Source organism: Chelmon rostratus, chromosome 21 (assembly GCF_017976325.1).
Source record: "Chelmon rostratus isolate fCheRos1 chromosome 21, fCheRos1.pri, whole genome shotgun sequence".
NCBI classification, from domain to species: domain Eukaryota; kingdom Metazoa; phylum Chordata; class Actinopteri; order Chaetodontiformes; family Chaetodontidae; genus Chelmon; species Chelmon rostratus.
In genome coordinates, this window is record NC_055678.1 from 22,047,810 (window position 1) to 22,191,988 (window position 144,179).

Genomic DNA, 144,179 nt, shown 5'->3' on the forward strand with positions numbered 1-144,179 from the left:
GACCTCTGAACATTAGTGTTTGCTTGACCTTAAAAGCAAGTTTGTCCCGTCTCTCATTGAAATCACTATAGAAGAGATGTCTTTGCAGCCAGACAAAAACTCATTCAATGTCCATGTGAGTCTGAGTATAGTTTTCAGAATGACGCTGAAAAAATGCAGCTTTTGCTTCAGTAAAGCTTGAAATACCACAGAGCAGAAATACTTTGTCACAAGTAAAAGTCCTGCACCAAAAACCTTCCAAAGGGTTCACAAGTATTCACCTCAAAATATACTTCAAGTAGAAAAAGTCCTCATCATGTAGAAGAATATACATGATAGAACTGGATTAGAACTGTTGAGGCATTCATGAGTAAACATCACATTAATGTTGGAGTGGGGTTGATTTGAACTAGTTTATATAATGCTGGGTAGCTTCATGTATAATAACTCTTCTTTTCTTTTTGTTGAATATTCTTTATATCAATCATCTGAATCTGAAAAAGTAGTAACTAAAGCTGCCAAATAAATGTGGTAGAGGAAAACGTGCCACATTTCCCTGCAGATTATAGAGGAGTGGAAGTATGAAATAGCATAAAATAGAAATAATAAAAAATAATCAAGTAACATAAGAGTGTCCGAAAGTTGCATTTAAGTATAGTACTTGAGTAAATGTATTTAGTTACTTTCTACCACTGATAAATGTGGACATATCCTTTAAAGCACAGATATGAGAGTTGCATTCATCTGAACATTTAACTCCTCCCTGGGGAAGTGTTGAAGTATTTCTGTAAGTTTGTCACATTTGAACAGTTTCTTGGAGTCATGACTAACGTGAATCCATTTGCTTATTGAACAGAAATATATTGAAAGCCGTCAGACGTCGTTGGAAACAATGAGAAGTGAGCGTGGATCAATAGGAGGAAATGAACACTTGTATGAAACGTGATGTGAAACTGGACTTTCTTACTCTTGAGCTTGATGTTCGTCTCCTCCTTGAAGCTTCTGTCGATCTCTGACATGATGTGTTTCCTCTGAGACTCGAGCCACCACCCGTAGAGCCGAGTGTACAGGTCTTGTTTTGGAGCCTCCTCCTCTTCCTCCTCCTCCTCCTCCTCCTCCTCTCCTTGTCTCTCCTCACAATGTCTGTGCTTGTTCTTGCTCTTTTTTTACTTCTTTTTTCTCGTTGTCGTGCCCATTCCTCTCTCTCTCCTGCATTTCTTTCTCCTCCTTCTCCTATGTTTTTTCTCTCCTCCTCCTCCCTCCTATCTTCATCTTTCTCCTCCTTTTCCTGTCTTTTTCTATCCTTCTTCCCCCTCTTATGTTCCTCCTTCTCCCGTGTTTCTCCTCCTACTCCTTCTTCTGTTCCTCTTTCTCTTCTGTCTCCTGACTTTTTCTCTCCTTCTCCTCCCTCTCATGTTGATCTTTGTCCTTCTTCTCATGTGTTTGTCTCTCTTGCCATTTTAAGACAAGCAAATGCAAGACACTAATTGATCCAGTAGGTGTCACTATGCTGGGGGGGGGGGTCGTTATCCTATATAAGTAGGAACCTGCGTCCAGGTGCCAGGTGTTGCTGGACGGAGGAGCAGTTTTGACCGCTGTGCCAGGAAGGGTAACATGTTCATCGTTTGGAGTTATGTCCACCAGTCATGGAAGCGAAGCTTAAGGGTGAGTAAATGAAATACCACAAAGCAGAGAAACAGAAGTCGGACTCTTAATTCGCAAACACGACACGGCAGCATTACAGCAGCATGTCAGCTATCCCCGTTAGCCCGTTCATGCAGCCCCTCAGTGTCATGACCCGTGCTGTGCACGCCGGTTTTTTGTTAAAGTTTCCCCTTGTGTGTTGTCTTTGTCTGGTTTTTGTCACGTTCTGTGCTTTACTTCCTTGTAGTGTTATACACTACAAGAAAACTAAGACGCATATACAAAACTGAAAATACAAAACTGAAATAAGCCATCAGATGATCTAAAAATATCAAAAATTAAAACTTTTGATTTAAAAAACTGTGAAAACTAAACCAATCAAAGCATTCAGTACAGTGGATATACAACACAATTCTGTTTGATTCAACATAAGATACTGAGAAAACCAGGATCATTAACAGCTTTAATGTGTGGTGTCTGTCTCCTGATGATGTGAGACAGTCTCGGCATTTTGTTGTGGATTAAACTTTGTTTTAAGAGGTGATTAAAACTACACACTAAATCTAGTTGTAAAAGCTAATCAAGTGTAATCAGTGCAGTCAGAGTCTTTACAAAACAACTACTTTGATGAAATGTGTGGAAAAGTCAACAGAATATGAAAAACTGGAGTCACCACCTTTAATACATTTTGGCTAAACAAAATACAACAAAATGCGTTCCGGCTCCAGTCGTATCAAACTCTAAATGTCAGGTGACAATGATTTCTGTGGATGTGTTTTTACAGTGGGCTGCATGGAAAAGATTAAAGAAGATGAATTCATTTCAGGCAGCAGAGTCAGTTCTTGACAACAAATTCATTGTGCTGAAGAACAAAAGAACAAATAACAATCAGTCAGAGCCACAATGTGTGCCTCTGACACTCTGAGTGCAAGTGTGAATCACTGAAATAAAACATGATGAAACCTGATCACACGATGAAGACTGATGTCTGATGACGATAAAAGTTACAGAATCAAACAACTACGCGACAGATTTCGGGAGACGACAGCAGCCAGACTCTCAGAGCCTTTTCCACTGAATGAATGTGTGTATTATCCCTCCCTTCTGCAGGAAACTGGATCCAGAGCCGTGGCAACGTGTTGCGGATGTGACCATTTCCAGCGTCTTCATCTTGAGCATCCGTGAATCCTCGTCTGCTTCTTCTTCACCTTCTTCCTCCACTTCATCATCTCCTCTAACCGTCAACTTGTGCTACTCTGCCAAACTGAGAGCCCCAACAAGTCCCTGACCTTTGACCTCTGCACTGCAGTGAAGGACAAAGAAACAGATCTGCTTTAAGTGGTTCAATACAGTATCAGCCTACATTATTCTGCTCTCAGGGAGTTCTTTAAAAGTGGTCCAGCTGAAGACGCTGTGATGTTTTATTTGTCATTAGACCAAAGCGTGTTTGTGTGAAAGCATGCAGTCGTATGAAAATGAAGAATGGAAATGCAAAGAGTTTTGTTTGCATTTGTGATCCATTGAAATAAAAGCAGACTGAACAAAGTGTTTTTCTCAATGATCACAAGAGTTTCAAGGCCCAATGAAAAGAAAGTGACGTGACGCTGTGAGCAGCATGATTGTTGACATGTTCACATTTCCTATACAGACACAGTTCCTCACCTCCAAACAACCAACATCTTCAAGAAATCAAAGGGAGACATTTTTACATCTTTGGGTTTTTGTTACAGCAAATATTTATTTTGGTTAAACAAAACTGTCAAATTCAAATTTGCTTTATTGGAAAAGTTCATAGATGTGCGCTTGATTTAATCCAGTTCTGATATTTAGCTGAGTGGAAAGTTTAATCCTCCCTCTTAAGACCATCACAGTGTTTTCCCAACCAGAAACCATGGCTGGACAGCACAGTGCGGTCCCTGCTGAAAGCCCGGGATACTGCCTACAGATCTGGAGACAGGCTGGCTTATAGCAGGGCTCGAGCAGAGCTGAAGAAAGGTATCAAGCAGGCCAAGCTCCAGTACAAAAACAAAATTGAAGATCACTTCAAGAACAACAACCCACAGAGCATGTGGAGAGGCATCAGAACCATAACGGACTACAAGCCGAACACTCAGCTCACCAGCCACGACCCCGCCCTGCCTGACACCTTGAACAGCTTCTTTGCCCGCTTCGACACATCAGGCAGCAGAGAAGTCACACACCAACCACGGCTGGAGGAGCAGCACCAGCCCCTCGTCCTGCAGCAGCACCAGGTGTCATCCACCCTGAGGAGGATCAACACCCGCAGAGCTGCAGGACCGGATAAGGTGTCAGGCAAGACTTTGAGGACATGCGCTGACCAGCTAGCAGGAGTGTTCCTGGACATTTTCAACCTGTCCCTGCAGCTGTCCACGGTTCCTGAGTGCCTCAAGTCCTCCAACATCCATCACCTGCCTGAATGACTACCGGCCTGTTGCACTGACCCCGGTAATCATGAAGTGCTTTGAGCGGATTATTCTCAGGTACATCAGAGACTTCATCCCCTCGGACCTAGACAGCCTTCAGTTTGCTTACAGAGGGAATCGGTCCACAGAGGATGCTGTCTCCATCACCCTGCACACAGCCCTGACCCACCTGCAGCAGCCCAACACCTACGTCAGGATGCTATTTGTAGACTTTAGCTCAGCTTTTAACACCATCATCCCAGACAAGCTGGCGCTGAAGCTACACACGGTGGGTCTGCCTGCGTCTCTGTGCCACTGGATCAGAGACTTTCTCACCAACAGGCCTCAGGTGGTGAGAATAGGGAACATCACATCATCCCCTCTGGTCCTCAGCACGGGCACGCCACAGGGTTGTGTGCTCAGCACAGCCCTCTTCACCCTGTTTAGTCACGACTGTGCTGCCATCCACCCCACCAACACAGTCGTGAAGTTTGCGGACGACACTACAGTAGTGGGTCTCATCTCAGATAACAACGAGACCCACTACAGAGAGGAGATACACCAGCTCACCCAGTGGTGTTCAGCCAACAACCTGGTGCTGAACACAGGGAAAACCAAGGAGGTCATTGTGGACTTCAGGAGGTCCGGGAAGACGGATCACGCCCCCCTCCTCATGGACGGAGAAGTGGTGGAGCGTGTGGACAACATCAGGTTCCTGGGCCTCCACATCACATCTGACCTCTCCTGGTCCATGAACACCTCCCGCCTGGTGAAGAAGGCACAACAAAGGCTCTTCTTCCTCAGGAAGCTGAAACGGGCTGGACTCTCCTCTCGGTTGCTCGTTAACTTCTACAGGGCCACAATTGAAAGCATCCTCTGCCTCAGTGTGACAGTGTGGTATGGCAGCTGCACGGCACAGGAGAGGAAACAACTGGCACGGGTGGTTAAAACTGCACAGGGCATCGTGGGCTGCCCCCTCCCTGACCTAGACTCTATATATGAAGGTCGGGTCAGAAAGAGGGCGAGATCCATCGCCACGGACCCCAGCCACCCGGGCCACAGACTGTTTGTACCTCTTCCATCAGGAAAGCGGTACAGGAACATCCGCACCACCACTAACAGACTGAGGGACAGCTTCTTCCCCAGAGCTGTTAGAGCTATCACCCCCAGCAGCCCCTCACTGCAGTGAGAGACTGTGTGAACTGTGAACACTGCACACCGCACTTTACACCTACACCTACACCTCTACCTCCACCTGCACCTTCTGTGTACTTGACTTTTATGTACACACATACTATAATTATATACATTTTAGTATATCAGCACATTTCAGTTTCATTGGCATATTTTATTCTGTCGGAACATTTCACTGTGTATATTTTATATTTTATTCTGCTTGTATATTTTATTCTGTTTGCACATTTCACTTCCATATTTTATTGTTTATTGTTTAGTATATTTTATTGCCTAAGTATATTTTCATTCTGTTATATTTTTAATTGCTTCACGAATATTTTTTTTATTGCATGTTGGTTTATTTTATTTTATTGTAGTTATCTTAATTTTATTCACTCTTTCTAGTCTTATCTTTCTTACCATCTAACATGGGGGTTGCAATGAAAATTTCATTTACATGTGCAATGACAATAAAGACTCTTGAATCTTGAATCTTGAATCTTGAATCTAAATACTATACTCCAAATACGATGGAATATAGATCAGTGAAATAATGAGCCTGCTTTTGTCGCTCATTCTAATGAGTTTGTCTAATGGCAGTAATCCAGGAACAAACCCGTTTCAGTATAAACACATTGAGGGATTTGGATGTCGCGCTTTTACTGCTACTGCAAATACTGTGAGACTTTATGTTCAATGAAACTGCGAACCAACTGTGACAGTGACAACACAGAAAATACAAGTCTTTATATTTATCTGTGATTCAGACTTTGACTCCATAGAAACATGACAGCTGTGATGAGGCTGGACGCATCCTGAGGACGCTTCTATGTTCCAGATGTTTTTACTGGATCAACCTGGAATCTGTGGGAACAGCAAAGACCCGGAAGGTCAATTACAGTTAGATGCTGAATGACCTCGGCGTCACACAGCGCGATTGAAATGATTCATGTTGTTACTGCGGCTTTTCTCGCGTGGTAAAATGCACATGTGCATTTAAATCAATGGGACAATAATATCTAAAACAATATGCAGGGGGGCCTATTTCTAAAGAAATCTAACTTGTTACTTTAGCAATGAACTGCACCATTGCCCAAAACCACTACTAAACATTACAGCTATTTAACATATTGCTGACAGGATTCAAACCTGTGCAGGGAGACCCCAATGGATTTCAACTTGTTTTAATATTTTTGTTTGCATGGATGAAACAAAAGAGATGCACGATAATTGAAAAGCTTTAGAGATGTTGATTGGTGTATTTTATATATTTGTTGTATTTGTATATTTATGTACATTGTAAATTAAGTTCTTGGGAGAAAAAAATCAAAATGAATGTTTCAATGAGAAGGAAAGACTCTGACACAGAGAGATTTTTTTCAGGGAAACTGCACCAGAAAAGATGCAGGCAGACTTTATTTTGTGAAACAAGTCTTAAAGGCTGACTCTGAGACTGAAGGAGTTAACACAGATCTTTTTCAATCCAAATTTGATTTAATGAGACTTTATCTGGTTTAGCTTTGAATCCTTATAGCAGGTCTTAATAAACTAATAGCAGATCAGTTTATCAGAGTCACTGTTGTCCACATACACAGTGTCTGTGATGGAGTACTGCAGGCTTTTCCAGCTGAGAACATTTCCGGGAGAGAAAGCATTGCCCTCCATGTATGACCTGATTTCACAAGGAGCAATGACACTGTTCCAGAGGTGGACATCCGTGATGTCCCCTACGAAGGACTGATTCTGGTCAAAGCCTCCACCATAACTGTCTTGATCTTGACCCAGAATTATACTGGGAGTACCAGTAAGAGTGGCTTTGGGCTGGAGAATATTTCGAGTGCTCCGCTTTCCGTTGACCCACAGCACTGTCAAGCCATTGGAGGAATCCCACGACCAGCAAATGGAGTTCCATTCGTCTGTCTCATCGGGCAGCCCGTTGATATCGAGAGCCGCCCCATTGACGTGCAGCCTGTACACACCTACAGAGACCTTGTAGAGCAGAAAGGCGTTGTACTCAGATGGGACTGCTAGGGAGAACAGAGTCTGGGCTCTGGTCAGTGAAGAGTAAAACCTCATGCATACAGTCAAAGCTGTAATGGGCTGGTCAACACTCGGAATGAGCTTAACGTATGAAGTTGCCTTGCCCAGTGGAAAGCTGAAAAGCTTCTCTGAAAGATCTGCAAAGGAACAGCAGGAGATAACAATCAAGCATTGTGATGGATATGATTTTTGATGATGTTTACACAGTGGGAACACATGATGATGCACAGTGCAGAAGTTCAGAATACACAACAGTATTACTGTTTGAACTGTTTTTAGTGTCAAGGCCCAAATAATGATAAGGTATAAAAACAACAGGATTTATTAAACACACATATCACACAGACTTAACTGAAAAGGAATGCATGGCCTACTTAGTAGCCAGGTAGGTTTTGAGTGTACTCATTCAAACACAAGACATAAAAAACATGACATTATGCCACTGGTGGAGGAAGTCCTCAGATCATTTGATCTTGTTTTGAACTATTTGTCACTCATGAAGCACTTTGTGACCTTGCTCTGTGAATAGTGCAATACAAAATAAAATGTACTTGCTTATTTACATTTACTTAAGTCAAAGTATTAATACCACACTGTGAAAATACACAAGTAAAAGTCTTGTATTCAAAGCATTACTTAAGTAAAAGTACATTCAGTATGTAGGTATTATCAGCACAATTTACCTCAAGAATCCAAAATAAGTAGCCCTTATAGAGTAAAATGATCTGTCAGTGTTTTACTATTAAATCTGACATTTTTGGACCACGCAATATTGGCCACGCCAATATAAGCCTGTTTTGTACAATTGCAGTTCTGCTATCGGGAGTCTCACCTTGTTGTGCAGCATAAGTAGTGCTGAGCAAAGCCAGTAAAAACAGTCGCTGTTCCATCTTCTTCAAATGGTACACTTGTCTGTTGCTGTCTTATTAACCCTGATATTTATTAATGTTGTAAGAGGTGGAACCAGTTCTGACCAATTGCAAAAAAGCTTATTCTCCATGACTCACCTATTGATTCACAAAGACTAAAGTTGCCCAATTGTGTACATGTCTGTATTTGTGTGTATTTGTGTGGTGGTGCAGGGGGTGGGGGTCACTTTGCCACACCTAGCGCATTTTTTTTTTTCAGATGGGTTATGTTAACAGTTATGTTAAAAGGGGGATAAGGTAGTCAGCAGCCAGTTACAATATATCATGTTGTCATTGTTGGTCACCAGACTGTCAACATACAGTCAGTATGGAAGTGGGTTATTTTATTGTTCTCATTGCCTTTGTAGGTTTGGTTGGTTGGATTTAGGCATGAAGGGTGATGATTGGTTAGGGTTTAGGGTAAGAATATCAGGCTAAGCCAATCAGAGGCAGAGAGGAGCCATTGTTACGCTCACTGACAGTGGCTCCAGTGCCCACAACTATGCATAACTGCATGATGAAAGAGTGATTTTACCTAAAAATTCACATTGTACAGCTCATTCTGACGTAGCGAAAACACAATTTTTATTTTCAGTTGATTACACACAGTGGAAACATGCATATTTCTGCCACTAGATCCCCCTAAATCCTACACACCAGTCCTTTGAGTGCAGTGCTGCTAGTAAATATAATTCACTACATTTACCCAGTTAACAATGGCATTAACATGAATTAAGATTTGAATTTGGATGGCTGGTTTGTCAGTTCCCATTGCACAGTGTATGTTGATTTCACTTTGTGTTTCTGCTGTTACGTAAGAGGTGAGATGCATGTGTGTTTTGTGGTTAATGAGTAAAACATGTCTGCATATTGAGCCGTTGTGGAATTTTAGACCACATTAAGAGTGGGGGCTTTGGGTAAAAAAGTAGATTTGAGCTAAATAACTGTGAACAGAAAAACAGAACAGCCTGGACCTAGTTTTTACTCTGCTGTATACATTGTCTGTCCAGTCGCCTGCATTTGTCCCTGAACCACGTGTCCAGGATGTGGCAGTTCATTCAATGATCATCACTTTGCGTTTTTCACACATGAAAAACCTGACCACTTCAGTGATATTCCCATCATATGACAAACTGATCACATGGCAATCAGTGTCTTCTCACAGAAAACTGTTTTGCAGGAAAGGCATGCTCTGATTGGCTGTGAGAGAAAATCTGCGAGGCAGCAGTTCTCTCTCTAATTGGACAGAAGCCCTTCGAGAAACCATCGCTTCCTGGTTGTCTGCAAATGGAGAAATAAAGTTGTTTTTAAACGTGAGGTTCGGTGGGAAAGTGCCTTCATTTGACTGGGGATCAAAATGTCGCTTAGAAGCGACCGTTGCCTCGTCCTGCTCGTCGTGTTCGGTCTCTCTGTAACCGCCTACTGTACGTTTCCCACCCTAGACCACATCAAACCGAAAGCCAGCGACAAGGCTCAGGGGAGAGCAGTGGTCGAGCTGCTAAAACGCCTGCTCGGAAACAGATCTACGGAGTTCATAGTGTCAGTGAACAGGAGCCTTTCCAACGACAGTCTGGACGTGTGCGAGCTGAGGTCCACTAAAAACAACAAGATAGTCGCGACAGGCAGCACCGGAGTGGCCGTGGCCTCTGGCATTTACAACTATTTGAAATATTTCTGCAACTGCCATGTTTCCTGGTCTGGTGACCAGCTAGATCTGCCCCGTCCTTTGCCAAAGCTCACCGGCGTCCTGCGCATCAACACCCAGCATAGGTCAGTGACCCACACGTCTGTACACTGGCAACGGTGCCCTCGGCTTAAACAGCCGTTATCAGCAGCTGGTTAGCGCTGCGTACGTCCAGCACATCACGCTGGGCTCATTTCACTGGAGTTCCGTGTCATGGGTTAGCTTTTCACACCGATCAACTCTCGTTTGTTTGCGCGAGGAAACGTGTTTTCCAGAAGTCCAGCGCGAGCTGCGCTTCACGCCGGCGGACACTTCACTTACAAACTGTTGAAATGTCTCTACTAGGAGTAGCAGAAGTACTTCAGTATTTCCATTTTAAGCCGTCATGCCTTTCATTCTCAGTTACTAATTACTTTTTAGGTCAAGATTTGTTTTAGTTGAGTGAAAGTTACACCAGTTCTAACAGTCAAATGCTGCTTATGGAGTAATGAGTCACTGTGACTTAGTGATTGAACAATACACTCATGATATATGATATATACTTTAGACTGAGGTATTGCTACTCATCCTGAAGTAAAAAAAAAGTCTCAAAACTTTTTGCACCATTCTTCAATGGACAGAGAAGGTTGTGAGCCATGAGAAATCGTTATGAGCTGTGAAACCTACCAATGAGCACACAGTAGTCATTACTACGTTATTATAGGGGTGCTAAGTGTTCATGGTTTGGATCACACCCATTCTTGAAGTCGGCCTTCATTTTGTCCTCAACTACATCTTGCACAGTTGTGATGCTGTTGCTTTGACAAGATCTGTCCACAGACAGACAGACGTATAAATGCCCGCACCACAAGGGATGAAAATCACCCAATTGACTGTTCCCACCACAGTAGGTGTCCATTTCTCACTCCTGTTCATTGAATGTGTGCCAAGCCGCCTGGTGTCAGCCACAGAGCGTCACCAGATAGACTTCCTGTTAATGGACGAGCAGTAGCTGTGAGAGTTGTGCAGGTGCTGAGACAGTTTCCATGCTGCCCAATAAATAAAACACAAAGTATTTTCATGTCAAACTACCAAAGTTTAGGAAAGAGGGTGCCGTGGCATGTCCGTGTGTTTGAACTCTATGATGGCAGTGCTTGGGGGGGCGTGCAACCCCAGCCCCCTCCACTGCAACACAGTGCCGCAAAACGCACGACAAATGGAGCATTGTCACACATTATTTTTCATTGTTTACTGTGAGCACTATGGACACTTGCACCGCGGCCGGGCCCTTTAAAGGACTCTTCCTTTCAATTATCTGTTGTGAATTAGAGCCGCATCAGCTCACCCTAGTTATGTCATGTCCACAGTAGTTAGATTGAAAAAGCCACGGCGAGAGTGGCACAGTTCAGTTTTCCCATGACTACAACTTAGTGGTGAAGAGCAACTCTTCCAGCGTACGTAGCCAGCAGCCAGACGCTTCAGTCATGTACAAGGTGCAGGTAACTAAGGCTGGTTTAAAAACTAGCAGTGCCCATGTGATTTAAATTATAGTATATGTTATGTTAGCAATGCACAGTGACAACAGCTTCAGTAGAAATTACCATTTAAAATGCCTGGTATACTTTTGGTTAAATCTCAAGCAATATGAATATTGTCAATACAATAAAATTTGCAAGTAAGGAATAGGTGTGCTGAGTGAACTTGGTTAAACTAAGAACAGTATGAAGCAGCATCCTGTTCTCAATACGAGTCAGCTTCATAAACGCTGGATCCTACACTAAATAGCACCTTGCCCTACTGGCTGCAAATAACCATGTCTTTCAAACTTGACACCTCCAGCGTTCAACACAGGCTTTTATAAATCTGACTTCTCTTCTAATGTTAATTTGCTGATATACTGTAGTTAGTATAAAGGGATGATAGGCCAGGCCTGTGATGTCTGTGGGAAAGTGCCATGTTTCAGTGTGTTGGTCTCAGGTGTGTGATCAACCATCGTAGTTTGTATTTAATCCAGCACATGCGTTCAGCTCATTAGATGGAGTGAATCCAATAGTTCACCTGAGACTTTAAAATGAATATGAATGATTTTTATTAACATGGGGTGCAAAGCAGCTTGTACCAATGTCTTGTGATACTGTATTTGTGTGGATTAGGGAATATAATGTGAAATTGAGAAACAGTTTAAAATGATCAAGTTCATAAAATATTTTTTGACCCAGAAGACTCTCAGAGGCTCAAAGAAACACCTTGAAACCTGTAGCAAGCGTTGCTTAATGAACTTTTTGGTTTTGGAAAAGTTTCAGATGCTTTGCTCTATGACTCAAATCTTGTCATAATATATGAAGCAGTAGACAGAATGGAAAAGAGATGACCTTTTGTTCACTTCATTAGTATATTTGACTGTTCACAGCTACTTGAATTGTATTTGTCATCTTGTTTCTCTTTGTTTTCTTGTACCTTCATTTTTTTTTTTTAGTTTGTTGAGATTTGGAATTCTTTTTCATACATATTTGTCTTATTATCTCCTTTGAACACACTCATTGTTTTATCACTTTTCTAATAAGCAGCATATTTGTGTGTTTATATCTAGATTCCGGTATTACCAGAACGTGTGCACTTTTAGCTATTCCTCCGTGTGGTGGGACTGGACTAGATGGGAGCGAGAGATCGACTGGATGGCGCTCAATGGAATCAATCTGCCGCTGGCTTTTACTGGCCAAGAAGCCCTGTGGCAAGAGGTACGAGTAAACTTGTTCTGCTAGAAGTGATGATACTGCTCACAGTATCTACATGAACCACAGGAACCCTGTTAAAAACAGCTCTTAGCAACAACATGCTGTATGTTCCATTACTAGCTCCTGTACAGCTGGATTTAAATATGTATATTCTTTAAACAGATGTAGCAACAAATTCTTCTGCTTTTCGAAATGTGTGGCAGAGAAGTGCTGCATATCGAGATAGGAGACAAGCAGGTTTAGTTTTGTGGTTTGTTCAACCAGATGCATGCATTATTCTCAGAGCAATAAGAGGAAGAAGATAAACTTGAAGGGAATAGATTCCAAGAGCAGGAAGAGATACCTCTAACCTGTCTAATGGCTGTCTAATGGTCTAATAGCATTGACAGTCTCTCAGAAGAACATACAGGATGCTTATCTTGACCTGTGCAGCAGCATGTCAACTTCAACTTATTAACTTGTTGTGTACCTTCAGGTTTACCGAGCTCTCGGGTTGAACCAGTCAGAGATTGAGGAGTTCTTCTCTGGCCCCGCCTTTCTGGCCTGGAACCGTATGGGAAACATGTTCAAGTTTGGTGGACCTCTGCCGCAGTCCTGGCATGTGAAACAGCTCTATCTCCAAGTACTGAAGCCTCCATGCTTGTCAACACAGTCAAGGCCACTATGTGTTAGATCAGGACCTTTCTGACTAAGTGCTTGTATCTAACATTAAGACTGAGAATGAATGGGCGGAAAGCAGCCATGAGGCTAGTCTTTAAACATTAGGATCATTTAAACGTCATATAATCACATCACTATTCTACATAGTGGCTTCAGTTGGAACAGTTAAGGCTATAAGCATTTTAAAATTGAAGTCTAAAAAATGATTTACACTTTGATTGGTAGTTTTTTACCAGACTCAGAATTCTCAAGGTTAATTCCAGTTTATCACAATTTACGTCTTATATTTGCAGTTTTCGAGGTCAGGCCTATTGTTTATGATAACATTGTACTTGCAAAAGTAATATCTGGGATCTTGAAACATAGCTACCGTTACAGCAAACCCCCAGGTTGGCCAGATTATCTAAACCTCTTCATTTGGAGGCAAAATTGAAAGTGAGCACAACTGAAATGCTGCTAGTAATCCCTTGTGCACAGAAACTATGTTCACAGAACTATACTAAGTACAGGAGGTCAAAGTTTAAGTGGGTCTATAAACTGTGATGGATGTTAATACATGTATTATACTTTTGCCTTTGCTTTCTATTTTAAGTAAGAGATCGTCTGTGTATTTGAAATGTTTTTTGATGAATTTACCTTAAGAGCTGCTTTGGAATGACTCCTCTCACATGACATTTCCCTCTTTTTGCAGTTTAAAATCTTAGAGCGAATGAGATCCTTCGGCATGATTCCTGTGCTGCCAGCCTTCTCTGGCAACATTCCCAAGGGAATCCTCAGGTGACTCATCATCATTTCTCTTTCAACGTTTCAGAGTTATGCTACTCTACTCACAAGAGAAGACGTCTCACTCTGTTTGTGTTGTTGGAACTAGAGAAGCACGTGGTCCATTCCGTAACAGCAGAGCAGCTCCTCCCCTCACAAATGATCTTTGACTGAGTATAGACACCAGCTCGCAACCTGGCAACAGACAAATTTAATGTGATCCTGTTGTGAAGTAATGAACTAATGACAGTGGACATGACCTGCTGCCCGTGACTTGTCGTTGTAAGCAGTGAAAGTGAGGGTTATTGACAGCTAAAAGTGAGAAGCTGCGACATGAATGTTTTCTACACGGCTCTTTGATAATGATAATTCGTTCTGTAGTTCAACAAATCCTCACTGGCAGGCTGAGGTGAACAAAACATTGTAGAACACAGTAAAGGTTGGATCGGATTTTGATCAGCTTTATTTAAGTCCAATACTGATCTGTTCAGAAATACCGAATCAGATGTCGATCCTGACAATTGGCTCTGGGTGTCTCTAATTTAAATGATTAAAAAATCTGAGAATGATCAAATGTAGACATTCTTTTTTCTCCCCAAATTGCTCAACATGATTAATTAACTTACGTAAGTATCCCTTTAATTTGGTTATTAAAGAATTTTGACCAAGATATGCAGGCAGCATTTTACAGTATAGAAATAAACCTGTCAGTGCCCCCTGGAGGACAAACTATGTAATGGATTCACTTTTTCTGGATCACCTCAAACACATCTTCAGCAATTGGCTCTGCTGATGCAGTATAGCTGGTTACTTATTGATGGACATATGTGCTGACACCAGTATCACTCAGGCTGATATATCTCTCGAGCTCTTGACAGTATCATAATACAAGCTATCTTTAAAGTGTGAGATACTCAACCTCTGCGGCATGAAATGTGACGGAAATGTTTGTTTGCTGCTCTTTGGACAGTGGAGGAACAAGTATTCAGATACTTGAATTAAAATATCAATACTGCAATGTAAAAATACTCCAAGTATTCTTATTCTTATGACTGATGCATTCAGAAACAGGCTTCTCCTAACCCTAACCCCTGATTACTTTCAGATAAACAGCCTGTGAAGACATGGTGAAGGACAGTAGCGCTGCTGTTGCATACAGAAGTAAATGTTTGGGTCAAAACCTTTAAATCACTGAAGTGTTTCTTGTATTTCAGGTTATATCCAGAAGCCAATGTAACTAGACTGGGGCCTTGGTCTCATTTCAACTGCAGCTTCTCATGCTCCTATATGTTAGACCCTCAGGACCCACTTTTCCTCCAGATCGGTTCCCTCTATCTGTCCCAGGTGGTGAAGCAGTTTGGTACAGACCACATCTACAACACTGACACGTTCAATGAAATGACTCCACCTTCTCCTGACCCCATCTACCTGTCTGCAGTCAGTCGCTCCGTCTTTGCCTCTATGACCGCAGGTGAGTGTCTGGATGACTAACATCCTTCTCACATTGTTAGTTTTAAAACCCGACAGAGCCAGCATGAACGCTGATGTTCGGGTCAACAAGTACAATAATTGCCCTAGTTTGATGACCCATGGATGACCTGTTGTCCAACTCTCTTGCACAGACAGCCCCCCTCGAGCTCCCTGCAGATTTTCAGCTCTTTCCAATAACTGTCCCCTCCTTGTTCCTCATCCAAATCTCGTTTTTTCACCCCAGTTGATCCTCAGGCAATTTGGCTGATGCAAGGTTGGCTTTTCTTCAGTGATGCAGCGTTCTGGAAGCCAGCCCAGATTCAGGCCCTACTACATGGAGTGCCCCTCGGAAGAATGATCGTGCTGGACCTGTTTGCAGAGACTGAGCCAATTTTCTCCTACACTGAGTCTTTCTATGGGCAGCCTTTCATCTGGTGCATGCTGCAGAACTTTGGGGGCAACAGTGGATTCTTTGGCACAGTGGAGAGCATCAATTCAGGGCCCTTCAAAGCCTTACATTTCCCAAACTCCACCCTGGTGGGCATAGGCATGACACCTGAGGGCATTGAGCAGAATCCTGTGATGTACGAGTTGATGAGCGAGTTGGCTTGGCGCAAGGAGCCGGTCAACTTGTCCAAGTGGGTGTCACTGTATGCAGCACGGCGCTATGGCAGCACACAAGAGAACCTGACTGCTGCATGGAGGCTCCTGTTTGCCAGCGTCTACAACTGCACAGTGCCACATTACAAAAACCACAACCATAGCCCACTGGTGCGCCGGCCTTCCTTTCATATGAATTCTGACCTTTGGTATGACCCAGCTGCCTTGTACAAAGCCTGGAGACTGATGATTGAGACAGCTCCATCTCTCATGTCCAAGGAGACCTTCCGATATGATCTTGTGGATGTCACACGGCAGGTCCTTCAAGTCATGACCACATCCTTTTACCAGGATATTGCAGATGCCTTCCAGAAACAAAGGCTGCCGGAGCTGCTGACTGCAGGTGGGGTTCTGGTCTATGACCTCTTGCCTGAGCTCAATAGTTTGCTGAATAGCGACCGCAACTTCCTGTTGGGGACATGGCTGGAGCGGGCCCGATCCTTAGCCCTAGATGAGAAGGAGGCACAGCTCTATGACATGAATGCCAGAAACCAGCTCACTCTATGGGGTCCCACCGGTGAGATCCTGGACTATGCCAGCAAAGAGTGGGGAGGCCTCATGGAGGACTACTACGCCCAGCGGTGGGGCCTGTTTGTTCACACCTTGGTGGAGTGTCTAGACAGCGGACGACCATTCAAACAGGACGCCTTTAACCAGGCAGTTTTCCAGGTAGAAAAGGGATTCATTTACAACAACCGAAGGTACCCGACCAAGCCTCAGGGAAACACATACGAGATCGCCCGCAGGATCTTCCTCAAGTACTACCCACAGGCCTTGAAGAGACTATAGGGAAGAACGTGTCAAGTCGCAGCAAGAAGAATGTCTTCCTCCACCTCCAGTTTTCCAAGACTATCCCAAAACATTTTTAAGTAGAAAATCCAGCAACCTGAATTTACAGGAACAATCTGTTTTGCACATGTAGTAAAATCAGAAATAGATAGTTGTTCATGATGTAGGGTTATTCAAATTGATTTAATTTCCAATCTTGTCCTTAAATAGGAGAATAAAGACAGCACATTTGTTGAACTGTTCCTTTAAATTACAGGTACTGCACTGTAACTGTAACGGATGTCAGTAGGGTATCGAATGTTGTGTCCTGTTCTGAGAGACTGAGAGGACTGTGTGCTTCATCACAACAAGCAGGCTAGTAGCATACTTTCCACACAATTCAGATGTGTTTGATCTTACATAACAATTTTCTACTTAAAGCTGGGGTAGATTAAAAAAAAAAAAGCCAGAATTTGAAAATACAGCCCTCCTCCTGTCCCCCCTGCCTCCCTCCTCGTGTCCCCCCTGCCTCTCTGATGCATGGGCAGGCAGGCACACATGCAACACAACAGTTTAACAGCTTTCTTCTTTACTCACTCTCACACAGTTTCCTGTCAAGGCACAACAACCTTTCACCTCTCACCTGTATCCCATCTCCCTGCCTGAATTCAAGTGATATTGCATCTCTTTCATTGTCTGCCTCCAAAAACCCCCTCCTGTCCGTCTGAGTGCCCGACCCAGATCCAGAGCCCTGAACCCAGTCCTGAGCGATGAGCAGAACACCTCAGTGTCCGACCTGAAGTCCTTTTAATTTCAACAGACATAGCAAATATCACCTGCCCTAGCTTTAAATTACATTTACAATCACAGCTTACATATATGGTGAGTGAGATCGGACCATTACACAATGAGTTTCTGTGAAGGTTTTCTGAACAGCGGGGTGTTAAATGCTGACTACTTGTTCTGACAAGCTGGTTTATGGTGCACCTTAGCAGATTATTTCATGTGTTGTTGTTCCTAGATGCTTTTTCTTTTGGAAAAAAATATATTTTTTTATGAAAATTCATAGATGTTCAGCAGAGACATTTCACATGTACATCAAACACTAAAAGTATTGTGTATTTTTAGTCCCATTGGTTTTGTTTTAGATCGCTGACGTGTAGATGAGATGAGATGTTTCTTTTTGAGAGTTGTAGTTTTAGTTCAGGACAGTGTATAAACCTTGGGACAATCATGATTACTATATGAGTGTTTTAGCAGTGACTCCATGAGCGAACTTTCAGAGTTACACAGTATTGGTTTCTGTATTGTATAAATGCTATTTTTGTATTTTGATGACTGAAGCTGTTGTGAATCTTCAACTCAGGCATGTCATAAAAGTCTTAAGGCTATTTGACTAAACAGTGATTTCGTTCTCCACCTGTGTGTTGAACACATTCTCAGTGATGATATTAACGTCACATATTGACCTGGCCAGTGTACGTATCCATCTCTCCTCTCATACTGTGCAGCACAGGGCTGGAGAATATTCCTGCATGTGTTGGCTGAGAGGAATGATCCACCTCGACAGGTCACTGGTCTTTAATGACACACCCAAACATACAAGCATTCACACTCCTAATTCAGAGTTTCCAACTCACTAAATTCATGTGTTTGGACTGTGGGAGTGAAGCAGATGTTTGGTGTAAACCAGGTTTTATCAAGTTCAATATCAGCTCTTTTTCCTAGTGAAACTATTAATTACCAATGGTTTTGCCTATGGGAAATTGTTAGTGTTTGCAAATCAGCAACATTAACCTTTACACATTGATGGGGCATAGAATTGGGCATTATGATGATATACAGTGGTGGGACAAGTACTCAGATCATTTACTGAAGTAAAAGTTGCAATACCAGACTGCAGAAATACTATGTTACAAACCCTTCTCTTAAAATCCCTGCTTTAAGTGTTGCTCCTGTGACTGATATATTCATACATACAGTATTATTAGATTGTTAACAGTAACGCATCAATGTGTAAGCAGCGTTTTACTGTTGAAGCTGTTAATGGTGGAGCTTGTTTGACCTACTGTTTTTACAGTGAGATCATTCTAGAGAAATCTGTTTTCACTTTTCAGACTTAGTCTTTGCTGTTTTTTTGAAAAATGTTGGATTAATTTTATACAAATACATACAGTAGATACATAAGTGGTCATACAGTTTGCAGCATATTGTGACACAATATAAATAGCTGATCATGGAAAATCATCAGAGATTTTGCTGTACACTGTGACAGCTCTATATTTAAAGTCTAGCTTCATCAGTATGTTGCAAATCAACAAGCACGGCTGGTTTATGACAATCACAGATTTTTATGCCTTTTTTGTACCGACGTGATGATATACTCCATCTGTCAGGTATTCAATTTGCTGGATCAGCCAAAAAGTGATTGTCTTGTCTGATTAATTTATCCAACATTTTTTTCATTCAGTTTCTCAGAAAATGTATTATATCATGATATTTGCTGATACAAACAAAAAAAGACATATACAGTGATAAAGGTTTTTTTTTCACAACTGAACACAAACTGGAACTAAGGACTGCCAGTTACCATACAGTCTTATTTTGAAAGAGCAGAAGTAATAGAATTGCAGGTTAGTCACTGGGGGCCGATGTTATTCACAACAACTGTCTATCTGCCAGAAACAAGGCTTGTTACTGAATCCTACAAATATTCCACATTTCATCATTTATTACTATACAAAATGTATATCATTCACAGACTGAGACACTGTATTTGCTGAGGACAGTGAAGACAAACTGATCAGAGGTCTTACTGTCTATAGAATACTGCTGATTTTATGTTAATGTCAGTATTTACGGTGAATTACTTCAATATAGCAAGATCAGGAATATGCTTTGAATGACTAGTTTCCTTTGTATATGTTTAAATGTGGACATGTTTTCCTTACAGGCTCCCTTAATGTGGTTAATGTATGAGCATTGACCACATTGATTAAACAGTCTTTTTTCATACTTGAATCTCACTATTTTATCCAACTAAAATACATTTCCTGAATTTATTTGAATATAACACAATAATACAGAATGTGATGTTTAGCAAAGGTTAAGATAATCCTTTGTTGAAGTGAACTTATAAATTGTTTACCATCATTTCCTTTACGTACCAATGTCCAGCAAATCTTTCGTTTGAAGCCCAGGGAGCAGAGTTTTGGACTGGAATCAGGGACTCACAGAAAGAGATGGTGTCTCTCAGTGGTTTGAAATGTGACAAATAAAGCTCTTTACAAAAGCACAAAGTAGTTAGATTACTTTGAACGGCCATACAAAACGATCCAAAATACACAAGGACTCAAGAAATGAAGCAGCTCATCAAAGTTTGATTAATATTTTTATTGCTGAAAAAATAACAAGTTATCAGGTTTGTAGTTGTAGAGGACATTTACTGTTTGAGTTTCTCTCCTTATGTACACGGATGATATTTTCTGTTCTGCTTCAGGCTCATAACACTCTTCAGAATCCACACTGAGGCGCTGAAGAGCTCAGTTCCCATAAGAGGGCTCAACAGGGTGGGCCAGGTTCAGTCCCTCACTTAACTCCATGTGTTAGACAAAGCTGAATTAGACCTGGTACACTTTTAATCCTCCAACAGGTTTTGTTTTCATGATGGCAGCCGAACAACACCATGCTGCAAGCACTCACAGTGTTCAGCTTTTACACCACATGAACAGCATTCAACAGTCAGCCACACTAACCTGGCATTTACACCTCAAAGGAAAAGTGTTGGAGGATATCACAGCCAATCAGAAGCAGAGATCATCTTTTTGTGTGTACTTAGAAAATGCATTTTAGTAAAAAGTGTGCATGACCCTTTAATCTTTCACTACGGCAGCATTTGTGTCAAAGGGAAAGAGTATCTGTAGATGTTCTGAGATGGTTCTTCCCATGACATAAAGGCAGCATCAGAACTCCGACTGACGCAGCTGAAAGCTCAATCACAAGCGCAAAGAAAGTCAAATGGTTTCAGCTGGAGCTGTGGTCCCAGCTGAAAGCAAAGGATTCTGATTGGCTGAGAAGACACTAGTCCCACATTTCACATTTGTTTCCTCAACCCCACTAAGGAGGCATACTGCTGGTTTTGCATGTTTTACCCCATTTACTCAGATTACTGCTGTCCATTTTTCAAAGCATCCCATCAGATTTTGAACCTTCCAGGCAGCTGCTCACCTCCCATCATGTCAGTGGGTGATGAAAATTCACTTGCAGTTACTCTAAATTAGCTTCAGCATTTACAGTCATTGCTTTGTGTCTCTTCTTAGTTAATAATGACTCAGTGATTAAAAAAAAAATGTTATTATGCGATTATGAGATTTTGCAGAGTGGTGTACAGTATGCTGTGAAATGGCTGGCAGTAATGTGCAGGACATAATTTGTAGTTAATGGTCTAAAACATGACACACCACCTTTATGCTCCTTCAATAGAGGGTGGCTGGTTCGCTTTTTTGTCCAAAGGAGAAGGAAATTTGTAAAACAGATGTCATAAATCGGCTATTTCATTAGTATGCAGTGCCTGATAGACAAATAATAACCAAAGAAAAACATTTCACTCAGTACCAAACATCCTATTAAAGCCCTGCAGTTAAAGAATAGAAAATCACGTTCTGGCCTCTAACTAACCTTTCCTGGTCACGAGGAGAGCAACTGAAATGTAAACAAATGAGTAGAGCATAAAGACCGAAACATAGAGCCAGACCCACCAGATTCACTCTGTCTCATCTAATCACTGGAACTGTCAGTGTGACATTTTGCATCCTAATCATCAGAGGTCAGGAAAAGTCAGGAAATGCAGAACCAGAAACACCAGAACCACAGCTGGACTGTCACAGCTGGACTGTCGCAGCTGGACTGTCATTCTGATATGATGCAGTATGTTCAGCAAAGCTTCTATAACGAGACTTTTGTCATATCTTAGTGCTCAGGACTAAAATGTAATGGTGTAGTATCAGTTTCCAGTGCAGATGCATCCAGACTATCCAGATTTTACTGAGACATTTTGAGGCAGAGGAGGTGGGCAGTGTTACTCTTCACTAACTGTACAGAAAAATCAGCCACACATGCCACACACGGCTTCGCATGTTAAATTTGAAAGTGGCCAGGTTTGTCATAGGTACAGGCCAATAAAGGTTGAAATGACCAGATTGGTATTCATGCTTTTTACTATAGACTGCACATGATTCAGACTGTTCAACTTAGTCTGCATTTAAAAATGACTGTAAGTAAGAGTGACAGTGAAAGGCAGACATAATGTGGAGTGGACGCCAAACATTATGCTCCGCTGCAGTTGATTGGCTGTAATGTAAAGAAAGAAAAAACCGTCAGTGGCCCTTTAAAAGGGACATTTTAAATAGACCAAAATGCTGGTGCTTGTAATCGTTTTAACATTCAGTAAATTGTAAAGAACAGAGTGGATGTGCTGTTGGGAAATCTGCCCACCTACACTGAAATAAAACCTCTCAGTAAGATTGATTATTTTCTGTTTTTTACATGTAGAGGTTCAAATCAAAAGTTGCATCATTACGAGTCATTCAATCATGAAACCAACATCAACAATGCCCTGTGTACAAATACATGATATGGTTTTTGTTAGTTAGCCATGCCACAACAGGCTAGAAATACAGAGAGGAGATTCACAAAGCTGACGGAATGATCAATAATCAATATTCAAAACACAGAGATGACATGAGGACATCAAGAGAAAATAAGGCGGCGATAAAAAAAAAACTAAAAATCAATTGCTGTAAACATCCTTCAAAAGACTCCTAAACTTTCATGTTGATTTTTTCAGACAATCACGTTTATTAAAAAGAAATGCTAAAGAAACTGTTCATTTTAATAGTTCCCAGTTTCTTTGAGTTCAGATTAAAATCATCAAATCAAGTTCATTTACAAAAGATCTGGATTTTCATATTATTCATTATGTTTATATATTCCACGCTGCATTAACATAAGAGGCCTGTGCATACTGATGGACCAAATCAAAGCGGGTTTGTGGCAGACTGGAGCAGTGAGATTTAACATGACATTTAAAGTAGCTCCAGTGTTGGTGTCGAGGGCAGAGGCTGGAGTCAGAAAGCCTGTACAGAAACCTTGATTGCTTATATTTAACCCAGGCTGCTCTGGGCTTCCATAAGTCCATCACAGCTAAACGAATGCTTTGGTCTTTATACAGTTTAACTAAACCTTTGATAACATGGCATAAAAAAATAATTTAAATAATATATTGTATATTTTCTCATGCTGAGATCAGTGTAAAAAGGACTTACTGACTTCTGTTTCTGCCCAACTGCACCAAGCCAACCCCCCCATTCAGTCGCTGCCCTTCGTTCCTTTAGCATTCTGTCCCTTTCTGGTGAGCCCGTCATCCGACTCCCATTAAAGCAGCATGTTTCAAATATCTTTTTACTACAATCTTAAATTCTTAGGGAAGGCATTACGTTTCTGTCAAATCATAATAAAAGTATTCCCAGCAATCACTTCTCAACAGCTGATTTTCCTATTCTTGCTCAATCCTAAACCACTTAATTACTATATTCTATCTTAAAATCATAGAATCACTCATGGTTAATGCAAGAGAAATGGCACGTCCAACCCACTCATGAGCAACGATCAACCTTTTGATATAAGTTTTCTTAAAAAATAGAATATAATCCTGTTCCTAAAGCTAAGGCAGAAAAGAGGGGGGACACCTAATTAACCAGAATAAACACAGCAAAGAGCACAGGCTTCTGACAGGGGAGGTGATTTGGCAGCCCAACGCGTACAACGATTAAAACAGCCATGGTAAAAGACAACGTAACATGTAAGGTCTCTATAAGGTTAAGCGGTCAGAAACATGGCTCAAAGATGAACATTGATATGGTCAAAAAGCCAAACATTGAGTAAGACTATAAAACAGACAGCATGAGGATCATCTTGCTGAGAGGACAGTAGCAGTAATATTAAGCAGTTTTTCTTACAGTAAAATTACCTGAGTTAGATACCTGTGGACAGTGGTTTAAACAAAATGCAAAATGACGACCCAACTTAAAACTCAACATTCTGCAGACTTCTTGTTTTACCCAATGCTCACAAACTTACAGCAAATCTGTGTCAGTTTAACCCTCGAGCAGCCATTTGGATCCTAATTCAGCTGTTCCACTGTTTGTTTCACTGGTCCAGTGGAGGCCAAACAGGAGGCTTCTGTTTCCCCGCTCTGGTTTCATTTGACAGTGTACTATAAACCTAAAGGAACCAAACCCAGCTAACCACTGTGGATGGGCTTTAGCTCGACGCCCAGGATGCAGATAAACGCAACATGTTTTGAGTCCTGGAGCACAATGACGCTTGTGCTATGTCTAACAGATTAGGTTTAGATAGTTTTAGGTAGTTTTCTAGTGCATAGTTCAATAGTACACCTCATCTCGACCGAACACAAACAAAAGTCTCTCTCACCGATTCCTTTTGAATTCACTTGAATTGAAAAATCAATTTTCAGCTTATAGCTTTCAGACCTTTGGATTGATCCTGATGCTGTGAAGGACTGGCCACCTATCAAACAATCCAGAGGATCCACTCCACACCTGTAAATTATATTGATAAAATCATAACTACTAACGAGCCTGCGTGTCAACAGATCCATCTCTATGACAACCGTCCATCCGCGGACTGCTAATGTATCCTTTTTCAGCAGGAGACAGGAAGTCAAGTCCTGGATCAGGCTCACTCCATGGAATGGATTGCATCAGTCAGATAAATCCTAATCCATTTCACATCCTTGGTTTACACTTAAAATATTACTTTTTCATGGAGATGTTGGATGACTATGGATGAAATCATAACAGCTAATAATCTTACATGTCCAGGGAACCTGGGAAAACTTCATTAGCTCTGGAAAAAGGTAGTGGACCTTAAGTTGGGCCTGTTTTGTCAAAATATACTGAGGTAGGGGTGGACCACATGGATAAAAATCACAATAAATGTAATTTTATACTGCAATATCGATATATATCACAATATAGTAAATTTCCTAGAAATTCAGAAACCGTTAGGAACAGATGGGAATCATCTTTAGGCTAATCCAGTGAAGTATATAAGTGAAAATCAAGATACTTCATCACATAGATGCTAAACTCTTAAAATGGATTTGGCCATAAAACAGTGGCACTTCCTGATTTACAGCTATTTTGAGGTGTACCAATATACAATTTTAAAAGAAACATACCAGATCATTTCAGTGGCCATGGTGATGGCATATGTTGGTCAAAACCTATTTTCTAGAAATGCATTTGGGATGGAATAAAGGTGAAGTCATGTGACCTTGCAGAGCTGAAGATGTTGTGTTTAAGTTCCGGGTCGTAATGCCTTCATGGATTGATTAGTGCATGTAGCGCTGCTGATCACAGGGAAAACACAGCTGTCTGCCTCTCCTACCTCCGCTTTGCTCGCACGCACGCACACACGCACCAGCACGCACGCACACACACACAAATGATAGACCATCACAATCAGGTGAGATGATGATGATGACGATGATAGTTCTATTTTAATATTCACTTCTTTGATTCGTCCCTGTGTCCTCGGAGGGTTTCCAGCTTTTGAGAGGAAAGTGGGTTGACGGGGGGAGACAGTGGTTCACTGAGCAGGTCCGGAGGTAAAGAGAAGGCGGGGAGGAGTGAGGGCTTCAGGCGGCCTCACACAGGATGTGCTCCAGCACTGTCAGCAGGTGTTTGAGGCCGTAGATGTAGCCGTAATCATGGCCCTCACTCGGGAAAACGTGGGCAAAGTCGATCATCCTGACTTCCACCTTTGTGTCTCCTCCACTCCCCTCTGTTGCACCGCCTCGTCCTTTCAGCTTCTCCTCCTCTCTCCTACTCCTCCTGCCGCTGTCCTCCCGCTCTCCATCTTCATCCTTCCCTTCCAGTTGTGATTTGTTTCCGTTTCCATTTGGTGGCTTTTGCGACTCACCTGTCCGTTTCCACGCAGAGTTGTCTTCTTCACAGAGTGCTGAGATGTTATCCCCAGAAACTGAGCTCACTGTTATCTCCACAGCATCATCATCCCCACTGTTGCCATGGAGATGACCCTTAGCACAGTGGTGGTGGCCACCTTTTGTGTGGTTGGTGTAAATGGTGGCCAGACTGAAGTCCCACGGCACAGACACCTGAATGTTGTTGTTGTTGTACTCGGCCACCTCCTCTTCCTGCCCCACCCCTTCCTGCCTCGCTTTCCCCTCCCCACCCTGACCGCCGTCGGCCGCTGACGATAACATGGCAGTGTTGCCTGCATTCGGGCTGATCGAGGGGGTGCTGAAAGGGGAAGAAAAGGAGGACGTGGAGGAAGAGGAGGGGAGGCCCTCGTAGACAAAGAGAAGTGAGCTGGCATAGAAGGTGAGCTGATGCTGGGACTCAAACCAGCGGAGAATGCGCTGCACTCTGCAGATGCTGGCTGACACTGCATCCTTCCTCAGACTGACACCATTATGGAAGAATTTAGCCAGGCCTGGAGGAGAGGGAAGGAGAGGAGGGGAGAGTTTTAAATTGCTCTTTGGTTGTTGCTCTCTCAGCATACATGTGATTGAGCATGTGATGACTTTAGAGTTATTCCTCCTACACTGTTCCTCCTTCACTGTCAGTGGTAGGAACATGTCAAACGTGTTAGTGAAAAGCATTGGTCAACTCATAAGCTGTGCACTTACCATCTTTAATGGTGTCCTTCACCAGTCCCCTCCCGTAGTGCTGGTCATATGAGTCGAACGTGTCACTGCACACTTTATACACCTGAAATGTGAGAAAATGCACTTGTGTTGGTCCTTGTCCCCAAAACACTGTATGCTAATATTTATTTGTGTGTACATACACGTGTCATATTCTGTTCAAGACTCAACAAAGACTAATTTTAGCAAATAACAGCTACCTGCAACATCTATTGCTCTGATCAACCCTCATGCATCAAAATCATGTCATTTAGAGAATTTAGAAACAAGAGCTGGCAACATACGCTGAGGAAAAGTCAATACACAAAAAAGAAATCCTGTGCTGTGTATGGCTGTGTACAGTCTTATTCTCTCTGAACCCACAGCACAACGGCAACAGAGGTGTCAAGATGCACGCTGACCAGGAATGACCACCAACTCGGTGCAGCTCCTCTCTCTCGCTGATCAAACACCGCCTCCATCTAGTGGTCCACAGCTACACTCACACCTGCCTCCATGACGGCAAACCAGCCAGCTCATACAGATCAAACCACAAAAGCTACTGCAAGCCTGCTGCACGCTGAGCCCTGTCATGACACAAGCTCGGTCCAGAACACCTGCAAAAGTGATCCTATTGACAGTTAGCTGGGAAATGACCAGGACATTTTCGGGTTAATCCCATACATGAACTCGTTTCACATACAGACGGCACACTTTATTAGACTTGCAATGAAAGAATGTTGATACAATCAACATTAATAAGATTTTCATCATGAGGACGTGAAAATTATAGAGAGTAATCTGATGGTAAATGATCACAAATTCATTTTCATAATGAAGAGAGATACTTGTACATGATAAAATCTACCACAAAATAAAAGAACCAAATGGACAGAATCACAACAAAACTCGTCTCATGACACTTTCCATGTAGAGCAGGTCTCTAGGATCATACTCTGGACAGAGACCCAGAGGTCCACTCGTAAGCAAGCATCGTTTTAACAAGCAGAAACCTCGAAAAGAACCAGGTTCTGACCGATGTCAATCAATCTATTGCCCCAGTTCATGCTGGAAGGGTTTCCAATAAACCAGCCTTATCATAGAACTGCATCCACATGGTCATCAGTCAGACAATCACGTTAATACTGTTCATGATTTCAACTCTCTTCTCATGTTGCCTTTATTTCAAAATAAGAGCAATAATTTAGAACAGAGGGTGATTTATGTGCTGTTCAGTTAATAACCTAAACATACTTCACATATCACACACGGGTTAAACATTGATCCAGCTCAGGCTGTTCAACAGTATCGGATGTTTATCATCCATTACTCCTGTTACTGTGTTACTAGGGGTGGGGTACTACTGTATTTGGACAGAAACTGTATAATCATCACACGTACGACTATGGAGATATGAGATTTGGGACGCTACAACATGTTAGCCTGGATTACTTTTGAACACATCTGTGAGTCTAAGCCTCAAATGCATGCTTGAGCAAACCCTCAGAAAGAAGGGCTTCATAGTTTTACTCCTCAGCACTACACTCATTCACCTCTTTATCTTTTCCTTTCAATCTAACTCTCTGCTGGCCCACTATCATTCCTCCATCAGGAAGATCATTACCACTAATTAGTCTCCTCCCCGTCTAAATAAACACATATCAGAGATTAGTATGGGAATTTTCCCCAGCACAGTGCCAGGCGCATTCGGTTCGAAACTCCATGTTCAGTGGTACAACTATTGATTTCTCTCTTATTCAGCTGGCTAAATTATATCTTGAGTGGCTTCCACACTAAAGAATACTTTACTAGCAGCATAATCCAAAGCCACAAAATTCAAAACCATTAAAATTGACTCTACCTAGAGCTCAAACTTTTCAAAGTCACCAACTAGGATGAATATAAACAGAGTACAAGAACTGTGCCACTCAAGCACTATACTTCTAAACACAATTCTAAAAATACTGAATGTGAGTAATCATTTTGAACTACTTTATACTTATAATCCACTACATGCACAGCTGAGACTGAGCCAAACAGTGAAGTCATGGGCTGTAAAACCAAAGAGCTAAAAGGGGCTAAAAAGTTCTGTAGAGTTGAGTGGAATACCTGCTGAATTGGTGATAATTCTCTGTGGGTTTTATCTTCTTCTAAATAATCCTCTAATCCCATTTTTCGTGTGAAGTATAGTTTAATTATGGATTATGGATTTGCACACATTCAGCACCCTCCTGAGCATACCTTCCTGCGACAAAATGTGGGGTTATGTGCACAGCGAAGTTCTGAAAGATGTAGATGTTTTGCAGTAATATGCTTTGTCACTTCTCAGTCTGTGGTACTGTAGCACAGCTCAAACACTAAGTTTATCTCCTGTACATTAACCTCCACCTCAAATCCACAAGATTACAACACACTGTCACTTTATTCACCACCAGTTGTTAAGCTAATTCTTTTTGCACTACCGTTTACATTTGCACTATTACACTCTCAATGTTTCATTGTTTAGTTTGTACAGTTTTTATCTAGATTGTACAGTTTTTACTTACTTAGTTTGTACAGTTTTTATTTAGATTGTACAGTTTTTTATTTATCTCTTTTCTAATATATGTCCTGTCACAAAGGGTTGAAGAGTAACGCAATTTCGATTCTCTGTTTGTCCTGTACATACTGCAGAATTGACAATAAAGCTGACTTTGACTTTGACTTTGACTTACAGTTCATTTATGACCAGTTTACAAAGGGTGGAGACATGCAGCCGTATAGCTGATCAGTGACTGTCATTTACACTGAGGATCAGGTTAGACAAACACTACCAGACCTGCAAGGACAAACCATCAATCAAAGCGCTATTTTTTACAGTACCAATAGACTGGCAGTTAGACCTGTTCATCACCTCCTCTCAGCCTTGAATCATACCCTCCCTCTCCCGACTCTTCATCCAGTACTCGCACTGAAGAGTTGTTGGGACATGTCAGTATTCCTAATGACAATATGAAATGTGGCCTTTCCTAAAGACGATAATGAACAAGCCATAGCACTTGCACGTCGAGTTAATTAAGGTCAGAGACCTTGGTAAAAGTTGTTTGAAAGCTCAAATCTTTTAGGGAGGGTGGCCAAACTTTCACATTGTGCTCCTTTCATTTTCTTTCCCTCTAAAAATTACCAAAAACAAAAATGGTAAAACGAAAAGAGGATGTTTGATCTCTAACTGTATGACTTTTGGAGTTCAGTCCATCTTCTACTCACAGTGACAACAATTTTGACCAGGGGTGTCCAAACCTTTACTCACCCCTCCAAACATCAGGCAAACAGAAAGCAACCGAAGGACTGATAAACTAACAAGTCCATTCCATACAATCCACAGATCCTTTTGTGACAATCAGCCCTGACCTCAACTTCAAATTTGATTTAATTCTTCATCATTTTAGTATTTTTGTTTGCCTGTTTCTTTAAATATCTCAGAACATCGTCTTTTTATACTGGAAAGCTGAAATGTTGAAACACAAAAAGAGTTTGAAATGAGAAAATGGGTAAAAATGGCAACAACAAGTGAAAAAACGTGCATGCTGCACTTGAGAAGTTTGACTTGCTGTATTTTATCAAAAGAAAAATAGAAGTTTTGTTGTAAAAAAAACTGTTTATATGCAGCAGCGTATCAAGGTGTCAAAGGTTAAAAGATCAATCCAGTATAAGTACTGAAATGCTGCCGTGTCCAGTGTTCCACATCACGATGAACACACCAATAACTTCATAGAAAACTGCTTATTCAGCTCACTGGGTGGTTTTTGTTTGTTTCTCGCTGCAGACAGGAAAGCCCAAACAGGGACACGTACTGATACCGATGATACTGAGAGTACACTGCAATGGAAACTGATCAAAGCGATAAAGGTTTCGCTATTCGACGCTTTTCCTTTCCAACAGATAACAAGTTCTCTATTTCTTTCCTGTCATCTGTCTGTTTCACCCATGTATACAAACTAATGAGACACTGACATGATGTGTGTTTACTGTTCCAAAGCCTGAGCTCAGAGTTCAGATCTTAGCTTCAGATGACCAACAGCTATTTGCACGGATGGGTGTGTGTGTGCGTATATGTGTGTGCTCAAACACACGAGAGGGTGATTTATGTGCTGTTCATTTAATAACCTAAACATACTTCACATATCACACACGGGTTAAACATTGATCCAGCTCAGGCTGTTCAACAGTATCGGATGTTTATCATCCATTACTCCTGTTACTGTGTTACTAGGGGTGGGGTACTACTGTATTTGGACAGAAACTGTAGAATCATCACATGTGATACTATGGAGATATGAGATTTGGGACACAGAGGGAGCCAAAGGCATCAGTAAAAGGATAGTCGTTGACGAATATAGCCAGAAATGTAAGTGACTCAGTGAAGCACGCTCCTCTTTTAACAGAAAAGGGAAAAACTAGGGTACAGCTGTTAAACATCCTGCTGCATTTCTGTTTTTTTTCCACTCCTGACATTTTACATTACAAAGTAATATCTATTTAATTCACTCCTAAAAACTCAATTTTTCAACATCAACAAGGATGTCGAGTCTAAACTTTCAAGAAAGTAAAAGATCTCTTTTGAACCACTGCATGAATCCTACCAGTTAAAAACAATATTGATACTGCTGCTCCTCTGTGGATGTGAATGGCTCTTACATCCACGCTGGAACATTCTGGTCTGATGGTCTTCTGTTTTTATAGTTGTTTTTAAAAATACAGAGATCTCTAGACACTTCAGATTTACTACAGCAGGTGTTTAGTGCCTGAGATTGCCAATCCGATGACATCCCAAAGCATACTGAGGTTGCAGTTCAACTCCACCTCAGAAAATCTCATTAGAGCTGTAAAATATGGGCCTGTTTAGATTATCATTGCCATAGGAGGCATTACTCAAACTTATAATAAAAAGTTTGTTGAAAGTACATGTCCTTGTTATTTTTCTGGTTGGGCCATAGAGACCATTTCCAGTTGAAAGTAAGTCCAACTCCGAGTTTAAATGTGAGAAATCAAAGATCTGCCACAACAGTTCACACTCACCCTCATGCCGAGGACCAAGAAGCCGATCTCCTCCATCAGTGGGTACTTTCTGATCTGCTGTTCCCGTTTCTCCTGCGAGGCGAACGGGTCGTAGCTCCGCTGGCCCAGCTTCACGTCCATGATGCACGGCTTGACGAAGCGTCGAGTCACATCCTCCAGTTTCAGGTACAGGTCTAAGGCAGCGGCACAGACAGACGGGCCATGACGTGTGCTTCAGAGTTATTAGTAGCTTGTTCACATGCAAATTACGTTGGCTTTTTATTTAAAAATAACAGAACAGTCATAATTTGCTGTTAATAATAATGTTTCACATCCTCTAGAATCAACAAATCGTGCCTGTTTTGCCCTTCTTTTTCCACTAATATTTTAAGCTTTAAACTTCATGTGATCACCTTTTTTCACCTACTGCTACTACGCCCCTCGGGGACAAATAAAAGCGCTGAAGTTGACCTTCAATATCATCTTTAAATTGCAAGACAGAAATGCCAAACTGGGTCAGAGGCCATTTAGAAACAACTGTAAAATGTCAGCGTGTATCTTGGTGACAATTAAAAATATCCAAAAGTTTATTTGTGTTCATGTTTACAAAAAAAACCCTGCCTGCTTGTTCTGTTGTTCTAGGATTGTTTTTGATGATTAACTCCCAAAGGACCTTATTTATGCCGTATCTGTCAGGATACAATAACGGGTCTACCAGCGGACTAATATTGATAAGAAGCCAATTCATCTAACTGGCATGTATTTTTGGACGTGGACTTGGTGAGTGAGAGATGGCTGTGCACACACAGGTCAGTGTCTTACCATTGGGGCTGTCAGGAGAGGACCAGGTGCCATAGTACTTGGGCAGATAATTCTGGAGCTCCAGAAGGCAGGGATCACAGCAGTCCTCTGCATACACCTATGACACACATACACACAAACACACACATCACCATCATCATTCTATACTGTGCATACAGATGGATACTGTAGATTTATTATAGGGCTGCAACTAATAAATGTTTTCATTTTGTTTAATTTGGATTAAACCATTTTTATTGCTCAATTAATTGTTCAGCCTATCAAATATGAGGAAATAGAGAAAAATATCAATCACAGGTTCCTATAGTCCAAGATGATGCCCAAAGTGCTTGTTTTGTCTGAGCAACAGTCATAAACCCAAAAGATATTCCAGACAGGGGTGGAGGACTAGAACCAGCCGTCATTCTACTCACATTAAAGAAGAGAGAGCCAGCAACTGCTTGGCTTTTTTTGAATAAATAGATGACTTAATCAATCACGTATTAAAGAATAACTTTTGTTTTTCACAACCTGGACCTTATTTGTAGCATTAAATACGACCATTTACTCACCCAGACAACTTTGGTGGCATTTGGAGTCGTTTTGAAGAAATTAGCCCCAGAGGAGCGGCGCGTATATCCGTATAATGCGAGTACTCGGGGCATCCATGCGCAGCCTCTATATAACGCATAATCTGCGGCGAAACTCGTTCATATTCCAATATTTAGTTATGATATGCTGGTGCTATTCCCCTCTGAGCCGGCGGTCGGCTAGTTTAGCTGTAGTTTGGCACAGCTATGGTTCGTTATTGCGTATTCGTAGCCGACCGCCGCAGAGTCAGCCGTGTTGTGGCTGGCTGCTCGCAGCGCCCGGCGTTCGGTAATGACATCATCCACGGCAGAGGTAGTTGTCTAGAGACACATGCCACCACGGGCTCAGAGGGGAATAGCACCAGCATATCATAACAAAATATTGGAATATGAACGAGTTTCGCCGCAGATTATGCGTTATATAGAGGCTGCACATGGATGCCCCGAGTACTCGCATTATACGGATATACGCGCTGCTCCTCTGGGGCTAATTTCTTCAAAACGACTCCAAATGCCACCAAAGTTGTCTGGGTGAGTAAATGGTCGTATTTAATGCTACAAATAAGGTCCAGGTTGTAAAAAATGAAAGTTATCCTTTAACTTTGGCTGGTTAGTTTTCTGTTGATCAACTAATGATTAATCAGCTGATCATTTCATCACAAACACAGGGTATAATACAATATGCGGAACATTCTTTCTTTTTGAGGCTTTTTCATCTTGATAACAATTTTGATGGAAACTGAACAAGCAGAATTTATTATGATGATGTATGATGAACATACAGTGTAACACCAGCCCCATGTTGTTAAATGTCTTGTTATTCTGATCCTCCAAGAGCAAATAATAAATACAAAACCTAAAACTGCACATAGATCAAATAGATGTATTACTGATGTTTTGGAGCAGCTCAATAATGTTTTTCTCTCAGCTGTAACCAGATTTCCAGCTCTGCAAGATGCCAAGTCACTGTGAGATGTGTGCTGTTGGGATTAGGTTTGATTGGTTTGGTCAAGAGACATGCTCACAAGATGCAATGACTCACTCCTGTTTGTTTGAGAGTTGCTGAGGCTGACAGTGCTGCTAAGCTTTAAAGCAAACACTGAAGCTCTGATGAAGCAGACACATGTGCCACCACGTGACTACACAGGCCCGTATGGAGCATGTGATATTTATATGACTATTAAGAATTTACATTTCTCCATCCATCCATCCATCCATCCATCCATCTATCCATCCATTCATCCATCCATCCATCCATCCATCCACTTTGTATTGAAAGTGCTGTTGCACAAGTCAGGATACCAGTCACAATAGAGGTAAATGCTCATACAAACACACAGTATATACAGCCCTACATACAGGGTGGGAGACCTCACACAAGTCTATTTCCTTACTGCATTATGAGCAGTGTTGTAACAATATGTCAAAGAATGTTCTTACACAATACAAAACTGATGCTGAACAATGACTTGTAATATCGATTAGCTGATTAGTCGGCAGTCAGCTCATGTTTGCACTAAAGAAATAGTGAAAGTGCAGAATTTCATTCTGTAAATGTGTTATGATCTGATCTTCCTCCATTTCTAAACACATTTTGAACGGTTTATTTAAAATATAAAAGATCATACATGTATAAACACTTTGTTTTATATTTATGGGGACACTGGATATAGACTGAAAACAATGAGAAAAGGTTTACAGGTCTTCATATTTCTGTGTCGCCTCCTGCATGTCATTGTGTGACTTTCTGAATGCACAGATATTACCATGCTGTAAAACTGCATCTCTCGTGGACCTCTTGGTGGAGGCTGAAGCTGCTTCAGGACTGTTCCATCTGGATGCTGCAAAATCCCTGAAAAAATAACAAAGACGGAGCTCAAAATCAAAGCAAGGTTTAGCAAAGCAAAGCACTGGAACTGTTCTGGTGCTGGAACGAGGAGAGCGTAATAAGACATGGCTGAGTGGTACTGCACTAAGCAATGTCAAATTCTGATTTTAACACACCTTCATTTAATATGCATCACAGTTCATTCAGCACCATTAGCAGTTCACTGTGTTCACACTGAATCATAAACTGTGATATTTATCAAACACACACACAACTTAGACAGCAGCCATAAAGTGCAGGTAAAGAGACAGAGGGAGGGAAGTGTGAGGCCATGGTAACATAAAAAGTGGAATCTGTCAATATCGAGAAAGAGAAGAAAGATTACTGAGATGAAAAAAAGAGAGGACAGCATGAGGGACTTGATGTAATACAGACTTAATATGGAGAGGACAATGAAATACTGTCCATCTCCATGAGCTGTGATTGAGCTACTCAACTCTACTGCCATTACCATACACTGAAGCTATGTTAAAACTGCCTTTCTTTAAAAGGGTTTCAGCCCATACATTCACTTTTACAGTTGAAAATGTTAGTCACAAGGTCTAAGGGATCCTTATCAAGGTTAAAAGGCTGAACAGTCCTGCCTTCAACATGGAGAAGCTGACAGGTGAGGTCTGCTGAGTAACACAGAGGACTTTCACCTGAGCCTGTGTCAGACACTGGAACTACAAAAAGGCCCCAAGGCCAAACGCCCTAACCCCTTACTCTAAATTTAACCACTAAAAATCAGCTTCTTTCCAATTGTGAACACACCCTTTTGTATGGAACTGCAGAAGCCGTTCCCATTAACTGGAGTCTGAAACGTGTCCCTGAAGGTAACCTAAGTCACTCACAGACATGCATGCATGCACAGTTGAAGAAAAAACTGTTTCTAGTCTCTTGACTTTGCTGACATAACCTCTGGGCCCTTTCTAGCTTGTTAAAACCAGTTTTTTTAAATTGACAGGCGTAGTCTGAGAATTCCTGGGCTGACCCCTGACAAATTGAAAATCACATATGTAAGCATTCCTCTCCTTGTTGCGCGTAAACCTACTAAAGATTTAACATTTCTATCTGACAACAGTAACGTTAGTCATACAAAAACTGCTCAAATAGCTCTTCAGGTTGAAGAAGAGCGGTCTGGAACCTGAAATCCTTTCACCGGTTCTACATTCTAGAAAAGACTTTCAGTGAATAAATCCAGTCAGCCAGATCTCATCAGGAATTCATTTCTTTTGCCAACATTTGTTTTGTTTTTCTGTATTTGCCCTCTGCTCTGGCATCACTTATCTATGAATCATGGCTTGTTCATCATGACACAAAAAACACCAAAATGTCACTACTGAACATGTTGAAAGCAAACATACTAATTCATTCCCCCAAGGATCACAGTTCCACACCATGTCACATACAGTCACGGTTCTAATGATGTTGCATGAAACTGGCTGGTAATCAAGGACTCTTCATGAACACAGCTAGAGCTGGACTCGATTATAAAACCTTACCTGAGCCAGTTAACAACCCGCTGACACTAGCTATCTAGGATTTACAGGTGAAGCTGTATCTGAAGCCACATACACCAAAGAGGGCAGACGAAGCTAAGTTCCCACCCAGAGCGTGGCTAAGCCTGACAAACTACAGCAGCCATTATAGCCCAGCTGATATTGCTATTGATATGTGGGAGTTTAAAAATCCATATGATGTCATTTCTTGAACATAAACATGTGAACAACCAATCCTGATACAGATCCGCTGGATGAACACAAAACCCCTCCTCATCTGTTGGTGGTCGTACCACTTAAACACTGCTTCAGAGAATCCCAGTCTCTGCCTGATCTGCACTGTAACCACGATCACATTTACATTAAATCACGTTTGCTCCTGTGGACCTCTCTCTCTTTAACTATACACTATTTAAAAGCCGACACATCCAACACTTCTCATCCTCTCTGCAGCTACACCAGGGATGAACTCGGTTCTGCCCCACAGTTTCTGTAGGTTTCCCATCCAACCAAACACTAAATCAAATCAGAAATAATGAATGAGAGCAAAGCTTCATTTAGTGGTCAGTCACAACCTCTCAACTGACAGCCCTTCAAGGAAAGTTTCAGCCCATCAATACCACACAGTTAAACAAAGAAGCAGACTGGAGGCCTGGGAAAAAGAGCAGTGGGAGGATGAGTGAGCTTCTTTCAGTCGGCAGAAGTACAAGCTGAACAGGATTCCAGAGCTCGTTCTACAACTGTTGCGTTTCAATACTGTGTCAATACCACTTTCCTGCCAGTTAGGCTGAACTTAGGTTGTCAGTGTTAATGATTGATCACTACCGAGCCCTAAGAGGGACTAAGAAAAGATCATTCCATATTACTGTTAAATATACGGCAGGAGTGGACGCTGCAAACAGGGAGGAGACATCCAGAAGAAATCATCTACAGAACACATCAGCAACACAGACCTTCCCACCTTTGCACACATTTAGATTCAATTATTCAGATTCCATCATTGATTTTGGTTTGTAAGTTTGATTCCCTCAGTTCCTTTCACAGTAACTTTTTTCAGAATGTCTGTGATGAATACGAGTGCAGACAGGCTTCAGCATGTGAGTCCACAGACATTTAAAGCCTGTCATTTGTCATTTCCCATATATTGTCACCTTGAAAAAAAACAGGCAAATAAATACAATGAATGTACAAAGTGCAAAAAAAAAAAACCCTCACAGTGTTGAATGACATGAGAACAAAAAAACTGCATTGATTAAAGGTTACAATTAACAGGCCAGGAATCCCACCACAGCCACACAGCCAGTGCAGAAGATGCCCCGGAGTGTGGCTGTAATGCCTCTTCTACCGCTGGGCTCGTTTGGGGTGCCCTGTTGTGAAGTCGTGTATTTAAGTGTATTTACTGCCGAGTGTTCACTAACTACACATGTCCACTGAGTTTATAAAATGCTGCGAGATCTGACTTCCTCTTACCACTTTTTCAGCACAATGCCACAAAGGGAACATATGAAATGGACAGGGAACGAGACAAAAATCACAAGTAAATGTCGTAAACTGGAAACCTTGAGCCCAACCTGTCTAAAGCCTAAAGCTCTTCAGTTCAGTTTACAGTGATGTGGACAGGCAGGACACACTATTTCTCCCTGACGCCACAGGGTGAATAACAGTGTTATCATTCTTAGTTTAATTTAGTGTGTATCTTATGCACCAAGCAGCCTGTATTTTAGAGAGAAAGCTTAATTTTCTGCTAAAGTAAGATAAGGTTATCTGAGCGTCATCGACTATGGTTAGTTACTGGCTTGATTAAAGGTTTACAGTGATGATGTGTGTTTGTATTGATTACTGACGGTGGCTAATGAGGCTCATTATCAGTCAATGGTACTCTAACAGCAGTAAGCAGTAAATGGTTCCCTTTGTGTGCATGTTTTTAAACTATTTCCTTAACATGATGTGCTTGATGGTCCTGATGAAATTTGAAAGCTCAGCATTTTTCTTTATAATATAACAACAATTAATAATAAAAAAAATTAATAATAATAAAGAGTCAATGAAAAAAAATCAGTCAGACAGCATTTTATGAAAAGGCAAACATTCAGGTTATATTTTAAATGAACTCAGTACTGTTTTTCAAAGCACTGACTCTTACTTGTTGATTGTAGACAGTTTTGTCTTCATCATATGTAATTATCACTTATTGTTCTTGAGCCATTGGTCTTGGCCTTGGTGGCATATATTTTGGCCACAATGCCACAATAAATTTGTATTTATCACAGGCCTTGCCCTGAAAATAACTTCATCCCTGGCCTTTTTTAATTAAATATTAAATAACATAAATTAATTAATCAATTTAAATAATAATTGACTGATAATCATTTAGTGTGTAAAACGTCAAAACACAGTTAAAAAATTCCAAATTTGAGAGACCAAGGTAAAGACTTCAAATGACTTCAAAACCCCAATTCTATTCAGTTTTCAGTGATATAAAAACAGCAAATGTTCACACTGGAGAAGTGAACTGCTGTACATTGATTTTCTGTGGATCCACTCGTTCATTAGTGGCAGGCACTGATAAGAAGAAGTGAGAGTGTTTGTGCTGAAATTGGTCCAGTTCTCTTCACACCGACCTGCACCTTTGTTTGAACCACACTGAACAAGATGTGATGACCAGTCATGGAGCCAAAGAATACAGCTTTTGACGGACACTGTTATCTTATTTGCTAGCAAGCTTCAATTAACAAAGCAATTCCATGGTACAACTCTGATTCTAAAAAAGTTGACATGCTGTGCGATAGGCTTGTGTCATTTGGCCATTGGATCATATGTCAAAGGAAAGGAAGATCAGTTTTTCCTACGCCCATATATCCACGCTGGCATTTTACTGGCAGGCCGTGATGTAACCCCCTCCACCCCCTGGTCATGGGATTGCCTATTGGAGATCTTGAGTAACCACGCTTAAACTATGCGGAAACAGAAATGATCACCTAACCCTGCAAAAGAGAATGTCCGTTTAACTGAAAATGGTTTTGACTGGTCAGGTTCCATCGAGTTCTCCACCCCCCTAAACCAGGTATACCCTGCCGTTATTATGAAGCTTCACTACCCGGCAGACGGTGAAGATTCATGCTGAAAACACACTTGAACTGATCCCTCTGTCGCGCCTCAGCCAATATGCTACCCTGAATCACAATTTCCAGAACAAATAAACAAGGTCTTTCTTAGTCAACGTGCCCTTTGTGTACACTCCTGATAAGCCTGTAATCCAACACGGTGAATATGCAAGAACCAAATGCAAATAAAGAAAATGCTGGATCTACCCAAAGAAAACAATGTAAACTGTGACATTAAGATAGGTCACATAAAACAGGAACACTTGAATCAAGAAAGTTTTGTGGATGGACAGGTTCATCCTGGCTGACTGCGAGCCTCAGGCCACTCTCACAAAGGTCATCCTGTCTGTTACATAACATAAAGGTATGTCTTTGAAGGTGTGCAATTCATCAAGGCAGGTAACTGACTAACCAGCAATGACTCATCCATCTGAGGCCGTACTGTAACAGTACCAGCTGCTGGCTGTATTATGCACACTCAATTCAGCTCAACACCTTGCCTGATAACACACAATGGAGGCTTTGAAAATGTCAGGCGTCCTGTGTGCACGAGTGTTAGCATGTGTCAGTCAAGATTAGAGAGAGAGGCCATGGAGCAGGGATGGCAGTGCTTACAAATTCACAAATGATCTCTGATCAAATTTAGGGCAGGCACCCACATGTAAAAGATGCAGTGGGTGTAGATCAGTAGTAGGGTTTAATGGTTCTGAGGCCGATGCTGAAGCTGCGACACAACGGTCTTCAGCCACCCTGTAAATCACCAACACCACCGACCAGCTGCCACGCTGCAGCCCGTTGAGCAGCCCCTTCCGAATATGCGGAACAAGCAGAACAAAGTGGAAGGTAAGCCTGTCCCCCCACAGCATTCAGGCAGCCTGTCGCTGCACATTCAGATCAAAACAGTAACTAATGCTATAGGAATGGATATCTGTGGAGAGGTGACTATACTAAGTCAAAAGTACACAGGGTTTCATGCATATGATCAAAGTGCTCGAGCCTCGCTACGATATGTCTTCACACGTGCAGCCGGTCCCTTGTGCTGCTCTGGATAAATGAGCACAGGCATTTTTTTCTTATTGACAGTATAACAGCATTTCAGTGTCTTAACAAAAAATCAACAACACAAACGTTATTTTCTACATTTTGTTTTCCAGAGAAGTGTGATACTAAAACCAAGGGAAATACTGAACCGTGACCTTTGTGACCCACTACACCGTTAATTAGAAGGGACAGAGAGTGAGAGTGGCATATGTATGCTGCTCCCTCATGCAAAAAAAAAAAAAAAATCACCATGCCAACGATTACAAAATCTCCTAATTAGCTGTTCTTGATTACTTTGTCATCCATACTTTGGTTCCTGATACATCACACAGGGAACAAAACTTACAAATTTAATTTTCTCCTGAGCTTTTTCCAGAAACACATCATGCTGGCAGATGCAAGTAGTGTGCAGAAAGTTGTGTGTTTATATAGATAACTTCAGAAAACTCTTGGTGTGTTACCGTTTCTAGGTCGTGCTTTCCACTGCGCCCTCAGTTACATACAGGTGTGAAGAATTAGAAAAGAAAGAGAAAAGACTGCAAGGAAATAAGAAAAGATCTGCGGTCCAGTTTACTCACCCACTTTATCCACTCCATACTTATGACCCGCCACCTGATGTGAGAGCGGGACACAGCCGTTCAGGTGAGCCTGCCCCTGTGGCCCCTGTGGCCGCTGGCCGCACTTCTCTTTTGCAGGGGGGCCCCCGCAGAGCCGCGGGGTTAGGCTGACCCCACCAGCGGGTGAACCGGGGGTCAGTTCCAGTCTGCCGAGAGCTAGAGAGGACTCCATCAGTACTTGGCGCTGAGTTGTTGACATTCGTAGAAAAAAAAATGGAAAAAACAGAAAGCCCTTATTAAAAAAAAATCTAACTAAAAAAAGTAAACGATGTGACAGTATCGATTCACATACTTTTATTACGTAAGCTCAGAATACAGCCCCGCATACAAACTGTTTGGGCGTGAGGTTGAGAAGCCTTCATGGAAATATTCCAGTTCAGACGAAAGCAGCACAGCAGCTTCGCTCGCGTCCCCAGCAGCAGGAGCACCGGCGGACAGGAACGCTGTCGTGACCCCCGCTGTGGCCGGTGATGGAGCACGTCTCCCGGAGCAGCGCTGATTCAACGCTTTTCATGTCTTGGACAGCAGCATAAATACATCCTGGCCTCTTGCAAGCAGCGTCAAACACAGCAGAATCAGCACGAGTTCCGTTCAACGCTTCCAAAATAAAACGACGGGAGATGTATAGATACTACGATTGACCAAAGCAGTCATAAAGACGGAGCATTAATTTAGTAATAAAAGGTCGACTGTCGTTTTGTCCAACCGTTACAGGACTTGTCAACTTCTAAACTTCATTACTCAAAGGGAAAATTAATAGATTTGGTGCCTTTATTATGAAGGGAAAGTCAACAAACCTCCGGCCTTATCGTTATGAAGTTCATGTAGCCTGACGCAGCTCCATTTCCTCGCGTCAGAGAAGTAAATAGTGTTGTCTCTCAGTAATGCAGATGTTTAGAGACACTCAGGGGGGATATCCAGTTCCACTCAGCAAATACAGCAGCATGGGGGGGCAAACAGACCATAAAGTCCCGATATTTCACGAAGAGGCTATTCAGTCCAGGTTTTGATTGCTAACTTATCGATACTGTCCATTACCTCGGCAAGCCATTCCTCACGTCACAATTGAGCGGACCAGTAAGACATCACACTTGCCGCACAACCGTCTTCAAGACGAATGCATATTCTCTGAAGATGAGCACAAAAACGTTATGAAATCCATAATATCAAAAAAGGTCGATGAAGTCCTGCTCGGCCATGGATATCCAGGTCAGTGTAGGCGGCTACCTCCCTACGTAACGAACAGCGCCCAAAGCCTCCCACACGTTTCCGACACTTGCCATTACTGTCGCAAAACGCAGCCCTTCCTACCTTTGCGGCAGCACACAGGACTGAGAGGCGCTGCAGGACAACAGCTGATTTACCTTTTTCATTTGTGTGAAATATGGAGATATGGAGATTTATTGTGCCTCGTTCAGTTTCACAGTTGATGCTATGTGGCTAATCATATACATTAGTAACCTGTCTCTCATATTCAATCCGCTTTCCAGCTCGATTAATATTCCCTCTAAACGTTTAAGGACGTCGTGCCCGCTGTCAGTCCCTGCGTCTCATCAGTTTTTAGCTGCTCCTTGACAACAGCTGTTTCCTTCCTATTTAAACATGTAATCGTGCAGCCCATTAAAACCCCATCTTGACCCATTCACCCTCAGCAATTACAGAATCATTGCTAAAATATACTTCATATATAAGGTGCTGGTGAACATTATTACGTCTCAGCTGACACACAATGAATCCTAAAATCACCACTAGGCAACCACTTGCTTTAAAATATCAAAGCAACAAGGATTGGGTTAACTAGTTCCTGCATCAAGTGACCTGGTTGAAAGTGAAACACTGTGAACATCCCTACATTATAGGAATGAAAACACAAAAGGGCTGATAAATTCTCAGTTTATTCATGAATTACTTGAAAGATATATATATACATCACTTACACATTATGCTTCAGTTGTAATTTTGAGAGGCTACTGGCAAGTGAGACAACTGGTAGAAAAGGGTGATTTAGAATTAGAGAGCTAGAGAGTAAAAATACAGTCATCGATGACAGACAATAGGAGCAGTGGCTCTAGGATATGTACATGCAGGGAGAATGTGGGAGAAGTATTATTTTTTATCTCTTGGAGTACATTAAGTAATGGCTTTTTCTTAATGTGTATTTTTCAGGAGCCTATACAGGTTTGGTTACAATGCTGAACCCAAAAACCTATTTGAGTTGTTTCAGGCATTATCTCTTCCCAGTAGTGTAAGACCATTGATAAACCAATCCCTAAATCATGAAAAAAATAAATCCCAAATTTTAGAGGCATCGGCCTTGACATACTGTTTATAAACTGCATTCATTACATTCATCACATCTTGAAAGAATGGGTTTGCCAGTAGAAAAAAAACAAGTTTCAAGTTTCATTCCTGGAAATGCCAGAAACTAATCTGCATTGTTGGCATAAATTTGTATCCCAGGTGAAAAAATATGATACTTAAATTATTTTAAGCTATTTAATGATGTAAACTAAAGTGCAATCAAGTAGTCCTTGTGTACCACTTGAGTAATACTTGAGTGTACTTGAAGTTTAAATAGTATGTTAAATTGGCACAACTTTTACAGACGTTAAGTGGACAGACCATTGAAAATCAGGATTCATGAGCATTCAAAACACACTTGCATTACAGATGTATGAAAACAACAATGTGCTGGAAATATACTTAAATATACTGTCAGTGAAGTGAAATTAAAGTACATTTTAATTAAACATGTTAATAGTGTATAACAAAGGACTTAAAAATAAGTATACTTTTCATAAGTACACTTACTTACTATTACTATTTAACTTTTTAAAAGTACAATTTATAATACATTTATAATAAAGCACACTTTGAAACACCCATTTAAGTATTGCAGAATTAGTATATTCATTTTTACTGAATTTAAGTAGAACTTAATCAATCTATTTAGAAGTTCACTTTTTAAAAGTAGATGCCCTTAGTTGGACTCACTGTATAGGCAACAAGCCTCAAAAAGGTATAAAAGCGAAAAATAATGACAATTGATGAGGCAGTGTGGCTCCAGTAGGTACGGGATCATCTATGGGACATCGGGCCTCAAATGGCAGTGGAATCCCATTAAGAAGTGGAATCTAAATAGCAAATGGCATTTGTGCAGCAGTGGGATCCTGATGAACAATGGGTCCCCAGAAAAAAACATTGCTGACACTGCTGTTCCAGTGTTTTTTTGGGGGGGGTTGCGCTTACACCAACTTTGTTCCTCATGTAGGAGGCTCTTTCATGTCTTCAAAGAGATGTGCCTTTATATATAATCCAACTGACACTGTGATTTCCTTCCCAATTAATTTGCTTGAACCATGGCCTGTAGATTCATGGTGGTATGTGATGGCTGAAAAGGTGGCATTTGTTAAAAAATTATGAGCTGTGTGGGTGGCCACTCTGCCAGCCATCTCAGCTACTGATCATGAACCTCATCACAGTACAACAGATGTTCATCTGTAATATGTTAGTTCTGATGTCCATTAAGCTAATTTCAATTCATACTTACCTCTAGCTGCATCTGAGGACCATCACTCATTCCAGCAACTAAGAGCTAGGAAATATGTCCCCTATAATATCTTAGAGTTTTTCTAATGTCATTACAATATTTCAAAACATTCCTATTTCTGTCTATAGTATAGTACAATATATAGGCATTTCAACATATATTCTGTTATAACAACTCAACTTTTGCCCAGTAAGGCTGTGCTGCTTATCCATGATAGCTGATGCCTTTTAGTCTTGTCACCATTCATGTTATTAATATCAACACAGGCCAGTTGTCAAATGTGTGTAGATGCTTTTTGAATTGAAACTAAATTTTGTGCTATAGTTTAGCAGCCAACGAACATAATTTATAGGTGACACCATTTAGTCATCTTAGCTGTCTGCCTCTGGTTTGTCTTTGTCTACATGACAAATAACTGTGAAATGCTGTTTTAACAAAATACATAATGACTGTAAGTAATGAAATGCACACAAAATAAATCATTTGAGGGTCTGACATCAAATTATGCCCCCTGAGAAAATCTCCAGACAGGTCCCCAGCTGCACTGACAATTACACTTGTCTGTTTATGCGATCGCTCTCATTGGCCTAAAGTCCCATAAATACAAGTGCTGGGATCAGTAAACAGATTGCAGTTGTTTACAGAGAAGTGAAGTGCTGTACAGTCTGTTCTCTAGCTCATATCAAAATAATGATAGTGTTTATGCTGTAAGCCTACATCTGTCCATTTATAATGTAAATGCACACACACACACACACACACACACACACACACACACACACACACTATGAATACTTATTACCTAGTTGAGTCTTTTTGGAAGCAAAACTACTTATTTGTTGTTTTCATTTATGGTTGACATATAATTTAGCCCATTATATGTGCGGTGTGTTTGTGTGTTATAATTTGTTTTATTTATTGTGGTCTTCCCATGTATTTCCCATTGATGTAATCTTATTTCCCTTTTCACATTCAGAACTACGTTTCCCATGATCCACTTCGTTGGAGCGATCGTAAACAGAAGAAAGCGGAAACAAAAGGGGTTTTATCAAAACACAAACACATCCCTGGCTGTTGAAGTACTCAGGGAATAAACTACAACTACAACCTTGACTTCGCTTGCAATAGTCTTGAAATTCAAGTAAAGAGCTAGTCGAAGTGAGTTGAGGAACGAACTGCATCAGTCAACATGGCACTGAAAAGAATACAGAAGGTATGTTTGATTAGCAAGCGATGGTTGCCAGCTAATGGTAGCTAACTGGCCGAGCAAAGGCTAACGTTAAGAATAATTTCCGCAAAAAAATGTTTATCAACAAATATTTCAACGCTATCCCCGTATTAAAACAACTCCTGCCACACTTTGAAACGTTTTTGTAAATAATTTGTTTGTTGACACTTTTAGAGCACACACACCAATGACAACTTTAAAGTTTCGTGCTAGCTCGCTAACAAATAGCCAAGTTAGCTTAATAAGGTTAATTACTCTTCCTGCCTCCATGTCAATCTGTCAGTGTTTTTGAATCTGTCACTATGTGTGTTCCCTATCTTGTCTAAGTAATCGGACAACAGCCTGTTGTTCTTATTGTGATCTTGACAAGTATTGCCGTCACCAGGGAAGTTATTTCACAAAGCCAAATGCTATTAATTTGTAACTGTTTCTCTTGTTTTGCTATCTCTGCTAGCCCTGTTCATTAGTTAGCTTTCTGTTCTGTCCGAGGTAGCTGCCTTAATAGGATAATAGAAGTGGATTGACACCATTGAAACAATAGGTATTTCTAAGCAGTAGTACAACTCCTCCTCCTGTGAAAACAGTTTAATCTATTGTGGCCTTGGAGAAGCATTCTAACATCTGAGAAAATAAGCCAGTCATAGATATCATTTTGGTCTTAGAGATTACAAATGTATAAGAGAAACCCTGCCTAAAAAATTAGGGTTGTGGAAAGCGCAACAATGTTAAATATTAACTAAATTATGTTGTTGTTATGTTATTGTGGCACTAACATCAGTTGGAAGAAGAGAAGAGGTACTGAAAATGAAGCATCTTTGTTAGTGAAAGCTTGGAACCAGTAGTTTTCCAAAAAAAGCTCACACTTACATTTACCACTCCATCCATTTTTGGCCAAAGTTTTGGTTGGTATCTGTTACCTGATATGGCTTTCCTTGAAAAACGTATGCAGTACACATGGGGTGAATTTTGTGTGAAACAGAGAAACAAAACTGTCCAAATATTTAGTAGTCACTGTGTCTAAGTTCATATAGAGAGGTCATTTTTCCTCTGATGTCTGGAGTATTGCATTTGATGAGTACCTGTTTAGCAGAATAAGTAACAGCAGTGTTTCTGCTGTGTTGAGCAGGAGCTGCAGGACCTGCAGAGAGACCCTCCAGCACAGTGCTCTGCTGGTCCAGTGGGGGATGACTGTGAGTACACACACATTTGTCACAATTTCTCACCTGAGTATGTCAGAAAATGGCTGTTTCCCTATGCCTGTCAGGGTTTTTTGGGTTGTCTGTAGTATTGGTGCACACATGTGACACAAAATGCCTTTCTCAACAGTACATCCTGGTTTAACGCATATGAAGATCATTGTAAATAATAGGCTGCTGACCTATTAACCTTATGTACAGTACTTGTATAGGCTAGTTTTGTACTGAACTGAGGTTGGACCACAAACAGACTGGGCAGCCGTGGTGGCTTGTGACTGGAGGGTTGCCGGTTCGATTCCCCCCACTGGACTGTGCATGTGTGTGTTTACAGTGATGGGTGAAACACACACATGCACCAGTTTGGGATCAATAAAGTGAATAAAATTAAAAAACAGCCGTGTTCCCTCAGTTCTAAGTACCTAAATGCCTTTGAGTGTGATGGTTCAGTCACTGATGTACATGTTACGGTTGCAAAGCTATGATCGGACAATCAATTTGGGTGACATGTTTGCCAAAGGGTCAATTATGATTCATTTTGACATCACAACTTATTTGGGAAGTGATGGTGGGTCTAGAACTGGGAGTACACCTTGTTTTTAGAATCTCCTATTCAGTTTCTTCAATGGGGAAAGCCTGCAGTCAGTTAGATGGGTTCTCTTCTACGTTGCTGGTTACAGTCATGAGACTAGCTTCACCTGTACCTAACATACTGTAGAGAAAGCTTGGCAGAGGTAGACGCTTCTGTAGATTCATGTTTTGCTACAGATGTCTGATGAGCATTGTGTCTGTGATCTGTACATCTTATATTCTCCTGTGCCTCTCCCTTTCTCCCTTAATTGTTTCTAGTGTTTCATTGGCAGGCGACCATAATGGGTCCGGTGAGTATCACGCCATCACTTAAAGTTTTCAGCCCTCTCACACACACTCCTGTGCTTGTGCTACATTAGAAATGCTTTCATAGTAGCTATGGGTAGTTTTACATATGGTAACAATATTTGTGACTAGATACAATACTGTCAACAAGCCCACATGTTGGACACACAGTGAATGTGAAAATTACAGCCTGTGAGTTGGAAACGGGATAGCAGTGTGTTGGAATACATTAGTGTTAAGGGAATTCAAAAAGAAGCACAGCAGAAGAAGAATGAACAAATACAGAGCGACAGATCTATTTGGGAAAACCTCCCAAATAGTTGCTGTACAAGGGAAACACTTTTGCTGATATTCATAATTGAGAAATTGCAACTTATTTAATAGGAGCAGTGCCACAAAGTCAGATTAGCAAGTCGGTTTACCTTGTGGTATCACATAGGTGGTTTATCTTTAACTGGAATTCATCCCCATAGTAACCTATGAAGCACAGCTATCCTGCTCTGGAGCAGAGTCATTACAGACATTCAGGTCATTCACCTATAGAATCATGACAAGGTCTAAAGTACTGGATTTACAGTAAGGTGATGAGTAATAACAAGTATACAGCAACATGTTGACAGACCAACAGAATCACTGCTGTCCTTTATAATTATGTAAAAGACAAATACACGGTTATAGCAGATAAAATTGCCTCGATTAAGGAGTGTTTTTTTCAACAGTAGTAATTTAGTAACCAATAATAAGTGATCTTTTTGTTGAATATTAAAGGAAAACTACGGTTAATTACAACTTTGGTTTTATTTTCTTAGCTGAGGTCATCAGTTCTATCAATAATACATTTTATTCGCCACAGTAACAGGGCAATAAATATGAGCCATCAGGCAGGGTCAAGAGGTTTATCCAGATTATCTAAACTACTTTTTGTCAAGCCAAACTGAGGGTGAGTCCACCTTCTATTATCAGCTGCTCACTTTGCTATTAGTCATGCTGTTGAGATCTAGGCAATTAATTTGGTGAGTACAATATTATTATAACCAATAGAACAAATGGCCAGAGAAACAAAAAATATAACCCAAGTTGTTACAGACCATAGTTTTCCATTTATTACCTTGAAATCCTTTTATTTTCACATACATGATTCACAACATGATTTTGGTCCAACAAAACTGCTCATGTTAATATGTTAATCAAAGTTTCGTTTCCTCCACATTTTCCTGACAATAACACTAGATTGCAGTTTTCCTGTGTGTCGGGATACTGTTACTTGTTGTCATGATGAATAACGTTTAACACAGCAGCCACCCGAAGATCCTAAGCCTTACGGCTGTACCAGCTATCAGCATTAACACTGAATGCTTTGATTACAAAGAACAATAAAGGATGCAGGACCTACCTGAGCCCTGCTGTGCCCAGCTGGCTTTCTGCAGGTGCACATATTGGATAAAACCTGTGCTCTTGAAGCTTGGCAACCAATCAAAATCTGAAACACATATTACTTAAACTATTGATATGTATTATTTCTTGTTCGCACTGTTCTGTTTTAGCTTTGTGTTTAGAATCTGCATATTTTACCTCGCCGTCTATCACTTTCTGCTGCTGCAAAGCCACAATGTCCCATTGGGAGTAACACACCAAAATCACATTTTCAATTCCTACCCCCAGTCTGTCAGGGATGTCAGTGATTGGCTTGTAATTACAAATTTCTCCAATGCACACACTCATACAGCATACAGCAGTTGGTAACCAGCTTTGTGGCAGTAGTGTCAGTGTGAATCCAGATACCTGAAAGAGAGTTTAAGTTGAACTGCCCGACACAGGCCCCTGTTCTCACTGAAGGTGACTTTAACATGCTGATTGACTGTCATTTAGTTCCAGCTGTATGTTTTTCAGTGTGAAATGTTTTGCTGACAGCAATGTCTCGCATATCTTTATGTCAGGGTGACAGTCCTTACCAGGGAGGAGTTTTCTTTCTCACAATCCACTTCCCCACCGACTACCCATTCAAGCCGCCAAAGGTAAGAGCTGGTTTGGTTACTCAAAGCCTTGTCTTGTCATACTGTGGAATGTGTTTATCGTCTTGTTGTGCAGTGAGGGAGCCATCTGGGCCAGAAAATGTCTTGTATATCATAACTTTTGCAAGAGTCCTGACAAGTTGTGCATTCTATGATTGTAATGGAAGAGTGCAGTGGCCATTAAAAATGTGCCTGCAGAGAATGCAACGATCGCTTGCTACTTGCAGCTTTATTTGAGTTTTAGACATGCATACACACGTTCCAGGTGCATAGTTTTAGATGTACGCATGAGCACCAATTTTTTGTGTCCCTTTTTTAAATGTTTCTAACAACAGTAATATTACAGTTCACACCAGTTTTTGTTCATTGAGGTTAGGGGTGTGCCACATATAGTTCACAACAAAACCAGTATATTTTTAGATATGAATAAAAAAAATAATATCCTGATGATGAAAATATTCCTTATTGACATAGTGAGGTCACACTGTTATGCAGAAATTAATGGGAATATTACAGATACCATGGCCATACCAAATACCATGACCTAGCCTAAAATATGGTAGCTATAAACTCAATATTAACACATCAAATCACTTTAGTAATATAGAAACACAGTTTATTCTGAGGTGCAATATGCCTAGAATTGACAAATGTTTAAAATTGTGGAATGAGGATAATGTTACATAGTTTTTTAAATCATGATATTGTGTTAAGGACATCAGGTTTGAGTAAACACTGGGAGTTTGCAAAAAGATTGTAAGTGGTTTTTGAGTTGGAAGAGGCAGGGGTCACTTCAGTGTGTTCAAAAAGATGTGGCCCTGCCTCAACTTACAACAGAATCTCCCATCTCCAAGATGGGGATCATGGCAAAACACGATGCAGCAGCTGTGTGAGTAAGAAAAGGCCATCACACAGTTCTTGGCTGCTGACAGGTCAACAAGGCACCTAGTCCTGATGTGACAAGACATTGAGGTTCTTGACTCTGTGAACAAGGCCCTTGATCCTCTTCTGGAATTCACAAATGCTCTGTCTGCTGAGGACTATGTTACTGTCTCATGCCTGAAGCCTGTACTTCAGTTGTTTAACAGTGACACACTACAACTGAAGTACACAGACCTCACCAAGACAATAAAGAACTCAGTGGAGAGGCACATCTGCCTCTGAAACGCCTCTACAAGCTTCAGGATCAGCCGATAGGCACAGCAAGTGATACAGAGAAACCAAAGGGGTCTCTTAGAAGCTTTTTTGAGAAGGAAGTAACTGACAAGACAAGACTGTCTGAAAGAGAGGCTGGGTTTAACAGCTACTTCCAGTGTCCACAGGCTGACAGTGAGAGTGATTATCTCACATGGTGGAAGCTGCATGAGGTTACCTTTCCTTGGGCCAGCCATTTAGCAAAAACTAGCTGTGCATCTTAGCCACCAGGGTGTGGGAACCCCCCTCCCACACCCTGTGATCTGCCGAAGGTCAAGCTTTAAGGATAATTTTTGTATCTCTATTACATTTTCAGTATAATTATTAATATTACTATAACCCTGATTCCCAAAAAGTTGAGATGCTGTGTAAAACTTAAAGCAGAATGCAGTCACTTGCCAATACACTCTTTACTGACAACAGTTTTATGAAGAAAGTAACTCCTATGTGTTGTATAGTCAGCTTTTGGTTCAGATTAATAATTTGTTCGATGTTCTAGCTGTTGACGTCGGTGTAGTTCTGAACAGTTGAATAAGGCAGCTGGAAGACTGTATTAGTGATAGTGATATGAATGATGAATGTTTCACCCAGAGTCAGCTGAGATAATGTTGTTCATAAACAGGGTGAAATGTTGGTAGAATGGGCTCCAAATGTTGTGTTTTGAATGGATAGATGTCTGGAAATGATAAATTTACCTATTATAATTATTATTATTACTATTGTGTAATTACTCACGATCCTATAAGTACCTGTATTAAGTTGAACATCCACAGTCTAAATAAGTTAAGAAATCGATGAATGATATGGTGAATTTTGTAAATATATCTGTGACTAAAGTCTGTAGGCTCCCATACTCGTCCATAAATGTAAACCTTACTGGAATGGACAGTTGAAAGGGATGTTTGGAGGATGAGGATGATTTATGTTTGATGTGTTGGAGGCACAGTCTCAGATGTGCCTAAATCATGTTTGACATTGACATTGCTTTAACTGTCATTGTGTTATTGCTGTTGTTTTGCTATGTCAGTAGTGTCTTGGAAGCCCATGTGAACTGGGCACCTTTTGGTGCATGATACGTGAATGAATTACTACCACTACCTCTGTAGTTTGTGTTCACAACAATTCTGCACTGAAAGTTTCCTTTCTTTGTTCAGCAGTGGCACCAGAGAAAAAGTATTAATCTGCTCATCCAGATTTGTGTGAATGTTTTTTTTTCCTCCAGGTAGCATTTACAACAAAGATTTATCACCCAAATATAAACAGCAATGGAAGTATCTGTTTGGACATTCTACGATCACAGTGGTCTCCAGCGCTAACAGTGTCTAAAGGTAACTACAGTCTCCTGTTGCTATCACTATGTCACATGTAACTGCAAAAACAACACCATTGTGTCATTTTGATCTTATGTCAGTTTTTAATGTATAGTTTGTAATGTTATATAAGGAAGCAGCATTTTTGAATAAGCCCAGTATTGGCTGCAAAGCCCCAATGAGATGTGCTAAATATGATAACTGAATGGCTCTTTATGCGACATTCTGTCAGATTTCAGCATACTTGAACAAACTGTTGTGGTGTACAGTAAAGGCAGTTCACCAAGGGGAATCCATATTCATCCATATAATTAGAGTTTCAGTCCAAAACGTTAGTATGGTTATGTTGAACATGTTTTGTACCATAGTCAGTGTATGTGTCAGTTTGTAAGTAGAACGTTAGCTGTAACATCTAGTGACAAGAGGTCATTCAATCAAATGGCTCCTGCAAATAGAAGAAGAAGAAGAAGGAAGAAGAAAGAAGATAAAAAAGATGGAGGAGGAACTTCAGAGAGATGGAGTATCTTTCAAAAAGCCTAAAAGTTTGTGCAAGTATCTCACTAAAATTACACATATTTGATGAAGAGCAACATCGATCAAACATGTTATAAAATATGCCAGATGAAATTTAGTGTGTCACACAGAGGGAACATCAATGTAAGTCAGCATGACAAATCTGGCAAGTTTTAGTGCACTCAAGCGATGCATAAACATGTTCTACCAATGACTGTTTATACTGTCTCACTCCAAGAAACCAAGAGATATTCTGAGATACCTGCATGTAGGATTACTAGAAAGCCAACTCAAGACCCCTGTTTCACTGCAAAAAAAATCATCTTGCAGCCTGAGCCTTTGACAGCAAGCTTTGAGGGAATTTCTTCAAATTTAGCACAGATGGTTACTTGGACTTCAGGATGAACTGATTAGAGTTTGGCGGTCAAAGGTCAAGGGCACAGTGACCTCCATCCCATTCTCATGAATGTGATATTTCAGGAACTCGTTTAGGCAATTTCTTTAACTTTGGCACACATGTTCACTTGGAGAATCAAACTAATTACATGTTGGTGGTCAAAGTCGAAGTTAGTGTCACAACGCAAAACACATTTCTGGTCACAATTCAGTAATTTCTATGCTAATTATGACAAAATGTCACACAAAAGTCTCAGAGGATGAAATGAAGCAGTATTGACATATGTGGCTCAGGTAGAGTGGTCGTCCACTTATCAGAAGGCTGGTGGTTGATACCTCTACATGTCAAAGTATCTGAACCTTGAGTTCAAGTTATTGCTCGTCATGAGCCGGAGCCTTGCTACAGTGCAGTGTTGTAAAGCGCTGTGAGATACAGTCCATTTACCATAACTCAGCAGCTGAGAGGGAGATAGTGACCATATTCACTAATCTACCTTGAGACTGTGGTGACTGTATCTTCTCTGCTGCCGGGTTCAAGATGTGTGTGAAGCATCCACACATTAAAATTTGTGGCTTCTTTGAAGCAACATCCATATTTCAAGCATTGGTTCTGCTGACATTGAGCTACAGGTGATTGTTGTTGCACCATGTGCTGAAGCTCTGGATCAGTCATCTGTACTCCTCTGTAATAATAGTCTCTAAGTGAAGACAGCTTGTTTCTTACTGGAAAATATTCACTGCAATCATATACGTCAATATAGTGATAATTTTGCCGAAAAATACGCTTTATTAAATTCCTTCCAAGTCTTCACCTCATATATGATATGACTCAGGACAGAGATGGATGTATACTGCATGCTGTACAATCACGAGGTGGTAGGTCTAGCTTCCTCTTTCTCAGCTGTTGAGTATTTTACAATCCAGCCCCTACGAGTTGCCTTAAAGGCTTGCCATACAGTCCACACTGACTGCGCTGACTTAAGATCAGTACCATAAACACAAAATCTTTGTCTTTCAATAGAGAATTGTTAAATCTCCCTTGTTTATTTTTATTGTTAATTACAGTAGAAGTGGACTACATAGGACCATGGTCTGTGATAATTATGTCATGAATTTTGCTGTCAATTACATTACCAACCAAAGACTGTGAGAAAAGCAGACCATTAAGGTATGAATTGTGAGCATGGGAATAATAAGTATATTCATGTCTGTCAGAATTTACAACACACCACGAATCAAGTAATGCAATGGAAATTTGTATTTCTTTAGAAGGACTGGAGAAGAGGTTACATTTCTCCCGTCCTTCTTCCAGAACCAAAATCCAAAAATTATTTCTCCCTCTATGCACCTCCAGCTGCTCGTTGGTTCAAGGCTTTTATGTATCTCTTTTTATTGAGCTGACAATTTCACAGGGTAGAAGTTGTTGTGGCCTGCTAGGTGTCTCCTCATTTGCCATAGTTTGATGATTGTTGCAGTCTATGCTGACAGAGTGCAGAGGACACAGAAAACATCACTGCTGGTGACTATGTAGGATCGATCAGGCGGAGGCTCATTTTAAACATCCTGTATTGACATGTTAACTAATGTGATATTTGAACTCCTCTCCATTCCAGTTTTATTGTCCATATGTTCATTGCTTTGTGATCCAAACCCAGACGACCCCTTAGTTCCAGACATAGCACACGTCTACAAGAACGACAAAGACAAGTGAGTTTGGTGCTTTATTGTCCACTAATATCAATATCAGTATCAGTATCAGCTGAAACGTGTACCTGATGTTGTCAGTGGTTATTTTCCACTCACTTCTCTCTCTTCTCTTCTTTTCTCAGATACAACAGACTAGCAAAAGAATGTACCCAAAAGTATGCCATGTAAAGAAAAAGAACATCAACAATTAAAAAAAACACGCTGCAAATCTTTTTCTTTTTCCTTTCTTTTTTAAAGTCATGACACACTGTAAGTTATAGTATGGAACCATTAAGTAATCTTAGGTAACGTCTGTCAAAATGAACTGCCATTAACAGTATTATTAACAAACCATGACATATACATTATTTGCTTTTCAAAGTCAGGAGAGAGTTTTACTTTGAGCAGATGACAGTTTGCCTGTGGTCATTTAATGGATACTGTGACATGTTAAAGTTAAGCATGTTGTTTTTTGCATCAAAGAAATTCCATTAATGCACAAGTTTATTACAAACTGCTTTACGGCATTTTTTCTGAAAAACTGGTGGATTGTACATGAACCAAATGCCATTCAGCAGCAAGTCTTTATTTAGAGGAGCTGAGTAATAGTGCAGCAGGAGAGTATACATATTAGACCCAAAGCTGCTCCATAACTGGAAAATCCCATGTTCAGTCTCTGCTGCATCCATCAACATGCTGGACCATGGATATGTGGAAAGGTCAATGCCAAACACGTAAGCCCCTAATTCTGACATGACAACATCATGATGTCCCCTCTCACATTACAACTTCATCTCACCTTCACGCAGTGGATGATGGAGGGTTTTGTTGTGTTCTTTTGCATCTTGTAGCAGACAAAACAATGCACTGTTGCTGTGGCGCTGAAAATGGGAGCAATTACAAGTCATGTTTTACTGTGTTCATTTCTTCTTCTTAGTTGTTTTTATTAAAAATCCCCTGAACTACAATATTGTTTACACTGTTTCATTTGAAATAGAGTCTTCACAATTTAAATCTGTCATTAAAACAATGTTTTCTTTTCCCTTGGGAATAGCTGTGACGTTGGCTTTTTGGTTGGATTTACACAGGCACAAAGATCACATTTTTAAACCAATCAAATCTGAATCTGAAGATTGAATATTTTCTTTTGTTTCACCTCTTCTGTCTATATATCTGTCTGTGATATAGAAAGGCTGGAAGGCCAATTTTCTGTTCCTGTGTGAACAGTCTCTTGCTTGTGTCTTTGAGACCTGTGTGGCACCTTTTGTACTGAATTAAAGCATGGTATGGTTTTTATCATGACTTTGTGGTCTAGGTCAGTCTTTTATCACAACTTTATGTTGATGTGTAGAAGACAGTTTGTAACTTAATGTGATTTTGTTCTGTTGACATGTTCTAATTAAGGCATCATATTGTTTGGTGCTAGTATGCCAGTGCCAGTTAGAATTACTACCTTGCCTATGGCTGCTAGTATTAAATGGTAGACAAGCATATATACATAATTGCTAAGGAGAACAAGGATAGTAAATAATAATAACTTTCTCTAACCGACATAAACAGTGATAACCTTTGTAAAATTTTCAAAGCAAAGGTTTGAAATACTTTATGAGGATATTGAAGACTGATGAAATGGCAGATGAATAAAACAACACTAAGATAGTTACGTTAAAATATAAAATTTGCTCAAAAAATAGAAAATATAAATAAAGAAGAAATTTTAAGACTGAACCACGGCTGCTGGTGGGTCCATGGTATATAAAAAAAAAGCTCCTGGGCCCTGATTCACCAGTTCAACCAGTTTGTCAATGCTAGAATGCAACTGCCTCCACACAACTGATCATTTATCTCTTGCTCACAAGGTATGTGTGTGCGTGTGTATGTGTCAGTCACGGTAGGTAAAAATGTGTAGAGTGTGGGTGATGTTAGCTGTTCAGTGGTCAGGGAGTCAGACATGTGTTTTTCCAGTTTCATGTGCTGCCTCCTGTCAGACAGGAAGTCTGTGTTCCACCTGCAGGACAGGTCAGGCACCAGCTGGGAGAACATGTCCTGCAGCAGAGCCAGGATGGCGGTGTTAAAGGCGAAGCTAAAGTTCCCAAAGAGTCCAGGCACTAGAGGAAAAAGTGATGAAAATTACCCACATTCACCTGCAAATCACAACTGTCATACACAGAGATTGTGTATTTACAGTTAAGATCACAGCACATTCAATTATTATTAAATTATTGTCTGCAATTAAATTTTTCTTGGAGTTTCATTATTTTATTAGCCATTGGGTTGTAACATTGTGAGGTAGACTTAACTTTGAGCTATCAGATGCTGGGACAATTTGTGTTTTTGTACAATTTGTCAGTTTGTCTAATTTCAGTCGTATTTCTACTGTATTTCTACTACAGCACTGTTCATAGACGCTGATGCCAGTTTAAATCTGTAGTGAACTGCTGGTATTTGTGTGTGTGTTGGCATGTGTGTCAATAATTATATGTTGGCCTTCATGTCTTGGTGCTGTTTAGTATTTCATCTACTTTTCAGGCAAAGGGGGCAACTGTCCCAGGGCCACTGATCCTCTGGGTCCTTTAGGCCCCATGTTCCTGTGTGTCACTTCATTTGATTAATTGCAGTATTAGTTTGACAGTCTGCACTACCAACACAGAAATAATAAGGGTGTTTAAATTGATTAGATTTAGATTTATTTGTCCTTTACAAGAGAAATTGTTTCCACCTTCTGTGCAGCCTCAAGATAGTCGTACATGAAGCATATTCCCCGGTGCAATTTGTGTTTAACAATTTACCACAGACTATCTGACACACAGAGGGGGCCTTTCCTCATTTTTTCCCTGGGGTCTGTTGGTGGGTTGAACCAGCCCTCAATGTAGTAATTTCATCTCTGGTTATGAGATTAAATTACATATTATGAACATTTGAGCAGATGCCATCCAAATTACATAAAGTGGTACCAGTATTGCAAAAGCAAAATTGTGTTTTGTAACACTTCTAATGTGCAAGCCAACATAAATGTGGAATAAAGCATCAAGAGTAAACAGTAAAGAGTGAAAAATAGCATAGAGATTCTCGTTTAAATTCGTTCTGCTTTGAGATAACCAATTATTTCGGTCTACTTCATAAAATTCATGACACCACACGAACAGGACCTAAGCGGAAACGGAAGTAGGCAGTACTGAAGAAGGCACTTGACCTTTTCCCACAATCCACCGCGAGACATTGAAGGCGCGTTTTGGAGTGTCTACATGTCAACAAGCACGAGTGGAAGAGGCCCGACTTCAATGAAAAACATCTAATGCATGAATATAATAACACGCTGCGCTCGTGGGATACTACGTTTGTCTGTCATTACTGTGCTTAACGGCCTGAAACGTTATTAACACCGACATGGCTCCGTTCAGCTTAATGACAGCAGGTGTTAGCATGTTGGCTAAGTCCTTCAGTGTCTTCTCCTGCACAACTGCTCTGGCAAGGTAGCTAACCTGAAGTTACTTCACTATATTAGCTAGCAAATTAGTTGTAGCATGCTCTCCTGGCTTTCCGCATACTCTAGGTATTAGAGAGATTAGTTAATTTAATGGGTATGTTTTCGGGAAGTGTAACATTAATTAGCATCAGGATAAATTAGCTGTTAGTAAGATTAGTGAATTACTATGTGACCCATTACCAGTTCGGGACTAAAGAACCAGTCGTTCATTTGAATTAGTCCCATTTATTAGAGTGGCTGGGCTTTCAACCATTGTCAGGAGTTTTCAGGGTGTTGATATCTGATCGGAAATATAGAGTGTTTAACGGCGGATAATACAGCTAATTAAATGTGGCTAGTGCTAGAGATGGAGTAATTTCCTTTGACAGGTGCAGCCTCTTGCAGTTTGATCCTGTCTGGCAAAACAGATCCACAGCTCCACAGCAGATTTCATGAGCAAAACTGAATCTTTCACCAAACATTTATGGAGATGAGTGAAGAAATGCTGCTTTGGTGTGTGGGATGTACAATAAATTATTTAGTGAACAATAAGATGTTTAGGACTATAACAAGCAATTATTATTATTTTGCTTCACTGATTAATTGTGTAGTTTATGAGTTGAAAAATGGCCATCACAACTTCCCGGAGCCCAAGGAGATGTCCTCAGATGATTTGTTTGACCTGTGGTCAAAAGCCCAAATACTCAGTTTACAATAATGTACAACAAACAAAAGCAACAAATCGTCTCAGTTGAGAAGCTGGAACCAGGGAGTGTTTGGTATTTTCTTTTCAATCGTTTCAGCTCCAGTGATGTTGAGACTAGTATGTTCCATTGCTCTTGAGAGGGCATTGCTCAATTGCCAGATATCTGTAAGGTTTTGTCCATTAGAAATAATGGATGCTAGGATGTTCTCTGCTTAACATTGTGTCTTTGTGTGTGTACGTGCATGCTGTAGGTGTACCAGTGTCCTCCCATCTACATACATCAACCCAGTGAAATATCTGACCTCTCAGACCAGCGGCCCTCCCAAGAGACCTCTGAATGGATACATGAGATATGTTCTGCAACAGCATCCGATCGTGACCAGACAAAACCCAGGTAAATCTGCAATCATTGATACTTCTGTAAAAGGCACCTGAAGTTACTGAATTCATAAACTCGCTGCACTGATATGGCAGGAACACCTCATAATACTAACTGCAAGCATGTTTCATCATTAAATCAAGGACTGGACTGCTATGATTCTGTTGTTAATGATCATCTCATAATTGTTGCCTTCAGAAACCAAACCAGTGGATATCACCAGGAGAATTGCCCAGCAGTGGAGAACACTGAGCCCTGAACAGAAACGGGTATGTCAGTCCTTTACTTCTCAAACAGTATATCCTGTATGCTTTTTATTTAAGTTTTTAATTGTGCCTTGAATGCATACATTGTAGGGGAAAGCAGTGGGAGCAAGTGGCAAATCGTTGCTGTGATACTGATTAAGTGTAAAACATACACTTTATTTTTGATAGAGAGATAGAGAGATAGATAGATAGATATACTTTATTTATCCCAAGCTGGAAAAATGCAGCTTGTACATATACACATATTATATGTATTTATTGTAATATATATTGTAATACATATACACATATGTATTTTGTCAGTTTATTGTTGTGACCAAAGTTTTTGTTGGTCTCTCTCTTCCCTTTAGCCGTTTCAGGAAGCCTCCCAACGGGCCATGGAACAGTTTAAGATGGAACTCCAGCATTACCAGGCCCAGCTGACCCCAGCACAGGTCAAACAACAAACCCTGGAGAAAAGGCAGAAATTGGCCAAGAGGAAGGCCATCCGCAAAAAGAGGGTAAGAGAGTTACTAGTAGATAAGAAACGGGGATAAGGCTGGAGTGATCATTGGTCAGTAGCATCAAGATTGTCTTTTCTGTGCACATCTTAGATTAGAAATCCAAACTATCTAGAAGTTTGGCTTTGCGGACATTTTCAGTCCAGCTCTGACACTGTAGCGTGCAGGGTGTCAGGACAGAACACTGCAGGGTGCACACAAGCAGAGGTTTGAGTTTAGAGATAACTCTGTGGGTGAAACATACTCTTTTGAATTTTGATTGATTTCTGTGTGTGTGTGTGTGTGTGTGTGTGTGTGTGTGTGTGTGTGTGTGTGTGTGTGTGTGTGTGTGTGTGTGTGCGCGCACATGTGCCTGTGTGTGTGATTCAGGAGTTAACCAGCCTCGGGAAGCCCAAACGCCCTCGTTATCCATTCAACATTTTCATGTCAGAGCATTTTGAGGAGGCCAGAGGAACCACCTCACAGGTCAGTAACCACAGCAACATGACATAAGATTTAAAGGGACAGTTAACATTTTTTGACATTAGGTGGTATCAGATACTCGCTGGTTGTAACGTTGATGCATAGACTGGTCTGCCAATTGCAGACAATTCCCATTTGAACGTGAGTAAGAGTATAATTATTTGCAACTTTGAGTGTTGCAGGCAGCAGGCAATACTAGTAGGAAAAACAACAGAAAAGAAAAATACAAAATAAAAGTTGACTATATAAAGTCAAGCCCAAAATTATTCATACCCCTGGTAAATTTTGACATAAAGTTACTTTTATTCAACCAGCAAGTTTTTTCTTGATTGGAAATGACACAGGTGTCTCCCAGAAGATAAGACGTTATGTTTTCCTTCACCACTTTTGCTGTGTGTTTTGGGTCGTTGTCATGCTGAAATGTCCACTGGTGGCCAAGGCCCGGTTTCTCTGCAGACTGCCTGATGTTGTTGTTGAGAATCTTGGTATATTGCTCTTTTTTCATGGTGCCGTTTACTGTGATTAGGTTCATTGGCTGAAAAACACCCCCAAAGCATTAGGTTCCCACCACCATGTTTGACAGTGGGGATGGTGTTCTTCTCCTTTTTTAAGCCAAATGAAGGATACATCATTTCATCTGACCATAAAGCAGAACACCGGAAGTCTTCTTCTTTGTCCAGATGAGCATTTGCAAAGGCCAAGCAGGTTTTTGTGTGCCTTTTCTGGAGAAGTGGCGTCCTCCTTGGTCTGCGTCCCTGGAACCTCTCTCACTATCCTCGTGGCCAGCACAGCTGTCACTTTTTTCCACAGTGCAGAACATCTAGTGTTTTTTAATAATACTTTGCACTGTAGCCACTGGAACATGAAAACATTTAGATATGGCCTTACAGCCCTTTCCTGACTTGTGAGCAGCCACAATGCACAGCCGCAGGTCCTCAGTGAGCTCCTGTGTCTTAGCCATGACTGTCCATGAACCAGCTGCAGAGAGCTGCTGTTTTTCACCTGGTGAGTTGAGTAAAACAGCTGTTCACAATGAATCAGGGTAATTGGGATGCTTTAGAACAGCATGGACTATTTGGAATGGTATAGAACTTTGGATTTTCCTACAGACTGTGACAGTTTGCAAAGGGTATGAATCATTTTGGACATACTACTTTTTGTTCAATTGTAAAAAAAACCAAACAAAACAGCTGAGAGATATGTTTTCCACAATGCTGCCTCTTGTACATCGTCTTATCTTCTGGGAGACGCCTGTGCCATTTCCATTTCAGAACAAACTTGCTGGTTGAATAAAAGTAACTTTAAGGCAACATTTACCAGGGATATGAATAGTTGTGGGCTTGACTGTATGTACATTTTATACAAGAACCATAAGAAATATAAAAGAAAAATCTATATTGCCACAAAAGAGCTATAAAAAATATTGCCGTAAAAAATATACTGACAAAAAATTTACGAGATTTTCACAATTTTAACAGAAATTGCACATGGATTGAAATTGCACATGGTGGGTACGGATCATTGTAGTTCAGTGTTTACTCTATTGCACAGTAATATATATATATATATGTATTACAGTCAAAAAAAGTGCATATGCATTGGTTGAGTGCTTAAAGAGACTGAAAAAGTCATATTGCACAAGATATTTAGTGTATATGATTGCAGGCTGAAGTAAATGTAAATCACACTTTAGTGCAAAAATGGTCTGAATATGGACTCAGTGCCAAATTAAGCAACTGCAGAGACAATTGTACCTGTTCTCCAATGCAACCATTACACCTGAGTGCTCCATAAAGACACTGTCTGCATGACATTTGATCAGCTACATGTGTAGGCTCTCTCAGAGGATTACTGGTAGTGCTGAATGTGGATTGTGATATGGAGTCATCGTGTTTCTACAGCTGGCTTTGTTCTGTCTCTACTGGGCGTTACTACCATCTACTGGATTTTAAGATGTATGGCATTTATTCCACCAGGGCCAAATGCCCTATCTCAATAATATGAAAGCAAAAAATCTGATTAACTTCTACGATGACAAGTATGCCCGGTTTCCCAGTTAGAACACTGAAAAAGCCATAGCCTACAGGATTTCACTCAGTGGAGGTTTTTAAATCAGTCACTCTTCTGTAGAGTCCCTGAATAATAAAAGTAGTTTCTTTGTTCACCACCCGTCCGTTTGAGTCAACACATCTTTAGTGAAGTCTCTGCAGGTCATGAGGACAGAGGCCGTCTCAGTGGAGAGATGGAGAGCTCTGCTTTCTGCACAACCAGGTGCTGCTGAACTGTGACTTCTCATTCAGGACAGGGGTCTTGAGAAAAGTCCTCAGTTAAACATAGGCCTAAAAGCATCAAAATATTCTTGAAATACCAGAATGGCCAGTTTCATAATAATATATATTATATTACTGGATTACGATTAGTGATGCATTCACGTGCTCATCACTTCAGGGCTCATTTTAATTACTTTACACTGCTGGGTGCCTTAATCTGTAATAATTCATCAATTTTATTTGATGAATTTAGATTTTAGATTTTTTATTGAATCTGAATCTGCAAAGTAACTACTAACCAAAGTTATGAATAAATGTTATGGGGGAAAAGTACAATATTTTCTCCAAAGTGCAGTCAGTGAAGTAGAGGCAGGGCCATACAGGGAACAACATTTGGTCCTGTCAAATTTCATATGGACTGACCCCATTTTTCCCCAACATACACACTTATGGGTTGCATAAAGCAATATCAGGCTATTTATAACATGCAGGCCTAGCAATACATATCTAGGTCTGCTAATTCAGTTAACCCTGTCACTGCATGACTAATTCCAATAATATGGTCAACTGTCCACAACAGAGCCTGGTTTTCTTTCCTCTGCTGAACTGCGGGGGGGTGGGGGGGTAAAGAATATTGAGTGTTGTGCAGATAAAGAATATTGAGTGTTTTGCTACTTCAAGGCCAAACTCCTGCCCCGTAACCTATTGCTGTTTTTGACGCATTTTGGATGAACATGATGACGTGCTTGTATAGCAAAAGAGAACGTCCTTGGCTTTGCACACTTAGCATTGATATGATGTTTCTGCTGATGTTCCTTCAGGCAAAGATGAAGTCACTGTTGGAGGACTGGAAGAATCTGTTCAGCCATCAGAAACAGGTGGGCCGCATGATGATCACATCCTTTATTCTTATAGTCACAGTGCCTTTATGCCTCAACAAACATGAAACAAGAGCTTCACTGTTGTCCAGTATTCAGATACCCTCTGTTTGTTTCACATCTCAGATCTACGTGCAGCTGGCTGAGGACGACAAAATTCGTTACAAGAACGAGATAAAGGCATGGGAGGACCACATGGTAGAGATTGGACGAGAAGACCTGGTCCGAGAGCGGAAAAAACCTGCTGCTAAAACTCCAGTGGCCAAGACCGGAACAAAGAAGGCCAAGGCTAAAGCAGTGAAGAAGCCCGCTGCCACAGGAAAGTCCAAAACAACGACGAGGTCGACAAAAAGTAGCTCTGCAAAAACTGTGTAAGATGTGTTTATCTACTGAGTCTAAAGGCAGAAAGTGTCTTCATCACAAGTGGAGAGTTTTGGTGACCCCGGGCTGTGATCTGCTTGGTTTTTTCCCTCAAGAAGTTGAAAACCCCAAGAAGTTCCCAGTTGATATGAATGCTTCTTAGGTTCAACAGGGTGTAAAGCCTTGACAGCATTCAGAGAGATCATGATCATTTTACAACATCCTGTTAATGCCTCTGTTCAGTGACAATGACACCATATAAACCCTGAGAGCAGGAGTTTTGAAGGGGTGGTTCAATCCCAAATGTTGTAGAAAGTGAATTAGTTGATGAAATGGAATGATTTCAGAAACTTTAGACATTTCAGTGAGGTACTAAAGTGATTACAGAGCCACAGGTGTGTTGATATTTTTCTGTCTGCAGTGTTTAAAAGGTTTCACAGCCCTGAGTGTAACCACAGTGGAATATAAAGGTTACTTTGCCGTCCTTTTCTATTTTTGGTATTTCATAAAGAGTACTCATTGAAGAATAAGTTAAGTATTTTTCTGTACTTGTCTTCCCAACAAATCTATGAAAAGACCCAAACCACCAATGTTAGTCTGTCTTTCAATACTCCACTGTCTGTGATCTCAGCTGCAGTCCCATTCATTCCTATGAAAACCTTTAAAAACAACTCACAAATAGTTTCTTTTTTGTTAATGGCTGGTCAGTTTTCTAGAAAGAGCTGGTCACTAGTTTTTAGCAAAAAGGAGGAAGTATCATGGGTTTCGATGAAAATAAGAATGTAGAGTAACAGCAGCCTTATCCTTTCCGGCGTGTACGTCACCTGTGGAAGAGTGCTCAATGACTCAGTAAGTTTCTCCTCTGAGGAAAGTGCCATTGGTTGTAAATGTACAGAAAGACAGTACCATGGCTCCCATGATTGCAACCTGACTGAAGTCTCTGTCATTGCTGTTATTTAATGTAGCATGTACACAACTGCAACATCAAACTGTGAATCCCACTCTGTCTTTTATGGCATAAGTAAAGTCACTGATTGACATTTTGTTTTTTTTAAATACCAAAAGGTCTAAACTTTGCTTTGCTCCAGTCCAGCTTTAAATGAGATGCTTTTTGTTCTGTTAACAGCTGTAAAACACAAAACCCTGCTATGGTTGAAAATAAAATTAGCTTTTTTTCCCCTCTGCATTCATCCAAATTATTGTTTTGATGGCATGAAGGGTAATCCCCCCCCCCCACTGAAAAATAATATTTGGTCCTGACTTTGCTGTATTAAGTTGGTCATGAGTCACTCAGTCATGTGTCACAAAAACAACCTCCCTCCATTGTATTTCAGAAAATTCAGCCATTGTCATTTAATAATGGTAAAATCAAAATCCTTGTGTGTGTGCGTGCGTGCGTGCGTGCGTGCGTGCGTGCGTGCGTGCTTGCACGTGCGCGTGTGTGTGCGTGTTTTGAAGATCATAGTTTCAGTATTGGCAGTTTCTTCTGCATGTAGAATGTATTTAGCACCACCATACTAACTATGGCTTGTTTTCTTTTGTGTTTATTTACTGTTCATTAAACTTTCATTTACATCTATATGAAATGTATTATATGTTGCCTAAAAACCATGACAGCCACAATGTTAAGAATACACAATAGAAACAGCGTGCTAGAATCCACAAAGTCCTCTTTCTGATACATGATTTTGATTAAATTTAATAAACCATAATCTTGGATTTGCCCAGAATCAGGTCAGGTACAACAGATGTTTCAACACTTCAAGTCACTATATTTAGCATTTCTAAGCAGTATGAACATTTGATCAATGAGTTAACGTTGACATTTGAGTTGGAAGCAAATCTGATCTTAATAAAAAGTGTTTCTTTTAACTATGACTCATCTTGTGGGCACCCATAGCTGGAGGCTGCTGTTTAAACAGATAATGAATGACAATATAATAACACACAGTAATAAAGTATGTTTTCATTCATAAGTTAGAATTGTTAATAAATACTGTACAATAACTGTACATTATAAACCATTAATTTAATGTGTGTATACTGCTTATAAATGCTGCTAAATACTGGGACTTAGTGTTACTGTTTTTGTTTCTTTGGTTATCCCGATTAAACTTGACAGAGTTAATTTATGCTGTACCGTACGTGTAGAATTTTTAGTACTAAACACCAAACTCTTGTTTCATTTACCTCTTCAGGATGGAAGTTTGCATCTGTTGTAAAATGTCAACACTTACTGTATAATAAAGTTTATTTGTATAACATCTCAAAACCAATTTTAAAAAGTGCTATACACAAAACAAACTGATTCAGAAATAAAATGTAAAAAAGCATTAGAAAAACAGTAAAATAGACATAAGATAAAAATCTACAATATACAGCGTATAAAACATGACATATCAAAAATTATTTGTATGCTTGTCAGTAAATAATCAGCTTTAACAAGTGATTTGAAAGAAGATGACAAGGTGAACCCAGGCTCCTCTGAGCAGGTCATTCCTCACAGCAAAGACACGGGAACCTACGAGTCCGTGTCTGAGGACCTGAGGCTGCACACAGCATGGAAATATGATACAAGCCTTAAAAGTAATCTTTATATACAAACCACTGCTGCAGTCTGTTCATCAGGATGACATGATCTGCTGTATCAAAATGAAAATGGAGCAGTCATAAAGAGGTCACTTGAGACTGAGAGGTTTTCTGTAATAACATTGTTTTGACAGCCTGACTGAAACTTTCTGCGAGGGCTTCCAGAAATGAATGAAAAGATTCTGGCAACAGATGGATGTTTGGAAACTGCTCTGGAGTTAATAGAAAGACCTGGCCCCACTTTATTCTGAAGAGGTGTGCATAAGACTGACACAACCCATCATAACCACGACCTGACACCTGTCAAGAACACGAGTCTTTCTGAATGTTTATGACTGCTGTTATTAACCCAAACCCCATTAAAAATGATAGAATTGACCAAAAGTGTTACAAACTACTACATCGCTGTTTTATTGTGACAACTCCAACCACTGGAGGTCAGCAACATCTGTATTTACAGTTGCTGTTACATTGCTTCATGAAGCTCTAATGCAGGCATGTCAAACCGGTTCCATAAAGGGCCGTGTGGCTGGTTTTCATTCCAACCAAGGAGGAGCACACCAGGCTGGGATCAATTAATCAGCTGATCTCAGTCTTCAGCTGATAACTAAGGGATCCCTTGATGTTGGTTGGTTGGCCTGGTGTGCTCCTCCTTGGTTGGAACGAAAAACCTGCAGCCACAGGGCCCCTTACAGAATCGGTCTGGCATATGTGCTCTAATGAGTCTGACGCAGAGATGTGAAGCATTAAGTGATGTTGAGGTAGCAAAAAAAAACAAAACATCCAGGTTCACAGACAAACATCTAATAATATTTAAAATACTACTGTATCTAATTTCTGTAAATGCTACAAAAGTTCCAACTAGGTCCTAACTGTACATCAGTGCAGTAACTGGTTGACCAGTCCAGGAGTGTACATTTGGTGTGCACCTTTTAGTCTACTAAACACAAAACATTACAAACAGTCAAGTCTGCTGGAACAGTAAAGAAGCAGTTATCTGCAGGGGTGCACATGATCGGTACACAGGTGTGCATGCGTAACAAAGATCAGAAACGTGTAACAGTCAGTCATCTCAAAATGCACCTTAGTGTACCGTGAGTGCATGAGTTCATTTCCACTGTGTCTGTGCCCGACAACAGAAAGTCTACCTCGGACTTCCTTGGATTGACTGAAGTGGGTGCTGACCGAACTGCGCAGGCCATAACAGATAGACTCAGAGACACCTGACCCAAAGTCAGCTGTTGAACTGTGGATCAGGAAGCTAATCTGAGGCTCAACCAGGCACTGGGAGGTGCATCTTCATCATCTACCTGAAGGAAGCTGCAGTGAGCGGAGTGAGGACGTTTCATTTATTAAGACCATGCTATGAGTACCAAACACCATCTCCTGGTACTCACCTGAGTATCTGGCTAAAAGGAGATATGTGCCCCCCGGCCATCTCATTGTCTGTCTATTACACTCAGAGCAATGAAGTTAAGTTATCAAATTCAAATCACCCGTATGTTAAAACAGTCACTCAGTGGCTTTGTTGGACCAAAGTCGAGAACGTTATCACACATGATACACTATATGGGGGGGTGAGAATGTCCTCTGTCTTTCTCTGGGTGGCTGATATCTTAGCATGTAGCTGCTGATGTCTTTTGCTGGTGTTCAGTCAGCCTCGAGCTGACAATCACGTGGCTGCTGTGCTGGTGTGTGTACAACTGACAGTGTTCCCTCAGAAGATCTGTAAATAGGTAAACAGTGTTCAGGTAACAGGTAACAACCTCCTGAGTCCCTGCAGATCAGCAGGTTCAATCTGATACCATCTTTCCAAAAAACTCAGCCAGATTTTGCCATCACAGGATGTTCAACATTCACAGAGTAGTTACAAGAAAAAGAGGCTACTGAGGGCAACCATAGCTGCCTTTAAAACGTCAAAGCTGAAGTATGGCGAACAGACACGAGACCACCTGTCAACAGTGACACCTCCCATCAGATCAGTTCCAACACATTGTTACGTCTGTCATAGAGCCTGTGAGTTACAGCTCTGGTAGATTTCCCTGCAGTATGAGAGAGTTTGTCAGGGTCCTTGTTGCTGCTGTGTTACTGCTTGTCTCACTAAAGCGTGGAAGTCAGGAGATAAGACCAGCTTGTGGTGGACGTTTCCTAACACCATCATGTCTCCAGTCCGACCCTCAGAGAGACGCACAGACACCAGTTGCTGCAGAAAGAAGAAACAGAAATGGCTTCTATATAAATACTGACATAAATAATAAATAGTGAGTGGTCACATGTTGATTCAGGTTCATTGCAACAGTGTTTTGGTGGATGGTTCACCAGTTTTTGAAAACATTTCTTCCCATAAAAGGATTATTTTTTTTAAACATAACTGTTAGAAATGCTAATGTAGTATATTCATATTCTTTTAATAAGAACAAGATCAGATAAGATAGACCTGTCATTGTCATTTATTGAGATACATATCTTTATATTGAATATTCATCTGAAACACTGTGTGATATACTGTACTTGATGCACTTTGTTCAGAATGTAGACACAATCATCACTAACTGTAGTATCTTACTCAGGGAAACAAAGGGTTAAAAGGGTTACTTGTACTTTGTCCTATAAAAATTGACAACTGGTTTCAACCTGAAGAGAGAAATCCATCTGGGTCATTTATTTTTTTAATAACACAATTTAAGTGAAATTCCCTACAAATGTCAACTCTACAGGGAAGACATGTGTGATATGCCCTTTCCTTGAAGACACAGGCATTAAGGTTGATTTTTCAAAAGAAAAAGTCAAGGGAAGGTAAATTGTTCTCAGAACACATGGTGTTAATTCAGGCTTTTGGCAAGTATTTCATCTCATCTTCACCAAACTTGGTACATACCATGTTTAGATGACCCTGAACAAATCTTCTGAGTCTGTTTTTGAGTATCAATTATCGTTTGTCTGTAACTGGTCACCAAATGTTTGAATGCTTGGCCTGACATACAACAGGTTGTAACTCTTCAATGCTACATTGGACTGCAGCTACATTTGGAAATGTTGTACGTGCTTCAACATTGCACAAGTTCATTTCAACATTTCATACAGTTTCAATAAAATGATATTTCTACAATTCTGTTGACTTTAATGAATGAAACTTGGTAAACGAGCTCTCCATGAGCATGACCATGACATACTGAAGCTTGCCACCAATAGCAGGGTGCTGCCATTACCAAAACACCGCTATGCTATTTAATGTAATATTCCATGGCAACCATGTGTTGTCTTTGTATATCTTTATGGTGTGGACTGTTGGTTGGACAAAAACAGGTTTGTAACCCTGGGCTCTAGGAAATTGCGATGGGCCTTTTTCTTTATATAGCTGACATTTTAAAGACTAAAATGAAAATCACCACTTTTCAAATCTTGCCATCTCTGTACATTATGAAAAAATGTACACAAAGCTGATGTTCAGTCCTAATGGTGGCGCCAGAGGAAAACTCATTGTGTTTCCAGAATGGAAATGGTTCATTCTGGGGGGGCTTGACTGTGATCGACAAATATCAAGGCAATCTGCTTGGTACAATTTCCTGTTAAATCTGGGAATTACTCTATATATGCCTATTTCATTTGATCTATTTGCTAAATTGTTTCATATTTTTTTGTTAGATAGAGTTAGAATTTTCTGTTTTTCTGTTTGTGACTCTGAATGACTCTCATCTCCCACACGCTGTCCTGCTGCCCAATTAGAAGTCCCTCCTGCATGCCAGGATAGAAAGTCAGACTCTGGTGCTAACTCCTCATTTGAAATCTGATAAAAACCTGCCAAGGTCAAAACCGGTTTTATAAACAAGCCCTGAACAGTAGAGGCTTTTTATCCTACTCCTGCCACTCTATGTGTGATGTGAGTAAAGTTACAGAATATAGGAGAAATGCGTTTAGAAGAGCACCTTGTGCTTGACATTTCTGCTCATAGTAAGTGACTTTGTTTACTCTTCCTGTAATAATGCAAGTATAATATGTTATAACACGGTGCACAAACACACATTTACAGTACCTGCAGAAAGGAGAATGCAGCTCCCTCAGAGACATCCATGACGACATCACCCAGCTTCAGCTCTACCTTTCCTGACTTCCTGATCTGCAGTTTACCCAAAAATCCTTCTGGAAACTGTGACAGCACAGGACAGCCCTCCTTCACTGCTGCCTCCTGAGCAGTAGCAGAGATACACAAGCTGTTAATAACTGGCTGCTGCAAAAATGCCAAAGTAAATAATTTCCTCATGGAAAATGAAGAAAAGTCTTTGAAACAGCCTGATATTATATATGGGGATTTTGTGGATGGCTGTTGGTGGGTGATGTGTAAAGTAAAGGGAGTACAGCTGGGAATCCAGAATCACAGTGCATTTTGTGTCATGTACCACTAACAAAAGACATCCTTCATTGTATTAAGGTGGCCTGCAGAAACCTCACCTTCTCTGCACGGAGAGAGTTCATGTGTTTACTGGTAAGTGAATTAATACAGTAAAAACAGTAAGGACTGACGCACAGTTCTGGATACAAAACAGTGCAAAAAGGCTTCCCAAGAGGGTCACCAATGAATGCACCAAGTATGGACATGTAATGTGCTCAATACGTGCACAACTAATGGCCCTTAATGGCATAAAGGACACAAAAAGGCTTGGACTGGCATCTACTCACAATACCTTGAAACACGTTGCCATTCTGTTCCCATTCCCATTGAACAGACACCACACTACACATTATGCTGATAAGCAACTCCAGATATGTTGCCATGGCAACATCACAATTTTAGTGTTTATTTCGTTAACTCACTTGTGCTTGTAGATGTGCAGGCCTCTTGTCTTCAGACTTGCCGTCCTTCTTGGCAGGTCTGTCGGCTGTAGAGCCATGAGTGGGGTTGGCCTCCTGTCCAGACACTCTGCCTGGCATACAGTCAGGTAACTGCATGAAGAAGAGCTCCTCTCTGCCAGACAGATGGAGATCCTGCAGTACTTCTACCAGGGACGGCTGCTCTGGTTGGGGCATCTCTGTCCTGCTGTGGCCCGCCCTACTCTGAGCTCCACAGGATGGAGGTCTGAACAGAGGACGGTTCTCTGGACCTGCCGACATGCAACAGAATACTTCCTGATCATGTGACATTGTAAAGATCAGGCACATCCTGTCTCGAAACGATGCAGAAAAACTAGTCCACGCATTTGTTACTACCAGGCTGGATTATTGCTCTTCCTTATTATGAGGCTGTCCCAATTCATTGCTAAATACTTTACTTTCAATGACACACAGAGCTCCTCTGTTCTTCTCTCCCTCTCCATCTGGAACTTTTTCCTCACCACTGTCGGCTAGTGCTTGCTCATGCGGTTCAAGAGTTTGGTCTTCTTACAGTCTTTTCCTGCTTTGTGGGCATTAATTATTTTCATTTTCAGAGTGCTAGGCAGCTGCTGAGAGGAGCCCATGGCTGCAGATTGTTCGGACAAGGTTAAAAGAGACAGTATTTATAAAGCTTTGAAATTTGCATCACCTTCTAATGACTGACCAAGCCATAGACCTAACAAGCTAATTAAGGTCAGAGACCGCGCCAAAAGCTATGAGGGGTGACCAAACTTTTACATGAACAGAAATTTTGCCCAGGGGTGCCCACATTTTCCATGATACTGTATGTCCCCAACCTGTCTCAGTAGGTGGTCCATATAATAATTTGGTGCGCATTCAGTCTGCATACAACGACGCTGACAGCTGATTACGTTCAGAAATCCAACTCCTGTATCAACTGTATTAGTCACATGTGAATTCTGTATGTGTCTTTAATATTTGCTATTGTGTGTGTGTTAATTGTGCATCTCAGGCTCTGCATCTGTAAATCTTGCTAAGATTTCTTTTCAAGGATCCCATGAGCAGAGCCACACAGCCAAACAAAATGTGTATTACTGCAATGAATCCTGACATGAGCGTCCTGACTGGCATGTAATGTGGCATTGAAAGAGGTTAGATGGTAGCACGAGTGGTAGTCAGAGGCGGACTGCTCACATGTTGTGGTGGTCGTCAGTGTTTGGCTCTTGATGAAGCTGCAGGACTGACTCAGAGGCAGCTGGATGGGTTTTAGTTTGGCATCATTCCTCAGACCAGGATCATCTATGAACTGTGGGTACAGCATATAAAATTGGTTACGAACAATGATGAGATGATGGTGATTATTATTATTATTATTGTGAATAACAATATTAATGAATCTCACTGTCTGACCAGTGGTTCAGTCATTACAAACTAATGCTGTGAGATAGCACAGCTTTATTTTTCAAATCTAGTTGAGAGGAATTAGCTGGACCTAAATTCCTGGAAAACAGCAGCTTTCCATGTGCAGATGAGACAGGACATTTGCATTAAACTCCATAAAAAGAAACAACAAGTTTTAAGAAAGCAAATCAACAGGACAAGCACACAACCCTACATGTATGTATGTTTGATTGTTAGCGATGTTATTTTAATATCCTCACATTCTGGCATTTGTTTAAATGTTTAGTCTGCTTGCTTTAGATCCGCCAAGTGATTTTCTCTGCTTCTGTTTAATTGTACTGCCAAGTCTGTTATTACTTAATCGATTTCTCTGCTCATGCCGCCTCACTGTTTTTACATCTGAAGTTGTCAGTACTTTCTTTTTGTATGTTGGTATTGTATTTCTATGTTGAGGACCCCCGGAAGACTAGAGGCACAACCATGTGCTTCTAATGGGGATCCTTCAGTAAGCATAAAGTACTGTGTTGCATAGTTAGATGCAACTCAATGTTGAACGTGAAATAAATGTAAGTGTATAAATATGACATGATGATATTTATATATTAACAATGGACCAAATGACTATGTGTAATGTAAAAGGCATCATCCAGACCCAGCTAAATGAAGGACAAACCTACAAATGAATGATAATGCTGCTGTGATGTGTAAATTAGCAAGAGTGCAAAAAAAAAACAGCCACAACAAGTTCATAAGGTGATAACATGTCAAATGTTGTGTTTTCAGCTTGTTGCATTGCCCCCAAGCAGCCAAAAAAATGATTGTAGCTAGATTAACAATTTCCCAAGTCTGTCTTAAAACAATAGTCAGGTGCCCATACATTAAAACAAGTTTTGATTAGTGTAATAGTCCCCCTTATACATACTGGCTTCCAATGTAAGGGATGCAGGACAAAATTCACGCTCCTTGTTTCATTCAAAAATGAATCAAGTGGGTATCTCCCAAAAATATCTTGTAATGCCAAATTCAACCTTTGGGTGCCCAACAAACAGCTTTCACAAGACCACATTCTGACAGAGATGATGATGATTGTGTTTTGTGCTGAGCAAGGTAAGAGCTCAGAAGCTGAAGCCTCATTCAGAAGGAGAATTGTTCCACAGCATCACTTTGTCTTGAAAAATTACTGGGGATACTTGGGAAAACCTGATTTGGAGCTCAGTGTTAGCAAGTGTCTGTGTGATGTGGACATCACCAAGACCCTCTCAGAGCTGATCATGAAGCTCCAGCAGCTTCTCAGCTCTCTGCTTTCAAATGTGAAATCATCTGAACCAAAAGTAAAGTTGTGACAAGTGCAACCTTGAAGAGGAAACACTGTGTATTTCCTTACTCTGCAAGAACAAAAGCTAGCTATGACATCAATGTGCTGCTGAGTGTGAAAACTCCTTCAGGCATTTGGCGAGAGGTTCCAGGACATGAAGAGGAAACAAAATGAACTAAACATGTGGAACCAGCTCATGTGCCCGACAACATACAGCTGCCATTGTCCTGTTTCCTGTTTTATTTTTATTGTGAAAGTTCACTTTCTTCATGAATCATGTTCTGCTTTACTTCCTGCCTAGCACAGTGAGGGTCATGTTTTTTGACTTCTCCACTGCTTTCAACACAATCCAGCCATGACTGCTGAGGGGGATCCAGCTGTAAGAAGGAATGTTACCGCAGGTCCTTCATACTAACAGCTGTCAGAGTGTTTAACTCCAGCACTCCTGTTTCATGTGGCACTGAGTCCATGTTCAGACAGACTTCACATACAATATCTTGTGCAGTATTACATTTTCTTTTTCTTTAAGTTCTCAACCTATGCATGTACTTTTCTACTGTGACACATATATTTATTACTGTGCAATACAGAAAATGCTGGCCTACACTTATCCATACCCACCATGTGCACTTTCAATCCATGTGCAATTTCTGATGAAACTGTGAAATTATCCTAAAATCTTTGGCAGTATATTTATGGCAATATTTTTTATAGTTTTTCTGTGGCAATATATATTTCTTCTATATTTTTATAGTTCTTGTATAAAATATACATATATATATATATATATATAGTCACCTTTTATTTAGTATTTTTTCTATTCTGTTGTTGTTCCTACTGCTATCGCCTGCTGCCTGTAACGCTCACATTTAATTGATTAAATTAATTGATTAATTGTTATTAATTAATTGCTGAGTCTTATTTTATCTTATCTTATCTTTATCTCTTTCCTGCCTTTGTGATTGCTGGTTAGTTTCACCTGTCGCTCATTAGCCTTCCCTCTCTTGTGCATTTAGTCCATGTGTTTTCCTTCTTTCAGCTGTCAGCTCTATTGCATTTGCTGCTTGTGTGTCTCATCAATATGTCCCACCCCTGCTTTAAGGTAGAGCAGCCACAAGAAGAACTCACATCATCTCTCTTTAGTTTACAGAGTATCTCATCTTCATCCTCCTCTGAGTCTTTCTTCTCTTTCTTCACCAGTTTGCACACGGGAGAGGTGGTGGAGTCATGCAGGTCTGTAGCACCACGCCAGCCTGAACAGAGAGACACGTTGACTGTGAAGGAAGAGGTTCACCTGTACTGCACCTGTGCATGATTACATTCCACTGAAAAACAACGGAAGTGAAAGAAAGGAGGGGTTATGCACCTGTTTTGCGTACAGTGTCGGCAGGGCCCTGTTCAAAGATGGAGTGAGACTGGATGGTCTGAGGCCTCTCTCTCCTCCTCCCTCTGTTCTCTCTCCTCCTCTCCTCCCTCTCTTTTCTCTCCTTTTTTGGAGTAACATGGACCTCTTCCTTTAACCTGGGAAGAATCAGACCAGATGTTTAGAATCATCAAACACTACATACTGACAGCACATAATATGTCATTACTGGACACTGGAATTATCATATTGATGTTGACTCACTCATCTTTGCTTTTCCTCACAGCGTGGACATTCGGCTCAAAGGTCTTCTTTGGAAAAAATAAAATAAATTAAAACAGTAAATATCATGTATTTTTTGTTGGGATTCAAGACAAAGACACTGAAAATACATAGTATATTTAATGTGCTGTACATTCTTTCTAGCTGCCAGGTTCAATATTACAGGAGTGCGACCCTATTTCACATATCAGTGATGATACCAATTTTTCTTTCCAAGTAACAGAATAAGGTTTTGTGGAGTCGTGACCCTCCCCATTATTAACACCTCAAACCTTCACACCAAATGCCAGTTCCTTACTGAGACTCTGAAGTTGAACCTGACTCCAGTAAGAGAGAAGACAGGATTCAGCTCTATAGGCACTTTAACATGAATGAAATCATTTAACAAAGTGCTTTTACCTAATATTTCATTTGTATTTACCTTTATCCAATTCTATTATATTTATTCCTGTCTTATTATCATGTAAGCACTTTGTATTGCATTTATGCATGAATTGTGCTATACAGACAAAGTTTATTCTTTGTGTTGCTATGCACTGTTCTGGGTAGTTAATCAGACGAAAGTTAGATCAAAAGATGATATGTCACTGCGAAACAGGTTGTTTAACATGCTGAGGACAGATTTACTACACAGCTTCTTGTTCAAATGAGTCTCCCTGGACAGCTAGTTCAGTCTGTGGGAAGACCTTCACCTGCAGGCTAAGACACATACTTGTAGACATTTGATCATTTTAATATGAAGTTTATGGTGTCCAGTCTCTCAGTGCTTTAATACAGGACAGGTATGTCATTGGTGGTGTGTCATTCATTACCTTTGGTTTTTTGAGGGCTCCCCCCAGTGTCAGGTCCCTTGTTCGGAGCGACGTCAGTCTTCCGGGTGGAGCGGGGGAGGACAGACTCCTGACCCGGCCTGGGAGTCCTCTGCCCGTGCTGAGGCTCACCCCGGCCCCGCTGCTGAGGCCGGAGCAGCCCGGAACACTCGCTGTGTCCCCCGCGTCGGTCATTCTGTGGTTACTTGTCCACCCTGTGATATTTTACGTTGCAAGTGGCTGTAGGTGAAGCGTTTCACATGACAAAACACCCTGTTTTTATTGCGCACATAATGAATAACGTTACAATTTTGGACGAACTGTGCCTTTATTTTGGGAGTCAAGCGGTTCCAAATCCGTCTTTTCTCAGCAGACTGTTGACCGGAGTCCTGACACGGCTCCTTCACAGCTCTCTCTTTCCCTCCACCATTGAAATTATCCAGAAAACGGCTCGTTCACCGTGAAGACGGCACGCAGTCTCGGCTAAGCACAGATCAGTGTACACCGCACAACCCGGGCAAGCTGCTTTCCCTCCATTTTGTTGCCACTCGCGACATCAAAACAGACTGCGCCACAGCGCGAGGCTGCACCCGCACGAGGACCATACGCTTCCGTTTTAGCACAGCGGGACATCAGTAGTGAGGAGGACTTCTCCGTGTCTCTGGATGACACAAAATCCGTCCTGAAACCACTCAAACTACATTTAATCTTTGACACGATTTCTCGGTCGTAAACCAGCGGCGTTTCCGGGCGGTGGTGGTTAAAAACATGCAGCAAAAATGTTAAAAACACGCATACAGTGACATTTTCTCCAGCCGTTGCGCGCTGCCACCTGGTTTACTTGTCCAGGTTAAATGGATGGATTACCTTCTTATGGCGCTGCCATTGTTGTTGAGCGGTACGACACTGTTGCAACCACAAGAGGGCGGTGTGTCTGACGTGTCAGGTTCTTCTGAAGGGGGGTCGAAGACATTCTCAGGTCCTTTACTTAAATCAAATGACCACTACCCACTGGTATAACACAACTAAATTATTTTTCTCAAGTACAACAACTTAGGTCGACAGGGTGACTTCTGATTAGAGTGTGACAACTGTCTTTTTCTGTGTGAGTGCTGTCAAGCGGGACAGAGTATCTGCAGTATTAACGCATAATGTCCATTCATTATGAAGCTGACTATTCAACATAGCCTTTTTTCTGGAGACAGCATCAATCACTTTTACTGTGTTCCTTTTGTTAATGCATTTATAACAATGGCGGAAAGCAACTAATACTAACTACTAACAAACTAAAAGGGCAGTACTTCAGTCCAGTTTCAAGGTACTTGTTCTTTACTTCAATATTTTCACTTTCTGTGACTTTCTGCTTCTGCTCCACTGCATTTCAGAAGAAAAGCTTGTACCTTTGACTCCACTACATATATAGTTCAAGTTACTTTGCAGATTCAGATTAATAATAAAAAATATAATCAATAAAATATGATGTAATATGATGGATAAGATGATCTCCAGGTTGAAATTCACACTACCCTGAGGTGTATATAGTAAAAAAAAAGTAAAAAAACCCCGTTACCAGCTGCAATATTAAAGTTAATGTAATAATACATCAGTAATTTAATACATTATTTGAAAAAGGGCCGTTCTGCACAATGGGTACTTCTTCCACCACTGACTTACAGTATGTATTCATTACTATTTATTCTGTGGTCATAATTATTCACATCCTAATGTTAAGACATTCACATCAACATCAATGTGCCCCCGTCTGTTTTCTGTATACATCCTGCCTCTTGGCCAGGTTATTCCAAATCATTATGTGTTTCACCATTGTTAGGCCGATGACACTCAGTTATACGTGCTACTACAAACCCACAGCGCAGCCTAGCTAATCTCACAACCTGACGCTCTGATATCAAATCGTTGATGTCCCAGCATGTCCTTAAATGTAATGCTAAGTTTGAGGTCATTCCGTTGATCCCCAAACTTCAACACCTTTTTGGTGCTAAACTTGGTGGTCTCACTATTGCGCAGGCTGCTCAGAATCTAGGGGTAATATTTGATGCTAACCTCTGTTTTGATGATTTCTTCCAGCTCAAGGCCACTTTTTCACAATTGCTGGTCCACAAAAAATGATACATGCTTGTATCTTTTCTCGGCTTGATTACCACAATGCACTACACTCAGTTATCAGTCAGGGTTCCCTCTACCGTGTCCAGTCGGTACAAAATGCTGCCACTCGACTCATTACCGGAACAAAGAGGTATGTTCACATCACTTAACCGGCCATGCTCCCTCACATATTTTTAATTTATCGAACTGGTATGTTCCATCTCAACCATCAAGATCCGTGGATGGAGCCTGGGTTACTCCCAGGTTACAGTTTGTGACTAAGGATGAGCGGGCTTTTAGAATCCCCTTACTATGGAAGTCTCTGCCTACTGAACTCAGACACACCAAGTCTCTGGCTTCTTTTAGATCTCTTCTTATAAATTTTCTTTTTAAAAAAGCCTTTGGAAATGTTTACTATGTACTACAATATAAACTACAATTTGCAACTCTGTAGGACGTGGGGAAGATTGACTTTGATATTTTTTGAATTATGGAATAGGACGTGTCTAGAAATGTAAATTTTCTATTAAAAAAATGCTCACTTCAGTCATTACAAAATTGCATGCATTGAATCAGTGATGATCCTAGATTGTTCAAAACAAGTTTTGTACAAGTCATGTAGCTGATTTCAATATACAAACTTTGTGTTTGTGGTGCCCCCTAGGGGCAGAATATCCCAAGACTGTGTGGGCTGTGCTTGGACTGAGCCTTCAAACATTTGCACTGAGTTTGGTTCACTTTAGCTACTTTTGATCATCAAAGTCTGTAGACGATCCTCACTCAGTTTCAGGATGAGTGGCCTAACACTTTCTGTGGAGTTGTTGAAAATTAGATTTTGGTAAAATTGAGAAAAAGTCAGATAATTTGACACTTTTAGGGTAGGCCATTGGAGCAAAGATGCACATGACTTCAGAGATTAAAAATGATGAAAGAATTTTGGCTGTCAGCCAGGCTGTTTTCTAGAAAATTGTGAAAATGTAAACTGGACTATTGCAGAATATTTTGCACTAAAATAGTGGGTAAAATTTGAAGTGCATTTGTCCATCTTGGTGAGTTTTCTTTCAGGGAAAAATAACAACAAATCATAATACTAAGAATAAGAATAACGAGACTATAAGGCTCCAGAGGTGAGCGCTGCTGTTTGGATCCAGAATAACATTATTATTAATAGTAATAGAGGGGACTTGCAATCATTCCCCCTGGCTAATAAAAATGTCAAAGTGACTGTGACAGTGACGGGTCACATCTTGGCCATGAGGAAGGAGCGAGTCATTTGTCAGCAAGACCTCTTCATTGACGAGTTGAAATCCTGGCTTTGATGGCTCATAAATGATGGATGAAATGATAGTTTATTAAACAGTGACACCTTGCTCACCTCACCTGTTACCACAACCTATGAGACTGTACAGTCAGTTCATCTGTACACAACTATATATCCCATAATGAACCAAACCCAGCACTTGTGAAAAATTATACAATGTTACACAGAATCTAGAACCAGATCACACACCAGAACAACAAACTGGGTATCAAGTAGGAGCAAGTCAGCCTAACAATACTGTCAAATGACCAGCAGGTGGCGACTCCACTCCATGAAACAGCACTGAAGTTCAGGTCATCAGTAAAATCTTAGTCTTTGTCAGTTAATGCCCTCCAACATGCAACCATTTAGTTCTCAGAGTACTCTATGATTTCCCTGGGAAATAAAACAATGACAGAAATGTTAAGTGGTTTAAATTTGTTTTTGTTTTAGCTTTTTATTAAAAAATGTACTGTATGATATTTGAGATGGTTTCTGCTATCTCTCACAACAGTCACGCAGGGAATGAGGTACAGCACAATTGCCAGCTACAGTGGGGAGAAATTTATCTCAGTTCTTGTACACACATTTTGTTTGTACTAGAAATAAATATACTCATTCTCTGTTTTTGCACACCGCTAAATTGACACTAAAGCATTGATTATATATTATACAATATAATACAACTCATGAGAATCAAAAATAATTTGAAATTGTCCAATATCAGATTTATTTCAGTCAGATATTTTGCACTGCACTGCATGAAGCTGGTAGATACAACCTGATTTCTTAAGAGTAGAAAGAACTGATGTGATTTCTGTTGTGCACTGTAAACACCACATGGGGTATTGTCCCTCCTGCCCACAGGGCTTGCTGCTTGGTCTCCTCTTCTTCATCCTGCACATACCGCTTGGTCAGATCCGCCATTGCTGTGGCCACTTGCTCCACACTAAGTGTACCACCTGCCTGACTAATGTCTTCAATAGACTTCCACATTTTTCCAGTTTTCCATGGCCTCCACTGGCTTCCAGCCAAATTCCAAATCAACTATAAAATCCTCCTCACCACCTACAATGCCCTCAACAACTTAGCTATTTTCTATCTGACTGATCTCGTCCAACAGTCCATTCCCTCTCGTTGCCTCAGGTCCAGCAGTGCCACTCTTAGAGATCCTCAGCATGGGACTTGTGGTGACAGGGCTTCAGTTGCTGCTCCCTCTCTAGTTTGAACTCTTTGCAATCCCACATTAAAAAGGCCCCCACCCTCTTAACATTCAAAAGTTACCTCAAGCTCACCTGCAGTTCACTTTTACATGGACTTTCTAGCCTTACATGTTAAAAAAGTGATTCCATCACACTTTCCACAGAATTTACAGGAATGATCAACATGTGTTTATCATATTAGAAGGATAAATCATATGTAAGACACACTGTGAGAGACATCAACCAGCCCTCCAGCATGACAGCCAGGGCTTCGTAACAACACAATCATGTCTCAGCCCTCTGTTGCCCTCTACTGCAGATCACCTGCAGAAACTGCTCAGATAGCATCATGTGCAGTTCATGTGGGTGTGTGTATCTGCATGCTCACAGAGTGGGCATTTAGAGTACATCCCACATCTCCTGAGGTTCTAATTTCAAGTTGAGTGAGAGGAAGAACCAGAGAGAGATAATGAGGTGACACCCATCTGAGCGCTGGCCAGCTGTAACACCCGCTACTCTTAAGGGTATAATGTCTCAGTCTTTCACTGCAGACACATATGGTGCAAACACTTCTCCTGCTTTGTATCCCATGAGTAGTTCAATTACCTCCAAATTAATATCCAGCTCGAAAGACTTTCCAGCTGCTGTTGGTTCTGCAGTTACCCTCCCCTGGCTTAGATATTCCTGTTTCTATGTGTATTCAGTTCATAAATCTATCAGTTATATTTGCTCACTGAGGTTGCTTCATTGTTTGAGTCTCCATGTTTCCATATTTTCTTTATGCAAATATGTACAGGAGTGTGTTCAGGTTTGAATTGCAAAGCTGTGTGTTTGCATGTCTGTAAACATGGGATCGAGTTTCCTGAGTGAGGAGGGGGACAGGGGGAAGGTATGGTGTGTATGTGCATGCGATTGCAGCACTGTCGCCCAAGTCTGTGCAGCAGTGACAGTGATGTATGGTTAATTTAAAAAGTCATTCTTTTTCACAGAGCAGTCTGCAGTCAGACCAGCCAACCGCAGCCCATTCCCCTACAGCACTAAGAAAACTAATCTACATCTACTCCAGCACGCGCACACACACACACACACACACACACACACACGCTGACATTACAGTGTTTCACAAATCCTCACATTCCTCATGCAAACCACTTCTGATTAACTTTAATTTTTCAGATTTTTTTATTCTCATTTTGTGTACATTGGTTTATCTCCCCAAACACTGTTTTCTTTAAACATGTACTTGTGCATTGTCATGTGAACTTTGTGCCTCCAACATCGACAGCGAGTGCCAGTGGGCTGCAGTGTTGCCCTGGAAACCACTTTACTCGTTTGCTCTGCACTTGAGCCTATTACAGAGAAAGAGGAGGTGTGTGTTCGTTTTCGTGAGTGTAGATGCACCATGTGATTGTAAGAGACAGGCTACAAGCCTAGAAAAACAGACCTTTCGCTCTCTCTCTCACACACTCACACACACACTCACCGAGTCAGGACTACGCTGGCACAGCACAGGATATGGAACTCATTCGATATGTACAGATCAGAAAACGAGCAGAAACAGTACAGTCTTATCTCATAACGAGAGCCGTTGTGTTTCAGTTTACCTCATTTATTGAGAACATGAGGAGAGTTAGTACTGAACATGTGAACACTTTAAAAACACTACATTGCTTCCTTGATATCTACCAGTCCTTTGAGCAGATACATGTTTTCCTGTCAGCCCTGGATACACATTATAGCTGCACGATGAATAAAGATGCACACTCTCCCCCTTGTTGTCTCAGTCTCTTCCTTTGTCAATAACCACGAAGACTGTCATGAACCGTAGCAATGATTCTGTCCTATAACTCTCTTATGCCTCAGCTATTACCAAACATTAACAAGTTAACTTTAACAGGTGCTTTTTGTTTTTCACAACCACGCACTGATCCGTAGACCACCTGCTCCACATCCTGAGTCACAGTTTGCTTTCCAAACTCCCGCTGCCAGATACAAAGATCCTAAAATCACCACTAGCAACCACTTATAATAACATCAGAGCAGCACAGATTGGGTCAAAATCATATACCTGGTTGAAAGTGAAATGCTGTGAACTTCCCTGTTGCAACTTTATACCTCTATGCTGTGATGGTATTTCTGACTGTAATGGTACTTCAGGTTTTAAATGGTGCAATTTGGTCAAGTATGGACAGACATTGATTGTTAAATAAATTTAACAGGTCACCTGGATAGCTGAGAGTCTGCTGTCTGTTGTTAGTGATATATTGCTAACTCGTTAGCTGAAGCTAGTATTAAATGCCTCATCACTAATGTATTAAGCACTTATAACACAAACAGAGTTAATCCTGCATGACAGGAGTCCTATCACTTGTCTGTGGAGACCACCTCGGACCAGCAGCAATCCTGGAGAGGGCTGCAGGGGGTTCCCAGCAAAAGGACAACAAGATCAATTTCACGATTCCTTCAGACACACTCATCTCAAACACAAGTCTGTGGCCTATTGGCCATCTACTTTGGAGGCCCTTGACTTAAACAAGATTGCCTGGTTTCTCAAAATCCCAAGAGTGTTGGATTTGCCTACCTGCTCCTCTGGGAAGCTAGGCAAAGGGTCTTATTATTTGAAACACTTATTTGTCAATCTGAACACATTAGTGGAAAGTTTTTCTTATTTAATAACCGAAATTCTGAATAATTGTTTAACAAATATCTGCTTTGATTCTTTCATGAATACAATGAATAAATAAATAAGCAAGTATGTAAATTGTTATAATTGTAGGCATATCTATAATATTTTTAATTGTCCTCATCAGGGCAACTAATATTAATAGAGGCATTTAATATATGACAATAGAAAACAACTTTTGTATGGTTCTTTGATAATACGGCAGTCACCTTCAGTTAAAATGGTGGGGGCGGAGCTCTGCTGCTGCTGCACGCTGATGTTTCAGTGGAACTACCTTCTAACTTTCACTTGTTATCGATGTAAATTCTTTGCTCACAGTAGCTACAGGACATGCCCACTACATGACACACTGTTTAGGTTTTAGGTTTAGGAAAAGATCTCAGAGGTGTGTCATGCAGTAAATTGGGGATGTTGTGTAGTCTGCAGACTGCAGATAGACCTTTCTAAAAAGACCATAGACAGTAGGCACAGCAGGGGAGTCTCAAAAACTCATACACAAATGCAGTGAAGCTCACAAATGAAAGCAGTTTGTAAATGCAGGTTTAAAAATCTGTAGACAAATATATCTGTATATAACATCCAAATATATCTTTGATGAAAAATGCAAATACTTTTAAAAACATATATTTGTGGATTTCTACTTTTTAAAAACAAGTAATATTGGTGTGCACATCAGAAATACATTTGTGAACCCAATTTTTTAATATGTGGATTTGTTTTACATTTAAATATAACAATAACTAGCTTTGTGTGCACTGAAAAATATTTTTGTGGAGTCATTTTTTCATTAATACTGAGACTGATCTGACTCCATAAGGATTTAACAGTAAATATGTGCACTGGAAAGCTTTTTCTTTCAGCTTCCAAGTTTAACAGTAAAACCACCTGGAGTAACACGGAGCACTGAGCTCCATTAAATCTGCCAAGACAAAAGTCCAAACTCTGCTTCCAGAGTCAAAATATGTTTTCAGTCATACCAAAACAATGATCAGTGAGTTTTCCATTTTTGCCTCTTTTAATCGAGTTTATTATAATTGCAGTTGTGGCTTCTGCAGGTGGAAGCAGAGTCATATGATCAGAAACAATAAAAATGACCCGCATCAATGCCACAATCAATTTTGAGGTGTGTGAAGTGAAAACATTTTAAAACAAATTTACGGCTGATAGTTGCTTTTTTTTTCTTCTTCTTCTTTCTCCCAACCAGATACCTGGTCCAGTTTACAATCCTATACCCAACCTCTGTTACCTGAAATTATCTCCTTATCAAATCCAGACCCATTCAGACCTGACCTGAGCCATAATTAAATACAGGCTCATAGCTACTGGTGAGTAGTGAAGGCAAACACTTGGGGTGCAGGATGCCGTTGGGGTGCACAGTGGCAAGAGGTGACAAAAAAGTGTACTAAATTACAAATACTTTTAATAGTAATAAAGGATACTTAATATAAAGCATATATTAAGTATGTTATATTTTCAAGTCCTTTCAAGTCGCTTTTCAGTATATTAGTATATATCAAATTTATATATTCAGTATATATCAAATTTATAATTATATAATGCAATTGTACTTCAAGTGTGTTTTGAATGCTCACGAATCCTGATTTTTTTTTGGTTGTGCCAATTTAACATACTATTTACACTTCAAATACACTCAAGTATTACTTAAGTGGTACTCAACACCTCCTTGAGTACACTTAAGTTTACTTGAAGGTGACAAAACTAGCACAAAGTGCACCTAGTACATTCTTCTAAAAGTATAATTTTCCACCTTGGAATCTCCAAACCCCAGTTTGCATTTTGTTGTTTAAAGATATGAGAACTATGACAATGACCTTAAAGACATGAACGACATATCTGTTTGCATCACTTGTGATGTTGTGTATTTTGGAATTTCAGGTGCTTCATGGAGGTGAACTTTTTTTCCTCTCACAAACCTCAACCTCTGTACTTGTTTCACCCATTGCTGCCTTTAAGAGAGGCGCTCATGTGATCAATCATCGGCTTAGTCTGTGTTCCCCTGTAGCGGAAATAGTTCAGCATCTGTTGGCATACCATTGAGGAGGTAATGGTCAGGAGATTTAGTTGTTTATGGACCAAAGACCTCCTTTCACCCCCCTACAACAACATTTAACAATGACATTAAATAGAGTGGTAGAATCATCCACTCCCAGGAAAAAGCAGCTTTTAGCACGACAGAGAGATTTACAACAAAGACCTGGTGGAATTAAGAGGGTCTAAATGGACACAAGGCAAATGGTAATCAAAATCTCCATGAAATGGAAATGAGTTTCACTCCACAATGGTAGAATGGTCTCATTTCCTCTTCTTTGTGGATGTGTAGCTGGAGGGGCTTTATAGATAAGACAATGACTGTAAATTTGTTTGCAAATCAACGAGGCTTGGAAACTACTACTTATCCTTTTTAACTCATGTTGGAATTAAAATAAATAGATTGCTTTATTCCTCTACAACCAAGTTGATGACATCCATCTGAGGATCCAATTAAAACAGTCCCCATCATTAGAAAACACACACCAGGCCAGGTTGACTGCAGTCGTGAATTTCTGCCATGTGACCATACTGCCATCTACTGGTCATGTATAGTTAGGCCTCTGCAGTACAAGCATATGCTTAGTACTTGTTCACAGTGGTATATCAACGTTGATAAAAGGATTGTGTAATCGCCATTCATTTAGTAGTAGTGCTGGAAAGCATTTATTCTTTCTCTCTGAAGTAATCATTTGCATTATGTTGAAAGTTTTGAATGATGTACTGTCAGGAAAGTCATATTTGCACTGTTTCTTCTCTTTTGTTAATTATCATGGCAGCAAAATGGCAAATTTTGCATGTAAACTCCAGGCTAAACAATTTGAAGTTTTACAAAGGAGTTATTCTATATTTCAGTTGAAACAAAGGGGGGAAAGGGAAGAACCCAGATGGGCAGTAACAACCATTACCACACCAATGATGCATGCTCAGCACTTCCCGAGGATAAAGCAGCTCAGGCCTTTTTTACTTCTTCTGCCACTCTTGTTTCTGTCTGGTGCCATTTGTGCCCTTTGTTCTTTCTTTTTGTCACATGCTCCGGAGTAGTGCTTCCTTTGTCTATAACATGAGTGCTAAAGACTCTTTTTAGTTTTGTACTGCAGCTTCACATTGAACACTTTTGAATGTTTTGTGTCATCTGGCCAACATCAAATCTTTCCATAGTTATCTAGCAAAAGTTAAAGTAGCAATTTATTTTGTAATCAACCCACAAAGAGATCCACGCAGGCTGTACGTGTGCCCACGATTGCCTGCACGAACACAATCAAGCTGTGTATCGACTGTGAAAGTCTGCCAGCAGAGTCCACTAACCAAACAGCTGAGAGAGACAAAGGCAGAGCCTGTGAAACAGCAACACACACCTCCTCAGAGAAAGTCACTCCAGAGCCCGTCATGAACAGGTTCCTGCAACATCCACGGCCGTGGGGTCCAACCAAGAAGAATCTCCTGCAATGGCCAATGCATCAGTCCTTGTTATCCTTGCTTCAGGCAAACTGGGTTCCTTTTCATTAAACTTGCTGATTGATGGTATTTTTGTTTTTAATGCTCACGCTGGTCCACAGTTTTTACAAAACTGCCAAAATCTTAAATGTACACAGTTGATTCCTGGCCTCAAAAACTGCCAGAAGTTAATTTAGTAATGAAATAGCATATGAAAATTGTAAAAACTCTACTTCCCATTGTTGGCCCGTCTGGTTGACCGCTCCGCTGGTCCAATGCATACTCGATGTTCGAATCAGTATGACATCCAGGTCTGCATACTGCAGATTTAGCTTTCGTTTGCATACTGCATACCACATGCGACATTTTGGAAATCAGTACGTACTGCTAGTATAGTAGGCAGTTTTGAATACAGCTTCTGTCTCTCTGTGTGTGATTACCTGAGACAGGTGTGCCCAAGCAGAGCCTCTCCAGCTGCATCCTATCCTGTAATCAATATTTCTACAAAGACTCAGCTCTACCACACTCACGCTGCCAGATCATGGTACCTACTATCTGTCTTATTATTGTCTATCCTGTCCTCCTCTTCCTGCAGTACCGTCTGCTCTGCTGTGACTCTTGTCTCGTCTCAGCCTTCCTCCCTTGTCTCCAACCTCTGCTCAGCTTCTACCTGGATCCTCTTGGGTCTCTCTCTGTTTGGCGTGGCCCGGCTCATATTCCAGTCCCTTTGCCTTCTGGTTAAATACCTGTAATCTGATACCTGTGTCGGCTCCTTATCAGGAACAACATTCAGCATCTCTTCCAAATTGAGCTGAGCTTTGCCTGGTTTGTGTCAATGTCTGTGGTCACCAACATTTCCAGTCACACCCATTTGTGTTCATGCACGTAAATTTAGCTTATGTTTGTGTTTGCGCCCTATTTCAGGAAACAGGGTGTTAGTGGGGACCCGTAGCATTTTTCTCCTTCAGGCCCCCGGGTAAATTGGTCTGGCACTGAATGTGATTTTGCTCCATTTCTACTGTTCTTCTGTACTCTGGCAATCCGTCTGGAGCAGAGTAACCTCGACTGTCCTCCTTGACCTTTCTCCAGCTGTCCACTGACTCCAAGGTCAGTGACCTCTGAACCCTTCCCTGTGGATGCTGTGACCAGTTTTTGGATCTTGTGTTCACACACTACGCAGTAACTTTGATCAGACCCAGTGCCTGCTCATCGGGGCCAGGGTTGGCTTTCAATATTTTACCACAACTAACAATATTCGATTACAAACCAATGAAGTCATCAGAATTCTTCAAATTTACAAATTCCATTCAGTGTTCTTACTACCAGGCCCTGACACATGGACTGTAAGTCCAGTTTCTTACTCATGATTACTCTTGTAATCAATAACAATGATTTGAAGGTTTGAGGTTTGTGCTTGGAGATGGGTTTTGTTTTTCCTTTTTCCTCATTCAGTATGTGAAAGTTAACAAACTTACTAAACCATCACACGTCTGTCAATGTCAGCCGCAAGGGCTTTCATATTCACCATTCACCTGACAAAACCGGAGCCTATTCTTATTTTCAACCTGCTATTTCTACTCTTCAGAACTCCAGCTAGCCTTAGCCCCTCAGCTCAAGGTTGTCCTGAGCCTTGCCTGACAGAAATACAGCACTCTGTAACTATTTCAAATGATATCTGGTTCCTGAAACACTTTTCTTCTTTCTTCTGTGTTGTCTTTTATTCCCCCCTCTCTCTTTTCTTCTTTGGGACTGTAAATTGTTTTTCGCTGGGGCTACAGCTTCTCCTTGAGCTTGTCATTGGTTTTCCCATTACTGCCGACTTATGATAAAGTTTGGTCTGTGGAGAGGGGTCGGCCAGCTCAAGCCTGCTAGTTTGTCTGTCTCTGATTGTGTGTGAGTGTGTGTGTCTTAGCATGGTCTCGTCAGCTGGGTGAGACACAGTACAGCACACTGTCTCCATTACATTTCCTAAAGTTTTTGAGAGTTTGCTGATAGTGTGAATTTGATTCGCTTTCGTGTCTTAATGACATTTGCTGTTCGATGTGAGAATACCGCAGTCCAAAGTGAATCAAGATTTAACTTTGACAAAAATGATGCCTCAGTCTGCAAGTGAATGTTAGTGTAAACACCAGAGTGCATGCGTGTTGACCTAAAGGTTTGTCTGAGAAACAATTTTATGTCATGTACAATAATCTGGCCAAACCTAAAACACATCTATTGTTTGTGCCTGCCATTCACACAGAGCTGTGTTTTTTCCACACCAAAAGATATGAAAAATGAAAAAAAAAACTTAAAAATTGAGTTGGATGAAAGCAACTCAAACACAACTTTTTAAAAATTCACATTTTGACAGACAGTCTCAGCGCACTCCGCCAGGTGATCAGCTCCTCCCCTCTCCTGCTCCATCCTAAAACAAAAGAAAACAGCGTCAGTTGTGGGTCGGAGGGCAAAGATTTCGCAACCATAACAGGTTGCGTTCTTTTTGGTTGGCAGCTGTTGGATCAGGGTGGCCTAGGCCCCCTGGCCCCCACTTGGCAGTGCCCCTGGCCATACTAAATTATTGAACACATATATCACACGAACCATCCGCAGCTCGTCCAGTTTAGCATGTTTCAAGCTGTAATGACTCTGGTGCATCCTCACAAACTAATTACCATACATCTGCTTGACCTTTACCCCAGCAAAAAAGAATCGTAACACTCTACATCTACTTACGTTTGGTTGACAAATGATGCAGTGACATGATATCAGTGTTCTGTGTGAATTGCTTGGAAGAAGAGGTTAGTCGACTAGTTTATGTAACAAAGAAAGTTATTGTTTTTTTGCATTTCTGAATTGCCTCACAAGTCAGATCAGATGGTCTCGTGGGCCTTAATGCCTGGATGCTGAAGGTTCCCCATCCCTGCTGTAGATGCACTGAAAAATGAATCAGAAAACCAAACAACAAACACAGGTTTGTTCAAAGGAATGTCAGAGGGATGTATATTCTGTTGTCTGAATGCAGATTTAACACGCACACACACACACACACACACACACCCTGACCCTATGACCCCCCTGAGGGTCATAGGGTCAGGCAGAGTGGCATTTCTGCTTAAATGTTCTTTCTGGATTAGGGGTATGTATAACCCATTATTAGTTTAATTCTTACTTTCCTTCATAAGTATGGCTTTGTGACCTTGATGCTGAAATACTTCCCAACATGAAAGACTCTTCCACTGCATTTTTCATAGTTTGAGTCTCTCTGACACCTCTGGAGTGCAGTGCCAGATCTTCTTAAAGAAACCAGTGTGTGTTACTGCATCCTCCTTATGCAGATTTGGCATGAGCTCAGTGCATTCAGCCTGTAAGAATTTGCTTTTAATTGTGCATTGCGTTTATAAGTTGTTACGGAAACAGCAGCCAGGCTGAGAGCAGCTTCTTCCTGTTTCAGATTTTCTGTTTTCCCCCCGCTTTTGTCTGTCAATGGGTTTTGCCTTTTCATTCACTTTCTAATGCATTGTTCACCTTTTCTCAACCAATCCCTGCATTTCTCCATGAAACCTGTCTGCATGTCCTCACACACACACACACACACACACACACACACATCGTTTCGTGAGGTGGGAGTCTTCTCTTATCCAGCCAGGTCCTGGGTTATTGATTAACACTCACTGTGCAGCTGGCCATTGTGAATCGTGGGTAAGTCCTGGTGGGAACCTTCTGGTAGCAACATCATTTTTCTTGATGACAGCTCACATAGATGCTATCCTGTTCACTGCTTTTCTTTTTTCCTCTCTCTCTCTCTCTCTCTCTCTCTCTCTCTCTCTCTTTTTTAAAGCTCCCAACCTTCAAGGAGCAAGCCTGAATCTGGCTACACAGATTTAATATGAAACAATGCAAATGTGTACAGGTATTTGTTTGTGTGTGTGCCATTTTGTGTTTTATTTTCTCTCAGTGGACTTCCCTTTCCATTACATTTTTTTTTTTACAATTGCTTCACAGTAAAATTAAAAATAACACACAATTAATGAAACCTGACACTCAAGGAGCAAAACCTCAGCCCAGATCTGCACAACTATAAGCACATTCTCAGCCTCAAACTTTTTACAAAAGACTACACACACACTTCTCTCCATTAGACACAGAAATTTAACATGATGTCACTTCCTGCCATTTAAAGGCACTGCCTTTCAAAATACCACACCTATGAGCCAACTCATTCCATCACCAGCCACTCACTATATGTACTCCTCTACTTCCTTTGTTCCGAGGCAGATTATTCAGTCAGCTACCATCTGCTTCATGACCTGACTCACTTCATTATGTACTTGTATTCTGTTTTTCTGTTAACCTGATACCTGTATCTGGAATCTGTTTTTGCTTGCCTGATCCACGTGGTAGACATCTTGCCTGTTTATTGAACTCTGCCTGCTCCTTGTTGGATTTATTTGCTGGTATTTAACCACTTTCTGGTTATGTTCCTTTGTTCCACAGTCGTTTGCATTTGGGTTCTTTCTCTGCATTCCTGTTACCCTGCTTGCACATCCATTGTGACAGGCCTGTCATGTAGAGTACAAGAAACTACAACAAATTACAATGATAAGATGCTTTTAGATGCCAGGTTATGAGCTAATACAGTCTAATGTGACAGCAATTTAAGAAATAAGGGGTCAGTAACCTTTTTCCTACTGTATTATGTTGCATCATATTGTACCATTTTGCCCCCCTTGGTGCCCCCTGGCCATACTAAGTTATTGAACTCATGCATCACACTAACCTCTGCCATGGCAGGAACTGCTTCTTTTTGGTGAGGCATCTCATATCAGATGGTCGTGATGATGATGATGATGATGCTACTCGCAGCTACTTTTCGAGGTTTGAGTCAGGCAGTCTTGAGTGGAACCAAGTCTTTGGAAGAGTCACTTTTGAAAAGAGCTGCTCACAATGACAGGTCATTGCTTTGCAGCTAAATGATTTTGTGTTGTAGGTTGTCAGGCACATCAGCTGGTTCCACTTTCCAGACAAACACATCATTCTAAACAATAGCAGCTCCACAGCACCAACAAGGCTTTCCTTCACAAATTCTCCCTCTGAATGAAGTGTCAGTTTCAAGCTATTAGCTCGCTCACCACAAAACTTGTTTAACACTGTCTCTGTCTGAATGTGGTCTTGTGAAGCTGCTTATTAGCCTTAAGATTAGCCTTTTTCATCACTGTGACTGCATCCCAGCAAACTAACTTAAATACACTGCCTTGACATTTACTTAAAGAAAATGAAATAAAAAAAATTGTCCATTTTCTCTGGCACTCCACATGAGGGACAGCTCAGAAGGACACGTAAGTCTACTATTTTATGTTATTTTCTATATTGCTGAAAAAAGTAATTGCTTTTTTTTGAGAGAGGTGTTGCTTCAACTTTGTTGGCAACTGCATAACATTCAGTTTTTGGAGTGCACATTTTTAGATTTTACTGCAAATGTAGAGATTTGCGTACATATTCAAACATAACGATGCATACAAACTCACCACTCACATCTGCAAATAATATTGGCACAAAATTAGCATAATAGGGATTGTATATTATGACTATGTATATTATTGTGTAATGTGTTTATGAATGGGTTTTATAGAGCTGCCCGTACATAGGTACAAACATCCTAAATCAAAGTCAAAATAACTTTATTGTCAGTTTTGACATATACAAGACAGAAAGAGGGATCAAAATACACACAAAAGCAATGGAGTAGTTGTGTTTTCGCGTGGCTCCACTTTAACCTCTGCAAATTTTAAAATATTTCCCTCAAACCATCATTCTTCCCACTCACACCACTCGTCCAGAGTCAAGCGACATTATGCCTAAACCCAAACCAAACAAACCTCGGAAGAAGAAGAAGAAGACACCTGAAGGCGCTGATATCGCTAGTGAGGCTAGCAACAGGGCTGCTAGCAGTGAGCAATGTCGATGTTGAGGAAGTCATTTTGGTGTATTTTGCCTTACAGTGGCATGTCACCTGGACTCTGATGCTGAGCTGATTCACCTGTGCCTCCAGTGAACCAGAGTCACACTGAAAATACGCCGTGTGCTGAAATGTTCACCTGTGTTTCAGTCTAAGCTGTTGGACCACACATACTTCTCTCTATTCATTAAGTGTTTCTACAGGTAGCACGCAGGCATTTTTTTCTTCTGTATCTCATGATTTCCTTAACCTGTGTTTTGAGGAAATGTTATGATGTTAGATGTTAAAGACGGGCTTCAGTTGGGGAGGCCCCTCATTTATGTTGGGGTCTGGAGGCTGTGGGTTGTCGTTTGCTTTGTTTATGTATTGTATTGGTGGTACACATAGTGTTACAGGTTATACAGTTTTGGTTAAGAAGCAAGTAATTTGTCAATTATATGGCACATAAGAAACATCTTATTTACTGGTAAATTAGCTGGTTAGCTGGAATGTGACAGGTCTAGGTAATCCCGTAAAAAGAGCAAAAGTCCTTGAAGTCATTGCAGCCTGGTATTATCTTATTACAGGAGACGCATGCTAAGCACAGTGTTCATTCGTGATTTGTGCCAACAGGTCAGGTATATCATGCCTAGAATCTCTAGGAAGCATTTAAATAAAGCTAGGAGTGAAGGAGGGGTTGGCCCAGTTTAAATTATGTTATATGGCTGTTCATTTAAATATTTTGTCTTTGTGGCACAGCTGCCTGCTTGACAGTAAGTTGGAAGAAACACCAGCATGGCGACAGATTGAGCACCTTCCCTGTAAGCATTCATGTCTCCAAGCACTCCTCAACAGTCCAGTAAAGCTTAAGAAAGACACATATCAGAATAATCTTAAATCCAAAACTCTTTAAAAGTATGGTCTCAGGTGGTGTCTGTTTTGAAAGCCCCCAAAGTTTATCTAGATAGCCCGATATGTGCTAATCATGCATATAAACAATTACATAACAAAGGTTCATGGACCATTTTCTAAATGAAGGCCTTGCCATGCTGCACTTGACAGCATATTGAAGATCAAACCTTTTGCAAAAGGCAATGTCTCGTTTTTTCAACATTTTACAAATTCAAATAGACCTTCAAATTCTTTTAAGGAAGACTGGCAGAATGAATTGGGTATAGATATATTTGAGGAATTGTGGAAAATCTGTATTAAAAATATTCATAGTAGCTCTGTAAATGCTAGGCATGCTCTGATACAATTTAACGTGGTCCACAGATTGCATTTTTCTCCCACTAGATGACATAAAATATTAAAGAAGCTTCACCACTCTGTTTAAAATGCTCAAGAGACCAGGGGACAGTGTCCCACCAATTCTTACAATGTCAGAAGTTGCAGTCATTTTGGGCTCACTTATTTGATTTTCTTGCCAACAGTTTTGGCAAAGAGCTCTTCCTGATGAGCAGGCATGAAGCTCAGGCCATCTCTCTTTCAACACTGTTGGCCAGAAAATTACTGCTACAACTCTGGAAATCTGTGAAGCCCCCTACATTTGATATGTGGCTGAAAGATTACAGAATGTGTTACACTTTTCTTTAGATCACAGAGGTCAGACACTCTGTGCTCGCTACCTGCCACTTCATCCCTGTAATGGACACTGGAGCGCTTGCAGGATAGGTGGGAGGGCTTGGGGGTACAGAGATGTGTGCCACCCTGTTAAATCTCGTCAATTTCCAATGGGACAATGGGGGCATTGGAGCTGCCTGACGTGATTGGAGGATGACCTTGCAGGAGTTGTTGGTGGAAAGTGAGATTAATACAGAGCTGTTAATGTTTGTGCCTTTCATAGATCGTTTTCTCTGCCCCCCCCCCCTGTTCGAAAAACACTTCACCAAACTTCCAGCAAACCCACTCAAAGCTGAAAACCTGCAAACACAAAGCAGACAGTTTGTAGTGTTCAAGTTGAGCATCTCTGAGCTTTCTCATGTTGAGCAAGTTAACCTGCTCACCTAATGAACCTCACAGACTAGCTTTGCTTGGCTGAGGCGTGTGTAGTGATTTATGATTGGCCAGTGAGGAATCTGGCAGTGATCCATCATGGTTGGAGATGGGTATCATTGAGATGAATGGATCTGCTCCGGATTCCTTCATTATCTCAGCACCAGAATTTATGCCCGACCCTTCGTCTTCAATTACACCAGCACTTCCACACCATCAATGTTTGCACGGGCTGTGATGAAAAATCATCAGTGGAGGAATTTCTAATTGCTCTTCTCAGGGTTTATTGAAGATTGTTGATTAGAAAACGTTTTCATGGGGGCGTATTGACATCAAGTTGTTATTTGGAGCCCAGGTTTTTATAATTATTCTTTGTGAATATTCATGCTCTAGTGGTTTTAGGTTTATAGGCCCTTGCTAAGCTTAAATTTCATGATACATTCCAGCCAAAATATATTCATTAAACAGATCTGGTCCTTTGTTTGTATCTAACTGGTGTAGTCACAGCTAAAGCTGAAAATCACTTAGTATATGGACATCACTGATGGGAAATATACTACACATGATGCTATTGAAGATGCAAATGAAACATTTCAACAGTACTCATGCACCTCAGCAAAAAGCATTTCCTCTTATGGGCTTCTACATTTAATGGTAAAATTAAATAGAATGTAGGTAGATAGACAGTATGCATTTCTGTGTCTGTTTTCTAAGGAAACTGCAACAAAAGGTCTTTCATATGCACTATTTTCCTGCTGACAATACTTATTTCATGATGACAGCATTTTTCCTGCATTTGCCATTTACCAATGTGCACCACATAGCTTCATATGAACAAATTTAGTTCAGGGCTGAATTATTTGAGATCACAAAACATCAGAAGGCCAAGAGAGCTTCCTGACCGGCTGATTATACTAAGAGCAGAAGGACTGAAATGCATAGACTTCACCCTTAGGAGGATCTTGATCTTGAATGTTTATTTAGCAAAGGCAGGTGAAACAAACAAAGGAGGACTGAGGCAATAAAAGGTAACTTAACACACCAGGGTGCAGCTGCTAATGTAAAAACAGTTTTTTTGTAATTGACCATGAGTCACTAAATGACTATAAGGGTGATTACAGGGCTTATCGGTTGACATGCATTTGAAAAAAGTCTTAGTATGAGAGATTGTTGTCCAGCATTGTGAATATTGGCTAGAATGCCTCCGCTCTTTCACCGTTTTATCCAAATGCACAGCTTGTGTAAAATACAAGACCTTGACAAGTCTTGGCTTGCTCAAGTTAAAACTGAATCTGTAATAATAACAATAATAACAATAATAATAATAATAATAATAATAATAATAATAATAATAATAATAATGCTTCACATAAAAAAGACATGAAACACAGGGACAGAAAATTCATTTTAAATACAATAATAAGAATAAAACCCACTTAATAATATTGAAACTAAAATAATGATGATAATATTTTTTAACTACTGCTTGCTATTTTGATATTTTATTATGTATAGTTTGTTCTTTATAGTCCTATTTCACAAAATGTTCCAACAGCATTCCTGGAACCGTAAAGGTATTCAGTACCTTTCCCACAACATTCCAAGAATGTTGTGCAAATTTTTGGTCAACGTAAAACGTTCTAATATCCTCAGTGTTACCTTAAGGTTCCCTACTGGTGGCCCACAATGTTTAGAATGTTTTGGAAATGTTTTTGGTCAATGTAACACCTAAGACATTCTGATAACCATGTGAACTAACATTTCTGTCTTTAATGTCTTTCACTGAGCTTCTGACAGAAACATAACATTGTTTCTGTCAGAATATGGTCTTGTGAAAGCTGCTTATTGGGCATCCAAACTATGTTTTAAAAATATTCAGCAAACTCGCTTCCCTGATATCTGTAGGTAGTGTGTTCCCTTTGGGGCGTAACTGACAAAGCCTGCATCCCAGTTTAGCTTTGCTGGGAACCTCTAATAAACTATCAAGCAGATGAACACAGTGTTCTTGAAGGCAAATAATGAGCAAGGGATTCAGCAATGTACCTTGGTCCTTGTCCATTAAGGGCTTTGTATAGAAGGAGGGGACTTTAAAATCAATTCTAAATGGTGCAGGAAGCAAGTTGTAATTTTAGGAAATTGTAGGTGATGACTGTCTGTTTATCTGTGTGTGTGTGTGTGTGTATGTGTGTGTGTGTGTTTGTATGTGACTGCAGGCCGTCAGTGTTTGCTTGTACATGTATACACAGTAAGCTTTACATATATTTCCACAATGTGTTTGTGTGTGTGTGTGCATCTGTCTGGCCTGTTTGTGTGTGTGAGAGAGTGTGTGTTGTGTTTATTTATCTCCTGCCACTGCTGTCACTTCTGTAATCCTCAAGACAGCAGACCAGCCGAGGCAGAAAAAAAACAGAATGAGGGAATCAGCATGTCAGGCCCAGGAGTGAAAGGTGCTATTAATCATATAGGCTGTCAGAGAATGAGTGACTCAGTGATGACCACACACACAAGCACACATACACAGAACGCTGTAGTTCAACTGCTCAGTGTTTACCTAAGCTCACCACACAGCTAGAGGTCTCTGGGATCTTCGCAATGGGTGTCACCAAAGCACAAAAAACCTGTAACCTTTGCAATAGTGCAGCTTATTGTAACCCCACATACTTCACCACTCCTACCTCAGACTTACAACAGACCTTCACAGCACCAACAATGACCATACCACATTTTTGTGGGAACTGGAGTTCAACTTAGACACCTGCTTAAGGGTTGCGAGGTACAAAACATATGCTCACAGCCAGACTGCTATAGTACAGAACAGATATGGTGTATCAAGTATAAAAAACATGTGTATGGATATTCATATACACACATATTGTACCTCCTCAGCCTCTCCTCCATCCCACCGCATACAAGCCAAAGGTATGTTGCACTGTTCTCAACAGACACTGCCTATTCAGGTACTGATTGACTCAGGAACTGATGACAATTTCATTGACTCAGGGCTGGTGAAACTTCACAATCTCCCAGTGTATGATCTTGTTACACCTAAGAAAGTGCTGGCCATAGATGGAAAACTTATTGAACATGTTACGCACAAAACTCACCCTGTGAAACTCTACTCAACTCTATCCGGCAACCACCATGAACACATAGAACTTTTTGTCATTTCATCCCCTCTCACTCCCATCGTGCTTGGGTTACCTTGGCTAAGGACTCATAACCCGCACATAGACTGGCCTACATGCACGATTCGAAACTGGAGTGACCACTGCCATCAACATTGCCTACTGTCTGCTGTCCCAACACAATCTTCCCTGACTCCTGTGCCACCTGAAAGCATTGATCTGACTAATGTCCCCAGTGAATACCATGACATGAAGGATGCATTCAGTAAGGACAAAGCACTTTCACTTCCACCACACTGACCTTACGACTGCTCCATAGATTTGCTACCTGGCTCACCACTTCCCACCAAAAGACTTCATAACCTTTCCAAACTGAGAAAGAGGCTATGGAGACCTACATCACTGTGTTGGATGATATCTTGATCTTTTCCAAGAGTCATGAAGAAGGAAGCAGCTACAGAGGTTTCTTGGTTTTGCCAACTTCTATAGAGGGTTCATTCGTGACTATAGCTGCACAGCTGCTCCTCTCACCCAGTTAACATCAGTAAAAAGATCTTTTGAATGGTCTCCTGCAGCTCAGACAGCATTTGATAATCTTAAAACAAAGTTTGTTAATGCACCTGTTTTGGTCCACCCAGATCCTGCCCAGCAGTTCATTGTGGAGGTTGGTGCATCCGATTCAGGAGTTGGGGCCGTCCTCTCCCAGCGCTCTCCTGCAGACCAGAAACTCCACCCCTGCGCCTTCTTCACACGTTGCACCTCTCAAACGAGAGCTGCTGGCAGTGGTCCTGGCACTCCAAGAATGGTGGCACTGGTTGGAAGGAGCCTCCTACCCCTTCATCATCTGGACCGACCATAAAAATCTGTCCTACCTCCGCTCAGCCTGGAGACTGAACTCACATCTGGCCCGGTGGTCCCTCTTCCTGGGCAGATTTAACTTCACCCTCAACAACCGTCCTGGCTCCCGGAACGTGAAACCAGACGTTCTCTCCCGGCAGTTTTCACCTGCAGAAGCGGAAACAGCCACTGAAAACATCTTACCTTCCACCTTTGTGATCAGTGCAACCAGGTGGGAAGTGGAACAGCTTGTCCAGGAAGCTCAGCAGAGAGACCCAGAGCCAGAAGGATGGGGTCGATTATACGGACCACCACCTGTTAGATCTCCAGTGCTTAAATGGGGACACTCCTCCAAAATGGCCTGCCATCCTAGGGTCCACCAAACTCTCTTCCTGCTGCAACAGCGCTTCTGGTGGCCCACTATGGCTACCGACACCAGAGAATTCATCGCAGCCTGCTCCATCTGTGCCCGAAACAAGTCCTCACACCGTGCACCAGCTGGCCTCCTCCAGCACTTGCCCATTCCTCACCGCCCCTGGTCGCACATAGCAGCAGACTTTGTCACCGGACTCCCTCCTTCCGAAGGAAACACCACCATCTTGACCATTGTGGACCGGTTCTCCAAGGCTGTCCATTAAGTCCCCCTACCCAAGCTCCCTTCAGCTATGGAGACAGCTGACCTGCTGGTCCAACATGTGTTTCGCCTTCATGGGATCCCCCAGGATGTTGTTTCAGACAGAGGTCCTCAGTTCACGTCACGGGGATGGAAGGCTTTCTGTGAGACCCGAGGAGTCACTCTCAGTTTAACCTCTGGTTACCACCCTCAGTCAAACGGCCAGACGGAAAAGCTAACCAGAGCCTGGAATCCTCCCTACGTTGTGTGGCTGCACGTCTCACGGCCACCTGGTCTATGCATCTTCCCTGGGTGGAGTACTGCCATAACTCCCTGGCCTCCACTGCCACCGGTATGTCTCCTTTTATGGTGGTCAATGGATTCCAACCCCCCCATTGACCGCATTGTGAATCCCAGTGCTGTCCGACTGAAACTCCCTGCCTCACTCAAGGTTTACCCAGTTTTCCATGTTTCCCTCATTAAACCGGTGGTGGACAGCCATCTTCATCCCCCCACGGATCCTCCGCCTCCACCCCCCGCCTTGTCGACGGCCACCCAGCTTTCATGGTCAACCGGATTCTCAATGTCAGCAGGCGGGGCAGGGGTTACCAATACCTGGTCGACTGGGAGGGGTACGGTCCCGAGGAGCGCTCCTGGATCTCTCGCTTCCTTATTCTACACCCTGGTCTGTTGACTGATTTTTCCAGGTTTACAGGTTCCCAGACAAGCCTGGGCAGATGCCAGGTGGCGTCCGTTAAGGGGGGAGTACTGTTATGGTCTGAACTTTGTTTTGCTTCTGTTTGTTTGGAGGGTGTCTGCGTCCTGTGGCCTCTGTTTCTCTCGAGCACTGCAGGCAGTGGCTGGGGGGCGTGGCTGACCTACTTTCTGGCTATGTGCAGTGGGGCACACCTGATGGCACTCTGCAATCAACTCACCTCTCCATAAAGACTGGCTCTGCCTTCACTACTCTGCCAGATAATTCCGTCTCATTCGATAGTGCCAGGTTCAGGTGGCTTTGTCTAGGTTCTCTGAAAGTTCTTCTGGTTCTGATCATTTTTCTTTTGTGCTCTTTCAGATTGGTGCCTCGCTGCCACACCTCACTTGGATTTCAGCCAGCCTCCAGCAGTGACTTTTTCTTGTTAGATTTTGTGCACCTTTTCTGTGTGTGAGGCAATAAAGACTTTGTTTAACTGCCTTGGCGTCTCCTGCCTTTTTTATGGTCCAGCCTAGAACCCAGGTCGTAACAATAATCACACATAAACATGTTTGCATACAAGTATTAATGTCTTTACATGGGCATACATGCATCGGGGAAACACCTGAATGAGTTCAGAAACACAATGAATGCAATTTTTTAAGTGCTTCCAAAGGCAACTGGACTTGCTTGTCGTTCTAGAAGACTGTGAGGGACCAAGCAGGCAAGCATGAGGAGACATAGGTGGATTTCCAAGAAAAATGAATTTATTTACAAGAAAATGAAGTCAATATATAAAGTTCTGGGCCCATAAAAGAGGTCAACTGAACAGAACTCAACTGAATAGAACTGAACAGACCAAACTAACATAAGGACAAAATAGACCTAACTGACCTAACCAACACAAGAACAGACCTAACACACATAATAGACCTCACGAACTGCACACAAAGGGGAACATAGGCGCGGTAGGCGTGGGGGCCATTTGGTAAGGCTGAGGGTCGCGCTGATGCGTCCCGATCATGTCGGATTTGGAGCGGTGCCTCGCCTCTGTATCTTGCGACGTTGGCTGGATCCTGTCGCGGCCTGCTTGGTACCGGTGACCGGCTCGGATGACCTGCTCCTCCCCCGTGGCCCCTGCCCTCCTCGTACACGCTGGCGTGGAATCGACCCAGGGAACCTGCAGCTTCTTCGCAGGGAGCATCTGTCAATGGCTTGCTCTGACCCACCGGCTCCAGCCAGGTTTGGCCTGGTAAATGCAAAATCGCTTGCTAATAAAACGTTCATCCTAAAGGATTTCTTCACATCCCACGATCTGGACTTCCTTTTCGTCACAGAGATGTGGCTGAGCGTTGGTGAGTCCAGTACTTTACAGAACTTTTACCTGAGGAGGAGGAATTGCAAGTGTCTTTAAAAGCCACTTCAATTGTAAACAAATATCGCTGTCAGCTCCTGCCAGCTTTGAATTAAGCCTGTTTGAGGTGGGATGTCATCACACAGTGCTGTGTGGTGTCATTTATCGACCACCAAAATACAACAAGGATTTTTTAACTGACTTTTCTGTGTTCCTGGCTGACATCATGCCGAAATATGACCGAGTTTTAATCGCTGGTGACTTCAATATTCATGTGTGCTGCCTGGAAAACCCTCTGGCGAGGAATTTCTTAAATATCATTGATTCTTTTAATCTCATACAATCTGTATTGAGCCCTACACATGTACGGGGGCACTCACTTGATCTTGTTTTGTCATTTGGTCTGCCTGTCGATAATTTGGAAGTCTGTGGAGCATATTTCTCTGATCATATGCCTGTACTGTTTGAAGCTGCTGTGTCTTTTAGCTCTGTTAAAACTCCCGCTGCTGTTCGCAGCTGCCAGGTTATTAACCCTTCCGCTGCCGCTCACTTCTCGTCCGCTTTCAGTCAGATCTGCGTCACTACTGATCCTGCACACCTTGACACAGAGGCTCTCTACTCTCAGTTTTTTAACACTTGCCAGTCTGCCATAGATTCTGCTGCCCCATTAAAGATCAGGCAACGCAAAGTTAAATCTGAGCCGTGGTTGAATGAAACAACCCGGAGTGTCAGACAGGAGTGTCGCAGAGCTGAGCATAAATGGAAAAAAGACAAACTAGAGGTGTCTTTTCAAATATTTAGTGATTGCTGGCGTCAATATCAATCGTCTGTGAAAGAGGCAAAAAGGAAATATTTCTCTGACATTATTGTCTCTAACTGTCACAAACCTCGTGTGATGTTTAAAGTGATCAACTCTACCCTGAATGCGTCACAGGCTGTGGGAGCTGAGCCCTCTCCTTCTGTGTGTGAAAACTTTCTGCAATTTTTTATTGATAAAGTTTCTTCCACCAGAGCACTTATTTCACTCTCAGCCTCTGACCCCTCAGTATTTCTCCCCTGTTCTGCTGTCTTTGACTCATTTGAGCCTGTGACCCTGGTGTGTGTGCAAGAGATTGTGGGGGGTTAAAAACATCAGGTTCACCCAATGATCCTGTTCCTCCTCAACTTTTTAAAGAGGTTTTTCCCACTCTCGGGCCTAACTTACTTAGTATTATTAACAGCAGTCTGTCATCAGGAGTGGTTCCTGTCCAGTTTAAGCATGCAGTTGTGCAGCCACTGATTAAAAAACCCGGACTGGATCCCACTGTTATGGCTAACTTTAGGCCTATTTCTAAACTGCCCTTCGTATCAAAAATCTTAGAGAAGATTGTCTATTCTCAGCTTTTTGACTTTTTAAATGACCACAACATTCTTGAAATTTTCCAATCTGGTTTTAAAACATTGTACAGCACAGAATCAGCACTTTTAAGGGTTTTTAATGACATCTTTTTAGCTAATGACTCTGGTCACTCTGTAATTCTTGTCCTTTTAGACCTAACTGCCTCTTTTGACACAGTGGACCATGACATCTTAATTGCTCGCCTGGAGCAGTGGGTGGGCATCAGGGGCCAGGCACTCGCTTGGTTTAGGTCCTACCTATCTCAACGGTCATTAAAAACAGACATTTCACTCACACATACCACATTGGGTTAATAAAGACATTAACTTCTTATTCACATCCTATGTAATCGCTGTTACAATCAATTGTGTGTAATTGTAAAATGTATTTCTAGCTTTTCAATGTTCAGGAAAAGAGGCAACAAAGCTTTCAAATAAATAAATATTTTATTTACAACAGAGTCCTACCTTTTACAATGTCAATAACACTCCCTCACATCAAAATCTACACAGTTACCAAAACTAGACAACAGAAAAGATGTTTTTCTTTAACAAGGGGATTAGACATTTAGAAATGGTCTTCAGCTGCCACCATCAGGAGTGTTATAGCAGGCAAGGTGGCTTGTCCCAGTCAGCAAACACGAATGAGGAGCCTCTACTTATTAAATGGCCAATGATGATGAATCAATAATGTTATTAGTTAATTTAAACACAAGATACTTGTGCTCAAAAAGAGGATTCATTCTCAGTGAAGAACCTTGGAGCTCTAATCTGCCTCTATACCTGCCAAAGAGCAGTGATTCCTAACACGTCTCAGGGGGTCATCAGGTGGAAACCTCCCTTCAACAGTGTTTCGCCTACTTAGTCCCACTACACCTCCAGGAGGTTAGGCAGTGAACTCCGGCGTCCCAGAGTCACCCCCCCTAGTGCCAGTTCACACTGCTCCTACACAATCCAAACAGCACCGCCACGTTCAACTGACCCAGAGATGCTCCAGGTAGTGGCCAGTACCGATGCTACCATTTAACTATTGCTAATGCTAATGCTAACCGCTAGGAAGAACAGAAGAAGACAATACAGTTCCGATGCTACCATTTAGCTAATGTTACGTGCTAACCGCTACCTGCTAAGAGGAACAGAAGAAGACAATAAAGCTAGATTCACCTATACTGTTAATGTTAATTGCTAGCTACCAATACTAACTGCTAAGATACTATCGTACTCTCACCGCTTTAGCTATTGTTAGCTGCTACAATGCTACCACAGGCCTAGATGCCACATGTAACTGCTGATTGCCACACTACCATCATCTACCCCTGCCTCTCACCAACTGCACCAAGAAAAAGCGGGGTGGGAATACAAGCCCTGGTTCGGGTAGGGGATGGAAAATAAAGAGGTAGAGTCAAAAGATGAAAGTAGGGATTGGATACAGACCCTTGTTCGGGTAGGGGGTGGAAAATTTAGAGGGTGCTGAAGGTGGAGGCCTAAACCACAGACTAGATTTAACAGCCTCTTCTAACATTTCCTTCAAGAAGCAGCAAACCCTACCATTTCCTTCAAAAAGCAAACAGAGCAGGAAAACAAACCCTAACATTTCCTTCAAGAAGCAAACAAAACAGGAAAACAACCAAAAAGATCAAAAAACAAGCCAACTCTGTATCTTACCACGCAAACTCACCTGAACAGGCCGCATGGTCCCAAAGAGAGACTCTAGCTGGCCACACCCCCACCTTATCTAAACTTCCTGGTTCTCTTCCTATTGGCAGCGCGAGAAGATGGGGCGGGGAAAGCAGAGCAGAGGAGAGCTGTCTTGTTCAGACTTTAACCTCTTCTCTTGCCGGGTTAGGCATGCATGTCCTCTGCCCCCTCCCCCCTCCCTCACTGTCCCTATTTCACCCCCCAACTACTATTATTTCTCCTGATCCATATCCACTGACTAGACCTAGCAGCCTCATCTGACATCTCCCTCACTGTCTTTCTTAAATTTTGCCCATGCACTCCCAGCTCCCTCAACAGTGAAACAGCTGACCCTGCAACAAAACCTCTACACCCCACTTCAACCGGACAGACCCTGGTCTTCCATCCCCTCTGCTCAGATTCTGTCTTTAAATCTGCATACTTAGTCTTCTTCCTTTCATAAGCTGCCTCCACTGAATTTTCCCAAGGGACTGTTAACTCAATAAAATACACAGTCTTTTTACTCATGGACCATAAGACAATGTCTGGCCTCAGATTACTATAAACTATTTCCTGGGGCACAACTAGCTTTCCTCCCAAGTCGACCTGCATTTGCCAATCATCAGCCCCTACCAGGCAGCCACCTACCTGCTTTCTCCCTGACTTAGCAGCTTTATTTTTCTCCCCCTCTCGAACAAACTGCACATCTAACCTCTCCTTTCTAGAACTTCCAGAATTCACCTGCTTCCTTCTCTCCTCAATGCCTGCGGCTAAGCTTCTCAGCACCTGATTATGCCGCCATGTATACCGGCCTTGTGATAAGCTAATTCTACAACCTGACAAAATGTGCTTTAAACTTGCTGTACCTGAGCAGAGTGGGCACGATTGATCGCCCTGTACCCAGAGACTTAGGTTCTGCGGGGTTGGCAACACATCGTATGTCGCCCCTATCAGAAATTTAATACGGCCTTCCTCCATATTCCACAGGTCCCTCCAACTAAGTTTCCTCTTCTCAACACCTTCCCAATTCAACCATTGTCCCTGTTTGGCTTGACCAACTGCTTTTGCCCCTCTTAACAACTCCTCCTGTCTACGCACCTGTTCCACTACAAGCTTTCTTTTCTCCTTTAGACCTGCTTTATTCCACACTGGTTTGCCTGGGCCAAGCCCCAAGCCTCCCCGGCCAAATTGAACATTTCCTACTATTTCTGCATGCCTAAGAGCTGCCTCTGCCTCCTGCACTGCTGCCCTTGGGTTCCATTTCCTCCCCCCAGAAGGGTTCGGAACCACATTGCTAACTAACATGTCCTTACTCCCAGATAATAACAGTTCTGTCCTAACCTTAGTGCATTTAAACTCCTCTGTTAGACTGGATACTGGCAGCTGAAGCATTCCTTTCCCATACAAAGCTACATTGCTTAAGCACCTGGGAGCACCCAACCATTTTCTAATATAAGAGCTAACTAGCCTTTCCATTCTCTCTGCTACAGATAATGGGACTTCATATACTGACATTGGCCACATTAACCTAGGGTACAAGCCAAACTGCAAGCACCACAACCTCAGTTTTCCTGGGAGCCCTGATTTATCTATTCTCTCCAGCCCTTCTGCAACATCCTTTCTAAATTGCACAACCTGTTCAACATCATTCAGGTCCACATTGTACCACCGTCCTAGACTCTTAACTGATTTCTCCCTAATTGTTGGGATTTCCTCACCATCTATAGCAAACTTTCTATCACTTACTTTCCCTCTGTATATTGAAATACTCCTTGACTTACTAGGCTTAATCTTCATACTAGCCCACTTGAGATTCTGATTGACTTTATCTAACAACCTCCTTGTACATGGCATTGTTGAAGTTAGCAGTGTCATATCATCCATATAAGCCCTAATTGGTGGAAGACGCATTCCATTCTGCCGTCTCTCTCCACCTACGACCCACTTGGAAGCCCTAATAATTACCTCCATAGCCATTGTGAAAGCTAGCGGGGACACTGTACATCCTGCCATAATACCAACCTCCAATCTTTGCCAGCCTGTTGTGAGCTCTGCGATACTTGCACACAGTCTGATGTCTTGGAAATATGCTTTCACCAAGTTAACAACTATCTCCGGCACTTTAAAGTAGTCAAAGGAACTCCAAATAAGGTTATGTGGCACTGACCCAAACGCATTAGCCAGATCTAAAAATACAACATTCAAGTCTCTTTTCTCCCTCTTAGCTGTCTGAATCTGATGCCAAATCATGCTAGTATGCTCTAAGCATCCCGCAAATCCTGGTATCCCTGCTTTTTGCACTGTCGTATCTATCATACCATTCCCTTCTAAGTATTTAGCCAGCCTCTGTGCTACGATACTAAAGAAAATCTTTCCCTCAACATTTAGGAGAGAAATCATCCGAAACTGGCTAAGGTCCGATGACTCCTTCTCCTTAGGGATGAAGACACCTCCTGCCCTGCGCCATGCTCTTGGAATACTTTGTTTCTCCCAAACTATTCTCAGGTATCTCCATAGTGTCCTTAAGATGCCAGGTGCACTCTTATAGACACGGTAGGGGACTCCATTAGGCCCTGGGGCCGAAGAAGCCTTTGCACGCCTAACCACCTCCACCACTTCTCTCCACCTAGGTGGGCTCACATCCATCTCCTGCTCCACTTCCCCTAATGGTGGCATGTCAGGTGGAAGACCTATGTTCCTATTCTCCTTTGAATCTGAATACGTCGACTTCAAATACTGTTCAATCTCTGATTTCGTTGCCTTAAGTTGCCCTCCTTTTTCTTGATTAAACAAGCCTTTCACAAAATTAAAGGGGTTCCTAAAAAATGCTGACCTTGCACGTTCCTTCTTCTTTCTTTTATTAACTATTATTATAATTATTTTTATTAACTCCTGGTGGTGAATGGACACCTGGAAAAAAAAAAAACAACAACAAACAAGTCGACTTTTTCTCACGAATCCTGTGGGTCACTGGTGGATGGGAGTCAGTTTCACTGTTCATCACAGGACTGGGATGGGACAGGAAAAGAAGAAAGCACAATGGGAATCACAATAACAGGCGGGTCGATCTTTATATATAAATCCGCAGTTCTAACATGAATAAATCCTATTATTTAAAATGCTTTATTTTGAACATAATCTATAATGCTTGATCTGTCAGTCATTATTGTACCTTGCCATGGTTATAAAAGGTCACATCTGTCTTAATTGCTAATTTAATGCACCGCCTGGCAAGTGCTCTAAGTAAGATAAATCAAACACATCAAGCTGTTACGTGACCTACAAGTGCACCCTACATTTGGCTAAATGCTAAAATGCCCACGGTGGATCCACCAGCAGTGACTTCTGCATTTGCTACATCACTGAGGTACTTCTTCCTTCAGCAAGGTGTGTGAGGACTTTCTGCTGTTTCTGACCATTTTTGTTCCAGTTGTGACTGCAGAGCCTCATCCACAGTGCACATGGCTCAGAGAATGACATTCAGACAGGTGAGTATGTAACAACTAACAGCCACTGTGTTGCCTTGCCACCTAGAATGTGCAAAGACTGTGCCGCTCTCTTTGCTTTAATATGCGTGTTTGTGGCTGTGGCTGTAGTGGAGTTTATGTTGTTTAAGTATCTGTGTGTTGTCTATTGTCCTTGATGTTTTATTCTGCCGTGAAAGTGGCAGTTATATCATTTCTGTAGCCCAGTATTGCTAGTTTCACCCACCAAGGTCTCCATAGCTATTTTTTATTTGTTGCTGCTCATTGTGTTTAATTGTCTGAGTTTTGTCCATTTTCTGGTTAATTTTAGTGAGGCTGTAAAGAATTTTAGAACTGATAATGAGCAAAGGCTGCAAAATATGTCAATACAAATGGAATTATTTCTTGGTTTGGACGTCAGGGCTCGCTGGTGTGATGTGATGTTGTTCCACTAGTAAAGATATAACTAAACTAAAGATGTTCTTCAGTTTAACAGTAGTCATATATCACCAGATTATGATGCTAAAACCAGTGAAGGCATTTTGCAGTACAAAGTAAAATTTCCAATTTAAACATGGCCCAGAATTCTAAGATTCTAAAATCTGCAAGAACAAAAGCCTGAGAGTGAAAACTCCTTCAGACAATTGGCTGGAGGTTTCAGGTCATGAAAAGTAAACAAAAGAAATATAACATATTTGATATGCCATTTAATGTGGAACCAGCTGATGTGCGCGGCAACCTACAACATAAAATCATTGAGCTGCGACTGACCCAAACCTTGAAAACCAGCTGTGAGTAGCATCATCATCTCTACCATCTGACATCAAATCATGTACAGTACAATACATAAAAGCTGACCTGCCAATGCTGTGTTGCAATAAGTTTCAATATATCATCAAAGGAAGAATGATTATCCAGTTCTTCAAAAGTCCACTTTGATCCATATTGGGGAGAAAAAAGGTCACATTTTGTATTAAATTTATATTTTAAAGAATTTTTGCATTATAAAATACACATATGATACTGCAATTCCGAACCATTTGACTTTCAAGACATGAAAAGTAAACAAAAGGAGCTAAATATATCTGCAATGCCGTTGAATGTGGAACCTGCTGATGTGCCTGACACCCTACAACATAAAATCATTGAACTGCAAAGCATAAACCTACAACTGTGAGCAGTTCCCAGGTCTGTTCAGGGCTGACTGACCCAAATATTGAAAAACAGCTGTTAGAAGGATCACTGATATGAGATGCCTTGCCAAAGCACAGTGAGGGTCATGTTTTTTGACTTCTCCAGTGCTTTCAACACAATCCAGCCATCACTGCTGAGGGGGAAGCTGGATGGAGCCGGAGTAGACTGTCACCTGGCTGCATGGACCATCGTCTACCTCACCAACAGATCGCAGTATGTGAGGCTTCACGACTGTGTGTCGGATGTGGCAGTTTGCAGCACCGGGGCTCCGCAGGGTACTGTGCTCTCTCTATTCCTCTTCACCCTCTACACATCTGACTTCAGACTCAACACAACCAGCTGCCACCTTTGGCAATTCTCAGACGATGCAGCTCTCCTCTAAATGATCTGTGCATTTGGTATGGTGCTAGGATTAGAGGTAAAATCTTAAACCCAAGCCCAAGCCCGAGCCCGACCCGAATTTCGGGCCAGGTCGGGCCTAAAATGTCAATCATTACATTCGGGTCGGGTCGGGTCAGGCTTCTCTCTCGCTGACTTTTTTTTTTTTTTTTTTAAATAAATATATGTTTATAAAAATGTATACTAAAACGACGATACTAAACTACGGGATACTTGTTATAAAATAAATAATCTGGATAAAACAGAGAAGGCTACACAGGAGCCGCAGAGCCAGAGCATGCTCTGCGCACGTGAACGTCGTCCTCTTAAAATTCTTCCCCTCCGCAAATCCGCATCTGACCTGCTGGTATCCCTGATATGGAGCAGCAAGAAGTGAAGGATAAACTAAAGACAGGGGAATGGAAAAGGCAAACACGCACGGGTAAGAGTGAGGTGTGGAAAAGCTTCAAATTGATTGTTGAAAATGCTACAGAAACTTGTGCTGATAAAACTTGCGTCTCTGTCTATTATCCATCCGTCATTGTTCTTCTTTGTCTCTCTGCCTCTCTCTCTCTTAAAGTGCCGCGCTAAATTCTTAAGGACGTACTGCTGCTGTGGTTTATGGAGCAATTTTCAACCCGTCAAAATGACGGACAGCCTTAAATTTTTCCCATCAACTCTTAAAAAAATCTGTCAATGATGGAAAATTGTCGATAAATGTAACCTCTGCAGACACAGAAATATAAAAGATGTAAATGTTTATACAGTCTTGTTTAACTTAGATTTTGTTACAAAAGACAGGCTTTAATTTGTTATCATAAATCATCCCTCCTCTTCCCGAGTCCTCACAAATAAAATATGAAATTTCGGGTTTGCTTCGGGCTCGGGCCTGCAAATCACGTTAATTGGTCGGGCTCGGGCTGGGTCAGGCTTTTATACTTGCGGGCCTGGGTCGGGTCGGGCTGGATTTTTTGGGCCCGATCTTACATCTAGCTAGGATACGATTTAGTGGCTTGGAATAAGCCCAGAGTGTCTGCCAAGAAAAGTCCAACACTTAAACTTCAATTTGGTTATTCATTTGTAGTTATGTTTATATATATTAAGCAAGGGCAAGTAAACAGCTCAATCTGATTTCAATTTCCCAATGATAATAATCAATCAATCAACATAGAAATTATCAAAAGTTATATATATTCCTAATAAAATGCTGAAGCTGAAAGGTGAATTGTCTAATTGAGAGAGGGAGAGAGATTGGTTTTCTCGCCAGGACAACCTGTCTCTTCCTGCTGAGGGATGGAAACTTGAAGTAAACTCATGACCCCCAAGTCCCAAAGTTCACTCAGAGTCCCGTCCTTGTAGTAGCAGAGTAAGTGAAAAAATAACTTAAATTCCACACTTAAACTTTATTTAGGCATTTAAAATGTTGGTTTTCCTCCTGTCCTTCTCCTCTTGAGGTTGAAGAGATGAAGAAAGAAGAACGATGTTCTCTCCCTTGTTGGCTATTTCAAACTCTTTTCTCTGAATCCCTCCTCTCCGTCACTCACACCCTTTTGCACACTAAACTGCCAAATTGGTGTGTGTAACCTGAGGTGTACTTCCTTTTTTGGTGTTCCTTATCTTCAGTGAACAATAACGCAATTCATACACTCATGATCATGAGCTGTATATTTTCCATCAGCTTAGCTCAGTTTAAAACACTTCTTACTTGATTATGTTTAAATTCTTAACTATTCTTATTCTTATGATTAGATTTAATCATAAATAACAATAACAGCAGCTCACAATAATCATCATTACAACTGATTATATGGCAAAAACTCATGTGTGACTCTTGAGCAGGGGTCTGCACACTCCGAAGGAATTCAGTCTCCTCAGGAGGTGGAGGCGACTCTGGCCCCTCTTGTACAGGGCGTTGGTGTTGTGGGACCAGTCCACTTTATTGTTAAGGTGAACACCCAAGTACTTGAAACTGTCCACTGTCCCAATGTCCTCCCCCTGGATGTTGACTGGTGGGTGTGGTAGTGTCCTCCTTCTGAAGTCAACCACCATCTCCTTTGTTTTACTGGTGTCAAGCACAGGTGGTTGCGCTCACACCAGTCCATATATTCTGTTGCTGTTATTCAAAAGTGGGAATAACCAGCATCACACATGTACTAACTCATATGTGTTCAAGTGCACACACATACACAGATGCTTGCACATGCTTACACACTGTTTTGCATCCCCCAGTACCCCAGCAGGTCAGGGTCTCTTATGTAAGGTTAAACAGGCATCAGTATCTCCCTTTGGCCTCTTCTGAAGGTCCGTGGAGCAATTCATCTACATAGTATGAATACGAATGACTGAGACTGTAAGATAAGACCTATTAGAACCAAGGCTGGCTGTGTGTAATCAGCGCTGAACAGTGATAGGAAGAATGACCTAGGTCACCACACAGTTCAGCTGTGGAAATGGGTTTGGAGTGATGACTTATGCATACAGGTATAGTGTTTGTAGTATTTGAACCTAATAATTCTGTAATAGAAGTGTACACAGAGTGTATAATGTTTGGTATAAGTGTCCATGATATATTTCCTCCAGATGGATATAAGAATTCCAACTGTGGCAGATCTAATTAATTCCCCAACATAATTTATAGAGTGTTTGTTCTCTGGAAACTGCAGCGCTTGCAACACTCTGATTTAGATGCAACATCTGTTCTTTTAATTCCAGGATCCATCCAGAGGCAATCATTTATAGCAAGCTTCAAACTAAAACATGAGCAGTTTACGGTCCAAGAAGAATTGCTGGTGTCACTGTAAATCATTCACCTGAGAGGACTGAGAGACAGTACACAATGGCTGAGTCGTTGAAGACGAGACCCCTGTTTAATACACTCTCACTAAACTGTCATTCTGTCAGCCTGTTGCTCTGCGTCAGACAGTCACACATGGAAAAGCTGCCAGTATTTTGTGCTGATACAGACTTTTGACGGATTTTATGACAAAGCCTAAATATACATGTATAAGTATTGTGTATAGTGTGTATTGTGTATTGGTATCTGTGTTCCATTGTATGTCACTAAAATCAGCTTGTGTACATAGATGTCTCTGACATAATGTCATCAACACTTCTTCACATTCTGTTGTCAGCATGCTATTGAGGAGGTCATGGTGGGTACATTCATTCATCTTATGGACCCAAGGATCTCATCTGAACCGCATCACAACTAAACTATCACACTGACATTAAACAGAATAGAAGAATCTTCCACTCCCGCAAAAAGACCAGCTTTTAGCATGAGAGATTTACAACAGCGGCAAGGTGGGATTAACATGACTCAATTTGTAACAAGGTAATCAAAATCTCTGCAGAATGAAATGTTTCAGAGCAAAAACACCTCATCTCGGATTGATATTGACTGTTTGCCAGAGAAGACAACATCAAAAGAACTGGAGCTATCACCAATATGGGAACTCTTTCACATACACACTCCAAATCCAGATGTACCCCTGCATGGGATTTACAGATAGAAGGATTTAGTCCAGGCATGTCAAACCGATTCCATAAAGGGCCATGTGGCTGCAGGTTTTCGTTCCAACCAAGCAGAGCACACCAGGTTGGAATCAATTAATCAGCTGATCTCAGTCAGCTGATAACTAAGTGATCCCTTGATGTTGGTTGGTTGGCCTGATGTGCTCCTCCTTGGTTGGAACGAAAAACCTGCAGCCACACGGCCCTTTATCGAATCGGTTTGACATATGTGCTCTACACACACACACACACACACCATGTTCTAATCTCTGTTGGAACACACCCACTTCACCCTGTGCTGCAATGGTGCTAACATGGAACCAATTCATTTCCTGTTGTTGTCGCATGATGCTGGTAAGTGCATGTGTATGTTTGTACGTGCAGTGGTAAAAGTCACTGTTGTGAACCCCCACCCCCACCCTTCCTCCCTGTTAGTGACAGTCAATAACCTGTTACTAAAGATGAAAACAACATGATCTAGGAAAATAGTGAATAATCAATGGAAGGTAATTCTCTCTGATTACCCAGGTACGTGTGCAGGCCGCACTGGGAGTTGGGCCTTGTCACCCCACCCCCTTTGTTCTTGATGCTTTCACAAAGCAAAAATCCATATCCAGCAAATACAATCTAATTTCTCCCTGCCCTGCCAGTTTAAATAGCCCGCATTGAATTAAGTAGGTAAAAACAGCAATCGATCTTTCCGTTGGCCATCTCACTGTGCTGCAACGCACCACGTGGCCTGTAATCTCTGCTGATCCCTGCGAGACACCAACCCGCAGAGAGAGGAACGGGCTGTATACTATAGGTAGGTGTAAATGTGGAAGAGAGACACAAACTTGTCTGAGAAAAAAAGATATTGCTCTACTGGTTTTCAATTTCATTAACAGCGACAATAGTCTTGGAGATGCATTACAGACATTGAAATCTTGATTCCCATGAAGCTGTCAGGCCGGGACTCAACAGGACTCAGTGAAGAGATTTATCAATAGACAGGTTTATTTAGAGACTTAATCCAGAGACCTCTAGACAGAGTGACAAAGAAATCGGGCTATGGAATTAATCTACGGGTATTCAACCCTCCGAAGGGAGAGGGCATAAGAAATCTCACAATGAAACAAAAAACTGTTCAACAAAAATTGCTCCGAATGGAGGATAACGATAATTAAAACAAAACTATGAACGAAAAGATAAACAAAATACCACAGCCTAGGGAGGAAAAACTCCACGGCTATATAAACAAAAACCACTCTGACAGGAGGAAAACCAGACTAGGTGAAAATAGGTACAAATAATATTTCACTCTGTAAATGCGGAGGATCTATGAAACGTAATTACCTTTAGCTGATGAACAAAAAGAACATATGGAGGAAAACAGTTCAGCTAAACACAAACCAATGATCAAAAGGCGAAACTAGGTTTATCAAAATTACAAGCAAAAAAATCACTCGGCTAGAGGAACAATGGCTTACGTGCAGTGGATGTGTGGCTGTGGGCAAAGGACAAAGACACAAGACAAGGGAGACACAGACCATTGGAGCACATGGAGGGTGATGGGGAACAGGTGGAGACAATAGGTAATCAGGGTGGACGCACCAGTGACACATGAGGAAGGGCAAGTGCTCCGAAATGAGAGGAGAGTTAGTCTTTTAAAATAAAACCGGAAATGACATGACAGAAAACCCAAGACGAGACAAACCTCACCACGGTGTGACAGAAGCATGCTATTCCCCTGTGGTAAATATGAGCAGATCAATTCCACTTATTCAGTTGGAATTCAATTTGTTCAACTGAATTTCAGTCGAGTCATCTTCTATTCTCATTAACTCTCCCCAAACACTGATGGACACACCGTGTCTGCCTCATCCGTCTTTTGCCTCCCTCACCCTCTCAAACACTCATTGACTCCCTACTGTCTTTTCTATTAACAGGGATCAATACAAATTTTTGTTTGTGTGTGTGTGTGTGTGTGTGTGTGGATGCGTGTAAAGGTACGTGGATGTGTGCGTGTGTACATTAGTAAAGGAGTTAAAGGGAAAGGCACACAAAGAGAAACAGAGGAGATCATAACTGTGAAGGAAAGAAACAGTAACTGTCCCTTTATCACTCAGGAACATGACATGTGAATTTGGGTTCTTCAGCTGTGGCACTGGTGAAGTGCAGCTGACTGGCTTTCAACGCAATGGCAGAAACACAAACACAGCAGTGTGGGACAACACAGTCAATATAATGTGTTAAGCACACAGAAACAAGTAGCAAGCACAGTGATTATGGTATTTCATACAGCAACAACAGGAGTCGGCAGACTGTTAATCTTGCAACAATAGAGGTTACAGTAAGAGTTTATTAAACCCCCGCTGTGGAAACTTGATAAAGTTGATCTTATCTTAACACAGTATTATTAACTTGACTCTGCACAGACGATAGCCTTTCACTTTATCATTTCAGGGAGCGATTAATGTGTGTTTAGTCTGTCTGGTTGGTTTGGTGGAGTTTCTTCGAGCTCTGGCTGTGATGCTTCAGTTTAGATCATGGCTGGCCCTCGTATGGCAGTGGAAGAAGCAGTGAGAGTACATGAAAGACAGTGGGGCATGCTCTTTCAAAATGAAACGGCATGAACAGTTCTCAGTTACGTGCTCAGGAGGTTTTTACAGCGTGACTCGAACAGTCCTTAGTTTCCTCCTCGGGAGTACACTGTCCAGAAATTCAGCAGGTTTTCCCCAACACATGCCATTTGTGAGTGAGAGGTCCACTGGAAGTGTTTCAGCAGCAGAGCACCTTCAATCAATATTCATAACTGATGGTCAGGGGTGGTAGTAGTAAATGACGTTTACTCTTGTTACTCTGACAATCAAATTTTTGTGTATGTATACTTTTTAGAGCATTTTTAAAAATTTATAATTTTACTTTTATGTACTGTAAGTGTAAGTCTTGCACTTTTGTATGTTATGTCTCGTTGGGTCTGTTGAGGTGTTGTTCACTGCTGTCTGGTCTGTGTCTTGCACTTCCTGTCTTATTGTGAAAACTAATTCTCCTCTCGTTTCAGGCCCTTGACTTCCCCGCCCTGATTGTCTCCAGCTGTTCCTTGTTACCTTGTGTATATATTGTCTGCGTTTCCCTTGTCTTGTGCCAACCCTGTGTTACACGTCAGTCCAGCGTTTGTCCTTGTGAAAAGAGGTTTTTGTTAGTATATCTCCTGAGAATATCCTTAGTGCCTTTTGTTGCATTTTGGTTGTATTTTGCATTTTTGATCATTCTCAGTTGCTACTTTTGTAAGACCATTTTGAGTTTGTTAATAAATTGGCCTTGAGCCTTTAGTTTTGAGATCTGAGTCAGAGTCGTGCATTTGAGTCCAGACCCTTGTGCTGTTGCCAGCGTTATATTGTACTGTACTGATAAACCTCAGTTCTTAATTTTGTTGCAGTTAAACCACTTCTCACTGAAAGCAGTAGAAAGGTTTCTGACTCATATCATATATGCAGGCACAATAGTGATGTCGTTTCATGTTTTTGTTCTTTTCATTAATCATGTTCATCAGATTTCACACAAGTGATTCTAACATTCCTTGTCCTGTCAGTTTGTCATTTACTATGGATACCTTTTGGTTCCAAAATAAACTATGGACGGCAGCTGAAGATGACTGTCAAAAGCTGTGCTTCTAAACCATGCCCATTGTCTGACCAAATCACTTTCTTTTCTACACTTGTGTCATGATCTGTGCTTGAGGGTTTTCTTTTGTTCTATCATGATCCGTGTTTGTCACACCTGTTTTATGTTGAAGATTCTCCTTTTGTGCTGTCATAGTCTGCTTTTATTCACTTCCTGTTTTATTTAAGGTTCAAGTTATGTTTCTTTGTTTGCTTTACTTCCTGTGTTTTCCTGCCCTTGTGATTGTCTAATCGTTTTCACCTGTGTGTCATTAGTTGTCCTCACTTGTCTATTTAAGTCTGTGGGTACATCCCATTTCTCAAAATTGAATCCTCATTTCCCTCACGTGCGTCTTAGTCCCTCCCACCGGGGATGCATGGAAGGATGCAAGGAAACCACGCAAGGAGAAAAGAAACGAGGAAGGAGAATTGAGACGTCCTTTCCTCTGTAGCCACGTGAAGCGACGTCCGTTAGTGATGACGCGACACAGCTGGATCTGCCGAATAAAAGGGCCAGCAGTCACCGTTATATGCACACTGACACAAACACCCCCCCACCCACCTCACACTGTGTAGACACATACACACACAAACACAATATTAGATTGAAGTCACCAGCATCAAGAAAGAAGTACGTAGCACTGTGATGAATGCACACGGAAATGACCAAAGTGCAACAGACATATAAGTGACTGCGGACGACGTAATCACCAAAGTCTGTGATATGTGGGGCAGCACTCATGACACACTGAAGACATTTGTGTGAAGCACACCAGGTTAAGACATAAAACATCCCCGTGGGTGAGCTCCTATGTATATTGTCATGGTGTCACTTGCCATAGGATGCCACATACCATCGGTGGCAATGGACAGCGTTCAGCCACTGTGAGGAGCTCTGTCATGCAGTGTAATTACTGTCATGCAGCAAGTCAGCAGTTGAAATGAATCCAAATACCTGTGCTAGCTGTGGCCAGTCAACTCAATTAGTTAATGACGATTGTCAGGTACCAGGTCTATATAAGTGTCAAATGAAACCAGACCACATGTGGAGAACAAGCCAAACAGACAATGGAGCGACGGCGACGACAGCGAATGGCATTCGCACTGGCAATTTGGCATATGCTCGAGAATGAGGAGGAGAAAGCAAGACGCAGGAGAGCGTGACTGAGGCAGCGTGCAATCCTGTGCCTACTACTGGTAAATATCACAGAAACAGAGCAAATACAGCAAACACATTGGTAGCTGTAGGCTGTTCCATCATACACCATGGCATATTGCCTAAATAGAGTAGATAAGACTGTATTGATCACATAGTGGAAATATTGACTGTAGCAGAGGCACGGGGGGTGCGCAAACAGTAATGAACGGTGCAAATGAGAACACTGCAAATGTGAAACCATGAGTAAACACAGTATAAGAAATATAATAAACAGGAAAAAGAAATGCGCAATAAGAAAGTATCCAATGCAATATAACAACGGTGCATGCATACACTAGCCTGGACACAAAAGGTGGGATTTGTCAGCCAGGTAGATGAAGACGAAGAGGTTCACAGCCCCAAACAATATATATGGTCCTGGTAGTTCAGACATGTGTTAATCCATAAAGATAAGACGTGTGGAAAGTAACACAGTGTCCTTTTCCTGTGTAGTGTGACCGGGAGCCAGTATATGCTTGCCTCAACCCTGATGTGCCACTTTTGGCCATGTATTATGATGGTCTGCCATCAAGGCACACACAGGGCTGGCCACATGAGGTACACACATCTACTGGTTGACGCATGGCCTATCATACAGCGTGGTGTCCCGGGCCTTCAATGTCCCCAAGTCTACAGACTGCAGAATGGTGCACACTGGAGTGGAGAAGATTGCAGCCCTACGTCAGGAGGTCATCAGACTGACCACTCCTGGAGCACTGGGTGCAGTTGGCCACGCATTCGCACAGCTGGCCAACAGCCCATTGTTCTCCAGGTGTGTGGGTGCCATCGATGGCTGCCATGTCCACATCAAGACCCCCCCAGGACCCGGTGGCCAGGATTACCTCAACAGGAAGCTCTTCCCATCCATGCAGTTGCAGGCTGTATGTGATGGTAGGGCCTCTTCATCAACACCTTTTCGGGGTATCCTGGCTCCGTCCATGACACCAGAGTCCTGAAGAACAGCAGGATCTACAGTGAGGCTTATAGACATAACTAACCACCTAACACATCAACAGTCATCATCAATCGTACATGTTGTAAAGTTGATTCCTCTCTCACTGCAGGGTACTTCATTGTGGGTGATGGTGGCTACCCCTGCATCGATCGTCCTGTGGCCATCATCACCCCATACAGGGAACCACTGCAAGGGAGGGTGCAGAGCCGCTTCAACCACCATCATGCTAAGGCCTGTTCCATCATAGAGCGGGCCTTTGGCATGTTTAAGGCATGTTGGAGATCGCTGTTCAGGGCTCTGGAGGTCGACCACACCTTTGTCCCCTCAGTCATCACCGCCTGTGCAGTGCTCCACAATATCTGCCTCACAGCCATGCCAAGGATGGGGGGGCGGCAAGCGGACATGGCCAGCGTGAACGACTGGCGGGGCTGCTCTCTGCTCTACGTGTGCAGCCTGTAGCATTGCAGGACCATGATTATCTGTAGGTCATGGGGACATGCAGGCCTGGGACGCCACTCTGTGTGATATGGCATGTGTCACCACTTGGATTGTTAACAACGTGTCTACCTCATGTGACCAGCCTTGTGTGTACGAGGTGCTGTGTTTTCTAAATGTTTGAATTGTGCCACTGCTGCTCATTTGCACATGTAAAGGGATGTTTATGCTTGTAATGCATGTGGCTGCTTTCAGTTGCCTCAATAAATATTTTGCCACTGCATGTCCCCCGGTACATGTCCTCTATACAACCATACTGGTATGTGTGTATTATTACATGTAGAAGGGCACACAGGTGAGGAAATATTGTTACCTGTGTAAGTGCTACACCACACCCGCCTCTGTGCCCGCACTACAGTCCAGCTCCCTCTCTGCCTCCACTGTGAGGAAAGCCATCACAGCGCCCCTCCATGTGCGGGGCCTCTTGGATGGGTGCCTGCCTGAGGTGGACGGCCCATCATCCGCCTGTGTGGTGGTGCTGCCACTTGTGCCAGGCTGTGGGGAGTCTGACTCTGTGTCCTCCACACATGCCTGGCTGCATGTACCAGCCCCAGCTCGAGGTGATGGTGCACCACTGACACTGGCAGCAACGTTGCAGGAGTCCAACAGAACTGGGGGTTAATAGAGGGACACCTCCCAATGGCCTCATGCATCTGGGCGAACCACGGCCATGTGGCTGCCGTGCCCCCCCCCCCCCCCCCCTTCTGTCCCTGTCCCCATTGGTGGATTCTTCAGTTCCTAAGGAATATCAGTGACAGACTTCAGCAGCCACATGTTGACACTGTAACCACTAGAATGTGATGCACTTTGTCCATATTACATACAGTGTTACCTTGTATTTCCCTTTTGAGGTTGTCCCACTTCTTGGACACCTGTGAGGGGGTCAGTATGCCCTCCGTCCCCATCTGCTTTATGACTTTACTGTGACTTTTATTTGCAATAAAAATAGTTTTATAAAAAATAGTAAAAACATTTTTAAAATTCTGCATATTATTGCATGCATATATGAATATATGTGATTGGCTGAAAGGACGGCGATATCTGGTTGGCTACAGACACTTCCCTTTTGAAAAAAATGCATTTGTGGATCGGGACACGGCAGAAAAAGATTCACCCAATGCAGTGAAGTTCACAAATGGCAAGCGGTTTGTAAATGCAGATTCAACAGTTTGTGAATAAATGCCACAACATGCATATATTATTTAGGTGAAAATTATAAATTCTTTTGAATAGAAATATTTGTGGATTTCTATTTTATATATTTTAAACAAGCAATATTTGTTTGTGCATCAGAAATACATTTGTGAACTTAATTAATTTATATGTGGATTATTTTTACATTTATACAGAATGAGAAATATTTGTGTGTGCAGTTCCCGTTCCACGTCAAGGCATCGCTACAGTTCCAGGGCCAGCCATCAGAGATCTCGCCAGGAAAGAACCAGGGAAAGAACACCAGTGTATCACAGCAGGTCCAGATCTACATCAGTGCATCATTCCACTCATCGGTAGGGCAGTGCAATTAATTTGATTTAACATTTTTGAAAACATTATTCCTACATAATATAATAGTAATACTTATTCAGGAGGAAATGGAACAATTTTTTAAAATATTGTTGTGTTCAAAATCCTAAACTAAAAAGAACCGCCACTGTTCAAGATGATCATTTTTGCCTTAATCGTACAGTCGGAGATCTTGCCAAGAAAGAACCGTGAAAACACCAAGGCATCACGGCAGGTCCAGATCACGCCATCAAGCAAGCTCCCATGAGAGCAGACATGCTTTCCCAATGGAACCAAAGAGTAAGTATGTACTAAACAGAAAATGCTGCACGGAGAAAGAAAATATTGTACAGAATATTAAGAGATATTGCTCTCTTTGTTCTGACATTGAGAGTTCCAAAGTCGAGTGCTTTTTTTTTGCTGGCAGACATTAGAGCAAAACTTAGAGCGATCGGTACCCCTGGACTCAGTGTTTCATCTGGAAGTCATTGACTCCATGGATGACCTCAAAGATCTTAATGAACAGCTAAAATCTAATAAGAAAAGGTAACTGATGGTAAGTTGGTGAACAAAAGCAAACCAATCCAAATTGTTTTGTGTGTATACACACACTCACGCAAAAATATTTTTTCAGACAGCTCAAATGGTGAAGATTGGTGGAGCCAGCACTCATGAAAATGTGAGCAACGCCATGAAAAGGTTAGTCTCTTAAGTAGTGTTCTTTGTCAGTTTATGACCCTCCCCTCACAGCACCAGAATTCGTGTGGAGGCTGTGTGCAGTGTCACATGCTTCAAAAAACTTACACAAACACACCTTCACACATAAATGTGCACATGAAAATCAAACTGTAAAATAATTATGAATTATCATAATTTTGGAAATCCTTTTTTATTTTGTAAAGCAGCTGCTGCCCTAACCATATATATCAAGTATATAATATTGAGTTGTTTGTTATTTAACCCTTTAATTGCCAGGTTTTTGTCATGATGCAACTCAATTTTTTGGTCTCAAAAGCAGTTTATTTGATTTATTTTCTATATACTGTAATTGATGCATACTCGATTATTTTTGGTTTTATTATGACACCCTGGTATATGTGAAAGATTAGCAGCACATTGATTTTTTTTTGCATTATTATTTTTATAATTATACATTATATATTATCTCCCTTTGCATCCAAATCAAAATAAAGCTGTTCAATATTCAAAATCAATTCAAAAAAATTAATGATTTGTCACTTGCACTTTTTTAGTTTATTCAAACTTTAACGTGCTGAGGAAGGTCCTGAGAGTCACTGATTTCAAAGCAGTGCAACGCACACACAGTAGACACTGGCGCACACACACACACTTGAAATTTTTTATGCCCACATGAAAAAAAGTACAAGGATTCCTGTACAAAGGACATGAATACTGCCAGTACAGTTGACAATAGGGAATCAGCCAGTTACAAAGCACCTGGTGGCTGGACCAGGTGGTCTCCTCCAGACTGAGCAGCTCTCAATAACAGCCAGTACTGAGCAGTACCTAGCTAACTGTTTAGCTCTTCCTTTAGAGAGGCCGGCCATCTAAAGGCCCCTCACCACTAGCTTGTGCACATGCCCCGGACTACCAAATAAAAAACTAGGAGTTTGCATTTGTAGCTGAGCTGAGAGATGGTCTCCTTCAGTCACTGATATTTTAGCACCTTGGTTAGAAAGGCCCCTTCTCGGCTGTAATCAAAGGTACACCCAACCTCCAGAATGAACATCTCTCTGTGATTTTCAATGCAAGCCATAAGACGATCGCAAAAGTCCTTTCCTAGGTTTGGAGTTCCTTCACACAAAGATTGACATTGACATTGATTCCATTCAGCAGGCATGGGGCCCTCTGAAATGAGAAGACAACACACAAAACAACAGGTCAAATATACACATGCATTATTTGTTTCACCTTTTGTCCCTCTCTTCCTGTCCCTTTTACTTGTCTTCCTCTCCCTTTTTTCTTTTCCTCTTCCTGTCTTTTACTTGTAGTTTTTATTTCTCTCCCTTTTGTCCTTGTCATTTTTCTTCTTCTTCTGTCCCTTTTCCTCACATTCCTCTCCTTTTTTCTTTTCCTCTTCCTGTCTTTGTTGTAGTCTTTGTATTTTCTCCCTTTTGTCCCTAAAATCTTATTTTGCGAGCCTTGGCCTCAGCAGATCTTGCAATGAGGAGATCCATATCCACTGACTTCCTGACTTCTTGCTCAATGGAGAGAACAGCGAGCGCAGACAGCCTCTCCTGTGACATTGCTGACCTCAGATATGTTTTAATTAGCTTCAGTTTTGAACTTCTCTCACCTGAAGCTACTGTCACAGGGAGAGTGAGCAGAAATCTGAGAGCTATACTCATATTTGGATATAGGTCTAGGATGTTCTCTCTATAGACATAATCAAGCATCTCAGATGGTGATGAGATATGTGTGGGGAAGGATCTAACTGCACCCTTTACCTCAAGTTTCAAGTCCTCTGCATCAACATCCATTCTCTGCTCCAGACTGTGGCAGCATTCATCCAGCTTCCCTTCCTTCTCAGTGCTTGTCATGACGTCAGTGGAGTAGAGAAATTCATACAGCTCATAGAAGGTTTCCATGTGTGAAAATCTCTCCTTTAATGTAGTAAGAGCTGTGTCAATGAGAGGCAAGAAAAACTCTCTTTTGTAGGTCTCTTCTGCAGTTGACTGATTTTGCCCTCTTCCTTCATACTCAAACTGTCGGGCTGTTCTTCTCTGACGCACCTCTGGCCAGCTCATCTCCACCTCAAGCCTCTCTGCTATTTCCCTGGCCTCTGTTTTGGCAGTGTTGAACCCATCATCCCTAAATTCCTGAAGGAATTCTGTCACTGCCCTGATTTCTTTTCTGACTGCTTCAATTGAAACTTTCTGGTTCTGCAGGGTCTTGCTGGCTTTATTTATCTGGAACAACACATTGTACCACACAACGGTACTTACCACAAAGGGCCAACTCTGCATCTCCTGGCAGATGCTCCCAGCTGTTGAAACAACTTCTGCATCCCTTTTCTCCATGGCATATTCCTTTAAAGCAGTCAATGCCTCCACAATTTCAGGAAGCTGGTAGCGAACAGCTTTGATAGCTTCAACCCTGGACTCCCACCTGGTTGTTGACAATGCCTTCAGTGTGAAGTTCTTGATGTGCTCTGTGAGAATGGACCAGCGGTGAACTGAGGAGCTGAACAGAGTGTAGAGTCGCTGTAGCAGACCAAAGAAGCTGATGGATGTCACAGATGACTTTGCAGCGTCCCTAACAACAAGGTTCAAAGTGTGACTTCCACAAGGAACACACAAAGCCTTGCTGTTTAGTTCTCTCTTTTGGACCCCCTGTTTTTTACCTTGCATGTTACTGCCGTTGTCGTAAGACTGGCCACGACAGTTGGAGAGGTCCAAACCTAGTGTTTCTAGGTGCCCAAAAAATGACTCATATAAGCCTCTTCCTGTTGTGTCAAGTGCCTGAAGAAAACCGACAAAGTGCTCATTAATAGAGATGCCTTTTGAGGTTTCACAATTCACAATCCGTAGCACCACTGAAAGCTGCTCATTGTGACTGAGGTCTGGAGTGCAGTCCATGATAACAGCATGTTATTTCGCGTTCTTTACTTTCTCCACAATTGCATCGATTGTGCACTTTGCTACAAGGGAGATTAGTTCATTTTGAATATGTTTGCTTAAGTAATTGTCAGTTTGCTCTTTGGCATGACTTCTCCTCAGATGTTCTCTCATAATTGGGTCAAACTGAGCCATGAGTTGAACTTGCCCAAGGAAATTTCCATTTCCAGTCTCAAACAGCCTGTCAGAGTGGCCGCGAAATGCTAGATTGCGCTCTGCCAGATGGTTAACAATCGCAATTAATCTTGTCAGAACCTCTTTTCAGCAATTTACTTCAAGAGACTGTCACATCGCGGTGAGGTTTGTCTCGTCTTGGGTTTTTGTCTTGTCATTTCCTGTTTTATTTTGTGAATCTAACTCTCCTCTCGTTTCAGAGCACTTGCCCTCCCTCATGTGTCACCGGTGCGTCAGCCTGATTACCCATTGTCTCCACCTGTTGCCTATTACCCTCCATATGTTTAAATAGTCTGCGTCTCCCTTGTCTCGTGCCAGTGTGTTATGTGTCTTGAGGTCGTTTCACCCATGCCAGTCTAAGTTCCACAGCCACAGTCCAAGATGTCCTGTAAGCCTTTGATTCTCTTCGTGAGCGTTTTGTGTTTGTTAAAGTTTCATAGTTTAGTTCTGCGTTTTGCACTCCTTTGTTATTTCTTTGTAGATCAAAAGTCCTCCTTACGAGTGTTTTTTGTTCACGTTAAGTAGTCATTGTTTTCTTTCTAGACAATTCTTAGTCCTCCCTGTGAGCGCCTTTTGTTCTATTTATTATTCAGAGATAACTGTTAGTCGTCCGTCATTAAAGAGCGGAGTTTTCTTTGGTGTAAAAGTGAGATTCTTACGTTAAGTAATTTTGATAGCTTTGTTATTTTTTTCCTCCCTCTGGAGCGATTTCTGTTACCTAAGTTTAATAGTCTCGAATCCTCTTATCAGAGCATTTTGTGTTTTTCTTAATTAATTTTGTTCCCGTTGTGTTCTGACCACTATCGGGTCCAGAACGTCTTTTTGATCTAGAGTCCATTTCATAGCCATTGCTTTCACGTTCTCCGAAGAGATCATTGGTTGTTTTTGTGTACAAATAAAAGTCAATTGTTGCTTTACTCTGCACCTGAGTCCTCATTCCAGTCCCGGCCTGACAGAGACAGAAGATTTTGGTTCACCTGATCTATAGCTGTGTGTGTCTGGAATTTCTGTGATAGGTTGCACCAAGCATCCATGTTTGCAATGTGCTCAGCTGATTTTTCATGCTGTCTCAGGTGGGCTGAAAGATTTTTCCAATCATTAAACCAATCCTCACTCAGCTGACTGCTCCTTCGTCTGTTTCCAAAAAGGCGGCAGCAAAAACAAATCACACAGTCCTTCTTTTCACTGTAGACAAGCCATGATCTGCTTATCTGTTCTCCATTTTTCATTTGCAAATGATAACACATTAAAGCAATATTAATAAATATAAAGCTATAACACTGACAGGGATTATTTTAATGCAGTGTGAAGTTGTTAATAACTTCCTTAAGTTACATAGTTTCTATCATTTTGAATGCATAACTTAGCACATTAAGGACTAAAAACACCTGCCAAAATTACCTGTAAAACCTCTGGGTGATTTTGAAGTTTTCCTTGAAATTCAACATGAAAAAAAAAAGCCTACTAAATAATTGATTTCTCATCCTCTGTAGCAAATAGAAATGAAATTCAAAGCTTACTACAAAATGACACAAGCTTTCCCGTCTTCAATGGGATAAAGAAATACTAATCAATGTAGCGGGGGTGGGGGGCTCACTCCTTCGACAGTTTTGATACTCCCCAACAGGTGTCAACATCGCCGTTTCACTTGCCGGTTGTGGGTTCCTGCTGTTAGCCGCTGTCACAGTGAAAAATGTTCTCACTTTGGGCAATTATGAGAGCAGCTTTCTGCTTTCCTCCTTTATTCTCCTTTTTTCAGCACCGCTGGGGTAACTTCTTTTCATCTTCTCTTCTCTTCTCTTCGCGCCGTTTGTTTTCGTACGTTTTGCCGCTGTCTTCCTGGATCCTTTCTGCACATGCACAATAAGATGGACTGATCCAATGTAGTGGAGACTGAAGGGGGGGCCCCAAGACACACATAATACAATAAGCATTCTGCTGGCATTTTAGTGAAAGGATTTTAATCAAAAACATAATTACTGTCCGCAAATAAGTAATAACTATTTTAACCATAAGTGTATGAGGAGTTTTATGGGGCCCTCAGGAACTTGGGGCCCTAGGCAACTGCCTAGTTTTGCCTAATGGTAAGTCCGCCCCTGGTAATACTCTGGGCGCACCCTATATGTGGCCGGTACGTGGACAATGGAGGCAGTGCGATGTAGCATTACCCACATAGTGCACGTGTGTGTGCTGGTGAGCTATATAGCATTGTGGAACAATGAACCCACCCCCAGGCCTTCTTGGCTGTACGCCTCTTCCCGGTGAAGAGATGGTCATTTGCTAACCTGACTCAGATCGCGTCGCTGTGTCGGCATCTTTCCCTGTTAAATGAGACACATGTCAACGCTGTCACTGAAGGGAAACCTACAAGCAATGTAGCACACTTTTTATCCCACATAACAAACAGAACACTTGACTTGAGGCCGACGTGTTTGTTTTATATTTCCGTTTCAGACAACATATCGTGGCAGCCACGTGTAAGCATGTACTCATCACATCACAGGTTCCGACACCTGTCATTTAACAACTCACGCAGCACTGTAGATATGTTACACACATGCTCGGAAATTGCTGTTAGTGAGATTAATACCATACCTACGCAGGTTACGGATGACAAATCATTATGTGTACTATGGCGGCACACCATATTCATGTCTTTTTGCTCTTTGGTGGCCGTACCGTTGAGTTAAACACGTCTACATTACAGCCATTCATTGCGGGATACTTACACTTGTACTGTTTCTCCGCCAACCTGTCCAAATGAGGCATTTCTCATCTATAGTTTTTGTCACAACGACAGGACATTTAGGAATGGCATGTGCTTTATTTCTGCAAAATAAACAAGGCGGCTTTGGCTTTAAGCTTTCTGGTGGTGTTGAGTTGAAGCCTTTTATTTGAGTGCCTGTGTTTGTTTTTGTTTTGGCTCTCTTCTGCAATCTTTCATCTGATGTTTTAAAGTTTATCATTAAAGGGGAGGCAATTGGATTACAGACAATACAGACTTCCTTCTGCATGAACTCTGAGAAATATTGAAAGCTTGGATAATCACCAGATCGATCCAATTCTTCGACAACAATTAGATTCCATCTGCGTACTAACCATTTAGGCAGTTTCTGCAGAAGTTTGTGATTTTCTTCACAGTCATTGAGGATGAATAGGCCTTTAACATGAAGCATAGTTTCCGCACATCCAAAGAGAAAATCTGCAAACTCCCCTAGTGCTCTTGGGCCATTAGCAGCTATCTTAGGTCATTTTATAAGTCTCTCTCTTGAAAAAACAAAATACAGCAACCACACACTCACAACTCTGTACAATCATCAATTTATTTCTGCAAGCTTTCGGTCTGTGACCTTCTTCAGGCATGCACACTGAGTGAATGTGGCTGTAGATAAAGGATTCTGGCCATCCCTTCACTTGATTGCATAATGCCAGACACCTGTGTTGACATGGCTGAGGCTACAAGGATATCATGGGGATTGTAGTCCATCTTAGAGACTTGTGTCCTACATCAGATACAGCCTTAGACACAGGGTCTACTGAAACCAAGAAACATAAATACATAATTTCATCAATATATAAATACATCAGTACCTCAAAATAATTTACAAGGGTAAATTGTAACAACACAATAGAAAGAAGCAACATTTTTTTTTGCAAACATCAGGTAATGACCATCATAGAGCATAGTGTAGCCTAAAGTCCATTGTGATTGAATTAAGTACAACACTCATTTCAAAATCCTCATTGAGACCCAGTGGTTGCAAAGTGTCTAAGGTGTGAATCCAATACAGCTCTCTCTGACATAGTCGCCTATCAACATCACCCCCTCTCTGAAGAGTAACCTGTTCTATTCCCTGGAACCTGAGGGAGGAGATAGGATGGGAGTGGTTATTAAAATGACGGGCAACAGGGTAATTATGATCATTTCGTCTTATTGAGCTTTTGTGTTCACTAATCCTTTGTTTCAGAGGGCGAATAGTTTTACCAATATAGATTTTATCACAGGTGCATTTCAGCATATATACAACATTTATGGTATTGCATGTGATAACTCCTCTTACTGGAAAAGATTTCTCTGTCCAGGGGTGTGTAAAGGTGTTCGTTTTCCATGTATTGTGGCACTGAGCACAGTTACCACAAGGGTAATTTCCTTGTTTGAGGGGGGCCAGGAGGGTCTGTCTGGGTCTTGGTAGTATACTGGCTCTCACCAATTTATTTTGTAAGTTTGGTCCTCTTTTGTAAAGAAAAACTGGTGGATCTTTGAAATGTTGAATGAGGGCTGGGTCTGAGGTCAGAATATGCCAATGTTTGAGAATAGTATTCTTAAAAATGTGGGTCTGAGGAGTATAGGTGGTAATACATGTTACAGAAAAAGGTTTTTCTTTCTGGATACTCTTTGTCAATAAAACAGATCTAGGTTTAGATAGAGCAACCTGGTATGCCTCCTCAACATACTTAACAGAGTAACCCCTTTCTAGAAAGCGTTGTTTCATTTCTAAAGATTTTTCTATGTAGTCTTCAGAGTGGCAAAGGCGTCTCAGTCTGTAAAACTGACTTTTAGGCAAGCCATTCTTTAAGGCTGTAGGATGAGCACTGCTAGCTAGAAGGAAAGTGTTCCGGTCAGTGGGTTTCCTGTATAGTGTTGTGATGAGGCCTCCATCCTTCAACTCAATCCACATATCAAGAAAAGATACACGTTGCAGGTCATATTCAAGAGATTTTATGACAAAAGGGATTCCTGTCAGGATTAAAGACAACGTTGTGCTCAAAGAAACCCATATATAGATTGGCAAAGTCTGGAGCAAAGGTGTAACCCATAGATGTGCCTTTTAACTGTAGTTAAAAGGCACATCTGAGATTTTATTAATGACGTCAGTTGAATCCTTGATGTAAGATGAAAGTTTGAAAACATAAGGCTTGATAAAGTGATCCACAAAATTAGACAGGGGTTCCAAAAGGGAATCATTGGAAGCCACAATGGGTCTACCTTTGGGTTCTATACGGCTCTTGTGGAATACAGGAATCACAGGATGTTCACAATTAAGGAAATCATACTCACCTTTAGATATCCAGTTCAAAGACAAGGCCCTATTTGTGACATAAAGGATTTTCTTTTGAAAGCCTGAAGTAGGGTTAACCTTTAGCTTCCTGTAGAACTGTTCATTGTTTAGCTGGCGATAAGCTTTTTTTGTAATCAGCCATGTTCTGCACCACAATAGCGCCCCCCTTATCAGCAGGTTTAAGTCTCTCTCTAAAAGCCCTTTGAACAATAAATGGACTGCCCTGTGTGCCTCCCCTGCTAAATAACTCTTCAAATAAAGTATTTTTCACTTATTGGGAGGGGCTTTGGGTCAATCAGGGCCATAAAGTACACTTTCCAATCTGTGAACTTCAGAGGGTCACCTGCAAAAGGACAGGTAAGCGACTTAACCCTGTAAAGCCCAAACCATTAAATAACTGACAGAAAATTCCAAGTCTTTGAAACTGGAGCCTTTATTGGTCTTTCTGAACAAACAACTTTTTTTTTTTTTTTTTTCAAATATCAATTTCCATATATGACTTTCAATTAGTATCATATTTGATACATGTAGCGGTGGGTGCAGAGAGAGACCCAGGAGCGGAAAAGGAGAAGGTTAACAAAAGGTGGTTTATTTTCAAAACAACAACTCAAACAGTCGCTGACAGCGTGAGGTCCAAACAAACACTAAATCAAAGAGGTCCAGAGAGTGCTGGGCTGTGTGGGCATGGGAGGCACTGAAACGAAAAGAGAGGAGACAAACAATTACTCCACAAAGGATTAACTAGGGATCAGAGGTACTTTACCACAAGAGACACGAGACCAACTGATACCACGGTACGAGGAAGTATACTCTGGCGTCGGGGAGCGTCTCCGCAGAGATTAAATAGGCGTCTTGATTTCAGGAAGTGAATTCAGGTGTGTCCAATCACTCCTCGACGCATCGGGGGGGAAGGGAGCCTCAGGAAAACAAAGCGTAAAGTTAACGCCAACACAAAAGCAAAATAAACGCCAGACAATACCAACCGCCACAATACATTAGGTAAGGATGCTCAAAGATTCTTTTTTCTTGAACGAACGAAAACATAATAAAACACAAACAAATCCAACGAATTGGTAATTCCAAACATAGGAAGTGCTACTACAATTCAGCAGTAAGAAAATCCACCAATTGAACTGGCAGAGTGAAAGTCTGGAAGACAAAACATTTCAGTTATTTTTACTAATTTTGCTGTTCACAGCCTTTTTATTTCGCATGGTGGTAGGCTTGAAAACAGTTTTTGTCCTTGTTCAGACAAAGATGCACTCTGCATTTCTCACAGTACACATGGGCAAAGTGGCCTACGCAGTGCTTGCATCTCTGTTGGGTTACCCGTGTTGGGAAATGATCAAGGCCATCCATTCTCACATCAGGGGGCACCTCTGTGGTTTTCCTCTTCCGGGGAGGGGTTGGCGTTCCTTCTAGAGAGGACAGTGGTCTGCCACCCTTTTTACCCATTCCTGTGCTTGTGAGGGCGGTGCCAACAGATGCCTGAAACCTTCGCAGGGGCAGTGGTTTCTGCCTGGGCTGCAGTTTCTCTAGGTCTCTTTTGTAGCGGATCCATGCATTGACTTGTACAGTGCCCATAGCATATCAAGAAGGTCAACGCCTCCCATGAACCTGTTGTACATGTCAACGATGGCTGGTCTGGGAACCATTATGTAGGTTTTGGCTTTCTGATCCCAACATGTCACATTGCTCAGTGGTTCACTGCCAACAAAAGAAGAGAGCAGGTTCGCAGCTTTGTTGTTACCATCTCCCAATGATGTTGTCTTCCTGGTTAACTCTGAAATCCAGAGACCCTCTTCCTTTTTTCTTCAGTTCTTTCTCATCCATCAGTTGACAGTTCTTCACCCTGTTCATTTGGACTGTGCCTATGTAGTAGATTCCTCTTTGTTTCAAGTGCTCCACCAATGGCACTGATGTAAAGAAGTTGTCAACAAAAACTTTGTGATTTTTTCCTGCTGGAAGGGTTGATGTCATTTTCAGGACAACATTTCCTGTAGCACCAACATCCGATTTCTCTTTGTCGGGAATTTTCTCCCCCTTGGTACACATCAAAGTCATAGAGATAGCCACTTTGGCCAGCACGTCCCCACAACTTGAACCCCCACTTGTGGGGTTTTCCTGGCATGTAGCACCGTAGATGTGATTTTCCTTTGAAAGGCAGCATGATTTCAGCATGATATTCTTCAGGAGGTATGCAAAGTGTTGGTGTAGTTTCTCTAACCATGGCCTGAGTTTCCACACTCTCTTTTTGCATCCTCAGACACATTTAGGTTGTCCTGAAAATTAATCACAGCATCACCAAATTCAGGAATCAACCCTGTGACATCACATCACAAACTGGGGGGTACCTTGTCTCCATCTCGTCCATTAAGCTTGTACATTGGGCATCTGTACTAACCCCATGTGCATGTACATACCCAGAATTTGATCGATTTCTTGGGCATTTGTGTTCACTGACTTTCCATTTTTCTGCACACTGTACCAGTTTGTTTCTTCTGCAATTTCCTGCAGCATTTCCTCCGTCACAAAATCTATGAAATACTTATTGTTACGGATCTGGTTCAGAGGTTCAAGTGCGGACAACGACACGGCAGACAGAGCGTACAACAAAAGGGGTTTATTCAACAACCAATGACAACAAAACTGGGAAACTATAATTCTTTAAATAACACGCTCTATTTCGGGTCAGGCAAGAGACTGAGGCTTACAGACTTTGTCAGAATATGGCAGGAAGAAGGTGGGTGGTGAGGCAGCGTGGCAGGCCTGAGAGGTGGAGGTGAGTATGTCCGGGCAGGTGCAGCAGAAGGAGAGAGATGATTGCCAATTGTCTTTTCCAGGAGGGGTGAGCAGCTGAGACGATGCAGGTCCAGAGTGGCAACAGGCAGCGGAGAGTGTCGAAGCTGAGCGGAACAGAGAGAAACAATTAGCCAGGCGGAATGAGCAACAGCAGGTTTAAACTGAGCAAGACAGGGTTAACTAACTGCTGATATTCTACGATCCGGCGCTGAGTAGTGGTCTGCTGTCGTCTTTTATGGGAGGCTGAATGAATACTGGAGGACAACTCCCTGCTGCTGCTGGAGAGAGTTGGGTTGATTGTAGATCAGCTGCACCTGCCCGTAACTTGCTCATGTGCCTCACTCACCAGCACCTGTGGAGAAAAGAAAGAAAAGAGGGGAGAGAGAGAAACTGCCCCTAGGCGGAGCCAGAGGGCATGACACTTATATGGTGTCCAGTCAAGCCTCTCTTCAAAGTCTTCCTCAACACATTCCACAAACTCAATAGATGGAGGTTCAAATTGTTTTCTTTTCCACTGATACTCCTTCCTTTTCACTTTGCCCCTTGCCGACTGCTTTGGTGTTGTGTCCTTTGGTTTTGTTGTGTCCTCTTCTGGGACTTCTGGGCCTCCATCATCATCACTACCATCTGGATTTTCCCCTTCCTCATCATCACTGCTATCTGGGTGTTCCCCAATCCTTGCAGTAGGAGTCCATTCCTCCTCCTCGTCGTCATCATCATCATTATCATCATCTTCCCTAGCTGCTCCATGTCACTTGAATTCCCATCCATAATCCTGTTCAGAGCATCTTCAACACTGTATTTTTTTTGCCATCTAAAAACACACATGCACACAAAAAAACAGATTATAGTGTATTTTTTCTTTGAATTAGCCAGTTTTTAGTGAAAATCAGTAAGCAAATCAGTAAGAAAGTTACTACCAATTCCCAACTAGTCATCAATCATCATGATACAGCAAGTTGCATATCTAATTTTTTGCTCTAAATTTACCAAATTATGCAATTTAAATATTTAAATAGTTTACTTGAAAAAACTTCATGTTCCTTGATGTTATGCAATTGACTAAGAGTTGACTTTGATTTTTCCCTTTCCAGCTTTAATTTCCATTCAGTCTCTAGTTTGTCAAGTTTTGCTTGTTGAGCATGTAGCGTTTGAACAGCCTTTGCTTGCTCCGTCTTTGCTGCCAGCTCTGCTGCTGCGTCAGCTCGTTTGCTCGAAGATATAGAAATGCTGCTTACTTCAGGTTCTTCAAGAGATTGTGAAACTGTTTCTGTGTTGGTCCTCCCAAAGACAGACCCATGTTCCTCTTTATTTAGCTGCATGCTTACCCTCTCCTTTTCTAAACATCATTGAAAGTTTTATCCATATTCTTAGTTCGTTTATTAGCCACGTCACACATCTCAGATGATAAGGTGTTGTCCATTTTCTTGACAACATCTGGAGTACTTGTGTGGTTAAGTCGAATGGGCTCATAATGTTGGCACACCTTATCATGTCTAGCCTTTATGGTTCTTTGGATTTCGTCGAGCTCCTCAGTTGAGCAGAAAGTCTTTAGTTTGGCTGCTAAAGAAATAAGAGCTCATCTCAAAGTATCATATGCCTTGTTAAATGCTTTCTCTTTTTTCTTGAGTTCCTCTGATTGAGGAAGCAAGCAAATGACTTCTGACATATATTTACTTAAAACTGTTTAGTGTCTTTGCAAGTGACTTTACCGCTCAGCCAGAAGTCTCTCACTGCAGTTGTAGCGTGGGGAAACCTCATGTTTCCTTAAAACCACACACACTGTGAAATGTTACAAAAAATCAGCCTCTAATAATGATTCCAAACACCCCAGCAGCCCATTAATACAAAGACAACACGTACCTCTCTTCGCCTACCAAGGGTGCAAACTAGATACAGATAGCCTTGTTTAAATGGTCAAATACCAGCATCAGACCAACTGCACTCAATGATAAACAAAAGAAACAGACTTGGATAAATGTTGGCCTTATTGTCAAACATCACGAAATTCTAATTTAACTTCTATTCGTTTTAATTTCCAATTTACTTTGTGCTATTTGCTCTCCTGACCAGCTGCCTGGAAGACACGCAAAACTGGCCCGTGACGTCACTATTTAACTTTTTCCTTCCCTAAACTTTCATGGAAGCTCCAACCCAGGATCATGAATAATACACAAAAACCCCCGGCTCCACTGGCCACTTACACAGAGAGTAGCTGGGAGTTGCGGCCTCAACATGAGTTAGGGCTTAGCCACAGGTTGACCCACCAATACCGACCACTGCTATTGATGATTTTGCTCTTTTGGCTGCACTGGACAGGACATGAAAAGATGAAACACTCCTGCATTCTTCCCAGCTGCATGGGTTCCTCTCCAGGTAGGGTGACAGTGGAGGATGTTTCTTCAGACACCGAAGACATGAGAGAAGATGAATTCGCTGGGCAAGAGGAGAAAACAGGTGACTTAGAGGGTTTTTCCCTCTCTCTACGCCTCTCCCTAATTGAACTATCATTCAACTATCGCTACGTTTACCACTGGCTTCAAGTCAGGAGATAAATCAGAGTTAGCTAACTCATCCTTCAATTGTTCATTCAAACCTTTGATGAACATGTCATGGAGTGCATCCTCATTCCACAAAGAATAAGCAGCCAGTGTCCAGAACTCCACAGAGTAATCCGCCCTACTCCCTGTTTTAGATTTAACAATCTCCAGGAGACCATTCCAGCATGATCTGGATGGTCAAACACATAACAAAACCCAGAGATAAACATTTCAAAAGACATGCTTTACAACCAGCTCTGAGAGTTACTGATAGGTTGGACCTCTTCTTAGTACCTTTTTTTTGTTGACGCTGCATGTACAATCTATATATGTAAAGAGGATGTGTTTTCCTAAATAATCGGTAATAATCAGTAATAGGCCTACTGCTCTGTAGAGTTATTTATCCTAATTTGATTATTCTCTTTGTCCTGCCCTTATTAAGCATTTGTATTCTCACATGCCCAGGACAAGACAATCTTCAAAGTTGACCACTATGTTACAGAAAATTAGGAAGATTAAAAATCATGTTTTTATGTGACTCACAAAAAGTGAGTGCAAATAATTTAAAGGTTAGAGGGTTGTTTTGACCCTCCCTGGGCCCAATACAACTTAATGTTCTGAGTGAGAAAGAGGGAAAGTGAAGTGCTCATCTGTGGGTGGTTGTCATGATAATACATTCCATAAATGTATCATTGTTGATTTTGGCAGTTGATGCTGCACACCCATTTGATATGGGAGACATGTTCGGGACTACAGGGATACACACATGCCCACAAACACACACACACACACACACACACACACTGGCACAAGGTTGGTTCAAGGCACATGGCACTAATTGAAAGGCAGATAACAGTATTCATTATTCATTGTTTGGGCTTTTGTGATGGTTGTGCCTTTACTGATTGACTTTTCTGATGTGCTTCCATTTGCATGGGTACCATATAATTCCTGTAGCACTTGGCTGCTGACCACAGCTGTTAGCATGTCAACTGTTGAATACAGGTATTATACATTTCTGTTTTAACAGGTGTCAACCTGAGGAGAGTCTAATGGTGAGGTTCCTGATAGAAACTTCACTCACAGCATAAATTTGCACCCGAACAAAAACCTACTCTTCTTCTATTATTATCAATGTTCACTTTCATTTACCAGCCAGCAAATTTATTTTAAGAAATGTGTATTTATTGCTCCGTGGCAGAAAATTGCCTAAATTTCATGAAAATGCACATGCGTGCTCAATCCTCCATGCGTGCGTCATCTGGGAGCTATCAATGCATCATCAGTTAGAAGGAATGCGATGTGAAGTCATCATTTATAATCGAAAAAATAATAACAAAACATTCAGCCCTACGGGGATCAGCAACACAATTTGGTAGTACCACAGATCCTTCATCCTGCCCCCCGCCTGTCAGTGCAGTACCTGTTCCCACAACCATCTGGGAGCTATCATTGGCTAATTAGCAGCAATCAATGTTTAATTAAAATGGGCTGTTAATTAGATTGACTGGTGGAGGGGTTTGGGACACTTTCTTTCTCCCTGAGGTGTTGTAAGAATATGGTTCTCCTCTTGCGGAACACAGGGGGATCGGCCAAATTGTAACTCTGGTAGCTTCAGAAAAAGAGTCTGCAAAGCCATTAAAATCAAATTGAATTTGAACTCACAACAAGTTGACAAGTGAAGAAATGAACAGGCTCTGTTTTCATAAAACTCTGAGGTATCATTGCCTTGTGTTGTATTCATGGATGACTGACCTTAGACTTTTATTTAGTTGTGATATGTGTACTCTGTGTGAGAGAATAGAGCAGAGGCTAAAACTCAGTGTAAGGCAATATACTATGAATGACCTCATGGTGGAGATGTTTTCTTCTGGGTGCACTTAATCCATATTTGTAGAGGATGACAAATGGTCTTTTGACTTGTTTTTAGTGGCTTTGATTGAATACCAGCCTCTGCTGTCTCGTTTTCAGTAGAACAAATGAGTTGCAGTGTGAGTAGCCACCAGCACTGAGGTTGCTCCTCCAAAAATAAGGTATTTTTATCTGCTGGGAGTAAATGCAAATTTGGTGAGAGAGTAAGAGGGAAGAAATTTCAAAATGACACACAAATAATGCAGCGTATGTGTTCGTGTGTGTGTGTGTGCGTTTGAGAGAAAGAGAGAGAGAGGAGCTGAGAGGGGATGCACTCATCCCCTGGCAATGCCAAGACACTGCATTTTTAAGCTAATTGGAAACAGTACAACAGGACTCTCATAAGAAAAATATCCCTTTTATTGCAGCCAGTGATTAACACTGACCTTTGGCTGAGGAGGAGCAGTGCTTAAGCTGAGTGGAAGGCAGAGAGAGAGAGAGAGAGGGAGGCACAACATATGACAGTAATAAATGTCTAAGGGAGACATTAGGAAGTTATGCAAATAAAAAATGAATTTCAAAGTTCAAACTCACCACATGGGAAAACACACTCTTATCATCAGCTTCACTCCATCCATGATTCTTCTACACTTTATCCTGGGTCATAAGTGTAAACTGCTCGCAATTTTAACTTTGGATGTCCATGAGATGTGGCAGGGTCATGCCATTTGCACCATGTCTATATCACATCTCCATCATGGTTTAAATGTCCAAGCTTTTCAGAAGCACAACATCTTCAATCAGTCTGTTCTTTAGCAGACACATTTAAAATATGGTTAACATTTCAAGATAAAATAAGACAAAAACTTTATTAATCCTACACCGGCAAAATTAATTAGAAAGACATAGGAAGATTAAAAAAGTTGATAACAAGGGATACAGGATAAAAAAAATTATATATATATATATATATATAGTACATTCATCACTCATTGTCACTGCCAACACAAATACCGGTTTACCTTTGTGTTTCCCTTCCCCTCTGTCTCATGTCTGTCATGTCTGTGTTTAACAGCACGTCTGGTCCGGCCTCCTCCTCTCCTGAGCACACCTGACACCAATCATTCAATCTAGACCCACCTGCTGCCTCACCAGCCTTCCACCCAGTATTTGTCTAATCGTCTGTTCTGGTAACATTGTGACTCTTGAGATCTTGAGAAGTACCTTTTGCTAATTTTTTGCCTGCCTGTCTGCCTCCCTTACTTCTGTTCTCTGTCCACAGGTGCCTCCCTCGTGCTCCAGCCTAGCTGCTGGGGCCGTTAAGAGGGCAAGCGCTGGTGTGGCATTTACTCAGGGAAGGAAAGCATGTCTATTGAAATGTTTATCTCTGAGTTTTCGTAATGTGTGACAATCCAGATCATGTTGGAATTGTAGGGAGATGAATTCAAAACAGGGCACCCAGAGTGTGGTGGATTAATCTTACTAGTTGAGTTTTGGACGCTGGCTGCCATGTCCTGGTGGAATGAGGAAGCACTCAACATAGGTTTAAATGAACAATTAAAGGATGAGTTTGGTTTCCCCTGGTTTAAGCCCTATAATCATCCGACTGACTAGGCTAATAATAAGGTCTCTGTCTCCATCCATTCTGTCTGTCTCAGTCTGGTTCATTCCCTCTGCCCCTAAGACTGTGAAACCACTGGACCTGTCAATGGTGCCCCAGGAATATCATAATCTCAATGATGTGTTTAGCAAGGAGCTAGCCATCTTGCTACCAACTCACCTCCTTGTGATTTTTCCATCGATCTCCTACCTGTGGCCCTCCCTACGGACCAGTCGCCTCTACAACCGGTTGTGCCTAGAAAGAGAAGGAAACATACATCAAGGAGCGAGAGGTTTTTTTTTTTCCTTTGTGGCTACAAAAGATAGGTCTCTCTGTCCCTGCATTGATTATTGTGGACTGAATGCAAGGGGAACGAGTGGAAAAAGGGGATCAACACATTTTGAGTAACTGGTGATGCCTTTTGTGCCCACCAAAGCCCCAGCTGTCTTCCAAAATTTGCTAAATGATGTCCTATGGGACTTCCTGAATCAATTCATTTTTGTTTATCTGGATGATATAATGATTTTTTTCTAAAAGCCTTGAGGAGCAAGTGAGGCAGGTTTTGCAAGGAGTGATGGAAAGTAAGTTGTCAAGGTGGAGAAATGTGAATTTCAAGCTGACTTGGTCAACTTTCTGGGCTTTGTAGTTTAGAGTGAACAGATGAAGGTCGTCACGGAGTGGCTGGTCCGGGAGAATCATGAGCAGCTTTTCCTGGGATTTGCTAGCTTCTACAGACACTTCATTTGGGACACCAATCGAGTGGTAACTTCTCTGACCTGGCTAACTTCCCCTTCCATCCCAGCTCCTCCTCCGAGGCTTCTATCGCCTTCTTAAGATTGAAGGGCTTGTTTACTCCAGTTTCCATCCTTGTCCAACCCGACTCTGTGTTGGAAGGATGGATGCATCTGACACTGGGGTGGGAGCTGTGTAGCTGCAATGCTTTGGTGCTGATCAGAAGCTTCACCCTTTTGTCAAATCCAGCAAGAAACTAAATAAGAGGGCACCGATGCTCACTCCACCATTTGAACTCTTACTGCAAAACAGGTATGAACCACTGACTCTGAATGATGGAGGTTGTGACAAAACACACACAGATCAATACTTGCTCTTTGATTCTCACCATCAACTGGAACATAAGCTGGGGGTTATCAAAACCCTACACCATCAGGCTCAGAACGTGGCCACAAGGAAAGAAGGCAAGGAGAAGGAACAAGAACACATCTGGCAAGCACTCAGAACATGCGGTTTCCCTAACTGGGCCTTCATCAAGACCGCAAAAAGACACGGAAGTGAAAGAGTAGAAAAGGACCATAAACAGAACAATATCGTTCTACGTTACATTACAGGAGTATCAGAAAAAAACTCAAGAGGATTTTCAACAAACAACACATCCCTGTGCACCAGGGAACAACACCCTGAGGTACAAACTGGTCCACCCATGCACAAACAGATCAATGTGGTGTATGCAGTACAATGCAGCGAGTAGTGCACTGATTTATACATTGGGGAAACAAAACAACCACTCCACAAACCCGTGGCACAACACAGGAGAGCCAGCACCTCAGGTCAAAACTCAGCAGTCCATCTACATCTGAAGGACAAGGGACAATCTTTTGAGAACGATAATGTACGTATTCTGGCCAGGGAAGACAGGTGGTTGAAAGAGGAGTGAAAGAAGCCATCCATGTCAAACTGGAAAGACCATCACTGAACTGAGGGGGTGGCCGAAGACACCACCTATCAGCCACTTACAACTGTACTCAGACCACTCCCCAGGCAACTCAACAGCCATTCACACAAAGAGCCAAGTGATTCTGATGACTCATGCGATGGTTGGGCGGGAAGCCCCCACCCCATCCACACCAGGACCCACCCATTGTTAGTCTGTTGGCCCATTAACACCCTGGCCCATGTGACCTTAATAACTCACATGACAGCCAGAGAGGTCCATGAGCCTGTAAGAGGATAAATACCTGATACTTCCAACCAGTCAGTTCGAACAGAAGAAGCCTTTTGGATGAGAGGCATCTTCTAGAACTTCAAACAAGTCCAGTAGCCCTTTGGTTGTGACAAGATAAGGTCCTTAAAAAAAGACTTTTGCCGTTACCGGAGAAACTGATCGACTAGCAGTCAACACATGTATTCATATCAGGCCCCATTCCAACCTTGGAGAAAGGCATGAAATCTTTCAGCAGACACCTTGCACTGAATTCATGGTTGACAATAGAATGACTCAATTATGGGATAAGGTTTATTGACAATTTTAATATATTTTGGAATTGTAACAAATGTTTTAGGCCTGATGGGGTACATCCAACATCACTGGTTGCGGACTGCCTAGTGCCTAACCTATTTTTTTAAACAAATGATGATAAACAAAAGCTATAAAACGTCCTTGTCCAAGCAGGGGATGAGTTTATGAATGTGGCTAGCTCTCTTGACATTCATCCCTTTCCTTAGACTTGAGATTTCTTCCGCATATCTCTTCCTTTGGCAGAAGCAGATAATCTTCATCTCAGCTTTGTTGAGTTCCTCAACTGTGAGAAGATTTTCTGTCGCGTACCTCGTTGATGGATGTTGCCTGGATGTAGCTGAGTAAGATTGTCGTTTGTATTTTTCCTCTTTCTGCAACGATCCAAAAGTAATTCCTTGAGTCTAAGCATCCAGGCCACTGCTCTTTTTAAAGCAGTCCAGGATGAGCAGTGGTGGATTAAGCAGGTAGTTGGATCCACTTCTTCACACTTTACCTGAGCAGCAGTTATGGTTATGCCTCTGGTTTCTGAGTCCTTTGGTGATATTTCACACAATCCATCAGGGTCTTGAGGCCACTCCTCTTGAGGCTACTACATCTTTAAAAGTTGCTCTTTGTTTATGTTTTTCCTGGTAATCACAGGCCACGCTTCACTCCGAAGGGGCCAAAATAATCAACACCAACACCGATTAGAAAAGGGTGTATGCTTGCAGAGCTTTAGTGTCATCTGATTTTATCGAGGACCATGAAAGAGCCTTTTCCAGAAAAGCTATAGCAATTTTATGTTCATTACCAAAATGCTCCTGGAGTAAAGACTTAGCTTTCCTGAACACTTGGTCTGAAGCCATATGCAGAAAACTCTGTAGTAGTTCCCTTGGTTGACCGCTTGTATATTGTTCAATGTCAAAAGACTCTGGGATTTTGGTTCCTGCTCTCAATCATGTGCTCAAACGACTTGATAAATGTTTGATACTGAAGTGGGTCACCATCGAAAACTTGCATCTCCCTCTTTGGCAGAGAAGAGAGAGATTGTTGTCTGATTAATAACGCAGTGAGTTCATTTTGTTTTTCCATGACTGACAGTATGTTGTTCTGTTCAATGTTGCTTGAAGCAGGTGATGTCATATGTGCATATTTTACCCCTGGGTTTTAGCACTTGCCATGTGAAATGCCTTTGGAGCTGCAGTAGGTGCTGGAATTCGAGTTACAGCTGCATCTACAGGCATTGTTTTTGATGTTTGTCAGTTGGCAATGGTGTGGTTTGACACAATATTTTGAAGTATTTTCTGCCGCACAACAAGAGCCTCCGCCTTCAGCTTTTATACGTACACAGGCAGTACTTGAAGCTGTAGATGACCTTGAACCAGAAGAACTTCCTTTGCTTCCTCTGCTGCAGCTTCTGATATTTGACACGCTGTCACTTGGTTGTATTTCATCCTGTATGTCAGATGTTGCTTTGGTGGTTAACTGTGAGGGGGGAATAACGGGTTTAACCTCAGCTTGGAAAATTTACTCCTTTAATCCAACAGGTGCCTCATCATGTGAATGGAGAGTAGCCTCAATATTTACAGCAGCCATTGGTCTGTAGTCACATGTGATCCTGTCAGAAAGGGCCTTCCAGTTTCAGAGAGCCATTGTTTGACATCCTCCGTGACATCTGTGTTGTGTGTGGTTACACATATCGGAGCCACACTCACCCTGTTTGTTTAAAAAACCCACCATGCCAGTGAACAGGTGAATATATGAATGAAAACCACACCCCTCCCCATCACCGGAAACGACCATAATCACAAGAATGTGCGCAACCAAAACAAAAAATAAATGTGCAATCTAATATTCACTTTGGCTCCTACACTTCGTGATACGGCTTTTAGCTATCAGAGTGCCCACTGCTGAAATCAGTTGCCCTTGGAGCTAAGGTATGCCTGAACTGTGGCCATTTTCAAAATGAAAATGAAAAATTTATATACTGCAACAATAGGCACAGAGAGGGTGTTTTTTGAAGACTTCAAACACTGTTACACACTCTAACAACTGTAGAGGTGAAAACACATGTTTCTGGGTGGATTGTCCAGGACTACAGTATTTGTACTTGTTAAATTAATTAAGGTTTTTTTGCTCTGCTTTCTACTAATTCTAAAAATGCTTTTCTGTACTCCTGTACTCAAATCCTAGGTGTACATATATTTGTAAATAATTGATAGCAATGAAATTAGCAATGTGTTCATATTGTGAGGACATAACTGAATTCACTGGATAGGCTTAAGAATAACAAACATCTTGTCCCTCATCATTCCGTTCTGTAATCAGCTTTGATGAAGGGATGGGACTGGAGTAGAATTTGAAGAGTGCAATGATTTTGGCATATTTTGACAAAAACATCAATTGCTTAGATTGCGCTCATGCACTGTCAATCATCGGGCTAATAGATGTTCGTGCAGTTTGAGGTTGTTGACCACTGCATGTTGTTTTGTTCTGCATTAATGCTTTGGTTTTAGGTGCAGTCAGGCTAACTTTTCAGCACCATAATTTCTGAGTCAGT

The 144,179-nt window shown here is 41.5% G+C and overlaps 6 protein-coding genes across 9 annotated transcripts; 3 read left to right on the plus strand and 3 right to left on the minus strand.

Moving 5' to 3' along the window:
• Window positions 1-6,770: 6,770 nt before the first annotated feature.
• Window positions 6,771-8,152, minus strand: LOC121625212 (serum amyloid P-component-like). The gene is made up of 2 exons (XM_041963292.1): window positions 8,095-8,152; window positions 6,771-7,399 (listed from the first exon to the last, which is right to left on the minus strand). Exons 1-2 carry the CDS (start codon window positions 8,150-8,152, stop codon window positions 6,771-6,773), a joined length of 687 nt encoding a protein of 228 aa, XP_041819226.1.
• Window positions 8,153-9,458: 1,306 nt separating this feature from the next.
• naglu (N-acetylglucosaminidase, alpha) lies at window positions 9,459-20,154 on the plus strand. The gene is made up of 6 exons (XM_041963444.1): window positions 9,459-9,940; window positions 12,424-12,571; window positions 13,044-13,190; window positions 13,920-14,005; window positions 15,205-15,461; window positions 15,705-20,154. Exons 1-6 carry the CDS (start codon window positions 9,528-9,530, stop codon window positions 16,907-16,909), a joined length of 2,256 nt encoding a protein of 751 aa, XP_041819378.1. The 5' UTR covers window positions 9,459-9,527; the 3' UTR covers window positions 16,910-20,154.
• A 113-nt stretch (window positions 20,155-20,267) lies between these two features.
• On the minus strand, window positions 20,268-42,401 carry ipmkb (inositol polyphosphate multikinase b). Of its 3 annotated transcripts, none has more exons than XM_041963031.1 (7): window positions 41,975-42,401; window positions 41,139-41,724; window positions 34,813-34,898; window positions 32,478-32,574; window positions 31,677-31,849; window positions 26,622-26,703; window positions 20,268-26,425 (listed from the first exon to the last, which is right to left on the minus strand). In XM_041963031.1, exons 2-7 carry the CDS (start codon window positions 41,374-41,376, stop codon window positions 25,608-25,610), a joined length of 1,494 nt encoding a protein of 497 aa, XP_041818965.1. In that variant the 5' UTR covers window positions 41,377-41,724; window positions 41,975-42,401; the 3' UTR covers window positions 20,268-25,607. The 3 variants fall into 3 exon arrangements, with proteins under 3 accessions (XP_041818965.1, XP_041818967.1, XP_041818966.1); XM_041963033.1 differs by having other exon boundaries at window positions 41,139-41,361; window positions 41,506-42,401; XM_041963032.1 differs by having other exon boundaries at window positions 41,139-41,361; window positions 41,470-42,401.
• ube2d1b (ubiquitin-conjugating enzyme E2D 1b) lies at window positions 40,283-56,437 on the plus strand. Its single transcript, XM_041963035.1, has 8 exons — window positions 40,283-40,362; window positions 45,704-45,940; window positions 47,082-47,145; window positions 47,998-48,029; window positions 49,962-50,039; window positions 52,453-52,558; window positions 55,063-55,156; window positions 55,279-56,437. Exons 2-8 carry the CDS (start codon window positions 45,917-45,919, stop codon window positions 55,322-55,324), a joined length of 444 nt encoding a protein of 147 aa, XP_041818969.1. The 5' UTR covers window positions 40,283-40,362; window positions 45,704-45,916; the 3' UTR covers window positions 55,325-56,437.
• Window positions 56,438-58,359: 1,922 nt separating this feature from the next.
• Window positions 58,360-65,606, plus strand: tfam (transcription factor A, mitochondrial). Its single transcript, XM_041962519.1, has 7 exons — window positions 58,360-58,608; window positions 59,559-59,701; window positions 59,885-59,955; window positions 60,303-60,452; window positions 60,822-60,917; window positions 64,006-64,062; window positions 64,189-65,606. The coding sequence occupies exons 1-7, from the start codon at window positions 58,523-58,525 to the stop codon at window positions 64,435-64,437; spliced, it is 852 nt and encodes a 283-aa protein (XP_041818453.1). The 5' UTR covers window positions 58,360-58,522; the 3' UTR covers window positions 64,438-65,606.
• A 2,010-nt stretch (window positions 65,607-67,616) lies between these two features.
• zgc:171971 (uncharacterized protein LOC569690 homolog) lies at window positions 67,617-77,904 on the minus strand. 2 transcript variants are annotated; one of them, XM_041962517.1, is made up of 8 exons: window positions 77,015-77,904; window positions 76,185-76,228; window positions 75,924-76,078; window positions 75,686-75,810; window positions 73,036-73,147; window positions 71,824-72,110; window positions 71,045-71,197; window positions 67,617-69,214 (listed from the first exon to the last, which is right to left on the minus strand). In XM_041962517.1, exons 1-8 carry the CDS (start codon window positions 77,204-77,206, stop codon window positions 69,074-69,076), a joined length of 1,209 nt encoding a protein of 402 aa, XP_041818451.1. In that variant the 5' UTR covers window positions 77,207-77,904; the 3' UTR covers window positions 67,617-69,073. The 2 variants fall into 2 exon arrangements, with proteins under 2 accessions (XP_041818451.1, XP_041818450.1); XM_041962516.1 differs by having other exon boundaries at window positions 76,185-76,231.
• Between the last annotated feature and the right edge of the window lie 66,275 nt (window positions 77,905-144,179).

Bases quoted from the DNA above. Each gene is read 5' to 3' on its own strand.
- naglu (XM_041963444.1), top strand. From the start codon at position 9,528: ATGTCGCTTAGAAGCGACCGTTGCCTCGTCCTGCTCGTCGTGTTCGGT. The intron at 9,941-12,423 runs GTCAGTGACCCA...GTTTATATCTAG, and splicing joins CGCATCAACACCCAGCATAG to ATTCCGGTATTACCAGAACG. The intron at 13,191-13,919 runs GTACTGAAGCCT...CTCTTTTTGCAG, and splicing joins TGAAACAGCTCTATCTCCAA to TTTAAAATCTTAGAGCGAAT.
- ube2d1b (XM_041963035.1), top strand. From the start codon at position 45,917: ATGGCACTGAAAAGAATACAGAAG. The intron at 48,030-49,961 runs GTGAGTATCACG...TCTTTATGTCAG, and splicing joins AGGCGACCATAATGGGTCCG to GGTGACAGTCCTTACCAGGG. The intron at 50,040-52,452 runs GTAAGAGCTGGT...TTTTTCCTCCAG, and splicing joins ACCCATTCAAGCCGCCAAAG to GTAGCATTTACAACAAAGAT.
- zgc:171971 (XM_041962516.1), bottom strand. From the start codon at position 77,206: ATGACCGACGCGGGGGACACAGCGAGTGTTCCGGGCTGCTCCGGCCTC. The intron at 75,811-75,923 runs GTGCATAACCCC...CTCTCTGTTCAG, and splicing joins CGACACTGTACGCAAAACAG to GCTGGCGTGGTGCTACAGAC. The intron at 72,111-73,035 runs GTGAGCAGTCCG...GCATGTCGGCAG, and splicing joins ACTGACGACCACCACAACAT to GTCCAGAGAACCGTCCTCTG.
- tfam (XM_041962519.1), top strand. From the start codon at position 58,523: ATGGCTCCGTTCAGCTTAATGACAGCAGGTGTTAGCATGTTGGCTAAG. The intron at 58,609-59,558 runs GTAGCTAACCTG...TGCATGCTGTAG, and splicing joins TGCACAACTGCTCTGGCAAG to GTGTACCAGTGTCCTCCCAT. The intron at 60,918-64,005 runs GTCAGTAACCAC...ATGTTCCTTCAG, and splicing joins CCAGAGGAACCACCTCACAG to GCAAAGATGAAGTCACTGTT.
- LOC121625212 (XM_041963292.1), bottom strand. From the start codon at position 8,152: ATGGAACAGCGACTGTTTTTACTGGCTTTGCTCAGCACTACTTATGCT. The intron at 7,400-8,094 runs GTGAGACTCCCG...GTTCCTTTGCAG, and splicing joins TACTTATGCTGCACAACAAG to ATCTTTCAGAGAAGCTTTTC.
- ipmkb (XM_041963031.1), bottom strand. From the start codon at position 41,376: ATGTCAACAACTCAGCGCCAAGTACTGATGGAGTCCTCTCTAGCTCTC. The intron at 34,899-41,138 runs GTGAGTAAACTG...TTATTTTTTCAG, and splicing joins GTATGGAGTGGATAAAGTGG to GGATTTTGCAGCATCCAGAT. The intron at 31,850-32,477 runs GTAAGACACTGA...CCGCTGCCTTAG, and splicing joins CTCTCCTGACAGCCCCAATG to ACCTGTACCTGAAACTGGAG.